Source organism: Trichomycterus rosablanca, chromosome 5 (assembly GCF_030014385.1).
Source record: "Trichomycterus rosablanca isolate fTriRos1 chromosome 5, fTriRos1.hap1, whole genome shotgun sequence".
Taxonomy (NCBI): Eukaryota; Metazoa; Chordata; class Actinopteri; order Siluriformes; family Trichomycteridae; genus Trichomycterus; species Trichomycterus rosablanca.
The window spans coordinates 49,479,351-49,623,529 of NC_085992.1; the positions used below are offsets into that span (position 1 = coordinate 49,479,351).

The window sequence follows — 144,179 nt, forward strand, 5'->3', positions numbered from 1 at the left end:
TACATCATTTTAACGCTTGTTTTGTGCACGTACCATGTTCGTCTTCCATCTGCATTCAGAAACGATCGAAAATCTCTTTCTGAATTCCAGTGAGGTCAGATATCCCGGGAGGCCGACAAGAAAAACATCTATCCATCCGCTCTTCAGCGCAGCGTAAGTGCACACCAGAAGCTCAGAGTGGCGAAGCGGCCGGAGCAGACCGTTCCGAAGCAAACGCAAGCCTCTAAACGCTAACCCAATGCTAATGCTTCAATCCAGATAGGCTACATGCCGTAATGAGGGCCGGGCCTAGCTCGGACGCTCTCGGCAGCATTAATACGACGGAAACGCCGCTCACAGGAGTCACGCGTGCATCCAGGAGACGGATCCGATCCATACCACGAGCACTGACGTCCGCAGAAGCACAAACGGTCTGTCAGGAGCGCACGCGGGGAGGCAGCGCATGAATACGGCCGCACCGATGAAGGACGCGGCTGAAGAGTTAATTAATTATTAAGCGGCCATCTCAGCACAAAAATATCAGGTAATTATTGTTTAAGTGCTGCTCTTTAGTTCTTTCCTTCCCCCAGATGATTTATTCATTAACTTTAAGCTCCTGAAGTGCAGCAAAATGTGCTTTTTTCTCCCCGAACGCTCTTCACACTCTTCACTCGCTTCACAAACGTCCAAACGTGGAAGATGAGAATGTGCGGCTAAGTACCAGAGATCAAAGATGGAACAGCCCAACTGAACGAGTATTTGATATTTATTTATTGATATTAATGTTTTTGAATGTCAGTGCATCCTGAATTGGCTGTTTGGAATTACGTGTTGCATTTATTTCAGAGCCTTGATGTCAAAATATAAAAAAGATCAAATATTATTCATAAAACATCATCACAGTTAGAGAAGAGAATGAATGATCTGTTGCAGATGCCCAGGTCACCAGTCCATCACAGAGATTTTACTATCTCTAGTCACCCTGACTGCATGTCTTTGTCCCGAAAGAAACCCACTCGGACACGGGGAGAACATGCAAACTCCACACAGAAAGGACCCAGACTGCTCCACCTGGGAATCGAACCTAGTAGCTTCTTGCTGTGAGGTGACAGTGCTATTAACCGAGCCACCGTGGCGTGGAACAAAACTTGATTTTGAACCGATTCAGCACTGGAACCAAAAATACTCTGGTTATCAGCACAAACCGTGGTGTCATCCGTGGTGTTTTAGAAGACAGAGAAACAACAACGGCTGTAAAGTTTACAATATAAAGTATATATGTAAATAAAGTTTGTGTACGTATACCAGAGATGTTCACAAGTCACAAAATACAAGTCCGATACATATACATATATTGGAAATGTAGCGTAGAAATAAACACATAATCTGTAAGTTCAGATAGAAAACAACATTAGATTAGCGAGTGTATTTAGCCGTCTTACTTCGTGTCTTTACTTTCCTAGTCATTGTGTAAATGAATGTAATTTTCGTAACAAGAAGGTTCCAGTTAAAAGCTTCAACTGATACGTTTTTGTTTTCATTACAGCACAAAAGCGCTCGATAAATCACGGCACAGCGGCCAAAATCCAAAACACAGCAAAAACCATCATAACCACTGCTTACCTTAGCTTCTGTTCTTCCAGACGCTATTACATTTATAACCGTGTGTCCCATTAGGAACAGAATCCGTTATTTTGTAAATGTGCTTATAATTAAAAACCTCCAAACTTTTCCCGGTTGTGAAGTAAAACAGGAAGTCGTTAGAAAGCCGATCGAGCGTTTCATTACCACGTCATCTGTGTGATGCAAACTGAATAAATGCAAATAACAGCATTACTTACTAACAATTACAATCAGAAGCTCTGATTGGTTCAGAAAGTGGTTCTTACAATCATTGGCACCAATTCTGTAGGAGCGTTCCATTCACACCAGCTGTTCCAGTGAAGTGCACTACGTAGGGTATTCCACCATTTTAAGTGAGATTCCAATCCAAAGGAGGGTGTAGGGAGCGACGCTTCATCACTACGCCGGAAGCTGGCTGGAACATTTACATATTGCGTGCGTTGCGGGTTAAGACGGCCGGAGCGTTATTAGACAGCAGAAAACGACACGATCAGAATGATGTCGGATCGACGTTTCTTTCATCTTTAATAATAGGGACTCTGTGTCATTTTTTGCGAGTCATGAGTCGAGTCATTTGAAACAAGTCCGAGTCGAGTCTTAAGTCACTGTGTGTGCAACTTACGTGCGACTAGGACTTGAGTCTTCCCATCTTTGGCGTATACAAATACTGACAGACTAAACACCAGTTATATGGCTGCTGGTTTTCTTTTCACTCCTGTACTAAACATCAGCAAATGAAAACGTCTCACGTAACGAGTCGCCTTCTACGTCTTTTACCATCGATAGTTGATCAATGCTTGTTTTTGAGATGAAACAAACATCTTGTAACAGCAGCACAAATCCTCACAGGTAATCTACACGCATCATCATCATGTTAGTACTGTTTACCCACCATTGGTGACGCATCTTTGGCTCCCAAAAACTGGTGGGAACACAACCGGTTCTTTAAAAAGCACCAAGGTTCTAAGGAGCCTGAAAGAACCAGATCAAGAACCAGAGTTCAAAATGGGCTATGAGTGTCCTCACAATAACCAAACAGGATGCTTTTCACAATGCAAAATGCTTTTAAGACCAGAGATAGAGTGTTTCTAGCGGTCCATGTCACGTCTGGTGACTTCAAACACGTGCAGCACGTAACGCAGCATGGCTATGACGTCTCGAATCCACTCCCGCACCTCTGCAGAGTTTTAGATTGGTATCTGCCGGATATCGATGTGCAGTGTGGGATCAATACGGCCCTGTTTGGAACATTAAATTTAAAACAAATCAATGATTATAAGGTAAGAGCACAAACTCTTGGCTGTAACTTGAACCTGCTGCAGGTTATTTATGGTCATGCTGGGTAAAGATGCGAGGAATCACAGATTTTTCCTACATATTTCATAAGAATTTTTATAAGAATCAATATATGGGATGTACATTTAGTTCCCAACCAGCATGTGATGTTGGCCAGTTAATACCGTAGAAAGCTAAAAATCCAGAAAGATTTCATGTAGCATTAGCATCTAGTCAGTATAGCAGATCATAACTCGGTTAAAATATCAAATAAGCGAGCTGATAGAAATGATATTTAAAGACACAAGGCTCAAAAGGGAAACGTACAGTCCTCTGGGCAACACCTGATAGTAGGAATTCAATAGAAGACCTATAATGAAGTATAACGTGTCAGGTTTGATCATATTGTGGTTAGAGTCGCTGGAATATTGGCGTAAATGTATTATTATATTACTAATATTACTATAAATGAACACACAGGGATGACCAGAGGGATTAAAACACACTGCTAACCTCTAGTAAACCTATATTTGTGCTATGTTTAACTATAGCATGCTAAAAAATATACAGGCAGGGAGCCCGGGTGGTGCAGGAGTCTAACCTAGCCCACCACCACAGAGCAATATTAGCATTTATGGCAATTGTGACAGAAAAATATTAGAAATTGAGAGTTAGTCATGCTCAGTAGTCCAACAGTAGCAGTGGTGGGGCTTAAACCAGCAGTTATTGCGGTTTTTTATGTTACTACACAGCTAACGTTACTCTGTGATTATTTAGAGAGGCTATATTAGCAGTTTTGCTAGCTAACTGCTCATAAACGTTATTACAAAGTTTGCATTTGTCACAGGTAAACACAAACATGTATAGAATTATTTTAAAAGTAGCCAGACATGATGGTTTCCAACATAAAACTGCAGTTATTGTGGTATATGTTACTACATAGCTAACATTAGCCAGCTACAGTATATGCTACATGCTACAAAACTACATGCTAAAAACGGGTGGGAATTCACTGGCACTGGACAAGTATACAACAACCGATTAACATCCGGCCGAGCTGGGCGGCTACATGAACAACGATCGGCCGGATAGGGACCTCATAACTGATGTAACTACGACCTCTGTTGGCTGGTTGATGGACAGGGTCGAGGGATAATGCTGATCAGGGCGTGGCTCTCCGCACACAAAGCTGATCCGTATACGAACCCGCCTTGTGCAGGTGAAAAGATGCAGTCTGTACAGCACACGTGTCGGAGGGGGCGTGTGTCAGTCTCGCTCTTCTCAAGCAGGGCGGGGATCGGCATCAGTAGAGAGGAAGCGTAACGCAATCGGATAAATTGATACGCTCAGATGTCGGGACAAAAAGGGGAGAGAATGCATAAAGAAAAATATATATTACAAACAACATTTATCTATTAAACACAGACAATTTCAGGACATTCAGCAATAATACTTAAACCCTAAACCCACGCCAGACCTTTATATCCTTTAATGCTCTGCCGGACTACTGCTAAGCTTACGTAAAACTGTCTTCCTTCTTTTTCTCCTCATAAACGTTATGATTTATTTACGGTTTGCTTTCAGGAGATACAGGGGTTTGAACCTGGAATCTGTACAGTGTGTTTACAACATCACGCTGATGTTTTCTGTTCTCTCAACGCAGGGACGACGCCGGACGTCAGACGCTTTGTATACGTCGTGGAATTCGTTTTGTCTCAGGTTACTGTTGGCCTCCTTACCATCACTGAGGCACAACAATGCATGGCAGAGCTTGTCAATCAATATTTGACATCCTGCCTGTAAGTGCTTTTTCCCCAGTCAGGATGGCTCTTATTTGGAAATCTGGGACATTTAATAATAGTGCATCAACGGAGAGTGAAGAGCATTAGGTTTCAGAGTGCAGGGAAACAGTGGCTAATGATACCGACGGCTAGCGGAAGGTTTCCCACAACACAGCAAGAGAAGAGAACCTGCAGTCGGAGAAATGCTGACGACCAGGACTACATGAAAGTACCAGGTGATTATACGACCTGAACACAGGTACTGGTTAATCTGATGAATGAGGTTATTTAGGTGGTGGATCATTCTCAGCACTGCAGTGACACTGACATGGTGCTGGTGTGTTAGTGTGTGTTGTGCTGGTATGAGTGGATCAGACACAGCAGCACTGCTGGAGTTTTTAAACACCTCACTGTCACTGCTGGACTGAGAATAGTCCACCAACCAAAAATATCCAGCCAACAGCGCCCCGTGGGCAGCGTCCTGTGACCACTGATGAAGGTCTAGAAGATGACCGACTCAAACAGCAGCAATAGATGAGCGATCATCTCTGACTTTACATCTACAAGGTGGACCAACTAGGTAAAAGTGTCTAATAGAATGGACAGTGAGTGGACACGGTATTTAAAAACTCCAGCAGCGCTGCTGTGTCCGATCCACTCATACCAGCACAACACACACTAACACACCACCACCATGTCAGTGTCACTGCAGTGCTGAGAATGATCCACCACCTAAATAATAGCTGCTCTGTGGTGGTCCTGACCACTGAAGAACAGCATGTAGAGAAACAGATGGACTACAGTCAGTAATTGTAGAACTACAAAGTGCTTCTATATGGTAAGTGGAGCTGATAAAATGGACAGTGAGTGTAGAAACAAGGAGGTGGTTTTAATGTTATGGCTGATCAGTGTATATGTGCACTGTTGTTGACAACCTGGCAAAACTGGCGTAGCCAATTAGTCCTCCGTTGCCGGGGACCCAGAGTACGTCCCTCCTCCGACCCCTTCTTATCCGCCCATACATTGGCAGATTCGCTTGTGAGATCTCACAAGTCTCGCACATGGAGAGTCACACGCTTATCTCTACGTTCCTCTATTTATGTACTGGACCTGATCAGACTGAGGAAGTCACTTGTCCAGATGAACTTGGGTTGGGGGAGGGGGTCAAAACACGGATGCAGGGGCACCCAGGTGATATTCCGCTGGCACACCAGCACCGAGTTTCGAACCGAGGAGTTGCCACCGGTCGGCTGGGCGCCATAATTGGCAGTACCTGCAGCAGATACTAATTGGCCATCGTATCTGCAGGACTATGTGTGGGTGGGTCTTCATATGCTGTGTAAGGACCCTGATTGGCGGAAGAGACGCCTGTGCAGAATGCAGGGGCGAGAAGAGGAGGGCTGTACAGTGACGTGCTCTCCTCGGATGCAATCTGGTATCTCTCAGCAGCGGAAGACGGACGCAGGGTGGGGGGGGGGTCAAAACGCGGCGGGGGGACAAAACACGGATGTATCTGAGACAGAACATGAAGCCTCGCATCGTCGCTGGATATTCTAGGTTTACGATTAATCGTAAAGGTAGATGTGCTGTGTGTTGTAGCTTCTATTTATTCTATCATTCAGTTTATGAGTGTAATTTAATTACTGCTGTGAAATGTGGCTCTTTTCTTTAATAACAAGGTCTGTGAAATTAAGCACATTTTAACACGTGAATTTAGTTGGGTTCTAATTGTAATTCATGGCAGACCTGATCTGTATTTAATCCTTACTGAGATCACTATTGTGGGTCCGGGTTCCCAGAACCACTGGACGCACAGCAGCGGACAAGGGCGCTCATAATTTTTAGGGTCAAGTTGGCACACTTGATGGGTTTGCAAATTCCAAAAAAATCATGTTTAGGACTGGACTTGCATTGTAAATGAGAGGCAGTAGCTCAGCGGTTAAGGTACTTCACTAGTAATCAGAGCGTTGCTGGTTCAAGCCTCACCACTGCCCAGCTGGCCCCTCAATCACTCAAATTGTATTCTGATGTACAGTAACTGTAAGTCGCTTTGAATAAAAAGTTGTGTGATAAATGCTGCAAATGAAATAAGAATGAAAGAATGAATGATTCTCCACTTAAATCTTGGAATACTGAGGTCACATTAAAAAATATGAGCACCTGTTAAACGCCGAAAATGTAAATATGTTGGATTCCTAATACCCGTCGACCCCGTCCACACAAATTTTCAAATACGCCAAATAAAAAGGGTCACAGAAAAAATAATAATAATTAAAAAACAAATTTTAATGGGCACATAAACATGAAATGAACCTGTACACAAATGCCCCCATGTGGAGGCTTTACATTACACCTTGTAAGCCACAGTGGGACCATATTGCCACCATTTTCATTCATTTTGAAGCATCGTTTGTGTTGCCTGTGCCATGGTAGAAATCATGGACAAGTTGTGGGTCGCTTGGAAAGAAGATTGAAAAACTCTAAGATAGGACAGTTGAAGTTAAAACCTTGTTGCTCTAAGGACAGTTGAAGTTAAAAGAGGAAGAGGATGGACAGCAAAAAGATTGATGGATACACTCTATTTGTATAAAAGCAAAGTGTATAAAAGCACACAGTGTAATTATAAAACTAATCCAGAAACCTGAAGACCCAAACAAAAGAATAATCTGGAGAAACACGTCCATATGGTCAGGAGTTAGAAGAAGACGACATGTTATATAATAATAATAATAATAATGATAATAATAATAATAATAATAATAATTTCAGGTTTCAGTCCATACAGGACAAACTGGTCAAATATTTGTTTAGGAATAAGCAGGAATGATTTTGGATGATTCTGCAATTTGTCTAAGCTACAGAGTTTCAGCTATCAGTTATACACCGACCTGCCGACGGGTCATTTTTGTATTATATATATATATATATATATATATATACAGTATATACAATCCTAAATCAGAAAAAGTTGGGACAGAGTGGAAAATGCAGATAAAATAAAAACACAGTGTTTCTTACATTTACTTTGACTTTTATTTGATGTCAGACAGGATGAACCTGAGATATTTCATCTTTTATCTGCTCAACTTCATTTAATTGATTAATAAACATCCATTCCTGCATTTCAGGCCTGCAACACATTCCAAAGAAAAGTTGGGACAGTAAAGCATTTACCACTTTGTAATGTTGTCGTTCCTTTTCACCACTTAAAAGAGGTTTTGGCACCGAGGAGACCAAGTGATTTAGTGTTTCAGCTTTTATTTTGTCTCGTTCTTCCTGTAAACACGTTATAACGTGCAGCAGTACGGGGGGTCATCGTTGTCACATTTTATGTTTCAAAATCCTCCACACATTCTCTATTGGGGACAGGTCAGGACTGCAGGCAGGCCAGTCCAGTACCCGTACCCTCTTCTTCCACAGCCACGCCTTTGTAATGTGTGCAGCAGGTGGTTTTGCATCGTCTTGTTGAAAAATGCTGGACGTCCCTGGAAAAGACGACGTCTTGAAGGCAGCACATGTTGCTCTAAGATCTCAACGTACTTTTCTGCATTAATGCTGCACCACAGACGCACGCCCCATACCATGACAGACCCTGGTACTGACACGCCCCCATACCATGACAGACCCTGGTACTGACACACCCCCATACCATGACAGACCCTGGTACTGACACACCCCCATACCATGACAGACCCTGGCTTTTGGACTTGTTACTAAAAAAGACCTGGAATGCTGATTCATCTGACCACAATACACGTTTCCACTGTGTGATGGTCCATCCTAGATGCCTCAGAACCCAAAGTGGGGTTCAGCATTTCCTGGATGCTGCTTTTGTATCAAACCATGATTACAATCACCAGTCTGGAATAACATCATTATTTAGCTTTTTCTCCTCATTACTAGCCCTAAATTGCCCCCGTGCCAACTTTATTTGGAATGTGTTGCAGGCCTGAAATGCAGGAATGGATGCTTATTAATAAATGAAATAAAGTTGAGCAGATAAAACATGAAATATCTCAGGTTCATCCTGTCTGACATCAAATAAAAGTCAAAGTCAATGTAAGGAACTCTGTGTTTTTATTATATTTGCATTTTCCATGCTGTCCCAACTTTTTCTGATTTGGGGTTGTATAAAAAATCACGACAGTCAGCCAATATTTTTGTTTATTATCATGATTAATGTTCTAGTCAGTTCAGACCAACCCTAGGGTCATACGGGAACTGAACACTTCCAAACCACACACTGACAACTGATCCCTCTCTCCATCCACTGGGCTGTCTGACTGCCTAGGCTGTTCCACTGTTTAAGCCATTCTCTGACCCTGGCATTGGCTGAGTTTTCATTTACATGTCAATTTATTCTATAAAATCAATAGAAATTCCACATGTAAATGAAGAGAGAAATATAAACAAACAAGCTGCTTTAAGCTGTGACTCTTATGTGACTGTATGAACAGAATTAGTTTGACCACACTTGTGTTACGCTTTGGACACTTGGAGAAATCGTACAGTTCTCACGGTAAGAAATGGTCACTTGAATCTGTTTCAAGCAGTACATGGAACAGTGGTCTCTCCGACCAAGGTCAGAACAAAGTCCACATTATCACCTCACACTGAGCGGAAACATATCTGTTGGAGAGATCTAATCCAAAAACTAAACTCAAACGTTCATTCCTTAATTCATTGTCTGTTTTACTACCACTTTATCCTGGTCAGGGTTGCTGTGGGTGCAACTCACTGGGTGAAAGGAAGGAAACACTGTGGACACACACACACACCTAGGGGCAGTTTAGTATCTCCAGGTAACCTGACTGCAATATATACATATACGTATATATAGCCTAGTGGTTAAGGTACTGGACTAGTAATCAAAAAGTCACTGGTTCAAGCCCCACCACTGCCAGGTTGCTGCTTGGCCCTTGAGCAAGGCCCTTAACCCTCAATTGCTCAGAATGTACAGTGTATCACAAAAGTAAGTACACCACTCACATTTCTGCAGATATTTAAGCATATCTTTTCATGGGACAACACTGACAAAATGACACTTTGAAACAATAAAAAGTAGTCTGTGTGCAGCTTATATAACAGTGTAAATTTATTCTTCCCTCAAAATAACTCAATATACAGCCATTAATGTCTAAACCACCGGCAACAAAAGTGAGTACACCCCTTAGTGAAAGTTCCTGAAGTGTCAATATTTTGTGTGGCCACCATTATTTCCCAGAACTGCCTTAACTCTCCTGGGCATGGAGTTTACCAGAGCTTCACAGGTTGCCACTGGAATGCTTTTCCACTCCTCCATGACGACATCACGGAGCTGGCGGATATTCGAGACTTTGCGCTCCTCCACCTTCCGCTTGAGGATGCCCCAAAGATGTTCTATTGGGTTTAGGTCTGGAGACATGCTTGGCCAGTCCATCACCTTTACCCTCAGCCTCTTCAATAAAGCAGTGGTCGTCTTAGAGGTGTGTTTGGGGTCATTATCATGCTGGAACACTGCCCTGCGACCCAGTTTCCGGAGGGAGGGGATCATGCTCTGCTTCAGTATTTCACAGTACATATTGGAGTTCATGTGTCCCTCAATGAAATGTAACTCCCCAACACCTGCTGCACTCATGCAGCCCCAGACCATGGCATTCCCACCACCATGCTTGACTGTAGGCATGACACACTTATCTTTGTACTCCTCACCTGATTGCCGCCACACATGCTTGAGACCATCTGAACCAAACAAATTAATCTTGGTCTCATCAGACCATAGGACATGGTTCCAGTAATCCATGTCCTTTGTTGACATGTCTTCAGCAAACTGTTTGCGGGCTTTCTTGTGTAGAGACTTCAGAAGAGGCTTCCTTCTGGGGTGACAGCCATGCAGACCAATTTGATGTAGTGTGCGGCGTATGGTCTGAGCACTGACAGGCTGACCCCCCACCTTTTCAATCTCTGCAGCAATGCTGACAGCACTCCTGCGCCTATCTTTCAAAGACAGCAGTTGGATGTGACGCTGAGCACGTGCACTCAGCTTCTTTGGACGACCAACGCGAGGTCTGTTCTGAGTGGACCCTGCTCTTTTAAAACGCTGGATGATCTTGGCCACTGTGCTGCAGCTCAGTTTCAGGGTGTTGGCAATCTTCTTGTAGCCGTGGCCATCTTCATGTAGCACAACAATTCGTCTTTTAAGATCCTCAGAGAGTTCTTTGCCATGAGGTGCCATGTTGGAACTTTCAGTGACCAGTATGAGAGAGTGTGAGAGCTGTACTACTAAATTGAACACACCTGCTCCCTATGCACACCTGAGACCTAGTAACACTAACAAATCACATGACATTTTGGAGGGAAAATGACAAGCAGTGCTCAATTTTGACATTTAGGGGTGTAGTCTCTTAGGGGTGTACTCACTTTTGTTGCCGGTGGTTTAGACATTAATGGCTGTATATTGAGTTATTTTGAGGGAAGAATAAATTTACACTGTTATATAAGCTGCACACAGACTACTTTTCATTGTGTCAAAGTGTCATTTTGTCAGTGTTGTCCCATGAAAAGATATACTTAAATATCTGCAGAAATGTGAGGGGTGTACTCACTTTTGTGATACACTGTATACTGTCACTGTACTGTAAGTCGATTTGGATAAAACGTGTCTGCTAAATGCTGTAAATGTAAGCCTAGTGGTTAAGGTATTGGTCTAGTAATCAGAAGGTTGCCGGTTCAAGCCTCACCACTGCCAGGTTGCTGCTGCTGTGCCCTTAATCAAGACCCCTAACCATCAATTGCTCAGACTGTATACTGTATACTGTAATGTAAGTCGCTTTGAATAAAAGCGTCTGCTAAATGCTGTAAATGAAAATGTAGAAGGGCAGCTGTAGCCTAGTTGTCAAGGTATTGGTCTAGTAATCAGAAGGTCGCTGGTTCAAGCCCCACCACTGCTAGGTTGCTGCTGTTGGGCCCTTAAACAAGGCCCTTAACCCTCAATTGCTCAGACTGTATACTGTCACTGTACTGTAAGTCGCTTTGGATAAAGGCATCTGCTAAGTGCTGTATAGGTAAATGTAATGCAAGTGTTTAGACTGTGCGAGGAAACCGGAGCACCCGGAGGGAAACCCACAGACACAAGAAATCCACACAGAAAGGACCCAGCTCGTGCCAACTGGGAATCGAACCCAGGACCTTCTTGCTGTGAGGTGTACTTTAAAGCTCTTAGTTTTAAAGTGACTGAGCGCAAATCATACCCACGCAAATCATCATTTTTGAATAACACTAATCAAAGCATCGACATATATATATAGACATTGTAGATTATTCTTAACAGTTCTGAGCTATTTCCTCCTTTCTATTCACAACATTCCATTATAATCATGCTTCTGCTTTATTTCCTGTCTGATTACACAGTCGTGAGATTTGTTTACGTAACTCCATTGGAAAACGATCAAATCATTTGAGAAGAGGAAGTGTTTAAAGCATAAACTCTGCTCCTTCCTTCAACCAGAAGTACAGCGACCCCCTCATGTCACATGACGTGAACCATATATAGCCAGAATAACAGAGCATGACATCCTGCCCTCGCTTGGTTTACGCACTGATTAAAAAGTCCGCAGTCCAAATTTCGAGTGTCCAGACGAGTGAGCCGGTCAGTTAGTCCCAGACGTCTGCACCATCATGTCCATGCAACATCATGTCAAATCTCATCACACACCGAGTACCAAACTTTATCTACAACTACTCCACCCTACACACACACATGCAGTTAGAGAATAAATGTAAGCACTCACGGGCATGCTCCATGTCTGGAAGGAGGAAAAAAACGACTGCACTTCACTCCTCAGAGTTCCTCCACTGGTTCCTCACTCACTCACTCACTCACTCAGTCCTGTCTGTCTCTCTCGGCCTCTCGTTTGCCCCTCACATTTACCCACCCCTCCCGTGGAGCTCTCGCAGCACAGCAGGAAGAGCAGCGAAAGCATGACAAACAGCCATTACATACATTAGAGCGAGCCCATCGAGCCGGCCGAGCCCATCGAGCGGTACCTCCCTGTCCACTGGGGCTTTTTAGCTATTAGCTGCTGCCCCGAGGCAACGAGGAACGGCGGAGGGGATTCAGGAGGAGGAAAGGAAGGTGTACAGATAAATTATACAGCTCTGGAAAAGCTCTGGCATTGGGAAAGACAGTTGAAGGTAAAAGAGGAAGAGGACGGACAGCACCAAGATGGTTGGATACACTTAGAGGAACATAAAAAAGAATAATCACATAAAAAACATATCAAAGAAAATCACACAGTGTAATTTTAAAACTAATTCAGACGCCTGAAGACTCAAACTAAAGAATAATCTAGAGAAACACGTCCATATGGTCAGGAGTCGGAAGAAGTCAACACATACTGTATAATAATAAATACTACTACTACTACTACTACTAATAATAATAATAATAACAATAATAACAATAGCAATAATAATAATGATGCCCTGTGATGGACTGGCGTTCAGGGTGTTACTTGTCTTTCGCTCAGTGAATTGTACCCACTAAGATCCTGAATAAGATGAAGTGGTGGAGAAAACGAACAATAATGAATAAATAAGTAAACAATAATAATAATAATAATAATAACAATAATACCTACCACAAACAACAGTAAAAACAATAATACCAACACCAACAACAGCAACTATAATAACAATAACAACAATAATAATAACAACAACAATAATACCAACCACAAACAACAGTAATAACAATAATACCAACAGCAACAATACTAACAACAATAATAATAATACCAACACCACCACCAACAATACTAACAACAATAATAATACCAACAACAGCAACAACAATACTAACAACAACAATAATAATACCAACACCACCACCAACAATACTAACAACAACAATAATAATACCAACACCACCAACAACAATACTAACAACAACAATAATAATACCAACACCACCAACAATACTAACAACAACAATAATAATACCAACACCACCAACAATACTAACAACAACAATAATAATACCAACACCACCAACAATACTAACAACAACAATAATAATAATAACAACAACATTAAAATTAAAAACAGGTTTCAGAACACGTGTCTCACTTTACATTTCTGTCTCTGACTGACAGGATGGGTAGATTTCTGGCGAGGATGATGACAAGTACCTCAGTACAGCTCTGGCTCCGGGTGAGAGACTCTCACAATCCAAAATCTATTTTAGTGCTGGGACTCGATGCTGAAACTTGGCTACGCCTCAACAAAATCTCGTCTTGTGATGTAGCCGGACGGATCTCTAGAGGCTACGCAGTCGTACGAGGGAGGTATTTTAATATTATGAGATCAAACTGAAACCGAGACAAGGTGACAGTGTAAATTGATTAGTTTTACATTAAAATTCAACTTATTTAATTTTTATGTTTGGTATTTTTTGTTTGTTTGATTTTTTAATGCATTTTCTCCCCCTTTTTTCTCCTGATTTTTAGCGCATCAAATTTTTTCCCGATTGCGTTATGCTCTCTCTCTACTGGTGCTGACCCCCGCCCCTGATTGAGGAGAGCGAACTGACACACGTCCCTTCCGACACATGTGCAGCAGCCGATTGCATGTTTTCACCCGCGCCAGCCAAGTTCATATGCGGATCAGCTCTGTGTACGGAGATTCACACCCTGATCAACGCATTATTCCTCGACTCTGTGCAGACGCCATCAACCAGTCAGCAGAGGTCATAATTGCATCAGTTATGAGCTCCCTGTTCGGCTCCCTAACCCTGGATGAACAACAGCCAAATGTTGTTCATACAGCCGCCCAGCCCAGCTGGATGGCAGAGCTGAGATTCGATATGATGTATTCGAAATCCCAGCTCTGATGTGGTAGCGTATTTTACCTCTGCGCCACCTGAGCGGCTATGTTCGGTATTTTTTGTAATATTTATGCTTCCTTATTTTTTTTTACTATTTATTTACACATTTTCTCCCTTTTTCTCTTAATTTAGCATAGTTAATTAGTCTTCCACTGCTAGAGACCTATGATACGTGCACAGTCCACCACAGGATTCACACTTAAGGCCAGTCTCGCGCATGGAGAGTCATGCACTAATCTCCATGTTCCTAAACTTCTGTACAGGTGCCTCAAGCTACTAACCAGGGTTCTTACACAGACAAAGACCCAACCCTCTTTTAAGTCCTGTCTTTTCCCACCCAGCAAACTAGTGGCCAAATTTTGTCTGCTGCAGGCACTGCCGGTTGTGCCTGCTACGCCCAGCCAACCGGTATCAGAGCTGAGCTTTAAACTCAGCTTATTACATGATCAATACCAGCATGTTGTTTGTGAAAGACACTAATGCCTCACTCGAACTGTGACTCGTGCAATTTTATCGCTCAACATGCTTTGAGGAGAGCACTAATGCGTTCTTTCTTACACGTGAACCGAGTTCCTGAGAGGCTGACCAGAGAGCAGGGCTGATTATAATCCTTTTGACTTTTAACTGGCTGCACTGTGGCTCGGTGGGTAGCACTGTCGCCTCACAGCAAGAAGGTCCTGGGTTCGATCCCCAGGCGAGGCGGTCAAAAACATGCAGTCAGGTTGATTGGAGACACTGAATTGCCATATAGGTGAATAGGTGTGTGTGTGTATGTGTGTGTGTCTGCACTGCGATGGACTGGCGTCCCATCCAGGGTGTTACTGTGTGCCTTGCGCCCATTGAAAAGCTGGGATAGGCTCCAGCACCCCCCCAGCACTTCAGCTAACGTCTCCCTCCGTGTACCGAAAACAGTTAAACTGTCCCTGATGAGCCCCAATTTACAAATAAACGACACTTGTGCACCTTTATACAGATTACACATCAATGAGAATTTATTTACATTAGTAAAGAACTCCGTTGGTTGCTCCGCATTAATGCGTCTGCCATGTTTGTCATTTTCTGTGAGAAAAGTCGTGCCGCACTGAACGCTGGGATTGGCGTCAGCGCTGAGGAGGAGTCGGACGCTCCCTCGTTATTCAGTCAGATTATCACTCAGAATTAAGGCGCCTCAGTAGGAGCATTTTAAGGATCTAAGAATTTAGACACGCCCTCTTCTCAGGAGTGTAGTATGATGTAAAATGCGTCTGTGTAGAGAGATCACTGGGTTTTCAGACACACCCAAAGAGCCCGATAAAGAAGGTTCTTATCATTTCTGAACGGCTCTTATAGAGGATCATTAGCGACTCAGCAGATCAAACTTAAGAAGGTTTGATGAAGCTAGATGGAAGCCACAAGCTTTCAACAACAAGATGCAATCTGATGAAACCTCCACACCTCTTTTCCACTGAATTGTTCCAGCTTGGTTAAACGTCCTGCATTTAAATTCTTTGTTTTCGGTTCTGTGCTTCACTGTCAAGGCTCAATCAACACATAAATGATTTAGCTGCTCCGTTAGGGTCGCTACAGCGGATCAATCATAAGGTAAGGTAAGGTAAGGTAAGGTAAGGTAAGGTAAGGTAAGGTAAGGTAAGGTAAGGTAAGGTAAGGTAAGGTAAGGTAAGGTAAGGTAAGGTAAGGTAAGGTAAGGTAAGGTAAGGTAAGGTAAGGTAAGGTAAGGTAAGGTAAGGTAAGGTAAGGTAAGGTAAGGTAAGGTAAGGTAAGGTAAGACTTTATTGATCCTGATGGAAATTGCAGGAAGAACATCCACATATTTGATTTTTTTTACACCAGATGCACTTCCTAAAGCAACCTTCCTATTTATCCGGGCTTGGGACCTGCACTAAGGATGCACTGATGTGTCCCACTAATTGGTAGGTTCATGTAACACCATGAACCTTCTGTTTTTCTGAGCCCAGCCTGGACTTTTAGCATTATGTCACACCAGCTCACCCAGTTACATTACATACCAATGTATAATTTGTAATAAGATGTTACCTTAAAATGTTTATACACTGATCAGCCATAACATTAAAACCACCTCCTTGTTTCTACACTCACTGTCCATTTTATCAGCTCCACTTACCATATAAAAGCACTTTGTAGTAGGAGCACTCTGCATACTGTTTTAACCTGTTTTCATGCTGTTCTTCAATGGTCAGGACCCCCACATGACCCCCACAGAGCAGGTATTATTTAGGTGGTGGATCATTCTCAGCACTGCAGTGACACTGACATGGTGGTGGTGTGTTAGTGTGTGTTGTGCTGGTATGAGTGGATCACACACAGCAGCGCTGCTGGAGTTTTTAAACACCTCACTGTCACTGCTGGACTGAGAACAGTCCACCAACCAAATATATCCAGCCAACAGTGCCCCGTGAGCAGCGTCCTGTGACCACTGATGAAGGTCAAGAAGATGACCGACTCAAACAGCAGCAACAGATGAGCGATCGTCTCTGACTTTACATCTACAAGGTGGATCAACTAGGTAGGAGTGTCTAATAGAGTAGACAGTGAGTGGACACCTCCTGATTTGTGCAAGTTAGTGGTAGAGACACTTCAGTGGGCTGCATATGAGCCTGTGGTGTTGCATTTTTAGGATAGAATTTAATATAAGATGTGAAGATGTGATCTGGAACACAACTGCAGCATGTACGTGCTTAATATATATAATATATACTGTGTGTGTATATATACAGTGTATCACAAAAGTGAGTACACCCCTCACATTTCTGCAGATATTTAAGTATATCTTTTCATGGGACAACACTGACAAAATGACACTTTGACACAATGAAAAGTAGTCTGTGTGCAGCTTATATAACAGTGTAAATTTATTCTTCCCTCAAAATAACTCAATATACAGCCATTAATGTCTAAACCACCGGCAACAAAAGTGAGTACACCCCTTAGTGAAAGTTCCTGAAGTATCAATATTTTGTGTGGCCACCATTATTTCCCAGAACTGCCTTAACTCTCCTGGGCATGGAGTTTACCAGAGCTTCACAGGTTGCCACTGGAATGCTTTTCCACTCCTCCATGACGACATCACGGAGCTGGCGGATATTCGAGACTTTGCGCTCCTCCACCTTCCGCTTGAGGATGCCCCAAAGATGTTCTATTGGGTTTAGGTCTGGAGACATGCTTGGCCAGTCCATCACCTTTACCCTCAGCCTCTTCAATAAAGCAGTGGTTGTCTTAGAGGTGTGTTTGAGGTCATTATCATGCTGGAACACTGCCCTGCGACCCAGTTTCCGGAGGCAGGGGATCATTCTCTGCTTCAGTATTTCACAGTACATATTGGAGTTTGTGTGTCCCTCAATGAAATGTAACTCCCCAACACCTGCTGCACTCATGCAGCCCCAGACCATGGCATTCCCACCACCATGCTTGACTGTAGGCATGACACACTTATCTTTGTACTCCTCACCTGATTGCCGCCACACATGCTTGAGACCATCTGAACCAAACAAATTAATCTTGGTCTCATCAGACCATAGGACATGGTTCCAGTAATCCATGTCCTTTGTTGACATGTCTTCAGCAAACTGTTTGTGGGCTTTCTTGTGTAGAGACTTCAGAAGAGGCTTCCTTCTGGGGTGACAGCCATGCAGACCAATTTGATGTAGTGTGCGGCGTATGGTCTGAGCACTGACAGGCTGACCCCCCACCTTTTCAATCTCTGCAGCAATGCTGACAGCACTCCTGCGCCTATCTTTCAAAGACAGCAGTTGGATGTGACGCTGAGCACGTGCACTCAGCTTCTTTGGACGACAAACGCGAGGTCTGTTCTGAGTGGACCCTGCTCTTTTAAAACGCTGGATGATCTTGGCCACTGTGCTGCAGCTCAGTTTCAGGGTGTTGGCAATCTTCTTGTAGCCTTGGCCATCTTCATGTAGCGCAACAATTCGTCTTTTAAGATCCTCAGAGAGTTCTTTGCCATGAGGTGCCATGTTGGAACTTTCAGTGACCAGTATGAGAGAGTGTGAGAGCTGTACTACTAAATTGAACACACCTGCTCCCTATGCACACCTGAGACCTAGTAACACTAACAAATCACATGACATTTTGGAGGGAAAATGACAAGCAGTGCTCAATTTTGACATTTAGGGGTGTAGTCTCTTAGGGGTGTACTCACTTTTGTTGCCGGTGGTTTAGACATTAATGGCTGTATATTGAGTTATTTTGAGGGAAGAATAAATTTACACTGTTATATAAGCTGCACACAGACTACTTTTCATTGTGTCAAAGTGTCATTTTGTCAGTGTTGTCCCATGAAAAGATATACTTAAATATCTGCAGAAATGTGAGGGGTGTACTCACTTTTGTGATACACTGTATATATATATATATATATATATATATATATATATATATATATATATATATATATATATATATACTGTATATTTCAGTCTGGGCTTGGTCACCCCCTCAGACATGTAGGCGCCCAACCGGCCGATAGCACAGCTAAGATTCAAATCCTGGATCCCCACGACAGCAGTAGTGGATTAGCGTCCTTACTGCCGCACCACCCGAGTGTCCTTAATCATTTACATAACCACAGCCAATATATAATCACAATTTGACTTGTTCTGGTGTCAGCTGTGTATGTTCCAGACATAGTCTGTGTTCTTGTCCTGCTTAGCAGTTCTCTAAGTAAACTGTAGCCACGTTTAGGTAAAAAGTCTCTATAATATCCGGTGGAGTAACTCAGACGCTCGTCAGGATGTCGTTGATCTGGTAATGGGATCCTAATGCTGTTTCAACATCACACAGTCACTAATTACTTGCGTTCGGAAATGGACGTTGGATCATGACATCAAAGTTTCCAAAACTATCAGTTCAGAGAAAGTTCATGTAGATGATTATTAGCCACAGGTACAGGTACGTGTGCACCGATTAGCATGTTTGTGTTGAAAACAGTGTTATATCAACTCATCTGGAAGATGATCAACAAGCAACCTGATGAAGAACTGCACACACAGAGAGAAATGTACTTTTATACTTCTACACTCACTGTCCATTTTATCAGCTCCACTTACCATATAGAAGCACTTAGTAGTTACTTTTTAACCTGCTTTCACCCTGTTCTTCAATAGTCAGGACCCCCACAGGACCACCACTATTATTTAGATGGTGGATCATTCTCAGCACTGCAGTGACATGGTGGTGGTGTGTTAGTGTGTGTTGTGCTGGTATGAGTGGATCAGACACAGCAGCGCTGCTGGAGTTTTTAAATACCGTCCACTCACTGTCCACTCTATTAGACACTCCTACCTAGTTGATCCACCTTGTAGATGTAAAGTCAGAGACGATCGCTCATCTATTGCTGCTGTTTGAGTCGGTCATCTTCTAGACCTTCATCAGTGGTCACAGGACGCTGCCCACGGGGCGCTGTTGGCTGGATATATTTGGTTGGTAGACTATTCTCAGTCCAGCAGTGACAGTGAGGTGTTTAAAAACTCCAGCAGCGCTGCTGTGTCTGATCCACTCATACCAGCACAACACACACTAACACACCACCACCATGTCAGTGTCACTGCAGTGCTGAGAATCATCCCCCACCCAAAAAATACCTGCTCTGTGGTGGTCCTGTGGGGGTCCTGACCATTGAAGAACAGGGTGAAAGCAGGTTTAAAAAGTATGTAGAGAAACAGATGGACTACAGTCAGTAATTGTAGAACTACAAAGTGCTTCAATATGGTAAGTGGAGCTGATAAAATGGACAGTGAGTGTAGAAACAAGGAGGTGCAAATTTAGGGCACAGAGGGCAAATTTAGTAGTTTCCCAGAGCAACCAGAGGAAACCCACATAAAAGCAGGGAGAACATGCAAACTTCACACAGACTGTTTTAGCCTGTGAATCAGACAGGAGACAGGACGGCTCTTCCACTCAGACGTCGGGCCCTTTATATCCAACACAACAAATGTCATTCTGTTTGTTATGAAAGTAAACAGTGAGGAATGAATCACCTCTGAAAGGTGCTATCGTCCCTCTCTAATACACGTGGCCTTTACGCCCACGCCGAGAACGCCTACGAGCGGCGTCTCGCACCTTCAGCCACACTCTGAAAAGTACTCGAGATGAGGAGGACGTTCAGAGTCAGAGATAAACAGGATTCAATATTTCGACAGTGTCTCGCTGCCTCCACAGATAAACACGGCGATTTATCCCCCCAGCTCCTTCATCCTCTACAGGAATGATTCAGCCGTCACGGTAATAAAGTACCTGAACCAGGTCTGCATTTTATTCTGCATGTAAACATAAGTATGTCAGAGGAAAGACAGAAATATGTACAATATATGGTCAAAAGTATGTGGACACCTGACCATGAGCTTGTTGAACATCCCAGTTTCAAAACAAGTGACCTCTGTGTGCCAGCTATAATAACAGACTTCTCACAAGGCTATAAAGTTTGTCTGTGTATGGGAATTTTAGCCCATACAGTCAAAATATACTGAAGATATAAAATGAGCTGTAAAACTAAATTAAAACACTTTGTTTTGGAGAAAAGACAAAATAAAGAAAACAATAAATAAATAAAGAAATATAGAGGGACACAATGCTCCTTTTCCATCCAGTCTTAGGCTGACATTCTTATTGTCCGCTTACTTTTTGCCATACAGTGTTTGTTTTACTATTAATAATTGTAATAAGTAACACTAGACTCATTTAATAAGCTTTTTTTTTTTTTACTAAGTTTATAAATGTAAATTTTACACGGAGGTTTAGGTCTACATCACTTCAACACACCCAATACTAATCTAATGGATCCAATCAATTTATTTATTCATGTTTTACAAACAGTCACAGAGGGTCTGATTTACTGGGCGCCAGGCAGGAAACACCCTGGACAGCTTACACAGTCATGCTGGGCCTTCTCTAAACTGTTGCTGCATAGTTGAAAGCGTCTGATTTATTACACCTATTAGCAATAGTTGTGGCTAACACACATAAATTCAGTAAGTAGAAGGGGTGTCCCAATACTTTTGACCATAAAAAGTATAAATATATACAGATACAGGTGAAAAAAACTACAGAAGCCTAATCTGTCTGTCTGTTCTCTAACAGATATAACCAAAACTATACAGACACATGATTATTAGCTGGCTGGACACCCCGTTTCAAAGGCACAAACAGACTTGAACTTAATAATTAGGACAGATGATCACATACAGCCGTATGATGCATTTTGGGGTCAAATAAGGACAGAAATGTTGTAAAGCATAGCAAAAATAAAGGTTTTATCCATCACATCTAACCAGCCATGCTTTAAATATTCTTGATTGGAATAATAATAATAATAATAATAATAATATTATTATTAATAACTAAAATAATAATAATAATAATAGTAATAATAATTAAATTATTAATAACAAAATAATATTAATAATAATAATTATTATTATTATTAAATTTTTATTATTATTATTAATAATAATAATAATAATAGTAATAATAATTATATTATTAATAACAAAAATAATAATTATTATAATGACAATAAAGAAATTATTAACAACAAAAATAATAGTAATAATAATATTAGGAATAATAATTATTTTATTAATAACAAAAATAATAGTAACAATAATAATAATAATAATAGGAATAATAATTATATTATTAATAACAAAAATGATAGTAATAATAATAATGGGTATAATAATTATATTATTAAAAACACATATAATAGTAATAACAATAATAATAGTAATAATAATTATATTATTAATAACAAAAATAATAGTACTACTAATAATAATAGTAATAATAATTATACTATTAATAACAAAAATAATAGTAATTATAATAATAATAGGAATAATTATTATATTATTAATAACAAAAATAATAGTACTAATAATAATAATAATAAGAAAAACTATATGACAGAAGAAGGACAAAAACACTGTTTAAAGACATACAGTCACAGAGAATTTGGGAAAAGCATCAGAATCAGAATCAGGCTTTACTGGCCAAGCACGCTCCCCCATACAAGAAATTTGTCTTTGGTCACACAGAAGCCTGCAGTGCATGAAAACACAACACACACAAACTCTCTCTCACACACACACACACACACATTCACACCTGTAAACATCAGCATGTGCAATTCACATTATAGGTTATACTATGCAGTTATTCTTATGTGCAATATAATGTTGGAATGTTGTGTGTCATAGGGGTACAATATGGGCGATGTGGGTAGAGTTTTGGATGAACTGTTGCTTATTGATTATTTTAGCCTGTAGACCAGATTAAAAGGTAAAGAGAAATTGTAAATGTCAACAGACAAGTCTAATGAAAATGTAAAGCCGTACACTGAACTTAAAAGGCACATAACAGCACTGTGACGAGTGCGCGGCCCACTCAGCATCCCTGCCATTACAGGACTAAATGTGTGCGTCCTCACATCAGCATCAGGCGAAGCCGAACCTACAAATTAATCCAAACAGAGCCGCCCCCGCAAAGCAATTCTCCCGAGCAGCTGAGATCACCAGCCAAGACGAGCTCACTTTTGTTCCTGAAATGCCGAATTAGAAACGATGAAAGCGTTTGAGTTCTCTTTGTTTTATTTCCCTGCTGCTAAATGTAAATCCTGCTGGAAACAAAGACGTCCTGACGCCATACAGCGTCAAAATTCACCCCCGCTCCATTTCTATTTTTACTAATGTCACATTTAAATGTGGCTCGAATAATAGCACTCACCTTACAGCAAGAACGTCCAGGGTTTGATTCTCAGGTGAAGCCGTCCAGACCCTTTCTGTGTGGAGTTTGCATGTTCTCCCTGAGTCTGTGTGGGTTTCCTCCGAGCGCTCCGGTTTCCTCCCACAGAAAAATACAAAGACGTGCAGTCTGGTTAATTGGAGATACTAAAGTCCCCCATCTGCATGAGTGTGTGTGTCTGTACCCTGTTACAGACTGGCAACCTGTCCGGGGTGTTTCCCACCCTTCGCACAGTGAATAGGACCCACTGCAGCCCTGAATAGGATAAAGGTTTAGGGAAGGTCATTTCCTATTCCAGCATGTAGTGTCTCTGTGTACAAAGCAAAGTCTATAATGACATAAGGAAAAGCTTAAAGTTTAAAGAAACTCCAGCGTCCTGTACAGAGTCCTGACCTCAGCACCACTAATATCACACATACAAATGCTGTCATCTTTTGACTGAATTGGTACAAATGCTGACAGATATACTCCAAAGTCTTATGAGAAGCCTTTTTTAAAGAGTGGCTGTTGTTCTAGCTGAAGAAATCACATACAGGTCACCCTATTGTTATAGCATTTTTTGAAACAGGATGTCCAACAAGCTCATGATCAGGTGTCCAAATACTTTCAGCCATACTGTGTATGTACTGTATTGTAGTTGCTCACGATCTTATATTACATTTTGTACATGAGTCTAAAATATTTATTAAGACAAATATGCACAAATAGATGAAATCAGAAGGAGGAAATTACTTTTATTTCCAACAAGTTTCACTGGTCGTGTTAATAGTTTGTTTGGAAAACTGAATAGTACATGTTTGCCTCCTGGTGGCCAGTTGTGAACGCTGCATTCAGACAGTATCAAGCAAAAACACACAAAATACAATTAATACAGGTTTCAAATAATTCCTACACACAACTTATTGTTTATTATATAAAAATATTTACTTTTAAATGTTATTTCGAAATCCTGACCACACTTTCATAACTCTTTTATAATTAATTGCATTACTGACCCACAGACATGGACCAGAACAAACTTCTTGAGGCTAAACAATAATAAAACCGAATAATTAAACCAAACAATAATAAAATCATCATTATAAGTGTGTGTGTGTCCTGTGACGGACTGGCGACCTGACCTTTCGCACAGTAAATAGGTCCCACTGCAACCCTGAATAGGATAAAGGTGGATCTCTGACCACCTTAAAAAAAAAGAAAGCGTTAATAGCCTGTTCAATAGCCTGAACTTTATAACATCCACCTCAGCACAGGTTATGCCAAGTTCACACTACACGACTTTCCAAGTCGTCAGGTCGCTGTACAGTTCATACTACACGACTGGATCTCTTGTAATAGGGAGTCTTTCAAGTCGGTGTGTATTTCACACTACACGACTGATCAGTGATAGGGAGTCACACACTACACCATCTATCACCAACTGGAATCACAGGCGAGCTTCTCTGCTCTCCCAAACTACGTTCTGTCACGAAAACACATGTGAGAAGTGACGAGGGGTTTAATGATACCATTTGGCTACGTGAACAGCAGGGATTGTTCTGTAGTGAGTTGGAGGTTAATAAATATTTTTGCAATGCAGCGTGGGTATTATGTTTTGTAGAGAACAATAAGGTCAGAAATACTGTAAAACGTGTGTGTGTGCTGATGTATTCTGGTATAAACTATATTACACCCCTGTACCACTTGTTTACACTCCTCCCCTGCGTTTCCCCTCACACCGTATCTTGCGTTCTCATTGGCTGTTCGACATAGCACTCATTGCCAGCCGGCCAACTCAGATTCAGATATCTGACATGCTAGAAATCTTGATTCGGTCGAGCCGCCCGGATGGAGTTGTTAAGTAGTTCACACACAGTGATTGAGAGCTGAGTTTCGATCGCCGAGTTGCTCCCGAGCCGGCAAATCTGGCGCCGACCAGTCGGCGAGCGCAAATCAAGGCAAAAATCGTGTAGTGTGAACTGGGCATTAGAAGCCTTGGTGTCACCCTGGACATCCTATTCACACACAAACATCTACACTAACTTCCTGTTAATCTTTTGTTTGTTTGTTTATTAGGATTGTAACGTCATGTTTTACACTTTGGTTACATTCATGACAGGAACGGTAGCTACTCATTACACAACATTCATCAATCACAAGGTTATATCAAACACAGTCGTGGACAATTTAGTGTCTCCAATTCACCTCACTTGCACGTCTTTGTACTGTGGAAGTTGTAGCTCCCGAAGGAAACCCACACAAACACAGGGAGAACATGCAAACTCCAGGATCAAACCCAGGACCTTCTTGCTGTGAGGTGACAGTGCTACCCACCGAGCCACCGTGGCACCTTTTAAGAAGGACATGATGCAGCAAAACATTCCTCCAACACTCAATCAGCACCATGTTTAATTGTTAATGTTAAACTGAAGCTGCACTTGCCAGACATCTAGATTTGCCAGAAACCCTTAATGCTCGAAACGTTCCTATTTCGATTCAGTGAACACTATCCACAAAGTCTGGACAACATACAGTCAGAAAAGCATCTAATTGTTCCTGTTTACCTTTACATTTTCAGCATTTAGCAGACGCTTTTATCCAAAGCAACTTACATTATACTGTAGAGTCTAAGCAATTGAGGGTTAAGGGTCTTGCTCAAGGGCCCAACAGTGGCAACCTGGCAGTTTGAACCACTAGGCTACAACTGTTTTGCCTTATTCTCTCATATTGAGCAGTGGTAAACACTAACCTTATCTGAGTTTAAGGGTGTCTGTAATACTTTCTAGACTTTCTTTAGATCAAAAGTAATTTTCTGGATTAGTTGTCGCTGAACTGAATTTTTGCGGAGATTCACCTCCATTGAGATTCACCACTGTTCCTGATTTCCTCAGTTTGGGCATAATGGCTCTTGCTGTGGTCCAGTGGAGTCCTAGAGTCTTAGAAATTGATTTGTAACCCTTTCCACACTGAAAGATTTTAACAGCTTCCAAGAACTGACTCCGATCATAGCAGAATGATTCAGGAAATACTTTCTGGTAACGCCATGACCTAGATTCTACAGGACCGGCTGAAATCGAGCCTGGAAGTGTTTAAATACGCAACCAAGGGATCGTTTTTTACAAGAGTAATATATGTGTTGATTTACCTTCTTCCTTAAGTAAATACAATGATGGGGGAATTTCTTTCCTCTGTATATTAGCAGATGAAGATGAAACAGATTTGTGTGAGATGTGTTGCTGGTTAAAAAGGTTAGCTGACAGGAAGTGGTTTCAAACCGTCAAGGCTGCATAAATGGTGCAGAGATGAAGACAATATTTTAAGCTAGCCTAAAATAAACACACAGTTCCCCGTGATGAGTGATTTACCAGAATCAGATGTTAAAATAAGCTTAAAATATTGTTAATACAACACTAAATGAAAATACCTTCTTTAATTTCGATTGCACCTAGTATGTTTTAATAATAGCAGCTTTTATTATGAGAGGAGACAGATTATATTTATATATTTATAAGCAAACACTGCCAGTATTTATGTAGAACAGAGCATGTTGTGGTCCCACTGCTGAGGTTAAGGAATGAAGTCGAGACCGCCGTGCCAACAATGCTGCCCCTGCTATGTGCGATGTGATGGAAACCTGGCATGTTTGCACCAAGAATGTCAAGAACTCACTACAGACTTTATCACAGACTAGACTAAATAAAAAATCCAATTATTTTTGCTAGTTATAACTTTTAGTTCATTTTAATTTTGTGTTTGTATGATTTGTGTAAATCCTATTTATTCAAATGATCCTCCAGGACACCCAAGGAGGACGGGGGTCCCTGCTGAGTCTGGTTCCTCTCAAGGTTTCTTCCTGTATTATTAGGGGAGGTTTTCCTTGCCACTGTCGCCCTCGGCTTGCTCAACAGGGCTTTTTGGTCTGTCGGTCCTGGAATCTGTAAAGTTGCTTTGAGACAATGTCTAATGTAAAAAGCGCTATATAAATACATTTGACTTGACTTGACTCACAGCAAACTAGACTTTAAAGGTTTGACCTTATCTCATCACAGACTTCAATGAAAATATTACAGTGAACACCAAACAAAGACTTCCTCTTCACTTCATATCTGCTCTACACAGGGTTTACCAGGATTTTTAGGAAGCTAGTGCACAAAACGTCCAAAAAAGGAGCCAAATCTGAAACGTAGCAAGAAGCCAAAATACTTTCAAATGGTTTCTGCACTTTTAGATTGTGTTTATAAGCTGTGAGGGTGCAGTAGGAGGAGGAGTAATCGGTCGTGTCTGAGAGACTGTGAGATGCTTATAGTCCTGATTTTGGACACTCAAGAAGTTTTAAGGGGAAGAAGATTTTCATGTGATGATGATGTGAAAGCAGCGGCGCATCAGTGGCTACGAGCTCAACCAAAAACATTTTTAGCTGATGGCGTTAACAAGTTGGTATGACGCTGAAGAAATGCATCGGAAGGTGAAGATGTAGAAAAGTGATAGTTTGTTTTGAAATTCTTAATAAATAAAGTTTAAAAAGGTGCAGGTTTTTTAAGAACACTCATATTTACTTAACTAAGATTAAGAAAAAGTTATTATTATATTATTAAGTGCTGTCAAGTCGATTCTGACTCCTGGCGGCCATTTGGAAGTGTTTCTCCACAACATCCTGTCTTCTATTTTGGAAGATTATATCCAATCCTAACGTTGTACCCAGTGGCGTCTCTGTCACAGTGAGCCTGGTTGGGCACAAACTCTGTATGGTCGTGTTTATTGGTCAATGTCTGACTCATCAGTGAAAATACACACAAACCTCCTCGCTCAGTGAATCCAAACACAAACACACATCATCAACAACGTCACAAATGCACACATGAACATAAAGCAGCACCTTCCTATAGAGCAGCACATCACAAACTTAAAGTTATCGAGCAGTGATGATCAGTGTGATCTGATAACCCAAATCAACATTTCAGAGCAGGGAACCCAAAACCTTCTGTACTGTAATCCAAACATGCCTGTAATGATGCAAATCACTCAGCAGTGACGTTTATTGGTAAAAAAAAAAAAAAAAACAGTCTGTCTATCTATCTATCTATCTATCTATCTATCTATCTATCTATCTATCTATCTATCTATCTATCTAACGAACTGTCTGTCTGTTTATCTGTCTGTCTGTCTGTCTATCTATCTGTCTGTCTATCTATCTGTTTGTTTATCTGTCTATCTATCTGTCTGTCTTGTCTGTCTGTCTGTCTGTCTGTCTGTCTCAACAGTGACACATCTGCTGGGCCCCCATCTGCCCCTATATGGAGACACGTCTAAAAGCACCTCAGTGTACAACTAATTTTACAGGTACAGTTTACTAGAACCGTTTACTAATCAGTTTATCATTTTTATAAATAAATCTGATCTAATAAATAAACAAACCAACTGAGATGTGAACACAGAACCTCTTGTTTGTTTAAGCGTTTGTCAGTCCAACACTCTCCACGTCCTGAAGGTTTTATTCAGGTCTTATTTCTGTGCTTGTGTTCACATGTTTAACAGAAACAAAACAGAATTCAGTTCACCATTTAAAAGAACAAACAAACATATTGTTTTCGACTGTAAACCACAGCACTCATCTACACTTCCACCGCTAAACTTCCCGTGGTTTGTCTGACAGTGGTCGTCGTTTGGACTCTGACGTGTTTGATGGCTGAACGGATGTTATTTTGAGGCACAACACTTCACAGGAAAAAAAAAAAAGGACTGCAGAATTAATTCACACGGTGTAGTAAAGGGTGGACAAAATAACAGAAACCAACAGGTACAATAAAGTCAAATCAAGAAGCTGATATGGTTCATCCAGAACAGCTTTATTTCACTAGTACTTAAAACTTACGACCATCTAACAGTTAGATCTGAAGTCTGGTGATGCCATGTCAGGTGATTCACTTAATCCTATGTTTCCACTTTTTCCTAAGTGATAAGTTATAGATGAGCAGTGTGTTTGGAAGCATAATTATCCTAAATGATCCAAGTAATTGCGCCATAGTGTGAGTCTGGTGCTGTAATATTTATCAGCTCCAATACAACCATCCCAATCAAATGATGCCACTGGATCAAATGATTTTTCACTAGATGGCAACCTGTTCAGTTATGTATCCCCTATCGTTCTTAACAGCTCCAAATTCGGAGCTCTGTTAGTTGCCTCAGTTTACTTTGAAATCTCATATTAAGGTTCTAACTGTTAGCGCGCATTAGCAGACGTGCTGCAAATTAGCATCATCGTGACATAAGGTATTTGAGCAGAGGTGTTTGTATTTGCGATTGAGATGGTCTGTATAAATTGCGTGATTAAATTATCCTCATGAAGAAGATAACAAGGCTGGCGCAACACTTTTATTGTGAAACATTAGCATGAATTAAAATCATTAAAAGCAAGTTGAACTGCTGTGTTTTTAACTGCTTATTTGTTTTGATGACCACTGACTGGCCCCAGCGCCCACTAAACAAAGACTGCTAGGAAAAGTTCTGGCCTCTACGTAACAGGTACAGAAAGATTTTTGAAATGTATCAGACAGCGATACCGCCGTCATACATAATAAAGACGCAACAATGTTAGTTATGGAGAAAGTATATACTGTATATGTATGTAACATTTATTAATAATGCTGTTAAAATGTCCTCATAAAAAGATAGCAATGCTAACACAACACATATATTGCAATAATAATAAATTATTCTAAAAAAAAAAAAAAAAATACCCACAATATACTAATGTAAACACTATGAATAAACATATATAAATATATAGCTCAATAGCTTTACATGTTAGGATCCACTAGTGTTCCCATCGGTTGTTGAATAATATGCCATTTTTTACTTCCCATTTGATATGACTTCCCATTTTTTTGTGACAGGTCAAACAGTTTTCTGTTGTGTAATATAATAATTATTTATTAATATCTGTCTGTCTGTCTGTCTGTCTGTCTGTCTATCTGTCTGTCTATCTGTCTGTCTATCTGTCTGTCTATCTGTCTATCTATCTATTCATGACAGGAACGGTAGTTACTGGTTACACAAGATTCATCAGTTCACAAGTTTAATATCAAACACAGTCATGGACAATTTAGTATCTCCAATTCACCTCACTGCAGGTCTTTGGACTGTGGGAGGAAACCGGAGCTCCCGGAGGAAATTCACACAGACACGGGAAGAACATACAAACTCCACACAGTAAGGAATCAAACTCAGGACCTTCTTGCTGCGAGGCGAGTGCTATTAACCCCGCCACTGTGCCGTCCTGTATTATCTATTACTATGTACAGGGGTTGGACAAAATAACTGAAACACCTGTCATTTTAGTGTGGGAGGTTTCATGGCTAAATTGGACCAGTCTGGTGGCCAATCTTCATTAATTGCACATTGCACCAGTAAGAGCAGAGTGTGAAGGTTCAATTAGCAGGGTAAGAGCACAGTTTTGCTCAAAATATTGCAATGCACACAACATTATGGGTGACATACCAGAGTTCAAAAGAGGACAAATTGTTGGTGCACGTCTTGCTGGCGCATCTGTGACCAAGACAGCAAGTCTTTGTGATGTATCAAGAGCCACGGTATCCAGGGTAATGTCAGCATACCACCAAGAAGGACAAACCACATCCAACAGGATTAACTGTGGACGCAAGAGGAAGCTGTCTGAAAGGGATGTTCGGGTGCTAACCCGGATCGTATCCAAAAAACATAAAACCACGGCTGCCCAAATCACGGCAGAATTAAATGTGCACCTCGACTCTCCTGTTTCCACCAGAACTGTCCGTCGGGAGCTCCACAGGGTCAATATACACGGCCGGGCTGCTATAGCCAAACCTTTGGTCACTCGTGCAAATGCCAAACGTCGGTTTCAATGGTGCAAGGAGCGCAAATCTTGGGCTGTGGACAATGTGAAACATGTATTGTTCTCTGATGAGTCCACCTTTACTGTTTTCCCCACATCCGGGAGAGTTACGGTGTGGAGAAGCCCCAAAGAAGCGCACCACCCAGACTGTTGCATGCCCAGAGTGAAGCATGGGGGTGGATCAGTGATGGTTTGGGCTGCCATATCATGGCATTCCCTTGGCCCAATACTTTTGCTAGATGGGCGCGTCACTGCCAAGGACTACCGAACCATTCTGGAGGACCATGTGCATCCAATGGCGGTGCCGTGTATCAGGATGACAATGCACCAATACACACAGCAAGACTGGTGAAAGATTGGTTTGATGAACATGAAAGTGAACATCTCCCATGGCCTGCACAGTCACCAGATCTAAATATTATTGAGCCACTTTGGGGTGTTTTGGAGAAGCGAGTCAGGAAACGTTTTCCTCCACCAGCATCACGTAGTGACCTGGCCACTATCCTGCAAGAAGAATGGCTTAAAATCCCTCTGACCACTGTGCAGGACTTGTATATGTCATTTCCAAGATGAATTGACGCTGTATTGGCCGCAAAAGGAGGGCCTACACCATACTAATAAATTATTGTGGTCTAAAACCAGGTGTTTCAGTTATTTTGTCCAACCCCTGTATATAGACCTAATTACATATACAGTATGTAGTATGTAAATAGTTATAGTCATAATTATAATTATTATATTAATCGTAGATATATACGTTTACAGATATTCTTTTTTTTTGCTACTATTTGCACTTCTGGTAGATGATAACTTCATTTCGTTGCCTTGTACTTGTACTAAGCAGTGACAATAAAGTCGAATCTATTTACCTCCTCCACAAATACATGAATAAGTAGTGATGCTACAAAATCAAGCATTAAGTGATCAGTGCTGCCCAAATAAAATCAGCACCTCACATTCTTTTCCTGCCACTGTCTTTACCGTGAATAAGAAGCTGCTGAAATATGGATTTTTACAGTGATTTTACCATCTACATTGTAAACATTTTTATATCATGTTTGTTAAAATGATTTTTAGGTTGTGTAAAGCTATTAAAGCTGTAGTACCTGAGCACGCTGAGCGTAGGCGGGTGAGGATCCTCGACCTGAAGGCAGAAGCTTCACTCTGAGATCTCCATCTATAACCAGGAGCCACAGGAACAGAAAGTTTCTTCAGATCAGCAAAACCGTCCTCGTTACAGCTCATGATGCACGAAATAATCACTTTAATAATGATTATAAATAATACAATTCCCTCAGACTCAGAAACAGGTCGAGTGAAACAATAGAGAGGTGTTACAGATGCACCGCACTCGTGTGTTACGTTTCACTTCCCACGTCACCTCTCACTTCCTATCTCACAAGAAGCTGCATGAGCGACTGCGCACGCTACATCACTTTTTATAGTACATTTCCCACTTAATTTAGTCGTATCCAATTACCCGATCGAATAGTGGAGTCCTCCACTCTCCTCTGACACATGTGCAGTATTGAACCGCTTCTTTTTACCTGCACGAGATCTGTATCGAGCACGGAGAGTCACACACTGATCTCTATTATTCCCCGTCTCTGTGAAGCGTAATTACAGCAGTTATGAGGAATCTACTTTGGTACTCCCAGCCCGGACTACTTTTCTCATCCTAAGTACAGATAAATATTCATGGATATCTATCTGTCTGTCTGTACGTCATTCTATCTGTCTATCTATGTCTGTCTGTCTGTCTGTATGTACGTCTTTCTATCTATATATCTGCCTGTCTGTCTGTCTGTCTGTCTGTCTGTCTGTCTGTCTGTCTGTCTGTACGTATTTCTATCTATCTATCTATCTATCTATCTATCTATCTATCTATCTATCTATCTATCTATCTATCTATCTATCTGTGAGTCTGTCTGTCTGTCTGTACGTATTTCTATCTATCTATCTATCTATCTATCTATCTATCTATCTATCTATCTATCTATCTATCTATCTATCTATCTATCTATCTATGTCTGTCTATCTATCCGTCTATCCGTCTGTTTGTCTGTCTGTCTGTCTGTCTGTCTATCTATCTATCTATCTCTATGTCTGTCCGTCCGTCCGTCCATCCATCTATCTATCTATCTGTCTACCTGTCTGTCTATATCTATCTATCTATCTATCTATCTATCTATCTATCTATCTATCTATCTATCTATCTATCTATCTATCTATCCAGCTATAGATCTATCTATCTATCTATCTATCTATCTATCTATCTATCTATCTATCTATCTATCTATCTATCTATCCAGCTATAGATCTATCTATAGATCTATCTATCTATCTATCTATCTATCTATCTATCTATCTATCTATCTATCTATCTATCTATCCAGCTATAGATCTATCTATCTATCTATCTATCTATCTATCTATCTATCTATCTATCTATCTATCTATCTATCTATCTATCCAGCTATAGATCTATCTATCTATCTATCTGTCTACCTGTCTATCTATCTATCTATCTGTCTACCTGTCTATCTATCTATCTATCTATCTATCTATCTATCTATCTATCTATCTATCTATCTATCTATCTATCTATCTATCTATCTATCCAGCTATAGATCTATCTATCTATCTGTCTACCTGTCTGTCTCTATCTATCTATCTATCTATCTATCTATCTATCTATCTATCTATCTATCTATCTATCTATCTATATGTCTGTCCGTCCGTCCGTCCATCCATCTATCTATCTATCGGTCTACCTGTCTGTCTATATCTATCTATCTATCTATCTATCTATCTATCTATCTATCTATCTATCTATCTATCTATCTATCTATCTATCTATCCAGCTATAGATCTATCTATCTATCTATCTATCTATCTATCTATCTATCTATCTATCTATCTATCTATCTATCTATCCATCCAGCTATAGATCTATCTATCTATCTATCTATCTATCTATCTATCTATCTATCTATCTATCTATCTATCTATCTATCCAGCTATAGATGTATCTATATGTCTATCTATCTATATATATATCTATCTGTCTGTCTAATAATAATAATAGTGAGAGAGCTTTCGACACTTCTTCAGTGCTAAAGGAAATCCCAGCATTCAGTGCGGCACGACTTTCGCACAAAAAAATGACAAACATGGTGGACGAATATAATGTGGAGCAACCAACAGAGTTCCTTTTAAATGTAAATAAATTATCATGGAGGGAGACATTAGCTGGCGTGCTAGCGTCGGTTTGAACGGCCTGAGGCTAACTGTGTTAGCTTAGTAAAAGTAGTAGAGCATCTAGTAGAGCTAGAACTAGAGCTAGAACTAGTAGAGCATCTAAATAATCTGCTTTATGAGTTCGATGTCTTATTAAAATCCTCTCTACTGAGGCAGCTGATCAGGTAGGCAGTAGGCAGCAAGGCAGCTCACCAGGTTTTCAGACTTTAAAGTGTTATTTTAATTCTAAATAATTACTGTTATAAAATGTAATAATAAAACCTGACCCAGTGTGTCCTCACGGTGCTTAAACATCCAGTCATCCACTGCTGTAGCTGATCCTATTATTATTTCTTCCCTAAGTACTGACAGGCTAATTGCCAAAATGTTAAGGTGTTAAACGAGCACCTAAACGGTCCAGTGTGTCGAATTAAACACGGGTTTGGGGCGTTTAAGAGACTGATGGTCCATTAGAAAAATACAGCCTGTCTTCTGTAATGTGAAAGGTGAAAAACTGTACAGCTTCTTGTTCCCCATTTAGAAATGTAAAAGCCGGGTCTCTTCTCATAAGTGCTGCATTATTCATATAAGATGTTGTTTGGTGTCATTTCCAGGTTTTATTGCTGCTAATAATATTTTATTTTATTTTTTTTCGCGCACATCTAAATATGGGGAGGGTGATATATCATGATTATGACCTTGTTTTGACCTAATGTGTGGAGTACATTTACATTTTCATTTTCAGCATTTATCCAAAGCGACTTACAGTACTGTGATACTATACAGTCGAAGTAATTGAGGGTTAAGGGCCTTGCTCAAGGGCCCAACAGCAGCAACCTGGCAGTGGTGGGGCTTGAACCAGCAACCCTCTGATTAGTAGTCCAGTACTCTAAACACTAGGCTACAACGTCCCTGAGTAATGTAGACTGTGTTAGCTCTGTTGACAGGAAGCTGCATCATTGACCTTAAATACACACACACACACACGCACACGCACACACACTAGCCAAAACATTAAAACCACCTCTGTTTCTACACTCACTGTCCATTTTATCAGCTCTACTTACCATATAGAAGCACTTTGTAGTTCTACAATTACTGACTGTAGTCCATATATTTGTCTGCATGCTTTGTTAGCCCCTTTTCATGCTGTTCTTCAATGGTCAGGACCCCCACAGGACCACCACAGAGCAGGTATTATTTGGGTGGTGGATCATTCTCAGCACTGCAGTGACACTGACATGGTGGTGGTGTGTTAGTGTGTGTTGTGCTGGTATGAGTGGATCAGACACAGCAGCACTGCTGGAGTTTTTAAACACCTCACTGTCACTGCTGGACTGAGAATAGTCCACCAACCAAATATATCCAGCCAACAGCGCCCCATAGGCAGCGTCCTGTGACCACTGATGAAGCTCTAGAAGATGACCGACTCAAACAGCAGCAATAGATGAGCGATCGTTTCTGACTTTACATCTACAAGGTGGACCAACCAGGTAGGAGTGTCTAATAGAGTGGACAGTAAGTGGACACGGTATTTAAAAACTCCAGTCGGACCATGTCAGTGTCACTGCAGTGCTGAGAATGATCCACCACCTAAATAATACCTGCTCTGTGGTGGTCCTGTGGGGGTCCTGACCATTAAAGAACAGGGTGAAAGCAGGTTAAAAAAGTATGCAGAGAAACAGATGGACTACAGTCAGTAATTGTAGAACTACAAAGTGCTTCTATATGGTAAGTGGAGCTGATAAAATGGACAGTGAGTGTAGAAACAAGGAGGTGGTTTTAATGTTATGGCTCCATTCCCTCCGGTCTGTATATCTGGGTAAACAGTTCAGGTACTCTGCACTCATCTGTTTGTATTTCACATCACACACGGAAAACTAAAACTTGACGTTCACTGAGTCAGTGAGTCTGTGTCCCAATATCAAAGTTAATATTTAACCGAGGGGATCATCAGTCCAGATTTCATCAGTTTTGGAAATTAAACAGCAGGTTTAACACAGATCACTTCAGCTGGACGTCCAGCAGCACATCCTGAGGTAGGTGACACTCTGTTAGTTGTTAAAAGGTTATTAATGGTGATCTTGTGTGGTTTAAACCAGTACTTGTTAGCTTTAACCTAGTAGCTCTGATTTTAGACCTGAGCTGACTTCAGACTTCAGGGTACAGAATCTGGATAAACTCTAGTGCTTTTGGTGGAGTTTTATCAAACACAATTCCTCTCATACCTCTTATGGTTATTACACCTCATCATTTCTATATATAGCTATAATCTATATATAATAATGAACCGTTCTTTTGTGAAATTGTGATTCATACCTAATAATAACGTATTCATCTTCTTTATTTGCTTATTTTTGGTCACAGTGTGTCAGGTGTTACCCAGAAACCCTGGGTACAAGACAGGAACACTGAACATGGTACCAGGCTGTCATTAAACATGAAACGAATCAGACGTGCTCACTGTTTACTCTGAGCCAAGGTCGTAGTCATGAACTGAACACTGGGGGTGACTTATTTTTTTTTTTTTTTTAGTCCTTAGCTGGCATCCGGTTGAGGGCGTCCTCGAAGCCAGTATGCTGCTGTAGGTGCCGCTGGGTCACGAGCTTTCTGTACGACCTTTTTCCATTGCTTTCGGTCGGTGGCCGCGGTCTTTGCTTGGTGTAAATCAAGTCGTTGGTTCCTCAGGTCTTCCTCGATTTGTTTCGACCATGTTTTCTTTGGTGCCGCTCGCTGGACTTTCCACTGATCAGGCCGAGTCCTCCAGAGAAGCTGGTAAGGTAGCCTGGACTCGCTCATGCGGCACACGTGTCCAAACCATCGTAGACGGCGTTGTTGAATTTGATCCTTGATGGTTAGTTGGTTCTGGCACCAAGATCGGATGGTGTCGTTGGTAATGCGATCATGGAGCGAAACCTTAACGATCTGGCGTAAGCATCGCATTTGGAAGATCTCGAGTTTGTCCAGGTCCGTTTTGAGTAGCGTCCACGCTTCGGAACCAAACAGGAGGATTGGTAGAATAAGTGTCCGAAATAGGCGAACTTTGGTCGCAGTGGTAATGTTGCCCTTCTTCCATACACACCATTTGAGAGACGCAAACGCTGCGACTGCCTGGCCTATTCGGGAATGGATGTCCACAGAGGCGGCAATTTTCTTCGCTTGGACCATCGAGCCAAGATACTTGAATTCATGCACTTGTTCGAGCTGAACGCCATCAAGGTGGACGAAAGCCGGCGAGCCATCCGTCGTAAGTACCTTTGTTTTGTCGGTATTTATCTTAAGGCCATACGATGAGGCGATTCGAGCGATATTGTTGAGGATATCGGTGGCTTCGGCATCATCGTCTGCTGCTACGGTGCTGTCGTCAGCGAACATGAGGTCCAGTAAGTGATGTTTCCCACTAAACTGGACACCGCTTCTTCCTTCAAAGGCTTTCCGCATAATGGCATCCACCACGATATTGAAGAGAGGTGGAGAGGCCACATCCCCTTGTCGAACTCCGGTCTTGATGGTGAACTCCTCTGACAGTTCATTTTGAATTCGGACTTGGCTGGTGCTGCCGTTGTAAGCTTCTTTGAGGAGCAAGATGACTTTTTCGGGTATGAGTTCGACCTCCAAGGCTTTCCAAAGCGCCGGCCAGTCTATGCAGTCGAACGCGGACTTGAAGTCGATGAAAAGAAATACAGTTCTTTTTCCACATCTGATCCGTTCTTCCATTAGCTGCCGAAGTGCGAAGATCTGGTCGATGCAGCCGCGTCCTGGTCGGAAGCCGGCTTGTTCTTCCCGGCTCGATTGCTCCCAATGCTTTTGGAGTCGCGATTGAATGATCTTCATGAAGACTTTGCCGACGATCGAGAGCAGGCTGATGCCACGATAGTTCTTACAATCTTGACTGTCGCCCTTTTTGAGGATAGGAATAATGATTGCTTTCTTCCAAGTAGATGGTATTTGCTCCGTATTCCAGGTCATCGTGATGAGAAGATGGAGCCGGTTGAGCAGGACTTCACCACCAGCCTTGATGGCTTCTGCTGTAATGCGATCAATTCCGGGCGGTTTGCCGTTCTTCAAGGCTCGAACGGCGGCTTTGACTTCCAGGAGAGTGGGCTCCGAGTCGACCATTGGGCGTGCAGGTTGCGGGATATCAGGTGGTGCTGCTGACGGTCCTGGAGGAGGATCATGGTTGTACAGCTCGTGAAAGAACTCCCTCCAGCGATGCAGTCGCTCCTCCGGCGATTTGATGAAAGTCCCGTCTGATTTCTTGATGATATCATTGGTCGATTTGGTCTTTCCGCCAAGACGTTTCAGAGTCCAATACAAGGTCCGGTATTCGTGTTTTGCGGCTGCTTCTTCAAGCTCAGCCGCGACCCGGTTCCAGTGCGCCTCACGTTCTTCCTTTAGTTTCTGGCGAACCTCCTGGTTTAGTTGTCGATATCGGGTATGATCTACCATTTTCACTCGCTTCCGTTCGGCGACTAGGTCTAGACAGTCATCCGAGATCCAGGGTTGCGTTCGATGACGGATTGGCGGGCATAGAGGCTCGGCACATTCCAGGATGATGTTGGAAATCCGTTGTTCTTCTTCGTTCACGTCGTCCAATGTGGTTAGCGCCGCAAACCTATTTGACAGGCTAAGTTGGAATTTTTGGCTAATGGCGGGATCCATCAGCTTTCTCCATTCCCGCCTGACTAGTGGTTTGGAGGTCCGCTTAGCACGTTGAAGCTTTAGCTGGATCTTGGCACGGACGAGATGGTGGTCGGATCCACAGTCGGGTCCTCTCATGGCTCGAACGTCCTTGAGGGATGAACGAAAACGGGTGTTGACGAGGATGTAGTCAAGCACCGCCGAGTCCTTTCCCGTTGGGTTCCTCCACGTTAGCTGATGTTTGAGCGGATGTTGAAACCAGCTATTTCCGACGGTCAGGTTGTTGGTGTAGGCGAACGAAAGGAGACGTAAGCCGTTATTGTTGATTTCGCCGTGGCCGAAGATCCCCATCGTCGCTTCCCAACCGGTTCTATCAGTGCCAATGTGGGCATTGAAATCTCTGGCCAGAATGATTAGCTCTGTTTGGGGAATCGAGTCCAGCGCCTCCTGAAGATGTTGGTAGAAGTCGTCCTTGGCCGGGTCTGGGCTGGTTTCAGTCGGCGCATAGACAGCGATGACATGAGTTTTGACTGTTCCATTTAGTGACATAATTGCCAGCCGGTCAGAAACTGCCTGAAAGGCGACGGCGCTTCTGGTGGTTCGAGAGTCCAACATAAAACCGACACCCGATTCGTGATTTTCGCCGCCAGAATAGAACAATGTCATTTTCTCATCGAAATCTGGTGGTTGAATGATCATTTGACCAGAGCCTGTGATTCGAAGTTCTGATAAGGCTGCAATCGAGATTTGGCATTTGCACAGTTCTTGAGCAATAAGCTCCTTTTGGCCGACGTGATGACCAGTTCGGACATTCCAAGCCGCAATTTTGGTTTCGATCTTTGGCGTAATAAGTTTGGTTGTTGTTGTTTGGCCCATGGCTGACTTCCCACCAGCCTCCTGGGACCATAGGGCTGGCGCATCGGCTGCCCCGAATGCGGTAGTAGTAATCGTCGTCGAATGAAGCTCGTTTTCCATACAGTTTCGTAGCTAATTTCCCCAGTTTCCTGGTTCTGGTCATTTCGCCACAATGACCACCTTCCTCCTTTTTCAGCCGGGGTTAGGACCGTCCTTGGCGGAGTTGGGGGTGACTTAATGTACTGGGGGGTGGGGGGGGTCGGTATTTCTAGTTTTTCCGCTGCACACGGGTCGGAGAAGGTGTGAGCAGCAATATACCCACCTCAACTGCAAAAAATTCGGGGATCCCCCAGCAGCGGACAACAAACTGACTACACTAAATTGGGAGAAAATGCATAATATACTGTATATATATATACATAAATAACTATAAAGGTGGAGCGTGTAGATTATCTGTGGGGATTTGTGCTGTTGTTACAGATGTTCGTTTTTATGTAAAAAGCATGGATCAGCTGTCGGTGATAAGAAGACGTGACGTGTTTGTCTCAGTTCTTGTTTTCTTTAATTGACGTGAGAAGAGTTTTGTGCTTCACTCTCACCGCGACTCTCGGCACAAATAACCGATTTGCTCAGCGCTCGACTTGAGCGATAAAACACTAAAGTTCCACGATACGAACAAACATCTGTGTGAAATAACCATCAAACCCAGTATAACAGCTCCACATGTATCTGTGTTCAACTGGATTTACTTCACGTGTGTTTATGCAGCTCCAGGTTCTGAATCCACAAAAAGCTTCAACTAAATAAAGCGTAACGTGGCTGAATGTACTAAAAGTACCACACACAAACACTCAATTACTCTCCGTTATTACTGGTTATAAGTGCACTGTACTGGTTATAAGCACTCTGTACTGGTTAAAAGCGCTCTGTACTGGTTATAAGAGCTCTGTACTGGTTATAAGAGCTCTGTACTGGTTATAAGTGCACTGTACTGGTTATAAGCGCTCTGTACTGGTTATAAGAGCTCTGTACTGGTTATAAGTGCACTGTACTGGTTATAAGTGCACTGTACTGTTATAAGCACTCTGTACTGGTTATAAGTGTCTCTGTAGTGGTTATAAGAGCTCTGTACTGGTTATAAGTGCTATGTACTGGTTATAAGTGCACTGTACTGGTTATAAGCACTTTGTACTGGTTATAAGTGCTCTGTACTGGTTATAAGCACTTTGTACTGGTTATAAGTGTCTCTGTACTGGTTATAAGAGCTCTGTACTGGTTATAAATGCTCTGTACTGCTTATAAGTGCACTGTACTGGTTATAAGCACTTTGTACTGGTTATAAGTGCTCTGTACTGGTTATAAGCGCTCTGTACTGGTTATAAGCACTCTGTACTGGTTATAAGTGCACTGTACTGGTTATAAGCACTTTGTACTGGTTATAAGTGCACTGTACTGGTTATAAGCACTCTGTACTGGTTATAAGAGCTCTGTACTGGTTATAAGAGCTCTGTACTGGTTATAAGTGTCTCTGTACTGGTTATAAGTGCTCTGTACTGGTTATAAGTGCACTGTACTGGTTATAAGCACTCTGTACTGGTTATAAGTGCTCTGTACTGCCACAATTCATCGCTCGTTGTTTTAGTACAATAAGTCACGTTACGCATTATTTTTCACGTTGTGTTTATACTGTCCGGGTCACTTTTACCACGTTATATCACACAGTTCATCTCTTTGAAAATATCAGGAAATATCAGCATCAAACTGGCTCCAAATGTAATCAGGTGAACTTTAAAAGATAGAAGTGCAGCGCAAACAGGGTTTTGCAGCTTCTCAAACCTCTACACTGTGACACGACCACAGATGATGTCACGGTTCATGCTAAAAACCAAGTATTCTGTGGTGCCAGATTAGAGGCTAGTTTGCTGTCTGGAACCTCTTTTTTTCGGTGGAAACACGCGGAACCGGTTCAAAATTAAGTTCGCGAACCAGAACGGAGCCAGATCCACGTCAGTGGAAAAGGGGTACCTGGGTTCCCAGAAATAAACAGAATGAGTCAGTGAAAACCGGAGCGTTCTGGTATCACGGCTTCAGAGAAACGCAGGTATGCCAAACTATTAGCTGGCAAAGAGGACAGTGAGAAGCCGTGATACTGTGGAAACCTTCCACCTGAAGCAAATTAATGCTTATAAGACACAGGTTACTGTCAATCAGGAGAGATCGATGGATCAAACGTAACTGAGCCACCGTGCACCACCTGCCGGCCAAACTAGGCAGTGCAGAGAGATAGAACGCACGAATGATCAGTATGCTACAGTACTACTCTTCTGTGTCCCTAACTGCCGGTCAAACTAGACCACGCAATAGGATACAACCCCACACCCCCAGCTCTTGGGTGGCTGCCACCACGTTATAAAAAATAATGAAAGAATCAATAACTTGCACTAGCACCACCAATTCTGTAGGTTTATCTGGATAAGATCAACTCAACTACAAATATTGTAATTGTTGTCTAATTTTGGTTCATGTTCTTTAGGTCTGCTGTGAGATAACTGTCCAAAAAACAAGGAAAGATGAAGGTGGAGTCCGTGTCTCTTCTTCTGCTCACCTATCTTACAATAGGAACTGCTAACCGCGTGTACATCCATCCCTTCTCCCTCTTCGGCTCTGGTGACATCAGCTGCGAGGTGGTTCAACCCAAGCAGACGCCGCCTCTCGAGACCATTCCCTCACTACCCACCATCCAAGAGAGCACAGAACCGGACCCTCATCCCGAAATAGAGGAACTGAAGAACATCACACAGCGGACCGCCGTGCTGGCCGAACTGCAGAACTCCCTGGGTCTGCGCATGTACCAGACGCTCAGCCGTAAGCAGGCCGACGCCAACGTGCTTCTCTCTCCCTTTAACGCGTTTGGAACCCTGGTCACTTTGTACCTGGGAACCTCCGAGAAAACGGCAGTGTCCTACCAGCAGCTGCTGGGACTGAACTGGGAGACGGAGCGGCCCGGCTGCGTCTACCTCATAGACGGACACACCGTGCTGCGCACGCTCCAGGCCATCAACTCCCTCACAGACGGACCCCGGGACGAGCTTAAGACCCTCGTCTGGTCCTTCGTGAACGGCGACGCTGACCTGTCCAAAGACTTCGTGAGAGGAATGAAGGATTTTTCGGACGCCTCCTTCGTCCGTGCGGTGAACTTCTCTCAGCCTAAAGAGGCCGAAGAGCAGGTCAACGGCTTCATCCAGAAGACGTCGGGGAGCAAGGTGGAGAACATCTTCACAGACGTCAGCCAGTCGACGAACCTGCTGTTCGCAAGCTCTGTACACTACAAAGGTGTGTGTGACATTGGATTGATGATACTGGACTAGTAATTAAAAGGTCGCTGGTTCAAGGCCCAGCACTGCCAGGTTGGCAGTGTTTGGCCCTTGAGCAAGGCCCTTAATCCTCAATTGTTTAGACAGTACACTGTCACAGTAATGTAAGTCGATTTAGATAAAAGCGTCAGCAAAAATGCCAAAAATGTAAAGCACGATGACTAGATGGATGTTGAAGTACATTTTGGGCATTTAGCAGACGCTTTTATCCAAAGTGGCTCACAATACTGTTACAGTACATTGTCTAAGCAATTGAAGGTTAAGGGCCCTGCTCAAGGGCCCAACAGTGGCAACCTAGCACTAGTGTGGTTTTAACCAGTGGCCCTCTAATTAGTGATAGATATCCAAACAGTATGAATATCGCTGGTGGCCGCTCAGGTGGCGCAGCGGTAAAATACGCTAGCACACCAGAGCTGGGATTTTGAATACATCGTATCGAATCTCAGCTCTGCCATCCGATTGGCTGTTGTTCATCCAAATAGGGAGCCGGATAGGGACCTCATAACTGACGCAATTACGACCTCTGCTGGCAGATTGATGCTGTCTTCATTGATCAGGGTGTGGCACTCCGTACACAAAGCTGATCCGCATATGAACTCGCCTCGTGCAGGCCAAAAGATGCAGTCGGGTACTGCACACGTGTCGGAAGGGGCGTGTGTCAGTTCGCTCTTCTCAATCGGGGCCAGGGTCAGCACCAGTAGAGAGGAAGCATAACGCAATCGGGTGAAAATTGGATGCACTAAAATGGGGCTGGATGCTTTCTAGGATATTTAGGATATTTATTAAGGAAGGTTTGAATGTTATTGATGTGCTATATACACTGATCAGCCATAACATTAAAACCACCTCCTTGTTTCTACACTCACTGTCCATTTTATCAGCTCCACTTACCATATAGAAGCACTTTGTATTTCTACAATTACTGACTGTAGTCCATCTGTTTCTCTACATACTTTTTTAACCTGCTTTCACCCTGTTCTTCAATGGTCAGGACCCCCACAGGACCACCACAGAGCAGGTATTATTTAGGTGGTGGATCATTCTCAGCACTGCAGTGACACTGACATGGTGGTGGTGTGTTAGTGTGTGTTGTGCTGGTATGAGTGGATCAGACAGCAGTGCTGCTGGAGTTTTTAAACACCTCACTGTCACTGCTGGACTGAGAATAGTCCACCAACCAAATATATCCAGCCAACAGTCTCCCGTGGGCAGAGTCCTGTGACCACTGATGAAGGTCTAGAAGATGACCGACTCAAACAGCAGCAATAGATGAGCGATCGTCTCTGACTTTACATCTACAAGGTGGACCAACTAGGTAGGAGTGTCTAATAGAGTGGACAGTGAGTGGACACGGTATTTAAGAACTTCAGCAGCGCTGCTGTGTCTGATCCACTCATAACAGCACAACACACACTAACACACCACCACCATGTCAGTGTCACTGCAGTGCTGAGAATGATCCACCGCCTAAATAATACCTGCTCTGTGGTGGTCCTGTGGGGGTCCTGGGAGAGTCCTGACAGCATAAATGTTGTAGAGAAACAAAGTATGTAGAGAAACACATGGACTACAGTCAGTAATTGTAGAACTACAAAGCTTCTATATGGTAAGTGGAGCTGATAAAATGGACAGTGAGTGTAGAACCAAGGAGGTGGTTTTAATGTTATGGCTGATCGGTGTATATATTCCGCTAACACATCAGCGCTGGGATCCTGAACCCCACGGACAGTAGTTTGGACTCCCCTGGTATAAGATGTATATTTAAATGATTTATATGAATGAACAGTATATCAATATATGGACAGATGGATTGATATTAGAAATAATATGGATAGAATAGAAATGACATGGCTGAACCCAAGATATTTCATTTATTAATAAACATCCATTCCTGCATTTCAGGCCTGCAACACATTCCAAAAAAAAGTTGGGACGGTAAAGCATTTACCACTTTGTAATGTTGTCGTTCCTTTTCACCACTTAAAAGAGGTTTTGGCACCGAGGAGACCAAGTGATTTAGTGTTTCAGCTTTTATTTTGTCTCGTTCTTCCTGCAAACACGTCTTAAGATGTGCAGCAGTACGGGGGGTCGTCGTTGTCACATTTTATGTTTCAAAATCCTCCACACATTCTCTATTGGGGACAGGTCAGGACTGCAGGCAGGCCAGTCCAGTACTCTTACCCTCTTCTTCCGCAGCCACGCCTTTGTAATGTGTGCAGCAGGTGGTTTTGCATCGTCTTGTTGAAAAATGCTGGACATCCCTGGAAAAGACGACGTCTTGAAGGCAGCACATGTTGCTCTAAGATCTCAACGTACTTTTCTGCATTAATGCTGCATCACAGAGTGTAAATGACCTTTACCAAGGGCACTGACACGCCCCCATACCATGACAGACCCTGGTACTGACACACCCCCATACCATGACAGACCCTGGTACTGACACACCCCCATACCATGATAGACCCTGGCACTGACACACCCCCATACCATGATAGACCCTGGTACTGACACACCCCCATATCATGACAGACCCTGGTACTGACACACCCCCATACCATGATAGACCCTGGTACTGACACACCCCATACCATGACAGACCCTGGCACTGACACACCCCGATACCATGACAGACCCTGGCACTGACACACCCCCATACCATGACAGACCCTGGTACTGACACACCCCCATACCATGATAGACCCTGGTACTGACACACCCCCATACCATGATAGACCCTGGTACTGACACACCCCATACCATGACAGACCCTGGCACTGACACACCCCCATACCATGACAGACCCTGGCACTGACACGCCCCCATACCATGACAGACCCTGGTACTGACACACCCCCATACCATGACAGACCCTGGTACTGACACACCCCATACCATGAAAGACCCTGGCACTGACACACCCCATACCATGACAGACCCTGGTACTGACACACCCCCATACCATGACAGACCCTGGCACTGACACACCCCATACCATGACAGACCCTGGTACTGACACACCCCCATACCATGACAGACCCTGGTACTGACACACCCCCATACCATGACAGACCCTGGTACTGACACACGCCCCATACCATGACAGACCCTGGTACTGACACACCCCCATACCATGACAGACCCTGGTACTGACACACGCCCCATACCATGACAGACCCTGGTACTGACACACCCCCATACCATGACAGACCCTGGTACTGACACACGCCCCATACCATGACAGACCCTGGCTTTTGGACGTGTTGCTGATAACAGTCTGGATGGTTCTTTTCATCTTTGGTCCGGAGCACACAGCATCCATTTTATCCAAAAAAGAGCTGGAATGCTGATTCATTTGACCACAATACACGTTTCCACTGTGTGATGGTCCATCCTAGATGCCTCTGAGCCCAGAGAAGTGGACGCCACTTCTGGACATGTTTAACAGGCTTCTTTTTTGCACAGTAAAGTTTTAAGTATCATTTGTGCAGTAACTCTGTATTGTAGAGCTTGATAAAGGTTTGATAAACTAAACCCTCACCCATGTGGTTATATCAGCTATTGTTGAGTGGAGGTTCTTGATGCGGCGCCGTCTGAGGGATGAAACGTGTTGCAGGTCTGAAATGCAGGAATGGATGTTTATTAATAAATGAAATGAAGTTGAGCAGATAAAAGATGAAATATCTCAGGTTCATCCTGTCTGACATCAAATAAAAGTCAAAGTAAATGTAAGAAACTCTGTGTTTTTATTATATTAGCATTTTCCATGCTGTCCCAACTTTTTCTGATTTGTGATTGCAAACATGTAATGAATGATGTGGAAATGTTATCAATCACAGGAAACTGGAGAACAGCCTTCCAGCCGGAGCAGACCACGCTACAGGATTTTAGGATCGATGAGAAGTCGACGGTGAAGGTACCGCTCATGACGCACGCCGGCGACTACATGCACCTCAGCGACCCCGGCAGGAAGTGCAGCGTGGTCAAACTGGGCCTCAGCAAGAGGACCTACATGCTCCTGGTGCTGCCTCACGAAGGGGTCAGACTGCAGGACATCGAAAATCAACTCCTGACTGAAGTCTTATCTACATGGAACAGACATCTGAAGAAGAGGTGAGTAAGGCAGGACGCTTCCATACGGCCAAAAGTATGTGGACACCAATCCTGATTATTGAGTTCATTGTGCAACGGATTCCTGACATCAATATCTTGAAATCCTGAAATCAATCAAAAAATACCAATGTGCCTTAAATCTTTCTTAGGAGTCTTTTTGGGGTTGTCATGTCTATCCAAATGTTCAGGAACATTATTTAGGAATCGTTCAGGAATCGTTAATGTTTGAGTTATAAACTGGAGAAGGTTTAACATTTGTTTTGTGTGATAGCGACACCCAGTGTTCAAACTGGAAATTATATTATTATTATTATTATTTAATTAATTAAAATATCAGGGTCGTTTCAAAAATACCTCTCGAACTGTAGTTTGGACACCCCTGTTTTAAATAAACTGGAACACAGAATGCCAATCGGGCATTCTCGCCCGCCATCAGTCCCAATCTCACATTTTTTGTGTTCTAACTAGGTGCACCAAATTCTTCTCTTGCCCTCCCAAGACAGTGGAGGCTGTAAAGTCACAAAAGTGTTTGGGATGTCCAGCAGCATTTTAAAAGTAAAAGTAACACCACTGAGAGCTAAACAACGGGTCAAGGTTCAGTCTCCTGCCCCAATACTTCAAACGTCCAACAGCTACAAATCAATAACTTCAGTGTCAGCGTGGGAGATTCAACAAAAGGTCTTTTGACTCGCATATAAGTAGAGTCCTATTAAATTCGCTTAATTTCACAGATTTTTAAAGAAAAGAACCACATCTCACTTTGTTTGTTTATTAGGGTTTTATCGTCATGTTTTACACTCTTTGGTTACATTCATGACAGGAACGGTAGTTACTCATTACACAAGATTCATCAGTTCACAAGGTTATATCAAACACAGTCGTGGACAATTTAGTGTCTCAAATTCACCTCACTTGCATGTCTTTGGACTGTGGGAGGAAACCGAAGCACCCACGCAGACACGGGGAGAACATGCAAACTCCACACAGAGAGGACCCAGATCGCTCCACCTGGGGATCAAACCCAGGACCTTCTTGCTGTGAGGCGACAGTGCTGCCCACTGAGCCACCGTGCCGCCCAAATGATAGAATAAACGAAGCTACGATACACAGCACAGCTACCTAAATAGTTGAATGTAAACCTAGAGCAGTGGTCCCCAACCACTGGCCTGGTACCGGTCTGTGGGTCATTTATTACCGGGCTGCACAGAAAGAATAAATAATTAGAGATCACTACAAGAGCGATTACATTTCCAAATTTTTTTCAGGTGTTATTGTCTCCAATCACCAGCAGCGTCTCATTGCATCGAAAAAAGCTCAGGATTCACACAGATTTTCTATTCTATAGTTTTTATATTTAAAATCCTGCCGCCCCCGCCGGTCCGTGAAATCTTATCTCATATGAAACTTGCCTGTGCTGCAAAAAAGGTTGAGGAGCGCTGACCTAGAGCATCCAGAGACAGTGCGAAGCTTCATGTTCTGTCTCAAATACAAAAAAAATACTCGCCCATGTTTCGACCCCCCTCTTCCTGCAACCACAGAATTGGTTGTTAGTTTCCAAACTCAGTTACACGAGTCGTGTTTTTAGCTGCTTTAGACTTTGACATCTTGGACATTTTGACTAAGCTATTGCTAACTGAATTGCTGTAGGATTACTAGGATGCCTCATAGTGCAGATTAAGCAGTAAACGTGAGACACTTGAACGCTGCACAAATGAAAAATGTTCAATCGTTAAACACAAACAGGAAAAGGCTCCTTTCACGGTCTGTGACGCACTTTTCACGGCCATGAATTATGTTAGTCCTTAAATTATGTTTTGTTTTGTTTTTATTCGTAGGTACCTGGAATTGTCCCTGCCTAAATTCTCGATGACCGCAGTGACTGACCTGAGATCTCTGTTATCCGACATGGCTGTCGAGAAATACCTGCTGGGCTCAGACGCCAGCTTCGAGAGGCTCAGCACCAAGAAGAATTTCACTGTCGACAAGGTAAAACTCCACTAAAGACATTCCAAAACACATCGTATCATTAAATTATACATTTATGTAACATCTCTGTGTGTGTGCCCGCCCTCGTCATGAGCCCTTCCTTACGCTACAACTGGCAACGGATTAGGGTTCAAAAAGAGGGAAATAAATGGCATAAAATACAATAATAATGAAATAAATAACAGCATTAATGAAAGTTTCTGTACCTCGGTTTATCTGGCAGGTGATCAACAAGGTTCAGTTCGAGATGTCTGAGGCAGGAGCAGAAGTTCAGAACCAGACTCGGGACGACAGAGATCCTCTCAAGGTCACGGTGAACCGACCTTTTCTGTTCGCCATCGTGGAGGGAAACTCCAACACCATCCTGATGCTGGGGAAGATCCTAAACCCGGCGGTGTAAAGAACAGCAGAGCCGCCGTAGAGCCGAATTCTAATGCATACGTGTGTGTGTGTGTAAGGCTAGTTTCTCTTCATCTCACTGCAGTATAAAGCTTCTATAGTGTAAGTAATGGGACAAGAAAATTTTCTTTAGTATTGTAACATTAAAAAAAATCAGAAACACCCTCTCTCACTGACTATTAGTCTGATTTATACCAGAGATGGGGACTCGAGTCAGAGTCGCACGTAAGTCGCACACACAGCGACTTCAGACTCGACTCATGACTCGCAAAAAATGACTTGTGGACAACAAAAGTCAGCAACATTATATATATATATATATATATATATATATATATATATATATATATATATATACAGTGTATCACAAAAGTGAGTACACCCCTCACATTTCTGCAAATATTTTATTATATCTTTTCATGGGACAACACTATAGACATGAAACTTGGATATAACTTAGAGTAGTTAGTGTACAGCTTGTATAGCAGTGTAGATTTACTGTCTTCTGAAAATAACTCAACACACAGCCATTAATGTCTAAATAGCTGGCAACATAAGTGAGTACACCCCACAGTGAACATGTCCAAATTGTGCCCAAAGTGTCAATATTTTGTGTGACCACCATTATTATCCAGCACTGCCATAACCCTCCTGGGCATGGAATTCACCAGAGCTGCACAGGTTGCTACTGGAATCCTCTTCCACTCCTCCATGATGACATCACGGAGCTGGTGGATGTTAGACACCTTGAACTCCTCCACCTTCCACTTGAGGATGCGCCACAGGTGCTCAATTGGGTTTAGTCCATCACCTTTACCTTCAGCTTCCTCAGCAAGGCAGTTGTCATCTTGGAGGTTGTGTTTGGGGTCGTTATCCTGTTGGAAAACTGCCATGAGGCCCAGTTTTCGAAGGGAGGGGATCATGCTCTGTTTCAGAATGTCACAGTACATGTTGGAATTCATGTTTCCCTCAATGAACTGCAGCTCCCCAGTGCCAGCAACACTCATGCAGCCCAAGACCATGATGCTACCACCACCATGCTTGACTGTAGGCAAGATACAGTTGTCTTGGTACTTCTCACCAGGGCGCCGCCACACATGCTGGACACCATCTGAGCCAAACAAGTTTATCTTGGTCTCGTCAGACCACAGGGCATTCCAGTAATCCATGTTCTTGGACTGCTTGTTTTCAGCAAACTGTTTGCTGGCTTTCTTGTGCGTCAGCTTCCTTCTGGGATGACGACCATGCAGACCGAGTTGATGCAGTGTGCGGCGTATGGTCTGAGCACTGACAGGCTGACCTCCCACGTCTTCAACCTCTGCAGCAATGCTGGCAGCACTCATGTGTCTATTTTTTAAAGCCAACCTCTGGATATGACGCCGAACACGTGGACTCAACTTCTTTGGTCGACCCTGGCGAAGCCTGTTCCGAGTGGAACCTGTCCTGGAAAACCGCTGTATGACCTTGGCCACCATGCTGTAGCTCAGTTTCAGGGTGTTAGCAATCTTCTTAAAGCCCAGGCCATCTTTGTGGAGAGCAACAATTCTATTTCTCACATCCTCAGAGAGTTCTTTGCCATGAGGTGCCATGTTGAATATCCAGTGGCCAGTATGAGAGAATTGTACCCAAAACACCAAATTTAACAGCCCTGCTCCCCATTTACACCTGGGACCTTGACACATGACACCAGGGAGGGACAACGACACATTTGGGCACAATTTGGACATGTTCACTGTGGGGTGTACTCACTTATGTTGCCAGCTATTTAGACATTAATGGCTGTGTGTTGAGTTATTTTCAGAAGACAGTAAATCTACACTGCTATACAAGCTGTACACTGACTACTCTAAGTTATATCCAAGTTTCATGTCTATAGTGTTGTCCCATGAAAAGATATAATGAAATATTTGCAGAAATGTGAGGGGTGTACTCACTTTTGTGATACACTGTATATACAGTGTATCACAAAAGTGAGTACACCCCTCACATTTCTGCAGATATTTAAGTATATCTTTTCATGGGACAACACTGACAAAATGACACTTTGACACAATGAAAAGTAGTCTGTGTGCAGCTTATATAACAGTGTAAATTTATTCTTCCCTCAAAATAACTCAATATACAGCCATTAATGTCTAAACCACCGGCAACAAAAGTGAGTACACCCCTTAGTGAAAGTTCCTGAAGTGTCAATATTTTGTGTGGCCACCATTATTTCCCAGAACTTCCTTAACTCTCCTGGGCATGGAGTTTACCGGAGCTTCACAGGTTGCCACTGGAATGCTTTTCCACTCCTCCATGACGACATCACGGAGCTGGCGGATATTCGAGACTTTGCGCTCCTCCACCTTCCGCTTGAGGATGCCCCAAAGATGTTCTATTGGGTTTAGGTCTGGAGACATGCTTGGCCAGTCCATCACCTTTACCCTCAGCCTCTTCAATAAAGCAGTGGTCGTGTTAGAGGTGTGTTTGGGGTCATTATCATGCTGGAACACTGCCCTGCGACCCAGTTTCCAGAGGGAGGGGATCATGCTCTGCTTCAGTATTTCACAGTGCATATTGGAGTTCATGTGTCCCTCAATGAAATGTAACTCCCCAACACCTGCTGCACTCATGCAGCCCCAGACCATGGCATTCCCACCACCATGCTTGACTGTAGGCATGACACACTTATCTTTGTACTCCTCACCTGATTGCCGCCACACATGCTTGAGACCATCTGAACCAAACAAATTAATCTTGGTCTCATCAGACCATAGGACATGGTTCCAGTAATCCATGTCCTTTGTTGACATGTCTTCAGCAAACTGTTTGCGGGCTTTCTTGTGTAGAGACTTCAGAAGAGGCTTCCTTCTGGGGTGACAGCCATGCAGACCAATTTGATGTAGTGTGCGGCGTATGGTCTGAGCACTGACAGGCTGACCCCCTACCTTTTCAATCTCTGCAGCAATGCTGACAGCACTCCTGCGCCTATCTTTCAAAGACAGCAGTTGGATGTGACGCTGAGCACGTGCACTCAGCTTCTTTGGACGACCAATGCGAGGTCTGTTCTGAGTGGACCCTGCTCTTTTAAAATGCTGGATGATCTTGGCCACTGTGCTGCAGCTCAGTTTCAGGGTGTTGGCAATCTTCTTGTAGCCTTGGCCATCTTCATGTAGCGCAACAATTCGTCTTTTAAGATCCTTAGAGAGTTCTTTGCCATGAGGTGCCATGTTGGAACTTTCAGTGACCAGTATGAGAGAGTGTGAGAGCTGTACTACTAAATTGAACACACCTGCTCCCTATGCACACCTGAGACCTAGTAACACTAACAAATCACATGACATTTTGGAGGGAAAATGACAAGCAGTGCTCAATTTGGACATTTAGGGGTGTAGTCTCTTAGGGGTGTACTCACTTTTGTTGCCGGTGGTTTAGACATTAATGGCTGTATATTGAGTTATTTTGAGGGAAGAATAAATTTACACTGTTATATAAGCTGCACACAGAGTACTTTTCATTGTGTCAAAGTGTCATTTTGTCAGTGTTGTCCCATGAAAAGATATACTTAAATATCTGCAGAAATGTGAGGGGTGTACTCACTTTTGTGATACACTGTATATATATATATATATATATATATATATATATATATATATATATATATATATATATATATATATATATATCAGTGGCGATTTCTCTAAGACTGCAAGGGAAGCTCAGCTTCCCCTAAAATGTCAAAAATATGTACAGTTGTGTTAACATTTCTACAAATGCGTTAGAACACGTTCATCTCGAAGACGAGTTCGTTCAGAATCAGCTACTTATCACAAATCGACTGACTCGAACTTCTCATACGTTCCCGTAGCATCAGTGCATTTGCCCGTAGAAGCTGAGCGTCTCTTCACTTCAATGGGACTGCATGGAAAAGTTTTTTTCATGGCTTCGAAACTCGCCGGTCATTGGATAAATGCCACGATTTTGTCCCGCCCCCGGACGCTGAGCGTCTCTGGGGGTGAATGGAGCTGTGGGCGGGTCTGGACGCTGAGCTTCTGCAAGATGATTGGAGGATCAGTCGAAAGGCTGAATCCCGTTTTGATTGACAGCTATTTTGAGATCTACACCGTCACTTAATCACTCGGAGCTTCAGTCCCATCGCGGATTTTGCAAATGAAGCCGAAAGACAAACTGCTGCAACCCATTTCTTGGTATTTGCTTGGTGAAATTACTTGACCATTTCCATTGTTCATTGTGTAAATAAAACACACTCATAGTATTTGTTTCAGTTTAACATAATTTCAACATTTCCTTGTTCGAGTTTAATATCGTTTCGTTAGTTCGACAATGAGCTTCCCCTCTTTGAAAGACCAGCATCCGCCACTGGTTTTAGACCACAATAATTTATTAGTATGGTGTAGGGCCTCCTTTTGCGGCCAATACAGCGTCAATTCGTCTTGGAAATGACATATACAAGTCCTGCACAGTGGTCAGAGGGATTTTAAGCCATTCTTCTTGCAGGATAGTGGCCAGGTCACTACGTGATGCTGGTGGAGGAAAACGTTTCCTGACTCGCTTCTCCAAAACACCCCAAAGTGGCTCAATAATATTTAGATCTGGTGACTGTGCAGGCCATGGGAGATGTTCAACTTCACTTTCATGTTCATCAAACCAATCTTTCACCAGTCTTGCTGTGTGTATTGGTGCATCGTCATCCTGATACACGGCACCGCCATTGGATGCACATGGTCCTCCAGAATGGTTCGGTAGTCCTTGGCAGTGACGCGCCCATCTAGCACAAGTATTGGGCCAAGGGAATGCCATGATATGGCAGCCCAAACCATCACTGATCCACCCCCATGCTTCACTCTGGGCATGCAACAGTCTGGGTGGTGCGCTTCTTTGGGGCTTCTCCACACCGTAACTCTCCCGGATGTGGTGAAAACAGTAAAGGTGGACTCATCAGAGAACAATACATGTTTCACATTGTCCACAGCCCAAGATTTGCGCTCCTTGCACCATTGAAACCGACGTTTGGCATCGGCACGAGTGACCAAAGGTTTGGCTATAGCAGCCCGGCCGTGTATATCGACCCTGTGGAGCTCCCGACGGACAGTTCTGGTGGAAACAGGAGAGTTGAGGTGCACATTTAATTCTGCCGTGGTTTGGGCAGCCGTGGTTTTATGTTTTTTGGATACAATCCGGGTTAGCACCCGAACATCCCTTTCAGACAGCTTCCTCTTGCGTCCACAGTTAATCCTGTTGGATGTGGTTTGTCCTTCTTGGTGGTATGCTGACATTACCCTGGATACCGTGGCTCTTGATACATCACAAAGACTTGCTGTCTTGGTCACAGATGCGCCAGCAAGACGTGCACCAACAATTTGTCCTCTTTTGAACTCTGGTATGTCACCCATAATGTTGTGTGCATTGCAATATTTTGAGCAAAACTGTGCTCTTACCCTGCTAATTGAACCTTCACACTCTGCTCTTACTGGTGCAATGTGCAATTAATGAAGATTGGCCACCAGACTGGTCCAATTTAGCCATGAAACCTCCCACACTAAAATGACAGGTGTTTCAGTTATTTTGTCCAACCCCTGTATATACAGTATGTAGGTATATATATATATATACTGTATATATCATCCAACATAATTCTGATTGTGTCATTTTCCGCTCTCTAATAACGCTCCGGCCGTCTTAACCCGCAACGCACGCAATGTGTAAATGTTCCAGCCAGCTTCCGGCGTAGTGATGAAGCGTCGCTCCCTACTTAAAATGGTGGAATACCCTACGTAGTGCACTTCACAGTAGCAGATAATGTGAATGGAACGCTCCTACAGAATTGGCGCTAATGGCTGTAAGAACCGCTTTCTGAACCAATCAGAGCTTCTGATTGTAATTGTTAGTAAGAAATGCTGTTATTTGTATTTATTCAGTTTACAGCGTTACACAGATGATGTATCGATGAAACGCTTGATTTTCTTTCTAACGAGTTCGTGTTTTACTTCACAACCGGAAAAAGTTTGGAGGTTTTTAATTATAAGTGCATTTACAAAATAACGGATTCTATTCCTAATGGGACACACGCTTATAAATGTAATAGCATCTGGAAGAACATAAGCTAAGGTAAGCAGCAGTTATGGATTTTTTGCTGTGTTCTGGATTTTGGCCGCTGTGCTGTGATTTGCAATGAAAACAAAACGTCAGTTTAAGCTTTTAACTGGTACCTAGGAAAGTAAAGGCATGAAGTAAAAAGGCAAAATACAGTCACTAATCTGTTGTTGTTTTTTATCTGAACTTACAGATTATTTGTTTATTTCTACGCTACATTTCCAATATATGTTTTGTGTAGATTATATTGACTTGACTTGGACTCTAGCCTAAAGACTCGTGACTCGACTCGTATTTTGTGAACATCTCTGATTTATACACAGCAGATATTAATTTCACCAAAAGACTTCAAGTGTGTTGTTAAAAAAAAGCCCCCTTTCAGCCTGCCTTTGTGCCTTATATTTAATAAACGCTTGTTTCACACTGGAACACATTCATACCGAATTCGGTTCGGACCAATCCCAACCTCTAGTCCTGTTAAAAATAAAAGTGTGAACCTACACGTGTGTAAAAGTGATGTTCTCAGTGGCAGTAATACACTAACGGTAGGGTGAGTTTGGTGTGGAAGAACTTGACTGTCCCGCTGACCTCAACCGACTAGAACGGAGACTGCGAGCCAGGCTCTTTCATCCAGCATCGGTGTCTGACCTCACAAATGCTCTTCTGGATAAATGGGCAAGAATATTCTCACAGACACACTCCAAAATTTAATAGAAACCTATCCCTACCCTGAAGAGTGGAAGCTGTTATAGCTGCAAGGAGGGGGGGTCCATATTAATGCAAAGCGACTTACAGTACTGTTCCACATACAATCTAAGCAACTGAGGGTTAAGGGCCTTGCTCAAGGGCCCAACAGCAGCAATCTGGCAGTGGTGGGGCTTGAACCAGTGACCTTCTGATTACAGTCCAGTACCTTAACCACTAGGCTACAACGTCCCCATCCCATTCTAACGATTCAGATCCCAATACTGATTCAGAAAGTTGCTGGTTTAAGCCCCACTGCTGCCAAGTTGCCACTGTTGGACCCCTGAGCAAGGCCCTTAACCTCTGACTGCTGGAATTGGCTTGTTTTCAGTATATGGTGGTAAAATGTAGTAGAAAGCCTACCCTGAAGAGTGGAAGCTGTTATAGCGACTTACAGTACTGTGACAGTATGCAGTCTAAGCAATTGAGGGTTAAGGGCCTTGCTCAAGGGCCCAACAGCAGCAACCTGGCAGTGGTGAGGCTTGAACCAGTGAGCTTTTGATTACTAGTCCAGTACCTTAAACACTAGGGTACAACGTCCCCATCTCATTCTAAGCCGCACTGTTGCCAAGTTGCCACTGTTGGACCCCTGAGCAGGGCCCTTAACCTCTGACTGCTGGTTTTCAGTGTATGGTGGTTTAACTGTAAGTAGCTTTAGATAAAATCCTACACTAAATGGCGCAAACGTAAACGTAAACATAATGTGCACCAGAAACAATGAACAAAAGCACCTTGGATACCGTACAAGGTCGCTAAGCAACACATGAACTTGAACAGCAGGAAGCACATGCTACACCGCTCAGATCGTTTTATTTTATTGTCAAACGTGTGGTTTAAAAGTACAGCAGTCCCAATCCTCACCGGTAAAAAATAACTAAACGCCGGCAGCCGTATGAACATGAATATTAAAATGCGCGGAGGTCACGTGATCAGGGTCCAGATGAGGCTGAAAGTGCTTAACGTGTCGCGTTAAATGTCGCTCGTTGACGTAACTGTGGACGATGGGCTGTGAAGAGTAACGTCAGCGCACCTCACCTCAAATAAAACGTTCACATTGCATAAGATAACATACGATCGACCCCTCTGACCTCTCGACCTCAAGCTTGACCTTCCTCCCACTATCCAATAGCATTAAAGAATAAATAATATCCGACGACGTGGCCGCGTTCTTGTAGTGTGCTTCGCCTTCACACGCAGAGCGTACGCGCCCCTCGGACCGCGGAAAAGCCCTTTCGCCCCTTTGTTGTTCCCTTAACCTCTGAAGGTGAGCCCTAGGACCCGGCCTGCTCCACCGTGGCCAGATCCCGCGCCTCCCTCACCAGCTCCAGCAGAGAGGACAGCATGATGATGTCGCCCGGGCGGAGTCCCATCGTCTGGATCTGTGAGACACAGCAGAGGAGACGTGAAGAACGATTTTAAATCTTCATCCACGTTTACATTCAGAATTTTCACTCAGCTTTTGTTTAAACATGTTGTTGGATAACAGAACTAAGTGTCCTGTATGGTGAACCCAAACATTTGTTTGATTTTTAAAATAACAAAAGTAGATAAAGTGAATAATAAGCTTCCAGATTATTAAAAAAATACTACTTTATATTTATATATCAGATCTACTTTAATATAAGTGTCACATACATCGCTTACCTGATGACTGTCATTCAAAAGTTCTGTGTGTGTGTGTGTGTGTGTGTTTTTCTTTTTGTGTTCTCGTGTGTGTGTGTGTGTGTTTACAGTATGTGTTTGTGTTTTTCTGTGTGTGTGTTTTTCTTTTTGTGTTCTCGTGTGTGTGTGTGTGTGTGTGTGTGTGTGTTTACAGTATGTGTTTGTGTTTTTCTGTGTGTGTGTGTGTGTGTGTGTGTGTGTTTTTCTTTTTGTGTTCTCGTGTGTGTGTGTGTGTGTTTACAGTATGTGTTTGTGTTTTTCTGTGTGTGTGTGTGTGTGTGTGTTTTTCTTTTTGTGTTCTCGTGTGTGTGTGTGTGTGTGTGTGTGTTTACAGTATGTGTTTGTGTTTTTCTGTGTGTGTGTGTGTGTTTTTCTTTTTGTGTTCTCGTGTGTGTGTGTGTTTACAGTATGTGTTTGTGTTTTTCTGTGTGTGTGTTTGTGTGTGTGTTTTTCTTTTTGTGTTCTCGTGTGTGTGTGTGTTTACAGTATGTGTTTGTGTTTTTCTGTGTGTGTGTGTGTGTTTTTCTTTTTGTGTTCTCGTGTGTGTGTGTGTGTGTGTGTGTGTGTGTTTACAGTATGTGTTTGTGTTTTTCTGTGTGTGTGTGTGTTTTTCTTTTTGTGTTCTCGTGTGTGTGTGTATGTGTGTGTGTGTGTGTGTGTGTGTTTACAGTATGTGCTTGTGTTTTTCTGTGTGTGTGTGTGTGTTTTTCTTTTTGTGTTCTCGTGTGTGTGTGTGTGTGTGTGTGTGTGTTTACAGTATGTGTTTGTGTTTTTCTGTGTGTGTGTGTGTTTTTCTTTTTGTGTTCTCGTGTGTGTGTGTATGTGTGTGTGTGTGTGTGTGTGTGTGTGTGTTTACAGTATGTGCTTGTGTTTTTCTGTGTGTGTGTGTGTTTTTCTTTTTGTGTTCTCGTGTGTGTGTGTGTGTGTGTGTGTGTGTGTGTGTGTTTACAGTATGTGTGTGTGTGTGTGTGTGTTTGAGTGTTTTTCCTGTGTGTGTTTAAGTTCTTGTGTGTGTGTGTGTGTGTGTGTGTTGTGTGATTACGTGTTTTTCTGTGTGTGTGTGTGTGTGTGTGTGTGTGTGTTTGAGTGTGTTTTTCTGTGTGTGTGTGTTTGAGTGTTTTTCCTGTGTGTGTTTAAGTTCTTGTGTGTGTGTGTGTGTGTGTTGTGCGATTACGTGTTTTTCTGTGTGTGTGTGTGTGTTTGAGTGTGTTTTTCTGTGTGTGTGTGTGTGTGTGTGTGTGTGTTTGAGTGTTTTTCTGTGTGTGTGTGTGTTTTTCTTTTTGTGTTCTCGTGTGTGTGTGTATGTGTGTGTGTGTGTGTGTGTGTGTGTGTGTTTACAGTATGTGCTTGTGTTTTTCTGTGTGTGTGTGTGTTTTTCTTTTTGTGTTCTCGTGTGTGTGTGTATGTGTGTGTGTGTGTGTGTGTGTGTGTGTGTTTACAGTATGTGCTTGTGTTTTTCTGTGTGTGTGTGTGTTTTTCTTTTTGTGTTCTCGTGTGTGTGTGTGTGTGTGTGTGTGTGTGTGTGTTTACAGTATGTGTGTGTGTGTGTGTGTGTTTGAGTGTTTTTCCTGTGTGTGTTTAAGTTCTTGTGTGTGTGTGTGTGTGTGTGTGTTGTGTGATTACGTGTTTTTCTGTGTGTGTGTGTGTGTGTGTGTGTGTGTTTGAGTGTGTTTTTCTGTGTGTGTGTGTTTGAGTGTTTTTCCTGTGTGTGTTTAAGTTCTTGTGTGTGTGTGTGTGTGTGTTGTGCGATTACGTGTTTTTCTGTGTGTGTGTGTGTGTTTGAGTGTGTTTTTCTGTGTGTGTGTGTGTGTGTGTGTGTGTGTTTGAGTGTTTTTCCTGTGTGTGTTTAAGTTCTTGTGTGTGTGTGTGTGTGTTGTGTGATTACGTGTTTTTCTGTGTGTGTGTGTGTGTGTGTGTGTGTGTGTGTGTGTGTGTGTGTGTGTGTTTGAGTGTGTTTTTCTGTGTGTGTTTAATTACTGAATCTGTGTTTCAGCCACAAGAGTTGCTAACAGGTGTAATAAATCACTATATCAAGGAGAATTTATGCTTCCAGCTTTGCAGCAACAGTTTAGGGAAGGCCCTGCCCTGTTCCAGCACAAAGCAGCTCTATGAAGAGATGAAAGGTTTGGTTTAAAGAACCCGGACCTCAGCACCACTCAACAGCTCTGGAATGAACCGGAACATCAACTGGGCATCAGTGCCCACCATAGAAATGCTCTTTTGACTGAGTGGGCATAAAGTCTTGCACTGTAAAGTCTCGTGAGAAGCCTTCTCAGAAGAGCGGCTGTTGTTATACTCTGTTTTAATACCAATTTGTTAATATGATGTCCGACAAGCTCATGGTCAGGCGTCCAAATACTTTAAATGCACCAAGAGAAAATCAGGTTACTAGGTTCTACCTGCTCCTCTAGATATTCCACGTCCAGGGCCAGCTGCAGTCGGATCTTGGTGTCGTCCGAGGGTCCGGCGTTGTTCCCCGCCGTGCTGGCCGCAGCGTTTTTTCTCGCCTGTTTTAACCTCTTCAGACTTTCCTCCATCTTCCTCACCGAGCTCAGCACGTCAGAAATGGTCTCGAAGTATCTGAACATGGAGAGCAACGTTTGGAACATCGGCAGATCCGATCACAGCCACACGTTTCAGGAGAGAACATGCTCATTACCTCTGTGTGCAGTCTGACAGCGCTACACGGAGCCACTCCTGAATGATGGAGGTCTTCACCACCCCGGAGGAGTCGGTGAGCAGCTGATGGAGGGGACGCAGGGCGTTGTCCATGTAGGCCGAGGCTCTGGTGGGCAACTCCTGAAAAACATGAAATCACCCAACCAATCAGAACAGAGCTGAGTTGAAACTGTTTCAACTGTTTAAAATTAAAGATTAAATCAGAGACAGTAAAATAAAAATAACATGACCGAAATCACCCAACCAATCAGAACAGAGCTGAGCTTTAGACTGTCTAAAATAAAAGATAAAATCAGAGACAGTAAAACAACTTAAAATAACAAAAATAAGATCAAATAAGATAACATAAGACAAAGTAAGAAACTGTAAAATAAAATAAAGATAACATGACCAAAATCACCAAACGAATCAGAACAGAGCTGAGCTTTAGACTGTCTAAAATAAAAGATAACGTTTAAAATAAGATAAAATAAGGGGCAGTACGACAAAAGAAGATAAAATGAAATAAGATAAAATAAGAAGATAAAATAAGAAATTTAAATAAGATACAATAAGATGAAATAAGATACAGTAAGATAAAATATAAAGATAAAATAAGAGAATAAAATAAGATAAAATAAGATAAAATAAAAAGATAAAATAAGAAGATAAAATAAGAAAATAAAAAAAGATAAAATTAGAAGATAAAATAAAAAGATAAAATAAGAAGATAAAATAAGATAAAATAAAAGAAGATAAAAGAAGATCAAATAAGATCAAATATGAAGATAAAATAGGATAAAATAAGGTACAGTAAGATAAAATAAGAAAATAAAATAAGATACAGTAAAATAAGATAAATTAAGATAAAATAAGATACAGTAAGATCAAATAAAAGATCAAATAAACTAAAAAGATAAAATAAGATATAGTAAGATAAAATAAAATAACATAAGAAGATAAAATAAGATAGACAATAAGTTAAAATAACATTAAATGAAATAAAATAAAATAAGAAGATAAAATAAGATAAAATAAGAGACAGTAAGAAAATAAAATAAGATAAAATAAGAAGATAAAATAAAATAGAGAAATACTAAAACACAGTGTGCAGTATTTACACTCGTCTCTGTTTGTTAGTGTAGAATGTTTTGTTGCGCCTCCCCAGCACACCGCCGTGTAGAAGGTGACTGATCCTCCCACAGTTTATCTGGTGGCTGCATGTTTTATTAATAATATTAATCTGATCACTTTCATCCTCTACCGCAGTCAGATGTTCATTTACGTTTTGCGTTGATGTATTAGCGTTTAGCAAAAACACTTTTATCCAATCGTGACTGAATACAATGCAAACAACTGAGGGTTAGTGGTCTTAGTCTTAGTACTGTGCTCATGTTACCACACCCTGTTACCCAGCTCACCTTATTGGTCCTTCGGTAAAGCCTCGGCACCTCTGAAGCGTTCTTTAGGAAGCGCTGGCTCCGTTCGGTCAGGTTTTGAGTCATTTTGCTGTTCAGCAGGGGGATACAGCCGGACAGAGCAGCTCTGGAGTCTGACAAGGCGTCTAGTGTTTAAAAACAGGAATAGAGCAGGTCAAGAACAGATCCACATCCACACGTACATGCAGATGCAGCCGTGTAACCCTGACGTACCTGAAACGAGTGCAAAGTTTGTGAACCCGATGTCCTGCAACCTCCCTCGGACCAAGTCTGAGATTTCTGGCATCTGAAACGATAAACAGCATCATCATACATTCGTTACAGTCTAGTAGGACTCAGATCTTTCTCTAGTGTCAGTCCGGTGGTACCTGTTCACATAAGTGATCCACGTCAGCCGTGATGAACACCAGCTGTTTGGTGGACAGGACTGTCGGGGCGCCGCTCTCGCTGTCGGCGTCCTGAGAGGTTCGACTCGAGGTGGACGAGGCCGAGCTCGGCAGCGGCCTGGCGGCTTCTTTGGCGGGTTCTGGAGACGGCATTTTTGTTAAGACCTAAAGAATTAGAAAAGAACATGAGCTGCTATGTGAGTCTATTACAACAAAACCTTTAGCCTAGCGGTTAGGGTACTGGACTAGTATATCTTATACGGTGTATATGGCAGAGCTGTTCACAAGTCACAAAATACGAGTCTGAGTCAAGTCACGAGTCAATATAATGTAAACAAATCATATATTATAAATGTAGCGTAGAAATAATAAATAATCTGTAAGTTCAGATAAAAAACAACAACAGATTAGCGAGTGTATTTAGCCGTTTTACTTCGTGTCTTTACTTTCCTCCTCATTGTGTAAATGAATGTAATTTCTGTAACGAGAAGGTTCCAGTTAAAAGCTTCAACTGATACGTTTTGTTTTCATTACAGAACAAAAGCGCTCGATAAATCACGGCACAGCGGCCAAAATCCCAAACACAGCAAAAACCATCATAACCGCTGCTTACCTGAGCTTCTGTTCTTCCAGATGCTATTACATTTATAACTGTGCGTCCCATTAGGAATAGAATCCGTTATTTTGTAAACGTGCTTATAATTAAAAACCTCCAAACTTTTCCCGGTCGTGAAAAAAAACAGGAACTCGTTAGAAAGCCGATCGAGCGTTTCATTACCACGTCATCTGTGTGACGCAAACTGAATAAATGCAGATAACAGCATTTCTTACTAACAATTACAATCAGAAGCTCCGATTGGTTCAGAAAGCGGTTCCTACAATCATTAGCACCAATTCTGTAGGAGCGTTCCATTCACACCAGCTGTTCCAGTGAAGTGCACTACGTAGGGTATTCCACCATTTTAAGTGAGATTCCAATCCAAAAGAGGGTGTAGCGAGCGACGCTTCATCACTACGCCGGAAGCTGGCTGGAACATTTACACATTGCGTGCGTTGCAGGTTAAGACGGCCGGAGCGTTATTATTATTAGAGAGAAGAAATGACACGATCACAATGATGTCGGATCATATAGATATATATATAATTGTCACACGTAACTAATGTTGCTGACTTTTGTTGTCCACGAGTCATTTTTTGCGAGTCACGAGTCGAGTCCGAGTCATTTGAAACGAGTCTGAGTCGAGTCTGAAGTCGCTGTGTGTGCGACTTACGTGCGACTCGGACTCGAGTCCCCATCTCTGGTATATGGTAGCCTAGCGGTTAAGGTACCGGACTAGTATACTAGTAAATATACAATCACTATATGACCATAAGTATTTGGACACCCGACCGAGAGCTTGTTGGACAATTCATTTCAAAAACAAAGTCTTCTCACAAGAATTTGAAGTATATACGTGGGAATTTGTGCCCATTCAGTCAATAGAACATTTGTATGGCTGGGCGCTGTATCAAGAGAGCCTTAGTTGATGTTCCGGTTCATTCCAGAGCTGTTGAGGGGGGCTGAGGTCAGGGCTCTGTGCAGGACGCTGGAGTTTACTATATATACATATGCTATTGGGTCCGAAAGTACTTGGACACCTGACCTAGAGTTTGTTGGACACTCCATTTCAAAAACAAATTCTATTAAAATAGAGTAACGTTTGTATGATCCTTACAGCTAAAACTGAGAAGGCTTCTAATAAGAATTTGAAGTATGTATGTGGGCATTTATGTTCATTCAGTCAAAAGAGCATTTGTATGACTGGTAACTGATGCTCAGTCGATATTCCGATTCATTCCAGAGCTGTCGAGTGGGGCTGAGGTCAAAAACTTGAACCGAGCTTTACTTCATGTCTTTATAAAGATTATAAAGCTGGAAGAGGAAAGGCCTTCCCTAAACTGTTGCTGCAAACCTTTATATACAGTGTATCACAAAAGTGAGTACACCCCTCACATTTCTGCAGATATTTAAGTATATCTTTTCATGGGACAACACTGACAAAATGACACTTTGACACAATGAAAAGTAGTCTGTGTGCAGCTTATATAACAGTGTAAATTTATTCTTCCCTCAAAATAACTCAATATACAGCCATTAATGTCTAAACCACCGGCAACAAAAGTGAGTACACCCCTAAGAGACTACACCCCTAAATGTCCAAATTGAGCACTGCTTGTCATTTTCCCTCCAAAATGTCATGTGATTTGTTAGTGTTACTAGGTCTCAGGTGTGCATAGGGAGCAGGTGTGTTCAAATTAGTAGTACAGCTCTCACACTCTCTCATACTGGTCACTGAAAGTTCCAACATGGCACCTCATGGCAAAGAACTCTCTGAGGATCTTAAAAGACGAATTGTTGCGCTACATGAAGATGGCCAAGGCTACAAGAAGATTGCCAACACCCTGAAACTGAGCTGCAGCACAGTGGCCAAGATCATCCAGCGTTTTAAAAGAGCAGGGTCCACTCAGAACAGACCTCGCGTTGGTCGTCCAAAGAAGCTGAGTGCACGTGCTCAGCGTCACAGCCAACTGCTGTCTTTGAAAGATAGGCGCAGGAGTGCTGTCAGCATTGCTGCAGAGATTGAAAAGGTGGGGGGTCAGCCTGTCAGTGCTCAGACCATACGCCGCACACTACATCAAATCGGTCTGCATGGCTGTCACCCCAGAAGGAAGCCTCTTCTGAAGTCTCTACACAAGAAAGCCCGCAAACAGTTTGCTGAAGACATGTCAACAAAGGACATGGATTACTGGAACCATGTCCTATGGTCTGATGAGACCAAGATTAATTTGTTTGGTTCAGATGGTCTCAAGCATGTGTGGCAGCAATCAGGTGAGGAGTACAAAGATAAGTGTGTCATGCCTACAGTCAAGCATGGTGGTGGGAATGCCATGGTCTGGGGCTGCATGAGTGCAGCAGGTGTTGGGGAGTTACATTTCATTGAGGGACACATGAACTCCAATATGTACTGTGAAATACTGAAGCAGAGCATGATCCCCTCTCTCCGGAAACTGGGTCGCAGGGCAGTGTTCCAGCATGATAATGACCCCAAACACACCTCTAAGACGACCACTGCTTTATTGAAGAGGCTGAGGGTAAAGGTGATGGACTGGCCAAGCATGTCTCCAGACCTAAACCCAATAGAACATCTTTGGGGCATCCTCAAGCGGAAGGTGGAGGAGTGCAAAGTCTCAAATATCCGCCAGCTCCGTGATGTCGTCATGGAGGAGTGGAAAAGCATTCCAGTGGCAACCTGTGAAGCTCTGGTAAACTCCATGCCCAGGAGAGTTAAGGCAGTTCTGGGAAATAATGGTGGCCACACAAAATATTGACACTTCAGGAACTTTCACTAAGGGGTGTACTCACTTTTGTTGCCGGTGGTTTAGACATTAATGGCTGTATATTGAGTTATTTTGAGGGAAGAATAAATTGACACTGTTATATAAGCTGCACACAGACTACTTTTCATTGTGTCAAAGTGTCATTTTGTCAGTGTTGTCCCATGAAAAGATATACTTAAATATCTGCAGAAATGTGAGGGGTGTACTCACTTTTGTGATACACTGTAACTGATTTATTACACCTGTTACTGATTGTAATACTTTTGTCCATATATATCATATATGTATATACCTCAGTAATAAAGGTGGCATATCGGGAGAGGAGCTGCAGCGTGAGCTTCCAGAAGCGATGAGCCAGTGGGGACAGGTAAACACGTTCAGCCCAACACCGGCACACACAGCTCCACAACACCTCCGTCACCCGCAGCCTGTAGCGGTTTTCCGCTAAAAACAACATACACACACACGCAAATATAAACAGATATAAATAAAGTAAAGCCACTTTATATTACAATAGCAAATAATCTGCGTTTTTAATTCTACAGACCTGGAGCTGCTTGTAAACCATCTGCAATGGCATTCTCTAAACAGCCAGCGATCTCCCTGTTCCTGAAAAACACATCAAGTACAAGTTATCATTTGATCATTTCTTATTCATGTCTTATTTCTAAGGGTCTGTGTAAAAAACCTAGTGATCTCTCTACATAGAAGCATTTCCCATCATTCTACACTCTCGAGAAGAGGGCGTGTCTAAATTCTTAGATTACTTAAAATGCTCCTACTGAGGCACCTTAATTCTGAGTGTTGATCTGACTGAATAACGAGGGAGCGGCTTTACACGACTGGAACAATAAAGGCCTCAGTGAAACGTCCGAAAAAATCCAAAATTAGGCGACAGTCCAGTGATTTATGTTTGTTTGTTAGGCTTAAGTATTAACTGAACTGTACAACAGACATTGTCTCAAACTAACTTTACAGAATCCAGGACCAACAGACCAAAAACCCCTGATGAGCAAGCCGAGGGCGACGGCGGAAAGGAAAAACCTTGAGAGGAACCAGACTCGGAATTGGATTTACACAAATCACACATACACACAAGTAACTTAAACTAAAAGTTATAACTAGTAAAAAGAACAAACAAGCAATTGGAGTACTATGATCATCCACGCAAATACAAATGTGTGAATTCCAGGACTGAATCATAGCTGACCAGGCTGGACTTTATAATAAGTGTAGGCGTAAATAAACAAACCCGAGCACGGTCAGTCCAGCCAGCACACGCAGATCAATACTTACACAAAAGCACGAGCACTGATTCACATGTCAGAGCTTCCTACACGTCGTCTAAAACAGGATGGTACGTAAATACAGGTTTCACAAGATCAGTAAAAAAAAAAACTTTCAGTGTGGAGTTAGCATGTTCTCCCCGTTTCTGTGTGGGTTTCTTCCGGGAGCTCCGGTTTTCTCCCACAGTCCAAAGACTGTATGAGGTGTGTGCGTGTGCTCTCACCGTGACCCTGACCAGGATAAAGCGGCGGTAAAACAGACGATGAAAGAGAGGATTCATTAAGAGATGTTTGTAGCCTAGCGGTTAAGGTACTGGACTAGTAATTCGAAAGGTCGCTGGTTTAAGCCCCACCACTGCCAGGTTGTCACTGTTGGGCCCTTGAGCAAGGCCCTTAACCCTCAATTGCTCAGACAGTATGCTGTCACAGTACTGTAACTCACCTAAGCTGAAAGTAGACGGGGAGGTTCCACTTGTTGTGGAAGCTCTGATAGGAGGCGTGAGCCCGGAGTCTCTTGACGCTCGCCTGAGATCCGCACTGCCTCTCAAACTTCCTCACAAAGTCCATGCTGATGCAGTAGCGCTGTAAAAACAACACACAATAGACTCTACTGATCTCTCTACATAGATGCATTTTACATCATCCTACACTCCCGAGAAGAGGGCGTGTCTAAATTCCTAGATTCCTTTAAATGCTCCTATTGAGGCGCCTTAATTCTTTTTTATGCATTTTCTCCCCTTTTTAGCGCGTCCAATTGCCCGATTGCGTCACGCGTCCTCTCCACCAATGCCGATCCCCGCTCTGATCGAGGAGAACGAAGCTAACCCACGCCTCCTCCGACACGTAGGCAGCATGCCGTATGCATCTTATCACCTACACTTTGACGAGTGTTGTGCCACCTAGCGTTGTGTACGGAGAGACACACCCTGAGAGCACTCTTTTCTCATCTCTGTGCAGGCGCCATCAATCAGCCAGCAGAGGTCGTAATTGCACCAGTCATGAGACCAGTTCATGTGGCCGCCATCCTTAGCCGGCAGGCAGAGCGGAGACTCGATACGACGTATTCGAGATCCCAGCTCTGGTTCCAGCGTGTGTTTTTACCGCTGCGCCACCAGGCGCCTTGATTCTGAGTGACGATCTGACTGAGTAACGAGGGCGCGTCCGACGCCTCCTCAGCGCTGAAGGCAATCACATTTCTCACACCAAAAAACTACAAATTTGGCGCACAGACGGAATGCGGAGCAACCAACAGAAAATTTATTTAAATGTAAATAAATCCTCATTGATGTTTAATCTGTATAAAGGTGTGATTATACGAGTGTCGTTTATTTGTAAATTCAGGCTCGTCAGGGACAGTTTAACCGTTTTCGGTACACGGAGGGAGACTAGTGTGTTGTGCTAACTGTGTTAGCTTAGAAAGCTAAACATGCAGTGACATAATGAGTGCCTAAGTTGTGCGTCTAAATAATCTGCCTTATGAGCTCCATGCCTTATTACAATCCTCTCTACTGAGGCAGCTGATCGGGTAGGTAGTAAGCAGCAAGGCGTGTGTGTGTGTGTGTGTGTGTAAGTGAGATTTAACCTCATAAAAAGCTTCAGGATTCCCCGGATTAAAAAGTGAAGAAATTCTCCCCTCGACTCCTCTGATGGTCTCCGGCCAGACGGAGTTCACCAGGAAGTCGTATCCCGGCACGACGTCAGCCTTGTCACTGATGATAAAAAGTATAGATTATATCATTATATAGTGTAGATTAGCATAGAATATGCATGTGTCATGTTATAAGTATGTTAATAACATGCTTTTTTAATTCTTTGATTTCTTACACTGGCTAAAATGTCCCAGCGGATGCTAGTGGCCGATTGGGCGTCTACATACAGACATGATTGGCTGTGTCTGAGAGGGGTGTACACTGATCAGCCATAACATTAAAACTACCTCCTTGTTTCTACACTCACTGTCCATGTTATCAGCTCCACTTACCAAATAGAAGCACTTTGTAGTTCTACAATTACTGACTGTAGTCCATCTGTTTCTCTACATGCTTTGTTAGCCCCCTGTCATGCTGTTCTTCAATGGTCAGGACCCCCACAGGACCACCACAGAGCAGGTGTTGTGCTGGTATGAGTGGATCAGACACAGCAGCGCTGCTGGAGTTTTTAAACACCTCACTGTCACTGCTGGACTGAGAATAGTCCACCAACCAAATATATCCAGCCAACAGCGTCCCGTGACCACTGATGAAGGTCTAGAAGATGACCGACTCAAACAGCAGCAATAGATGAGCGATCGTCTCTGACTTTACATCTACAAGGTGGACCGACTAGGTAGGAGTGTGTAATAGAGTGGACAGTGAGTGGACACGGTGTTTAAAAACTCCAGCAGCGCTGCTGTGTCTGATCCACTCCTACCAGCACAACACACACTAACACACCACCACCATGTCAGTGTCACTGCAGTGCTGAGAATGATTCACCACCTAAATAATACCTGCATGTAGAGAAACAGATGGACTACAGTCAGTAATTGTAGAACTACAAAGTGCTTCTATATGGTAAGTGGAGCTGATAAAATGGACAGTGAGTGTAGAAACAAGGAGGTGGTTTTAATGTTATGGCTGATCGGTGTATATTCAGCTTGTTTGGAACCTGGGGTCAGAGCTCAGGGTCAGCCATTGTCCGGCCCCCCTGAAGGACAGAGAGTTAGGCTACAACTGTCCCATATGCCACCCCATGAACAGAATTTTTGGACATATCCGACACTATGTGATAAAACACAGCGTACCTGGAAACGGCCCCTCCCGTCACCTCCCGCAGCAGCTGGCAATGGTGTGGAACAAACTCCAGAATCTTTCTGTACATCAGCTGGAGACCGTTCGGACTGGACTTCACGAACTGCTCAGTTATGACCTATAAACACACAAACAACATTACTGTTGTCGTCATAACAGAGACTGGAAACCCAGCTCATTTTTCAGTTATAAAAGCTAAATGACATTATTTATATATATATATATAAAAAGTATAAAGTTATTTAATCCGCTCAGTAAAGGAAACCGACCTCGTCCATGTACGGCTTGACCAGGACTTGTCCGACCAGCGCCTCGGCATCTCTGGTCTTGTCGATGGTGGCGTAGGTGCGGAGACACTGGCGCACCATGGCCACGTTAGACGTCTGCAGGCCCTGGATCAACAGACCCTCGAGAGACTGCTGCAGCATGGCAGTGATGCCGGCGATCCTCTGAAGGAAGCGACACACAATACGACTCAAAATCAGCTTTTAATCATCATATCGCTTCCTACGATTTATTGTTGAAATGGGATGTCCGACAAGCTCATAGTCAGGTGTCCAAATACTCAAAAGAATATTTGATTGGTTGGCCGCTGATGTTGGTTATAAAAGCCTCTGTTGATGTTAACTGGAAAAATTGAGAATTAATTTGTTTGTTGGTTCCATTCATGACAGGACAGCTAGTTACTGGTTAAACATGATTCATTGGTTTAAGTTTAATGTCAAACACAGTCATGGACAATTTAGTCCATCTCCAGTTCATCTCACTTACACGTCTTTGGACTGTGGGAGGAAAGAACGATGGAAAAAAAAAAGAAAGAATTTTGCCGTTACAGCCTTTCGTGTAATATTTCGGTAAACCTTCTTTCTGAGATCTGAGCTCACCGGTCGCACTTTATCCAGCAGCGGCATCCCTTTACTCTGCACGGCGTGGAACTGCAGCTGGTTGAATTCGGTGGCGATCCGCTCGAGAACCTGACCCGCCAGAGGACTGCAAACCAAACACAACAAAGATGAACGTTACAGAGCCAAGAGTGACATCAAATTTTTATTTTATTTTTTTTTCAAAAAACTGAAAATAAAATAAGAAGTTACAGCTTAAGTTTGTATGTCTCTTTATCTGGTCCACTACATCAGGGTCTTTCAAACGTTTTTCTTCCAGCAACCCACATTTTGACTTTCTAGTGCGACCCAGGCAACACAAACGATGCATCTTACTCTCTCTGCTCTGTACAATCTAGTTCCACTGTGGTTTACAAGATGTAACATAAAGCCACCAGGTCAAAGCAAAGAGGTTTATTTTCCATTAGGTTTACAGACTAGGAAAAACAGGGTTATACACTGATCAGCCATAACATTAAAACCACCTCCTTGTTTCTACACAATGTCCATTTTATCAGCTCCACTTACCATATAGAAGCACTTTGTAGTTCTACAATTACTGACTGTAGTCCATCTGTTTCTCTGCATGCTGTTCTTCAATGGTCAGGACCCCCACAGAGCAGGTATTATTTAGGTGGTGGATCATTCTCAGCACTGCAGTGACACTGACATGGTGGTGGTGTGTTAGTGTGTGTTGTGCTGGTATGAGTGGATCAGACACAGCAGCGCTGCTGGAGTTTTTAAACACCGTGTCCACTCACTGTCCACTCTATTAGACACTCCTGCCTAGTTGGTCCACCTTGTAGATGTAAAGTCAGAGACGATCGCTCATCTATTGCTGCTGTTTGAGTCGGTCGTCTTCTAGACCTTCATCAGTGGTCACAGGACGCTGCCCACGGGGCGCTGTTGGCTGGATATTTTTGGTTGGTGGACTATTCTCAGTCCAGCAGTGACAGTGAGGTGTTTAAAAACTCCAGCAGCGCTGCTGTGTCTGATCCACTCATACCAGCACAACACACACTAACACACCACCACCATGTCAGTGTCACTGCAGTGCTGAGAATGATCCACCACCTAAATAATACCTGCTCTGTGGTGGTCCTGTGGGGGTCCTGACCATTGAAGACCAGCATGAAAGGGGGGTAACAAAGCATGCAGAGAAACAGATGGACTACAGTCAGTAATTGTAGAACTACAAAGTGCTTCTATGTGGTAAGTGGAGCTGATAAAATGGACAGTGAGTGTAGAAACAAGGAGGTGGTTTTAATGTTATGGCTCAGTATAAATATTTATATTTAAAATAAAAAGAATAAGTTTAGTTGTAATTTCTCTTTTTTTCTCTTTTGAATTAAAAGTTAACGATAATCATGAATCGATCCTGACCCGAGTGCATCGTCTTTCAGCTTTTTCAGCTCACCTGCTGGAGTCGAGTGACGTGGAGTCTCGGGTGTTCTGCGAGTGCAGGATCTTCTCGATCTTCTCCACCGACTGAACAACGTGTATGAGCCTCAGAACACAAACCTGATCAGCAGCACAGAATTCAGTCAGAACATAAGATGAGAAACATGATAACATCATCGAGATACACATGAGATTTATTTATTAATTATTTATTTGGAATAAATAACGTGTTCTGCCCATATGTGTGCCACTTATGGCATGTTAAGTTTAATGTTTCATTCTGTTTACATTATTTTTGGAGTCTACGTTAAATTTTCAGAGTTGGGGTTTTGAATACATCGTATCGAATCTCAGCTCTGCCTTTCAGACTGGGCTGGGCGGCTGCATGAACAACGATCGGCTGTCGTTCAGGGTTAGAGGGTAAAAAGTCGGATCATAGGTCCTCATAACTGGTGCGACTGCGGCCCCTGCTGGCTGACTGATGGCGCCTGAACAGGGCTGAGGAATAATGCTGATGGGGGTGCGGCCCTCCGTACACAGTGCCCGTCGGTGTATGAACTCGACTCGTGCAGGTGAAAAATTCAGTCTGTACTGACTGTACGTGCTGGAATTCCAATTTTATTTTTATCTTGAATTTTCTTGGGTAAGTCTTATAGATAAAATTCATTTTTAATTATATTATTTATTTTTCTTGAGTAAATCTCATAATGATGACTTTTTAATTCAATTTTTTCTTGGGTAAATATTATAGATGTATTATAGATGAGATGACTATTAATTCTATTTGTTTTTTCTTGGGTAAGTATTATAGATTAGATGACTTTTTAATTCTATTTTTTCTTGGATAAGTATTATGGATTAAATGACTTTTTTTTTAAACTTTTTTTTTTAAGTGTTATAGATGAGATGACTTAAAATTTTATTTATTGATTTTTTTTCTTGGGTAAGTATTATAAACGAGATGACTAATTCTATTTGCTCATTTTTTAAGAGTTATAGATGTATTATAGATTAGATGACTTTTTAACTCTATTATTTCTTGGGTAAGTATTATAGATGAGATGACTAATTCTATTTACTAATTTTTTTCTTGATTAAGTATTATAGATTAAATGAATTTTTAATTCTATTTATTTATTTTTTAAGTATTATTAATGTATTATAGATTAAATGATTTTTTAATTCTATTTATTTTTTCTTGAGTACGTATTATAAATTAGATTACTTTAATTCTATTTATTCATTTTTTATTGAGTAATATTATAGATGAAATTAATTTTTAATTCTATTTTTTTTCTTGAGTAAGTATTATAGATGAGATGACTAATTTTATTTACTCATTTTGCTTGTGTAAGTCTTATAAACGAGATGACTAACTCTACAAATTTTTTAAGTGTTATAGATGTGCTATGAATTAGATGACTTTAAATTCTACTGATTTTTTTTCTTGGGTAAGTATTATAGACGATATGACTTTTGAATTCTATTTATTTGTTTTTTAAGTGTTATAGATGTGTTACAGATGAGATGGCTTTTTAAATTCTATTTATTCATTTTTCTTGGGTAAGTATTATACACGATATGACTTTTTAATTCTATTAATTTATTTTTAAATTTTTCCTCCTGATCTAGTTGTGTCCGGTTACCTGGTTGTATCTCCTCCACTGCTGCAGTGACCCTGACCGGGTCATGACCACGTTTATATTTGCGGCGTTTAGCCGACGCTTTTATCCAAAGCGACTTACAATGCAAGCAAGAGCCTTGCTCAAGGGCCCAACAGTGGCAACTTGGCGGTGGTGGGGCTTGACCCGGCAACCTTCTGATTACTAGTCCAGCACCTTAAATGCTGAGCTACCTACCACTGCCTGAGCTAACCGCTTCTTTTCACACAGAGATCAGTATCATAAACTGATCTCTGTTATTCACCTAGCAGCCAACAGGGGTCGTAACTGCAGCAGTGATGATGATTCATTATTCATAGACGCCACTATTTGCACATTATAATAAAGAGACGTGTTGGTGAACGGCGTGTGTTGGGATCAGGATCTATACTCTACCTTCTTCTTCTGAATGTCCTCTTGTTTGCTTGACTGTGTGTCTATGGCTTGAATAACTTCATTCACTGATGATCTCAGACTCTGTGTGAGGAAATGCAAATAAATCCGTGATGACAAAGAAAGTAAAACGTTTCCTGATAGAGAAATAAATGAAAATGACGTTTAGTCATTCATAAACGAGTTACCAGCACTTCTTCTCTCAGCTGACCAAGCGGTACAGAGAGCTGGTTCAGAGCTTTGTCCATCCCAACCTAAAAAAGACGCACACGGGTTATACAGTACCAACAGATCATACAGTACCAACAGATCATGTCTGGTTATACTCAAGGCTTTACCGTTCAGATTACTGTTGTTACCGGCGTTATACTAGCTGTCTGTGGTAGTTAAACGGCAGTGTAAATGGAGGACTTACCAGATTAGTGGACAGGTTGACAAAATCAGCGTAATCTTTATTGATGAGCTCCACCATGGCTGTTTTGAGGAGCCTGTAATAATGTTCCAGGTCCTGTCGCATCTCCTCCAGCTGGACGCGCTTCCTGCACTCCGCCACGAACCGGTCCACGTCGAAATCATCCTGAAACAAACACAGACACAATCGTACGTGCTGCAGGAAACGGAAAAAGGCAAAATAAGTACAGAGGTACCTTGTAACTCGATGTCCTTTAAACTCGAAATCTTTGAAACCCGACACCCTTCATTGAGAAATTTGTTCCCTTAAACTTGAAACAAAGGGGTGAGCAGTGGGGCGCATTCACATGAGAAGCGTTTTACGCTTTGAGCACCGCGGCAAGCGCAAAAATGTGCACCGCTTCACATGTAAATGCGCCCTAACTAGGGATGTAACGATGCACCACAAGACAGCTAAAAAGCGGTGCACATGTCCCACGATTCAAATCGGTAATTCATGTAAAATGAATCAATATTCACTTTAAACAGCAGAGGGCGCTGGCACTATTTACCTCGCCTGGTTGACAGCACTTCACAAAGTTGCCAGGTAGGGGATTTACCAGCCAAATTTATGTATGTGAGGATACTTTCTTTATTTGTATTATTCATTTATTTATGTAATGAGAGATTTGTTTTAAAATTTCATTTCAGGTTTTTTTACACAAAAAAAAAATGTGCAGCATTGTTCTGCTTAGTTTGTACCTACCTCAGAAATAAAAGGGCATTTATTATTTAGATAACTAAAAGATAAGAGCACAAATAAAGTATTTTATTTAATTTTTTAAGAGAAATAATAAAAGGAAACTTTGTCATCATTTGTCTTCAATTTCATTTTGTTTAAAAAAATCGGGAAAAATATCGTATCGTATCGCATCTTGGGTTACATCCCTAGCCCTAACTGAACTCGCTAAGGAAGGAATATGGTATTCCAAAATCTCCACGATTAAGAAGCGTAAGGAAACAATAAAGAAATAAAGGTAAAGTGCAGCTTTTATTGTACTTTTATATAGATTGTTAATATAGAACTGATTTAATCGTATTTCAGTGTTTTTATATTATATTTGTGTTATTTTCAGTGTAAAAGTGTCAAAAACAACCTCAATATTTTACATTATTAAAATATCTGCAGTTCTACAGGACCATGGACGCATTAACAGGTTTCCCCAAACATCCTTATGGGAAAAAATACCTTGAAACTCAACGTCTTCTAAACTCAACGCCAGAACTAATTGACGCTGAGTTTCAGAGTACCACTGTACAAGAAATCAACGTTAATGGGAATTTTTATAAAAAATACTAAAGATTCAAGCAAGCTTAAACAGATAATAAATACATAAATACTTAATAATAAATAAATAATAAATACTTAATAATAAATACATAAATACATAATAGCAATAATTAAATAATAAACACATTATTTACAAAATTTAATACAAATAATAAAAAAATAAAATGAATAAAAAAGAATACAAAATTTATATATATAAATATATATATATTGTTTATGCATTTTTTTCCCTTTTAGAGCGTTCAATTGCCCAACTTATCCAAAGCGACTTACATTATATAGTCTAAGCAACTGCACGTCTTTGGACTGTGGGAGGAAACCGGAGCACCCGGAAGAAAACCCACACAGACACGAGGAGAACATGCAAACTCCACATAGATAGGACCCGGACCGCCCCACCTGGGGATCGAACCCAGGACCTTCTTGCTGTGAGACGACAGTGTTTTATATATATATATATATATATACAGGTGCTGGTCATAAAATTAGAATATCATGAAAAAGTTGATTTATTTCAGTAATTCCATTCAAAAAGTGAAACTTGTATATTATATTCATTCATAACACACACATGTTTATTTCTTTTAATGTTGATGATTATAACTGACAACTAATGAAAACCCCAAATTCAGTATCTCAGAAAATTAGAATATTACTTAAGACCAATACAAAAAAAGGATTTTTAGAAATGTTGGCCAACTGAAAAGTATGAAGATGAAAAGTATGAGCATGTACAGAACTCAATACTTAGTTGGGGCTCCTTTTGCCTGGATTACTGCAGCAATGCGGCGTGGCATGGAGTCCATCAGTCTGTGGCACTGCTCAGGTGTTATGAGAGCCCAGGTTGCTCTGATAGTGACCTTCAGCTCTTCTGAATTGTTGGGTCTGGCGTATCGCATCTTCCTCTTCACAATACCCCATAGATTTTCTATGGGGTTAAGGTCAGGCGAGTTTGCTGGCCAATTAAGAACAGGGATACCATGGTCCTTAAACCAGGTACTGGTAGCTTTGGCACTGTGTGCAGGTGCCAAGTCCTGTTGGAAAATGAAATCTGCATCTCCATAAAGTTGGTCAGCAGCAGGAAGCATGAAGTGCTCTAAAACTTCCTGGTAGACGACTGCGTCGACCTCGGACCTCAGAAAACACAGTGGACCAACACCAGCAGATGACATGGCACTCCGAACCATCACTGACTGTGGAAACTTTACACTGGACCTCAAGCAACGTGGATTCTGTGCCTCTCCTCTCTTCCTCCAGACTCTGGGACCTTGATTTCCAAAGGTAATGCAAAATTTACTTTCATCAGAGAACATAACTTTGGACCACTCAGCAGTCCTTTTTGTCTTTAGCCCAGGCGAGACGCTTCTGACGCTGTCTCTTGTTCAAGAGTGGCTTGACACAAGGAATGCGACAGCTGAAACCCATGTCTTGCATACGTCTGTGCGTGGTGGTTCTTGAAGCACTGACTCCAGCTGCAGTCCACTCTTTGTGAATCTCCCCCACATTTTTGAATGGGTTTTGTTTCACAATCCTCTCCAGGGTGCGGTTATCCCTATTGCTTGTACACTTTTTTCTACCACATCTTTTCCTTCCCTTCGCCTCTCTATTAATGTGCTTGGACACAGAGCTCTGTGAACAGCCAGCCTCTTAAGCAATGACCTTTTGTGTCTCGCCCTCCTTGTGCAAGGTGTCAATGGTCGTCTTTTGGACAACCGTCAAGTCAGCAGTCTTCCCCATGATTGTGTAGCCTACAGAACTACACTGAGAGACTATTTAAAGGCCTTTGCAGGTGTTTTGAGTTCATTAGCTGATTAGAGTGTGGCACCAGGTGTCTTCAATATTGTACCTTGTCACAATATTCTAATTTTCTGAGATACTGAATTTGGGGTTTTCATTAGTTGTCAGTTATAATCATCAACATTAAAAGAAATAAACATTTGAAATATATCAGTCTGTGTGTAATGAATGAATATAATATACAAGTTTCACTTTTTGAATGGAATTACTGAAATAAATCAACGTTTATATATATATATACATGTACATATATACATACCCTGGTCAGGGTCACAGTGGTTCGTGTGGTTCATATATATAACAGGGGTGGCGCATGACCCACTGTGACCCTGACCAGGATAAAAAACATATACACACGTCATGTATGAAGTGATAACAGGGCGGTGGTGGCTCAGCGGATAAAAGACTGGACTAATCATCAGAAGGTTGCAGGTTCAAGCCCCACCACTGCCAAGTCACCACTGTTGGGCCCCTGCGCAAGGCTCTCAACCCCCAACTGTTCACATCGTTCTCAGGCTTTATTATAAGTCGATTTGTATAATTTAGAGCTTAAATCTCTCTCTAATGTCCCGTATTTGCTTTGTAACCCAGGATGTGAGTGGATGAAGCAGAACCGGATCACGGTGGTGTCTCAGTACCGGTGTGACGCGCTCGTACCTTCATAAACTCGTCCTTATTAAAACACAAAGACTCCGGTCCCTTCGGTAGATTCATGGCCACGATCTCCAGCTCACAAGCACCGACTTTATTAATCGTTATCCGTCCAGCACGGCTGACATGTTCCTCTCTTCCGCAAACATGGCACCGACGAGCTAGGACGTGGTCACGTGACAGGCTCCGGTAAGCGTCGCGTGAACGAGCGCGCGCCCCCTACCGAGCTCATGCATTCACTGTCGGTTTAACCACCGAACGATCCGAATCAGGGTCGCGGTGGGTACAAATCACTGGGCAGGAAAGGCAGGAAACACCCTGGACAGGTCGCCAGGCCATCACAGAGCACACAGACACACACACACACACACAGACACACACTCAAACGTATCTTTGTGTAATTTGGTTCATTCTAATTAGGTTTGCAGATTTGTCCTGTTCCTGAGTCTTTATTGTGTTTGTGTGTGTGTTAGTGGTGTGTCTGTGTGTGTTAGTGGTGCGTCGGTGTGTGTTAGTGGTGCGTCGGTGTGTGTTAGTGGTGTGTCAGTGTGTGTTAGTGGTGTGTCTGTGTGTGTTAGTGGTGCGTCTGTGCATCTGTGTGTGTTAGTGGTGTGTCTGTGTGTGTTAGTGGTGTGTGTGTGTTAGTGGTGTGTCGGTGTGTGTTAGTGGTGCGTCTGTGTGTGTTAGTGGTGCGTCTGTGTGTGTTAGTGGTGCGTCTGTGTGTGTTAGGGGTGTGTCGGTGTGTGTTAGTGGTGCGTCTGTGTGTGTTAGTGGTGTGTCGGTGTGTGTTAGTGGTGTGTGTGTGTTAGTGGTGTGTCGGTGTGTGTTAGTGGTGCGTCTGTGTGTGTTAGCGGTGTGTCTGTGTGTGTTAGTGGTGTGTCTGTGTGTGTTAGTGGTGCGTCTGTGTGTGTTAGTGGTGTGTCAGTGTGTGTTAGTAGTGCGTCTGTGTGTGTTAGTGGTGCGTCTGTGTGTGTTAGTGGTGCGTCAGTGTGTGTTAGTGGTGTGTCAGTGTGTGTTAGTGGTGTGTCTGTGTGTGTTAGTGGTGCGTCTGTGTGTGTTAGTGGTGCGTCTGTGTGTGTTAGTGGTGTGTCTGTGTGTGTTAGTGGTGTGTGTGTGTTAGTGGTGTGTGTTAGTGGTGCGTCGGTGTGTGTTAGTGGTGCGTCTGTGTGTGTTAGTGGTGCGTCTGTGTGTGTTAGTGGTGCGTCTGTGTGTGTTAGGGGTGCGTCGGTGTGTGTTAGTGGTGCGTCTGTGTGTGTTAGTGGTGCGTCGGTGTGTGTTAGTGGTGCGTCTGTGTGTGTTAGTGGTGTGTCGGTGTGTGTTAGTGGTGCGTCTGTGTGTGTTAGTGGTGTATCGGTGTGTGTTAGTGGTGTGTGTGTGTTAGTGGTGCGTCTGTGTGTGTTAGTGGTGCGTCTGTGTGTGTTAGTGGTGCGTCAGTGTGTGTTAGTGGTGTGTCTGTGTGTGTTAGTGGTGTGTCAGTGTGTGTTAGTGGTGCGTCTGTGTGTGTTAGTGGTGCGTCTGTGTGTGTTAGTGGTGCGTCTGTGTGTGTTAGTGGTGCGTCTGTGTGTGTTAGTGGTGTGTCGGTGTGTGTTAGTGGTGTGTCGGTGTGTGTTAGTGGTGTGTCTGTGTGTGTTAGTGGTGTGTCAGTGTGTATTAGTGGTGTGTTAGTGGTGTGTCTGTGTGTGTTAGTGGTGCGTCTGTGTGTGTTAGTGGTGTGTCAGTGTGTGTTAGTGGTGCGTCTGTGTGTGTTAGTGGTGTGTCTGTGTGTGTTAGTGGTGTGTCTGTGTGTGTTAGTGGTGTGTCTGTGTGTGTTAGTGGTGCGTCTGTGTGTGTTAGTGGTGCGTCGGTGTGTGTTAGTGGTGCGTCGGTGTGTGTTAGTGGTGTGTGTTAGTGGTGCGTCGGTGTGTGTTAGTGGTGCGTCTGTGTGTGTTAGTGGTGCGTCTGTGTGTGTTAGTGGTGCGTCTGTGTGTGTTAGTGGTGCGTCTGTGTGTGTTAGGGGTGCGTCGGTGTGTGTTAGTGGTGCGTCTGTGTGTGTTAGTGGTGTGTCGGTGTGTGTTAGTGGTGCGTCTGTGTGTGTTAGTGGTGTGTCGGTGTGTGTTAGTGGTGCGTCTGTGTGTGTTAGTGGTGTATCGGTGTGTGTTAGTGGTGTGTGTGTGTTAGTGGTGCGTCTGTGTGTGTTAGTGGTGCGTCTGTGTGTGTTAGTGGTGCGTCAGTGTGTGTTAGTGGTGTGTCTGTGTGTGTTAGTGGTGTGTCAGTGTGTGTTAGTGGTGTGTCTGTGTGTGTTAGTGGTGTGTCTGTGTGTGTTAGTGGTGCGTCTGTGTGTGTTAGTGGTGCGTCTGTGTGTGTTAGTGGTGTGTCGGTGTGTGTTAGTGGTGTGTCGGTGTGTGTTAGTGGTGTGTCTGTGTGTGTTAGTGGTGTGTCAGTGTGTATTAGTGGTGTGTTAGTGGTGTGTCTGTGTGTGTTAGTGGTGTGTCTGTGTGTGTTAGTGGTGCGTCTGTGTGTGTTAGTGGTGTGTCAGTGTGTGTTAGTGGTGCGTCTGTGTGTGTTAGTGGTGTGTCTGTGTGTGTTAGTGGTGTGTCTGTGTGTGTTAGTGGTGCGTCTGTGTGTGTTAGTGGTGCGTCTGTGTGTGTTAGTGGTGCGTCGGTGTGTGTTAGTGGTGCGTCTGTGTGTGTTAGTGGTGTGTCGGTGTGTGTTAGTGGTGCGTCTGTGTGTGTTAGTGGTGTATCGGTGTGTGTTAGTGGTGTGTGTGTGTTAGTGGTGCGTCTGTGTGTGTTAGTGGTGCGTCTGTGTGTGTTAGTGGTGCGTCAGTGTGTGTTAGTGGTGTGTCTGTGTGTGTTAGTGGTGTGTCAGTGTGTGTTAGTGGTGTGTCTGTGTGTGTTAGTGGTGTGTCTGTGTGTGTTAGTGGTGCGTCTGTGTGTGTTAGTGGTGTGTCTGTGTGTGTTAGTGGTGTGTCGTTGTGTGCTAGTGGTGTGTCGGTGTGTGTTAGTGGTGTGTCTGTGTGTGTTAGTGGTGTGTCAGTGTGTATTAGTGGTGTGTTAGTGGTGTGTCTGTGTGTGTTAGTGGTGTGTCTGTGTGTGTTAGTGGTGCGTCTGTGTGTGTTAGTGGTGTGTCAGTGTGTGTTAGTGGTGCATCTGTGTGTGTTAGTGGTGTGTCTGTGTGTGTTAGTGGTGTGTCTGTGTGTGTTAGTGGTGTGTGTGTGTTAGTGGTGTGTCGGTGTGTGTTAGTGGTGCGTCTGTGTGTGTTAGCGGTGTGTCTGTGTGTGTTAGTGGTGTGTCTGTGTGTGTTAGTGGTGTGTCTGTGTGTGTTAGTGGTGTGTGTGTGTTAGTGGTGCGTCTGTGTGTGTTAGCGGTGTGTCTGTGTGTGTTAGTGGTGTGTGTGTGTTAGTGGTGCGTCTGTGTGTGTTAGTGGTGCGTCTGTGTGTGTTAGTGGTGCGTCAGTGTGTGTTAGTGGTGTGTCTGTGTGTGTTAGTGGTGTGTCAGTGTGTGTTAGTGGTGTGTCTGTGTGTGTTAGTGGTGCGTCTGTGTGTGTTAGTGGTGCGTCTGTGTGTGTTAGTGGTGCGTCTGTGTGTGTTAGTGGTGTGTCGGTGTGTGTTAGTGGTGTGTCGGTGTGTGTTAGTGGTGTGTCTGTGTGTGTTAGTGGTGTGTCAGTGTGTATTAGTGGTGTGTTAGTGGTGTGTCTGTGTGTGTTAGTGGTGTGTCTGTGTGTGTTAGTGGTGCGTCTGTGTGTGTTAGTGGTGTGTCAGTGTGTGTTAGTGGTGCGTCTGTGTGTGTTAGTGGTGTGTCTGTGTGTGTTAGTGGTGTGTCTGTGTGTGTTAGTGGTGTGTCTGTGTGTGTTAGTGGTGCGTCTGTGTGTGTTAGTGGTGCGTCGGTGTGTGTTAGTGGTGCGTCGGTGTGTGTTAGTGGTGTGTGTTAGTGGTGCGTCGGTGTGTGTTAGTGGTGCGTCTGTGTGTGTTAGTGGTGCGTCTGTGTGTGTTAGTGGTGCGTCTGTGTGTGTTAGGGGTGCGTCGGTGTGTGTTAGTGGTGCGTCTGTGTGTGTTAGTGGTGTGTCGGTGTGTGTTAGTGGTGCGTCTGTGTGTGTTAGTGGTGTGTCGGTGTGTGTTAGTGGTGCGTCTGTGTGTGTTAGTGGTGTATCGGTGTGTGTTAGTGGTGTGTGTGTGTTAGTGGTGCGTCTGTGTGTGTTAGTGGTGCGTCTGTGTGTGTTAGTGGTGCGTCAGTGTGTGTTAGTGGTGTGTCTGTGTGTGTTAGTGGTGTGTCAGTGTGTGTTAGTGGTGTGTCTGTGTGTGTTAGTGGTGTGTCTGTGTGTGTTAGTGGTGCGTCTGTGTGTGTTAGTGGTGCGTCTGTGTGTGTTAGTGGTGTGTCGGTGTGTGTTAGTGGTGTGTCGGTGTGTGTTAGTGGTGTGTCTGTGTGTGTTAGTGGTGTGTCAGTGTGTATTAGTGGTGTGTTAGTGGTGTGTCTGTGTGTGTTAGTGGTGTGTCTGTGTGTGTTAGTGGTGCGTCTGTGTGTGTTAGTGGTGTGTCAGTGTGTGTTAGTGGTGCGTCTGTGTGTGTTAGTGGTGTGTCTGTGTGTGTTAGTGGTGTGTCTGTGTGTGTTAGTGGTGCGTCTGTGTGTGTTAGTGGTGCGTCTGTGTGTGTTAGTGGTGCGTCGGTGTGTGTTAGTGGTGCGTCTGTGTGTGTTAGTGGTGTGTCGGTGTGTGTTAGTGGTGCGTCTGTGTGTGTTAGTGGTGTATCGGTGTGTGTTAGTGGTGTGTGTGTGTTAGTGGTGCGTCTGTGTGTGTTAGTGGTGCGTCTGTGTGTGTTAGTGGTGCGTCAGTGTGTGTTAGTGGTGTGTCTGTGTGTGTTAGTGGTGTGTCAGTGTGTGTTAGTGGTGTGTCTGTGTGTGTTAGTGGTGTGTCTGTGTGTGTTAGTGGTGCGTCTGTGTGTGTTAGTGGTGTGTCTGTGTGTGTTAGTGGTGTGTCGGTGTGTGTTAGTGGTGTGTCTGTGTGTGTTAGTGGTGTGTCAGTGTGTATTAGTGGTGTGTTAGTGGTGTGTCTGTGTGTGTTAGTGGTGTGTCTGTGTGTGTTAGTGGTGCGTCTGTGTGTGTTAGTGGTGTGTCAGTGTGTGTTAGTGGTGCATCTGTGTGTGTTAGTGGTGTGTCTGTGTGTGTTAGTGGTGTGTCTGTGTGTGTTAGTGGTGTGTCGGTGTGTGTTAGTGGTGCATCGGTGTGTGTTAGTGGTGCGTCAGTGTGTGTTAGAAAGCGTTTGGTTATTATTTTAAGTAGTGTTTACTTTTAGTCTTAGTAACGCCGTGTGTGCGCAGGCTTATCAGCGTAACAACCTGTTATAACTTCATGGTTTGAGTAGCTCAGAGCGCGTCGCGTGTATTTTTCCGCCCTAGGTTCGAATCCAGCTTAGGGCAAAAGTAAAGTAACACACCCAGGTCCGGCACTTTTCTCACTGCCCCCTCAGCAACACCGTCCAGAACCGGGGCTGCATGTCAGTGTGAAGATAGACTATGTAAAAATAATGTTTGCACTATTGAGAAAAAATGTTACATGATGTACTTTATGCATGTTGTTCTGCCTAAAATATGGTTCTGATTTATTATTATAAAGAATGAAAATAATAAATGTTAAACAGCCTAAATGAAACATTTTGATAATGTTCCCATGATGGTGTAAGACCCGTTATATTTTTTATAGGTGCAACCCTTAACCACCTACCCCCCGGTCCCGCTCAGGTAAACACCCGTCATCCCACCCACCATCCTATGCCTTCCGCCAACCCGTCAGCCCAGGGTGTTTCCTATTTCCAGTTCTGAAAGTTGGCAACCCTAATTGGAGCAGCTAGCAATCTCGTCAACATGACTACCATCACCTCAGGATCTGCTGCACCTAAAATAAAATGCTGATGAAGACTGAATTAAATTGTTAGTGTGAAGCTTCACTTAATTTTATGATTAATAGTAAAGTTGCTCTCTCTCTCTCCATGTTCAAAGTTATTTGTGAGGGCAAACTGACAGATGACTTAAGATGTTAATTATTTAAGCTTTAATTTACCCATTGAATGGGTCACCTTGGCCATCATCGCAACAATTGCCCCCCCCCCCCCCCCCTGAGAGATTTGGCAGGAGCCGCCACTGTGTGTGGATGGTGTGTCGGTGTGTGTGGGTGGTGTGTCAGTGTTTGTAGGTGGTGTGTGGGTGGTGTGTCAGTGTTTGTAGGTGGTGTGTCGGTGTGTGTGGGTGGTGTGTCAGTGTTTGTAGGTGGTGTGTCAGTGTTTGTAGGTGGTGTGTCAGTGTTTGTAGGCGGTGTGTCAGTGTTTGTAGGTGGTGTGTCAGTGTTTGTAGGTGGTGTGTGGGTGTGTGTGGGTGGTGTGTCAGTGTTTGTAGGTGGTGTGTCGATGTGTGTAGGTGGTGTGTCGATGTGTGTAGGTGGTGTGTCGGTGTTTGTAGGTGATGTGTCAGTGTTTGTAGGTGGTGTGTCTGTGTGTGTGGGTGGTGTGTCGGTGTGTGTGGGTGGTGTGTCAGTGTTTGTAGGTGGTGTGTCGGTGTGTGGGGGTGGTGTGTCGGTGTGTGTAGGTGGTGTGTCGGTGTGTGTGGGTGGTGTGTCGGTGTGTGTAGGTGGTGTGTCGATGTGTGTAGGTGGTGTGTCGGTCTTTGTAGGTGATGTGTCGGTGTGTGTGGGTGGTGTGTCGGTGTGTGTGGGTGGTGTGTCAGTGTTTGTAGGTGGTGTGTCAGTGTTTGTAGGTGGTGTGTCAGTGTTTGTAGGCGGTGTGTCAGTGTTTGTAGGTGGTGTGTCAGTGTTTGTAGGTGGTGTGTGGGTGTGTGTGGGTGGTGTGTCAGTGTTTGTAGGTGGTGTGTCGATGTGTGTAGGTGGTGTGTCGATGTGTGTAGGTGGTGTGTCGGTGTTTGTAGGTGATGTGTCAGTGTTTGTAGGTGGTGTGTCTGTGTGTGTGGGTGGTGTGTCGGTGTGTGTGGGTGGTGTGTCAGTGTTTGTAGGTGGTGTGTCGGTGTGTGGGGGTGGTGTGTCGGTGTGTGTAGGTGGTGTGTCGGTGTGTGTGGGTGGTGTGTCGGTGTGTGTAGGTGGTGTGTCGATGTGTGTAGGTGGTGTGTCGGTCTTTGTAGGTGATGTGTCGGTGTGTGTGGGTGGTGTGTCAGTGTTTGTGGGTGGTGTGTCTGTGTGTGTGGGTGGTGTGTCTGTGTGTGTGGGTGGTGTGTCAGTGTTTGTAGGTGGTGTGTCGGTGTGTGTGGGTGGTGTGTCAGTGTTTGTAGGTGGTGTGTCAGTGTTTGTAGGTGGTGTGTCGGTGTGTGTGGGTGGTGTGTCGATGTGTGTAGGTGGTGTGTCGGTGTTTGTAGGTGATGTGTCAGTGTTTGTAGGTGGTGTGTCTGTGTGTGTGGGTGGTGTGTCGGTGTGTGTGGGTGGTGTGTCAGTGTTTGTAGGTGGTGTGTCGGTGTGTGGGGGTGGTGTGTCGGTGTGTGTAGGTGGTGTGTCGGTGTGTGTGGGTGGTGTGTCGGTGTGTGTAGGTGGTGTGTCGATGTGTGTAGGTGGTGTGTCGGTCTTTGTAGGTGATGTGTCGGTGTGTGTGGGTGGTGTGTCAGTGTTTGTGGGTGGTGTGTCTGTGTGTGTGGGTGGTGTGTCTGTGTGTGTGGGTGGTGTGTCAGTGTTTGTAGGTGGTGTGTCGGTGTGTGTGGGTGGTGTGTCGGTGTGTGTGGGTGGTGTGTCAGTGTTTGTAAGTGGTGTGTCAGTGTTTGTAGGTGGTGTGTCTGTGTGTGTGGGTGGTGTGTCGGTGTGTGTGGGTGGTGTGTCAGTGTTTGTAGGTGGTGTGTCTGTGTGTGTGGGTGGTGTGTCTGTGTGTGTGGGTGGTGTGTCAGTGTTTGTAGGTGGTGTGTCAGTGTTTGTAGGTGGTGTGTCGGTGTGTGTGGGTGGTGTGTCAGTGTTTGTAAGTGGTGTGTCAGTGTTTGTAGGTGGTGTGTCTGTGTGTGTGGGTGGTGTGTCGGTGTGTGTGGGTGGTGTGTCAGTGTTTGTAGGTGGTGTGTCAGTGTTTGTAGGTGGTGTGTCAGTGTTTGTAAGTGGTGTGTCAGTGTTTGTAGGTGGTGTGTCAGTGTTTGTAGTGTGTCCTTCTTAATGGGGTATGAAGTTCTCCTTTTGGGGGGTCTGATGTTTTCCTTTCGGTGGTCTGATGTCCTTCTTAATGGGGTCTGATGTTCTCCTTTCGGTGGTCTGATGTTCTCCTTTTGGTGGTCTGGTGTTCTCGTTTTGGGGTCTGATGTTCTCCTTTTTAGGGTCTGATGTCCTTTTTTGAGGGTCTGATGTCCTCCTTTTGGTGGTCTGATGTTCTTCTTTTGGGGTCTGATGTCCTTCTTAATGGGGTATGAAGTTCTCCATTTGGGGGGTCTGATGTTTTCCTTTCGGTGGTCTGATGTCCTTCTTAATGGGGTATGAAGTTCTCCATTTGGGGGGTCTGATGTTTTCCTTTCGGTGGTCTGATGTCCTTCTTAATGGGGTATGAAGTTCTCCTTTTGGGGGGTCTGATGTTTTCCTTTCGGTGGTCTGATGTCCTTCTTAATGGGGTATGAAGTTCTCCTTTTGGGGGGTCTGATGTTTTCCTTTCGGTGGTCTGATGTCCTTCTTAATGGGGTATGAAGTTCTCCTTTCGGTGGTCTGATGTTCTCCTTTTGGTGGTCTGGTGTTCTCGTTTTGGGGTCTGATGTCCTTCTTTTCAGGGTCTAATGTCCTCTTTTTGAAGGGTCTGATGTCCTTCTTTTTGGGGGGTTTAATATTCTCCTTTTGGGGGTCTGATGTCCTTCTTTTGGGGGTCCGATGTACTACTTTTTTTGGGTCTGATGTCCTTCTTTTTGGTGTACACCCGAGGTTGTAGTGATAGTGTGTGTTTTAATGAAGTGAATGCTCTGGTGGATGTGAGCTGTGTGCAGTGCTAGGCTGAGTCAGGTGATTTCTGAGGAAGCCGGAGATTCACCCCGAGAGAGAGAGAGAGAGAGAGAGAGAGAGAGAGAGAGAGTGCGTGTGTGTGTGTGTGAGAGAGAGAGAGTGGGTAACAGTTCTGTGTGTATATATACATTTGTGTAAAGTACAGGTATATACTGTCTGTATATCTTCCTGTAAATTTGCTAAAATACTTTTATTGTTTATTTTTATTTTATCTTTACTCACTTTTATTGTTTATTGTTTTATTGTCATATATTGCTTCTTTTGTAATTCTGTTATTATCGTTGTAATGCTTTGGCAATATTGTATCTTTTTTTTTACATTCATGCCAATAAAGCTACTTTGAATTGAATTGAATTGAATTGAGAGAGAGAGAGAGAGATAGAGAGAGAGAGAGAGTGTGAGTGTGTGTGTGTGAGAGAGAGAGAGAGAGAGAGAGAGAGAGTGTGTAAGAGAGAGGCGCACCCAGTGCTCCGGTACACTCATGGTACTGGTTCCTCTTTGACTCGTACTGGTTTCAGCACTGTTCACTGGGAACAGCTCTCGTGTGGTGCGCACCGGTTCTGTATCGCACTGACGCGCATCACCGTGACCGTTCCGCGTTCCGCCAGCGTGGGTTGTGGAAGGAAGGGAACTGGGAACGGCGGACGGGTTTAAAGGACGGGACGGAGGACAGGGCGGACCGGATCGCATGCTGGAGTCGGGGTTTACTGGGAGCTGACTGACCGACTGGTGCGCACCGAGGGTGGACGGCGGCTCGGACGCGGTGATGGCGGAGTGCGGCCGCAGGGCGCTGTCGCTGCTGGAGGCGGCCCGCTCCCGCTACGAGAGCCTGCAGATTTCGGACGATGTGTTCGGCGAGTCGGGGGACGACAGCAGTGAGAACCCGTTCTATAGCACCACCGGAGACTCCAATTCGGACAGCTGTACCGAGACAGGCGGGGGGCAGAGCGGGGCAGGAGCCGGGAGCAAGCGCGCTGTTACCGGCTCGGCCTCCAGCGGACCGGCGGGCGAGGAGAAGCCGGAGCAGGAGCAGGAGCAGGAGGAGGAGGATGGATGGAGCGATGCCTTACGGGACATCGACACTCCCCACTACAATGATGTTCACGGTAAGATCACGGAAACAACCGTGCGGTGTGTAGGAGCGCATATTTGACACGGATTCGGCATCTTTGGTTCATTTCTGCAGCCACATAGCTAATGTTGCTAACAAGCAATGCAAGTCTATGGGCACCAGTTAGCATTATTCATTCATTGTCTGTTTTACCACCGATTCATCCTATTAAAGGTCGCGGTGGGTCCAAGGGCAAAAGGCTGGACACACCTAGGACAGGTTGCCAGTCCATCACAGGGCACACACACACACCTAGGGGCAATTTAGTATATACAGTTAACCTGACTGCATGAATTTGGACTGTGGGAGGAAACCAGAGCACCCGGAAGAAACCCGGGGAGAACATGCAAACTCCACCTGGGAATCGAACCCAGGACCTTCTTGCTGTGAGGCGACAGTGCTACCCACCGAACCACAATGCTGAAATCATCAAGCGTAAATGGTGTATATATACACTTATCAGCCATAACATTAAAACCACCTCCTTGTTTCTACACTCACTGTCCATGTTATCAGCTCCACTTACCATATAGAAGCACTTTGTAGTTCTACAATTACTGACTGTAGTCCATCTATTCTCTACATACCTTTTTAACCTGCTTTCACCCTGTTCTTCAATGGTCAGCCCCCACAGAGCAGGTATTATTTAGGTGGTGGATGATTCTCAGCACTGCAGCGACACTGGCATGGTGGTGGTGTGTTAGTGTGTGTTGTGCTGGTATGAGTGGATCAGACACAGCAGCGCTGCTGGAGTTTTTAAACACAGTGTCCACTCACTGTCCACTCTATTAGACACTCCTACCTAGTCGGTCCACCTTGTAGATGTAAAGTCAGAGACGATCGCTCATCTATTGCTGCTGTTTGAGTCGGTCATCTTCTAGACCATCAGTGGTCACAGGACGCTGCCCACGGGGTGCTGTTGGCTGGATATTTTTGGTTGGTGGACTATTCTCAGTCCTGCAGTGACAGTGAGGTGTTTAAAAACTCCAGCAGGGCTGCTGTCTGATCCACCACCCAAATAATACCTGCTCTGTGGGGGTCCTGACCATTAAAGAACAGTATGAAAGAGGGGTAACAAAGCATGCAGAGAAACAGATGGACTACAGTCAGTAATTGTAGAACTACAAAGTGCTTCTATATGGTAAGTGGAGCTGATAACATGGACAGTGAGTGTAGAAACAAGGAGGTGGTTTTATATATTATATTATATATATATAAAGAGCAGCCAGTCGAGCTTCTGTATGTTTTTGAGAGGTAGGAGGACACAGAATTACTTGGACACTAGAAAAACGTGCTAAATTTCTCACATACTGTGACGGAGGTGAGAATCAAACTCAGGTCTTCATGACCCAAATTGTTGTGCAGCACCCACTGAACCAGCTGGACTTTAATGTCGACCAAAATTTATCACCGACTGTACCACCGGCGGAGTTGGTTTTACATTCAATATTGGTTTAATGTACATACTTGACATCAAACCAGTTAAATAAAATCATTTATTTATATATTATATTTATGCTTATTGACTATTTGACCCTACAGATTATAAAGACCCTATATTATAAATTATATTATATTACGTACACTGATAAGGCATAACATTATGACCACCTTCTTAATATTATGTTGGTCCCCCTTTTGCTGCCCCATACACACCAAACTGTGCTGCTCTGTGTATTGTGACACCTTTCTATCAGAACCAGCAACTTCTTCAGCAGTTTGAGCTACAGTAGCTCATCTGTTGGATCAGACCACACAAGCCAATGAACCTTGGCCATCCATGACCCTGTCGCCGGTTTACCACTGTTCCTTCCTTGGACCACTTTTGATAGATACTGACCACTGCAGACCGGGAACACACCACAAGAGCTGCAGGTTTGGAGATGCTCTGACCCAGTCGTCTAGCCATCACAATCTGGTCCTCGTCAAACTCACTCAGATCCTCACGCTCGCCCATTTTTCCTGCTTCTAACATCAACTTTGAGGATAAAATGTTCACTTGCTACCTAATATATCCCCCCCACTAACAGGTGCCGTGATGAAGAGATAATCAGTGTTATTCACTTCACCTCTTAGTACTCATAATGTTATGCCTGGTCGGTGTGTGTAGTTGAAGATTAATCTGTTATGCTTCTTGACCATTTACCCTAGAAATGCCAAACCAGTTGTGGAACATACAGAAGAACATCCCTCAACAACCTGTACTCCACGTTTCACAGTTGCTTTTAATTATTAGTTAAAGTGTGTAATATGTTTGTATTTTAAATATCAAACGAATGTTAAATATAAAACCTACTTAATGCTGGTAACAGACCTGGAGGCAAAAATCAAACCCATGTCTCTGTGACACAAGTTGCTGTGCAGCACCCACTCCAGTAGCTGGACCTTGGTGTCGACCTGTTCAGAATACCTTGTGCACCCACATACAATATGATGCAGCGGCCTATTATTCTAACCCACCGCTATTGGCCTGCTGGGCGTCTCCACAGACATGATTGGCCTTGTCCTGTCCAGTGTATTCCTTCCCTGCGCCCACTGTTCCCAGTGTAACTGGATCCACCACTGCCCTGACCAGGATAAATCAGTATAATATAAACATACACACCACATATTTCAAAAGAGCTGGAACTTAATGGATGTTTAATCGGTAACTAAATGTCTTAGGCAAAAGTTTGTACACCCCTGGTCAAATAGCTAAAAAGCAAACGCACATATTATGTTACTTTAATCATTTATTTGGGTTGTTTCTTTTATCTGTTATATATTTGTAGGTGTAGTTTACACATCTATGCACACACTTGTAGCAATGGTATCTTCATTAGCGTTGTAGCTAGGGTGGCCACATTCATAGTCACAAAAAGGAGGACATTACGCCCCCAAAAGGAGGACGTCATACCAGGAACAGGGGACATGATACTGCAACGCAGAGAATGAAACCAGAACCCATATAACAGAATTTTTGACCAATTTAAGCAAGAATTCTATAACAAATTACTGTTTTACTCACCAAATGTTGTGTCTACTTTTGATATATGTGGCATTTTCACAGCGTTCTTGAGCATGAGAGCTGAATAATTGACTCAAGTAGAGGTGTATGCAGAACAGGCGAAATTCAACCACCCAATCACATACTAGCATTTAGAGGGCGGACCTTCGAAGGTCCGCCTACGATAGGTAGCACTATAAGCAGTCAAATGAGGCTCTTAAACCAATAAAATACAAAACATTTATTTTGACATGTACCTGAGCCAGTGACAGATAATATTGATAAAAAATGTAACCAGTTCACTCCGAAAGGAGGATTTTTAAGTGTCCGTCCTAGCGTTGCATGGGCGGAGGACTGACAGCTGAAAAACCGGACTGTCCGACCTAAAGCTGGATGGCTGGCCACCCTAGTTGTAGCTCCAGTGCTAAATTTATTCAGCACATGTGGAGATGAAACATGTAGTTGTTAGTTTGATTACAAATGATTTAAGTCAAAACGTGTTTATTCGCCGAATCATTTTATTAAATAGATTAGATTTGTGAAGCATTTTGACAGTAATAATGTCACCTTCACTGATGTATAACAGAGCAGGTTGATGAATTTTGGGGCTGTTATGCCTAGTTCACACTACACGATTTTTCCCCTGATTTTCTCTTGGCGAGTGGTTGGCACTAGATTTGCCGTCTCGGGAGCAACTCGGCGTTCGCTCGGCTCTCAATTGCTATGTGTGAACTACTCAACAACTCGATCCGAGTGGCTCGCCGAGACTGAAGTTATATATCTAGCACGTCAAATATCTGGATATGAGTCGGGCGACTGGCAATGAGTGTCGTGTGGAAAAGCCAATGAGAACGCAAGATACAAGGTGAGGGAAAACGCAGGAGAGGAGTGTAAACAGGTGGGACAGGGGCTTAATATAGTTTATATCAGAATACATCAGCACACACACAAGTTACAGTATTTCTGACCTTATCGTTCTCTACAAAACACCCATGCTGCATTGCAAAAATTATTTATTAACCTCCAGCTCACTACAGAACAATCCCTGCTGGTCGCGTTGCCAAATCCACTCAGATTTATTTTTTTAAATTTATAATTTAGGCTCAGAGTCTCAGTGAAGGACATGCAAACATTCTCAGCACTAACTGTGAGAAAATAGAAATGCTTTGAACCGCTCGTATGATGAGATTGTTCTTTTAACCTGTGGTTCATTTGCTAACCAGCGTGCACCTTGCAGTGCAGGAAGTTGGACCATCATGTCAAGCATGCTTGTGGTTTCAGATCAGAGCAAATGCAGGTCGACTTCTTATCTCATCTCGTTCGACTAAAAATAAATACAGTGGTACCTTGTAACTCGACGTCTTCTAACCTTAACATCTTTGAAATTTGTACCCCTAAACTTGATGTGTGTGCGACTGCCGCTTTGCTCAGCGCTCGGCTTGAGCTGTAAAACGTCATCAAAGTGTGAATATGAGCTGAATCTGCATTAGTGTGGAATAAGTGTCAGATCCAGGGTTACAGCTCCACATGTATCTGTGTTTATCTGGATTTTCCTCCCTGTTTCACTTTTAAACTTGTGTTACAGCTCGAGCATCTGAGAAATGGTGAGAATCAGAATCAGCTTCTCCCAGAGTCTAAAATGCTTCTGGTTCAAAATAAAGCTTAATGTGGTTTAATGTAGTAAAAGAAGGAGACAGGAGCACTAAACTTCTCTTCATTATTACTGCTCATAAGTTCCTCCACTAATCACATTCCTCACTCGCTGTTTTAGTACAATAAGTCACGTTAAGTTTTGTGCACCGTCACACTTCATAGGAAATAACAGCACAGCAGCACAAAAGCTATTTTGCCACTTCTCATGTGAATGCGCTGGTACTGAACGGAATACAGTATTCCAAGATCAAGCATCTCCACCATTAAGTAAAGCTAAGTGCAGGTTTTATTGTATTTAACAGTTTTTAATTGTATTTCAGTGTGTTTACATTATTTTTGTGTTATTTTCAGTGTATAAGTGTCAAAAACAACCTCATTATTTTAAATTAGCCTAAAATAACTGCAGTTCCACGGGACCATGGACGCATTAACAGGTTTCCCAAACATCCTTATGGGAAAAAAATACCTTAAAACTAGAACCAACTGATGTCGAGTTTCAAGGTACCGCTGAACTTTAAAAAACAACTGAAGCCTATCCCAGTCTTTTAATGGGCGCAAGGCACAAGGCCAAGTCCATCGCAGGGCAGACAGACACACATATACACACACACACACCCATTCACCTATGGGGCAGTTCAGTGTCTCCAATTAACCTGACTGCATGTTTTTGTGGGAGGAAACCGGAGCTCCCGGAGGAAACCCACACAGACACAGGGAGAACATGCAAACTACACACAGAAAGGACCCGGACCACCCCGCCTGGGAATTGAACCAAGGACTTTCTTGCTGTGAGGAAACAGTGCTACCATCAGACATATAAATTAAAAAGATTATTTTATTTATTGAGGGCAGTTGTAGCCTAGTGGCTAAGGTACTGGACTAGTAATCAGAAGGTTGCTGGTTCAAACCCTACCACTGGCAATTTGCCACTTGAGCAAGGCCCATAACCCTCAATTGCTTAGATTGGATATCGTCACAACTGTACGTCGATTTGGAAAAAAGCGCCTGCTAAATGCTAAAAATGTAAACGTAATTCATCACCTCTTTACTGGTTATTTACATTTAAGATGTTATGAGGTTCCTATATTTCATGAGTGTTTAAAAAAAATTAAAAAATGCATCTTGTCAGCCAACAGGACGAGCGGGTAGATTCATGTTTTTTTTTTCATTTCATTTTGCATGAATGATTGAGTAACTGGAAGTAAATTTGGCTGACCTCTCCACGTCACTGCAGAGTTTGATCACATTCTGACCGAGCAGCTGAGGCTTTGTTAGAAAATCTGTATATCTGCTCAGCGGTGGCCCGGAAACTCCATCCAGTAATCACAGAGGGGAAAGTGGAGCATCTGGTTTTGGGTTGTACTGGGACTCCCACTGACAGGAGGCACCCTGTGTCGTTAACTGCAACAAAAAATCTGTTCTGCCTTATCAGGCTGTATAATGTGCACCACAATTCACTGTAGAATGTTAAAACACAAAGTCTACAGTTTTGCATTGCTATCGACCTGGCCGGGCGTCCAAACAGGCACAGTTGGTTGAGGAAGGAAGGTTGAAAGGGCTTTCGATTTGCTGTACCACAGCGACCTCCGCTGTTCGCTCGAGGTGCCTGAGCTAGCTACACTAGGGCAGTTGTAGCCTAGTGGTTACAATTTGCAGAATCATGCCCACCTGCTGTGCCATTTATGGCCAGTACAGAGGGCACTTTTTATTTTTCTCAGCCAGGACAGATGAGATGCCTCCAGAGGCGACGTGACGGCCCTTCCATGAGCAGGCCACACATTGGTACCCAAGCTGGCCGTGAGTTGTGCCAGTCAGCTCCACCTACCATATAGAAGCACTTTGTAGTTCTACAATTACTGACTGTAGGCCATCTGTTTCTCTACATGCTTTGTTAGCTCCCTTTCACCCTGTTCTTCAATGGTCAGGACCCCCACAGGACCACCACAGAGCAGGTATTATTTAGGTGGTGGATCATTCTCAGCACTGCAGTGACACTGACATGGTGGTGGTGTGTTAGTGTGTGTTGTGCTGGTATGAGTGGATCAGACACAGCAATGCTGCTGGAGTTTTTAAACACCTCACTGTGACTGCTGGACTGAGAATCATCCACCAACCAAAAATATCCAGCCAACAGCGCCCTGTGGGCAGCATTCTGTGACCACTGATGAAGGTCTAGAAGATGACTGACTGAAACAGCAGCAATAGATGAGCCATCGTCTCTGACTTTACATCTACAAGGTGGACCAACTAGGTAGGAGTGTCTAATAGAGTGGACAGTGAGTGGACACGGTATTTAAAAACTCCAGCAGTGCTGCTGTATCGGATCCACTCATACCAGCACAACACACACTAACACACCACCACCATGTCAGTGTCACTGCAGTGCTGAGAATGATCCACCACCTGTGGGGGTCCTGACCACTGAAGAACAGGGTGAAAGCAGGTTAAAAAAGTATGTAGAGAAACAGATGGACTACAGTCAGTAATTGTAGAACTACAAAGTGCTTAAAATGGACAGTGAATGTAGAAACAAGGAGGTGGTTTTAATGTTATGGCTGATCAGTGTATATTAGAATTATATAGTAGATATTGGGTTCTGCTTCAATTTTTGCATTTTCATATTCTTATATTATCTGTTCTAGAATTTGGGTGGTCAGTTAACAAAACAGTTCAATTTTTTGTACCTTGACACAGTAAATAAAGGGATTTGGAGATTTTTACACAGGCTGAACCAGACGATGGACTGTGTTGGAGGCACTGTAATGCCGTGTCATTCTGGGCGGCTCTGGGAGCTCAGCCAGCTACAGCCGGGCTTTAGAAATAAGCAAAGAGTCACGACGCTCAGAAACCATTATCATTAGCATGTCTTCGTAATATACACGTGTTCATGTGCACGTGAAATTTGAGCCGTTTATTAGTCATTGTGGGTTTTAATGAAAATATGACATAAGAGCCTAGATATGTAGCCTTGGGTTTATAGCCTATGATCTTTGGATGTTTTAGTCTGCAATAATAATAATCAAGTAAACCTCAGAACCACGATTCCTTACAAATAATTTATATCATTTATAGTCTCATTATCCTTTGTCCAACCATGAAATTCTTCTAGTCTGTTTATACATTTTTCCCTCTAATTTGCTTCCAATCTAGTCGTATCCAATTACCCAATTCGCACCTCGTGATTCGAGCCACAACCATCGCACGCCCCTCCGACACTTGCATGGAGCCGATTGCTTCTTTTCACCTACATGAGGCAGGAGAGTCACGCCCTGATCCTCATTACTTTCCGTCTCATTGTGGATCAAGGGTAGGTTGATCATGCCCAACCAATAGAGGTCGTAATTGCAGCAAATATGAGGAATCCCTATGGCAATAGAATAAAATAGAATGGAACGCCTTTATTTGTCATATATACATATCCTCGCCGTCCGATGAAAAACACGTATCTCCACTGTTAGCGGTTTTTACGTTTCTTACATGGGATGGACTGACGTATATAACCGACTGATATGTATATATTTTAAATTTCTGTGCTGAATTGTATGTGAATGTCGCCATCTGGGGTTTGTTTGCATCATTACAGCCAGGTGAAAAACTTTTTGCTCTTTACTGAAAAGCTGCGTTTTTGGAGATTTTTCATCGGACAGCGACGATATACTGTACATGTGTGCAGTACAATTAAATTCTTTTTTCACGTACCAGAGCGCAGGGTCAGCCATTGTTCAGCGCCCCTGGAGCTGAGAGGGTTAAGGGCCTTGCTCAAGGGTCCAACAGTGGCTAAATGGCAGAGCTTTTGATTGATAATAATGACAACATGGCATTGGCAAAGCTTGAACCAGCGACCTTCGTATTATTAGCCCAACACCTTAACCACTGAGCTACTACTGCCCAGGACTATATAAAAAAAAAACCCACAGTTGAGCCAATCGTTGTCTTTATAGGTACCCAGCCTGGGAGTTAGCTACGGTCATGTCAGCCTTGGTGTGCCAGCGTGTTTTACCATTGTGCCACCAAGCGCCAGTCAAACCATGTAATTGTCACAAAGAAAATCTCAGTTTAAACCAGTGGCTGTTTTGTTGATTTGATTCACATCAGTTACAAATTCTATGTTTGACCTCTATATAGTACATGTGCCACACAGAATTCTGGCAGGGAAGGTAGGGAAAGTGCTCAAAACTAGTTTTTCCCCAATTGTTCTCCTAATTTAGTCGTATCTAATTACCCGATTGCTCACCTCCACTCCTGACCGAGGGGAGCCATGACTAACACCTGCACAAGACAGGATCATATGGGCTCAGTTTGGGCACAGAGAGTCATGCACTGATCCCCATTATCCCCCGTCTCTCCGTATGTGCCATCGATCAGCCAGCAGAGGTCGTAATTCAATCCAAAAAATTGGGACGGAGGCGTGTTTACCCCTGTTTACGCCTCGGTCTGCTAACCAGGGTCTTTGCACAACGTTTGAAGACCCCCACCCACTTAGTCCAGTCATTTTCCCACCCAACAGACCAATTTTGCCCGCTAGATGGCGCCCAGCCGACCGGTAGCAGAGCCCAGATTCAAACCGGGGTGTTCGTCGTAATTGCAGCAGTTATGTGCAGGTGAAAAGAAGCGGTCGGCTACACGTGTCGGAGGGAGCGGGGACAGTGGGAAAAAATGCAAAAAAAAGCAAACAAAGGGTTTTGGATACGTTGCTTATCTCAGCTAAAAATTGTGTGTGGCACATTAACTACAAAGAGGTCAAACATAGACTTTGTAACAGTTTAAATCAATGGCAAAATAGGTTTGACTGGCACGTGGGTGGCACCATGGCACAACACAGAGCCGAGATTCGAACTCACAAGGTCGATATGTCAGCTCTAGTGTGCTAGCGTATTTTACAGCCGCAGTTTTATTAAAAAAGTACTTTATTTTACTAGCTGTGGTACAATCCTCAGGGTGACTGGATCGATTTTTGATCTGTTTTGGGGGTTTTTCTCTGGTAAAAGAAGATGAAGCTAGGTTGTAATTTGCCAGACGGCGTTTTTCCAGCACTGCGGTTGTAAACCAGCCCCCGTTGACTGTAATGTCTCTGCTAGGAAGCTGACAGACTAATGTAGGTAGGTGGTTCCACTGAGCTGTCAAGAGAAAGTGAAAGTGAGCCGGTACAATCTGCTGTTCTGCAACATTTTCTAGTCTAAAGAGAGAGAGAGAGAGAGAGAGAGGGAGAGGGAGAGAGAGAGAGAGAGAGAGAGAGAGAGAGAGTTTCCTTTAACCAAGTACATTTAGTCTGTAGTTCTTAAAATCTGTATGAAATAACACAAACCACAGGTTTAGAATTTGATTCCTGCAACACACTCCAAAAAAGTTGGGACGGAGGCGTGTTTACTTCTGTTTTAGCCTCGGTCTGCTAACCAGGGTCCTTGCACAGCGTTTAAAGACCCCCACCCACTTAGTCCGGTCATTTTCCCACCCAGCAGACATTGTGGCCAAATTTTGTCTGCTGCAGGCACTGCCAATTGTGCCCGCTAGATGGCGCCCAGTCGACCGGTAGCAGAGCTGAGATTCACAATCTCAGCGCTGGTGTGCTAGCGAAATATTTCCATTCTTGCTTGATATGAGACTTAAGAGAATCAAGACATCACAGATTCATCTTTTTACTGCATCTTACTGAACGTCCCAACTCTTCTTGATATGGGGTTTGAACACAAAGAAGATGTGCCATATTTCCAGCAGTTTTTTAGCTTGTTTTCCTCACATTTTAACGTAGTCAGTAATCAGTGCAGAGTAAGGGCACATTCACATGAGAAGCGGCAAAACTGGGAGCTTTGGCGCAAACTGTCGCCTTGTTCAGTGCTCGACTTTAGCGGTAAAACGTCATCAAAGTGTGAATATGAGACGAATCTGCATTAGTGTGGAATAAGCGTCAGATCCAGTGTTACAGCTCCACATGTATCTGTGTTTATCTGGATTCTCCTTCCTGTTTCACTTTTAAACTTGTGTTACAGCTCGAGCTTCTGAGAAATTATGAGAATCAGAATCAGCTTCTCTCAAAGTCTGAAACGCTTATCGTAAAAATAAAGCTTAACGTGGTTTAATGTAGTAAAAGAAGGAGACAGGAGCACTAAAATTCTCTTCATTATTACTGCTCATAGAGGCACCCAGGTGGCGCAGCAGGATATTCCACTAGCACACCTGCGCCGAGATTCTGAACTCCTCGGTTTGAAACTTGGCATTGCCACCGGTCGGCTGGGCGCCATCTAGCAGGCATGATTGGCAGTGCCTGCAGCAGGCATGTCTCTGCTAGATCGGTATAACCGGACTATGTGGGTAGGGTCTTCAAACGCTGTGTAAGGACCCTGATTGGCAGATAGAAGCGCCTATGTGCAGAGTGCATGGGTGAAAAAGGGTTCCACAAAAGGGCTGCACATGGGTCGGAGGAGGTGTGAGCAGCAGTATACCCACCTCGACTGCAATCCTCCAGCAGCGGAAGACAGATTGACTCATAAGACTCATAAGTTCCTCTACTAATGAAATTCCTCACTCTATTTTAGTACAATAAGTCACGTTAAGCTTTGTTCATGTTAAGCGTCGTTCATACGACCCGAGTCACTTTTATTGCGCCATATCAAACAGTTTGTCTTATTGGAGGAGCTTTGGAAAGGTCAGTGGCAAACTGGGTCAAAGTTCAGGTAAACTTTGGGTGCTGTGGCAAGCGCCAAAAATCGATGATCCCAATGTGGCACAAGTGTACAGTGTGCCGCTCAGGGAGGTGCAGCAGCAAGTTACGCAGCATGGCCTCACTCCATAGGAAACATCAACACAGCAGCGCAACAGCTGTTTTGCTGTTTCACATGCGAATGCACCCTAATAGTGAATGTAATGGACTGAGAAATGAAATAAACATCCGCAGGCACTTGAAAGAACTGCCATTAATTTTCCCCAACAAAGCAAGTGATGTATTTCTTACAGTTAAAACTATTTTATAAGGAAGAAAAATCTGTCTAACTGTCGTTCCAGGTCCCACACAGAAGATGCCGGCCACTGCCACAGCCATGGACTTCTTTCAGCTCTTCGTCCCCGACAACGTCATTCAGAACATGGTCACCCAGACCAACATGTACGCCAAGAAGTTCCAGGAACGCTTCGGGAGCGACGAGGGCTGGACGAACGTGACGGCGGCGGAGATAAAGGCCTTCCTGGGTTTCGTCATCTCCACCAGCGTGCACCGCTGCGAGTCCGTCCTGAGCATCTGGAGCGGCGGCTTCTTCAGCAACCGCAGCATCGCGCTCAAGATGAGCCAGGTGCGCTTCGAGAAGATCCTCAAGTACTTCCATATCGTGGCCTTCAGGTCCAGCCAGGGGGGCAACCAGGGGCTGTACAAGATTCAGCCCTTCCTGGACTCTCTGCAGCAGAGCTTCAGCTGCACCTTCCGGCCATCGCAAACACAGGTAGGAAATGATCATACAACCAGCATGTTCTAGTGATGGGTGGCACGGTGGCTCACAGCAAGAAGGTCCTGGGTTGGATTCCCATGTGAAGGACCTTTCTGTGTGGAGTTTGCATGTTCTCCTTGGGTTTGTGTGTGTGCCCTGTAATGGACTGGTGACCTGTTCAGGGTGTTTTGTGCCTTTCGCCCACTGAATTGCACCCACCACGACTCTGACTAGAATAAAGTGGTGGTAGAATAGACAATGAATAAATGAATGTTACTAGGCTGCTTTTCATAAAGATGAAATACGTAAGTGCAACATGCAGTAGTTTCATGAATCTGGTAAACTAAATATTATTATTAAAAAATCCAAATATATTTCATAACGTCACGAGCAGATAATAATACAAAAACAAATACAAGAAAAACAAGGAAAATAAGCCGAGCACAAAACAAACCAAAACAATGAACACTGTGGGCAAGGCAGGGATACTCTACGTACAAGGATCCTGGGGACTAGACAATAACCTATCTAAAATTACTCTAATGGTAATGGTAATGGCTAATGCTAACTACGAACACCAAGATGTTAGGAGCAGATCCTTTAACTCCTGTAAGTTGTAAGGTTTGGCCTCCATGGAACGGACTTGTTTGTCCAGCACGTCCCACAGATGCTCGATTGGATTAAGATCTGGGGAATTTGGAGGCCAAGTCGACACCTCAAACTGGTTGTTGTGCTCCTCAAACCGTTCCTGAAGCATTTTAGCTTTGTGTCAGGGAGCATCATCCTGCTGAAAGAGGCCACAGATATCAGGGAATACCTTTACCATGAAAGGGTGAACATGGTCTGCAACGATGCTTAGGTAGGTGGTATCAAAGTAACATCCACATGGATGGCAGGACCCGAGGTTTCCCAGCAGAACGTCGCCCAAAGCATCACACTGACTGGTCTGTGGCTCCGTGTATTCTGACACCTTTCTATCAGAACCAGCATGAACTTCTTCAGCTATTTGAGCTACGGTAGCTCGTCTGTTGGATCGGACCACACGGGCCAGCCTTCGCTCCTTCAGGGTCCTTTCTGTGTGGTTTTCCTCCCACAGTCCAAAGATATGCAGTCAGGGTTACTGGAGCTACAAATATTTATGGACTGGCAACCTGTCCGGGTTGTTTACTGCCTGTCACCCAATGAATCAGACCCACAGAGACTCTGACCAGAATGTGCTGGTAAAACAGACAATGCATGAATGAATAATAGCTACCTATGATGCCTTGTGCCCACTGTTTACCAGTACTGGATTTAATTATCATGATAATGTTGTTATTTAAGAAATACATTTTAAAAAATGAACAAATGAATGATTACTTTAATAAAAACACTCTTTATATTTTTCTCAGCGTCTCTCTGCAGGCCAGTTACTGGTTTCTAAATGTGGACTTTTTCCATTACCCTCTTCTAATTAAATCTCTGTTGTTCAGAGGAAGTTTGCTCAGCAGACAGACTCTGGCTAATGGGACCGTTTGCTCCATTACGCTGTAAAACACCACGCTAATAAATTTTTTTATAGATTTGATTTTAGTGCTTGTCAGGTTGTGCGGAGCTGCTACCGAAGGCTTTTAGTCGGGTCCACTCGGCTTTAATTTTCCACAGCTTTTAATAACTAAAATAAAAAACAAAAACTAACAAGCCTGTTTAAATGCTACCAAGGGGCTCCTGAAAGTCCCACCGTACTCCGGCTGTATTACCGTGTTAGAAACTAGGACACGCAGAGCATTACTGCACCAGCAGGAAGTAGGTTGGGGATTAAAGTTGAAACTTTGCCCCTTTAGTTGTATTTCTGCAGATTTACCAGGTTCAGGTCAGGGAGGGTCAAATTTACCCACCGAATTCTACTGAGCGTGGTTCACTGACCATTGAAGAACAGGGTAAAAGGATGTTAAAAAAGTATGTAGAGAAACAGATGGACTACAGTCAGTAATTGTAGAACTACAAAGTGCTTCTATATGGTAAGGAGCTGATAACATGGACAGTAAGTGTAGCAACAAGGAGGTGGTTTTAATGTTTTGTTTGATCAGTGTATATGTATGTGTGTATGTATGTGTGTATATGTGTGTGAGTGTGTGTATATGTTTTTTATGTATGTGTGTGAATGTGTGTTTGTATGTGTGTGTGTGTGTGTGTGTGCGAGTGTGTATGTTTGTGTGTATGTATCTGTTTGTGTATTTGTATGTGTGTATGTGTGGGAGTGAGAATGTGTGTGTATGTATGTGTGTGTGTATATGTATGTGTGTGTTTTTGTGTATGTATGCAAGTGTTTGTATATATGAGTATATTTATGTGTGTATGTGTGTGTGTGTGTGTGTGTGTGTGTGTGTGTGTGTATTTGTGTGTGTATGTGTGTGTGTGATAGACTGGCAACCTGGATTTTGCTACCAGTTCCACTAAAGTAGTTCTCTGTGTGACTGATCCCTGATGTGGATTAGAGACGCGACCTCACACACACTCGTCTGTGATAAATTAATAAATAAACAAAAAGAAAGAAAACACCATCTGCTCTTGCTTTCTGCCTCTGTGCCAACATTTGCTATGCCAGCTGGATTAATGATTAACGATGACCTGGTGGGCAGTGCGGAGAGCCAGTCGCACACGAACAGCTGGATGGGATTAGTGAATCATCACATCTGTATTCATGTACACGATTTCTGTACTGAAAAGAAACAGCTTATTTGTTAAAAACATATAAGGGCAGTTATGGTGGGTAGTGCCAACCGAGGCACATTTGGCTCCCTAGACAAGTTCCACCTCTTAATTCCACCCTCACAACCCACCTGGTTAGGATCAGACGACCAGATTAAGAGTCCAGTACGTGCTGGTGAGGATGTGCGACGTTTCTAGTTTTACGCCGGATGCCCTTCCTGACGCTACCCTCCTATTTCTGTCTGGGCTTGGGACCAGCACTGAGAGCGCACCGACAAGTGCACCTCCAAGTGGCTAGGCTGTTCCGCCAACTAAGACGTTGCAGATCATATCTGTGTAGGCACACAAACAGCCAATAGCACAGCTGAGATTCGAACCCCAGGTCTCAGCAGTCACGCTGATAGCTAAATCATTAACATATAAATTAGGCAAATTCATTTTTTATTACATTTGACTATTAATTCTATCTTATAGTTCTAAACCTTTGTGACAGATGCACTTATGTACAGCACCACACTGGACACGTGAGGCCACAGGATGAGAAATGAGGTTGTGATGCCACAAATACTTTTTCCCTTACATGGGTTAAATGGGGTCACTGGGCAAAAACAACAAAACTTCAAGAGTGTTCTGGGCTCTTGGTGGACAGAGCTGACATCTTGAGCTCGGGAGTTTGATTCAGCTCTGCTACCCAATAAACCAGGCACTTATACAGACAATAATTGGTTCATCCGAGGGTGGGACTGCTGCAATTACGACTTCTGCTGGTTGTTTGATGTCATCTGCACGAAGACGTAGAATAATGGAGAACAGTGCGTGACCCTCTGTGCATGATACGGATCTCCATATGAATTCGTCTCATACAGGTGAAAAGAGCGGGGCGTGTGTTAGTCACAGCTCTCCTCGGTCAGGAGTGGAGGTCAGCAGCAGTAGAGAGGAAGCAAAATTTGTTCGGGTAATTGGATACGACTAGATAGCTTTCTAGAAATTTGTCACACTTGTCTTTTGGTCTTGTTCCTGTCGTTTTTGTATTTATTTTAGGTCCTCATATTTATTACTCTGTTTTTTATCTGCCTTGTGTGTACTGTATTGTCTTGCACTTGTTGTTCCATGTTGATAAATGATGGAGAACTTCTCTATTGTGGGTCTGGGAGGTCTGCTTAATGGAGCTCCACTGGTGACATCTCGTATAAATAAAAATAATGCATAGCCACGCCATATTAACACATAGGAACAAGATCCTAATGCGTGGCTATGACTTAGTAAGGTGTGGCAGCATGATCCATATTTTGGCCAAAGCTAACATAAAGCAACATTCATTCATTTATTGTCTGTTTTACTATTAGCTTTATCCTATTCAGGGTCATGGTGGGTCTGATTCACTGGGCAAAAGGCAGGAAACACCCCGGACAGGTCACCAGTCCACCATAGTGCAAACACACACATTCACACACACACACCTTTAGTATCTCACTAAACCGGAGGAAACACACACAGACACGGGGAGAACATGCAAACTCAACACAGGACCCAGACCGCTCCACCTGGGATTCGAACCCAGGCACTTCTTGCTGTGTGGCTACAGTGCTACCCACCAAGCCACCGTGCCGCCCACATAAAGCGACAGAATCATATATTTGCTCTGGGTGGATTCATGTACATGTCTGTACAAGAAAGCTAAGCTCGGCTTTATACACTGCCTGGCCAAAAGACAGGTCACCACCTGGATTTAACTAAGCAAATAGGTAAGAGCCTCCCATTGGATAATTACTGCATGGGTGATTATGTTTCAGCTGGCAACAAGTTATTTAACCCTAACTGATGCAGTGAGTAGCTTCTCATTTGCTATACAACCATGTGGAAAGACACGTCCTGTGGTCGTGGAAAAGATGTTCATCTGTTTCAGAAGGATCAAATTATTGGCATCAAGCAGAGAAAACATCTAAGGAGAAGCTGAAACTACTAAAATCAGGTTAAGAACTGTCCAACACATTATTAAAAAGTGGAAGGACAGTGGGGGGGAAACATCATCTTCCAGGAAGGAATGTGGTCGGAAAAAAATCTTAAATGATTGTGATCGGCGATCACTTAAACGTTTGGTGAAATCAAATGGTAGAAAAACTTCAGTAGAACTCAGGGATGTTTAATAGTGACAGTAAGAGCATTTCCACACGCACAATGTGAAGGGAACTCAAGGGATTGGGACTAAACAGCTGTGTAGCCTTAAGAAAACCACTCGTCAGTGAGGCTAACCGGCAAAAACGGCTTCAATTTGCTAGGGAGCATAAAGATTGGACTCTGGAGCAATGGAAGAAGGTCATGTGGTCTGATGAGTCCAGATTTACCCTGTTCCAGAGTGATGGGCGCATCAGGGTAAGAAGAGAGGCGGCTGAAGTGATGCACCCATCATGCCTAGTGCCTACCGTACAAGCCTGTGGGGGCAGTGCTATGATCTGGGGTCGCTGCAGTCGGTCAGGGTCTAGGTTCAGCAACATTATGTGCCCAAAGAATGAGGTCAGCTGACTACCTGAATGTACTGAACCACCAGGTTATTCCATCAATGGATTCTTCCCTGATGGCACGGGCATATTCCAAGATGACAATGCCAGGATTCATCGGGCTCAAATTGTGAAAGAGTGGTTTATTTTTATTTCTAAAAGATGTCACCACCGGGGCTCCGTAACGCTCCATACTGACTTGTTGCTGTGTATATTAACCTGTGTGCTCAGAGAGGATGAATGAAATATGAATGAAGTGTGAAACAGTAAATGTAAACGTAATATAAATGACACGGTACGGACGGTGTCGCTTTCCTCAGGTCCTGCACGAGCCGCTGATCGACGAGGACCCGGTGTTCATCAGTACCTGCACCGAGAGGGAGCTGCGCAAGAGGAAGAAGAGGAAGTTCGGCCTGTGGGTGAGACAGTGCAGCACCACCGGCTTCATCTGTCAGGTACAGAAGATCACACCACGAGCGCCGTGACACGCTGTTCACTCCCGCTGATACACGCGCGGTCGCGAGGAAGTCCTTCACCGCCTGACATTAGACTGGATTAAAGATTTTGAAGCCTCTCAGAATTACACCACAAGTAGAGGATCCTCGATTTACAACTATTAGATACTTATCAGAAATGCTCACTACTGTGTATCTCAAGATATGGGTGATGCAGTGGCCGCACAGCAGGGCTCCGGTGATCAGGGTTCAAATCTCGCCCTCGGTCGCTCGCTGTAATGGTACGCCCAAATCGTTCGCCGCCTCTGGACGTTTCTGAACTTGAGTTGACCATTGGTTGCCATGGTTTCACTGATGCCAAGCAAATGCCATAGCAGTGCAGTGTACCTTACTGGCTGGTATCAGATTCACAAGCGCTTTTCAATCGTGACCAAATACAATGCAATTGAGGGTTAAGGGCCTTGCTCAAGGGCCCAACAGTGTCAACTCGGTGGCGGTGGGGCTTGAACCAGCAACCTTCTGATTACTAGTCCAGTACCGTAACCAATGAGCTAACACAGCTTACGAATTAGACGTGTTCCCGCTAAAAATTAAATCCTGGAGGGAAACCGCTCATCTGTAAATTGAATCCATGTTGTAGTCCATCACTGTCTGTGTCGTCAACCTCACAAGAAAGCACCACCTCAGTTCTGGGTGCATAAAGGGGGACGTTTGACACCCCAACAGTGTCAAAGCAGGAACTATTATCTAGGAACCAAAAATGCACGTACCGCCCTGCTAATTGTTCAGTTTCTTATTGATAATCGCCACATCGCTTCACTCCTAAAGTGCATAAAGTTAAACTGCATTTAGCATCGCCAATGTTTATGTTGCCCCATCGCCAGAGATTGTCAGAGCTGATCTTTATGATCAGCTCAACTGAAGGCCCAAGTCCATTATACTGGCCAACAAATGTAGACAAGACTACAGATGTTTGAGCCACATCCACTGCAAACAGCTCTTACCCTGGTTTGCGTAGTGGTGGGTCCGGTTCCACCTTCCCGGGACAAGAGAGCGCCAATCTATCTAGGGCTTCGGCCATTCCCTCCCTCAGACTTAGCCTACATGTCAGTGTAGACGCCCGGCCAGCCGATAACAGCGCTGAGCTTCAAACCCACATCTTAGCAGTAGTGGGTCAGCATAACAGACTGTGTTTAAGTCAAGTCAAGTCAAATTTATTTATATAGCGCTTTTTACAGTAGACATTGTCTCAAAGCAACTTTACAGAAACCAGGACCGACAGACCAAAAACCCCTGTTGAGCAAACCGAGGAACCAGACAAAGAGGAACCAGACTCAGCAGGGACCCCCATCCTCCTCCTCGGGTGGCCTGAAAGATACTTCAAAAAAATAGGATTTACACAAATCATACAAACACAAAATTAATTTGAACTGAAAGTTATAACTAGCAAAAATAAATAAATAATAATAGGAGTTCTTCATTGTTTAGTCCAGTCTGTGATAGTCTGTAGTGAGCTCTTGACATTTTTGGTGCAAACACGCCAGGTTTCCATCACATCTAGTAGGAGCAGCATTATTGGCATAGCAGTCTCGAATTGCAGACTTTAACCTCGAGAGGGTGAACAGGTTCCCGTCAGAACCACCTCGGGGTAAAACAACGGAAGATGTTGTTACAATGTGAATCGTTAAGAATAAAATATCAGTTTTACAGAGAGTAGCTTTAGACTCCGGCACCCCGAATTATTACAGCATAACTAAAAGGGAGAGCGAGCAGGTAACAAAGTCATGAAGGCTTTCAGGACGTCAGCGCCCACCTCCCCCACCGTCATCAAACCTGAGTGATCGGACAAGAGAGGCAGAACGACAGCAACCCAACATCCCTGATCACCAGAAGTATCTATGACCTGGAACCAGGGCTGTGATAGCTCAGTGGTTAAGGTACTAGACTAGTAAACAGAAGGTTCCAGAGTGCAGCCGGTTCAAGCCCCGCCACCACCAAGTTGCCACTGTTGGGTCCCTGAGCAAGGCCCTTAACCCTTGTGTAAGTCGCTTTGGATAAAAGCGTCTGCTAAATGCTGAAAATGTCAAATGAAAATGTAGAACCCCCACGCTCTGCGCCTTTGTCTATATTCGGGGCGGGCAGCTCCGGTCCTAGGGGTCAGAAATCAGGTGCAGATAGAAGCCAACACTCAGCGCCAGCAAATCTGACAAACATGAGCGCACCAGACCGCCCAGACCCCCAGGACCGGAGCCTAATCAAAAAGCCTGAGTAAATAATTGTGTTTTCAATGTAGACTTAAACATGTCCGAATACTGAACAGACCAATTCTGTTTGTATCTTATTGGTCTTATTGTCTAACGTTAGTGCCTGACCTCACTAATGCTATTTCACATAAAAGGGGGACAAATTCCTATGGACAGACTCCTTAATCTGAAGGAATAGAGGCTGCTACCGTTTGTCAAAAAGTTTGAGTCTGAAGTTCCCTTCTAACAGAACGATTTCACCCCCTATGGTTCGGAATCTCAATTAAAATAGCTGAATTTCCTCTGTAGTCCATTTCACAAGGAATTACTGGGGTGATTGAAATGCACCTCTGGGATTTTAATCCTTATAAAGTCATTAGAAGCAGCTGATCCACTGATCTGCACTAGTCTGCAGTCTCACTATAGTTCCCATCTTATTTAACCAAACTGTAAAAAGACCTTTTGTGTTTTTTTGGGTTTGACATTAAGAGCACTGTTTTATATGAACGACTCCTCGATTTTAAACACGCTTTGAAACTAGTTTAGCGGCTGAACGCTGACGTTTCAGGTTCGGTCTCTCTGTGCAGATCTACGTCCATCTGAAGGAGGGACCCGGTCCTGATGGACTCGACACCCTGAAGAAACCGCAGCTGCACAGCATGGTGGCCCGGCAGCTCTGTCAGAACCTGGCGGGACGTAACACCGTCGTCTTCACCGGGCCCAGCATCACCAGCCTCAGTCTGTTCCAGGAGTTTGAGAATCAGAGTGAGCATGGCAACCTTTATACACTCACGCTCTATAACAGTGTACTTTATTAAGGTAGTTTATTTATTAAGATTTGAAGGTCATGTTTTACACTTTGGTTACATTCATGACAGGAACGGTAGTTACTGGTTACACAAGGTTCATCAGTTCTAGTTTAATATCAAACAGTCATGGACAATTTTGTATCTCCTGGAGGAAGCCCACACAGACACGAGGAGAACATGCAAACTCCACACAGAAAGGACCCGGACCTGGGGATCGAACTCAGAACCCAAAACATTCCTGCAAAATCAACAACTGTTGGGGACGGATCATAACATAATACAAATATACACCGATCAGCCATAACATTAAAACCACCTCCTTGTTTCTACACTCACTGTCCATTTTATCAGCTCCACTTACCATATAGAAGCACTTTGTAGTTCTACAATTACTGACTGTAGTCCATCTGTTTCTCTACACGTTTTTCAATGGTCAGGACCCCCACAGGTATTATTTGGGTGGTGGATCATTCTCAGCACTGCAGTGACACTGACATGGTGGTGGTGTGTTAGTGTGTGTTGTGCTGGTATGAGTGGATCAGACAGCAGCGCTGCTGGAGTTTTTAAACACCTCACTGTCACTGCTGGACTGAGAATAGTCCACCAGCCAAAAATATCCAGCCAACAGCGCCCCGTGGGCAGCGTCGTGTGACCACTGATGAAGGTCTAGAAGATGACCGACTCAAACAGCAGCAATAGATGAGCGATCGTCTCTGACTTTACATCTACAAGGTGGACCGACTAGGTAGGAGTGTCTAATAGAGTGGACAGTGAGTGGACACGGTATTTAACAACTCCAGCAGGGCTGCTGTGTCAGATCCAGTCATACCAGCACAACACACACTAACACACCACCACCATGTCAGTGTCACTGCAGTGCTGAGAATGATCCAACACCTAAATAACACCTGCTCTGTGGTGGTCCTGTGGAGAAACAGATGGACTACAGTCAGTAATTGTAGAACTACAAAGTGCTTCTATATGGTAAGTGGAGCTAATAAGATGGACAGTGAGTGTAGAAACAAGGAGGTGGTTTTAATGTTATGGCTGATCGGTGTATATTCTATGGCTTCACCCCCAAAATATACGACTGCAACTAATTGACAAAATTGTATAAAAGTCTCGATTGATTCATCTGTAACAGTTTAAAATAAAATTGATGCATTTAAACATGACCTTCGCCCAGTGAATCAGACTCACCACGAGCTTACGGACAATGAATGAATGAATGAACTACAGACGTGGTGAGAAGAAATCTGGTTAAGAAACACTAATATTTTTAGGGTAAAAGGTTCCTCGTACTGGGATTTAGGTGTTCATAATAAACGTGTGTAATTATTCACACTGAAACACTATTACAGTCGTACCCGCGGCCATTATCAGCACGTTCTGCTCTGTTTTTTTTGCTCGGTGGATTTTCTTAAACCCCCTGCTGTTTTTAATTAGCACTTCATTATCAGGAGATTCGGGCGAATTATAAAATGAGAGCTCGCTCTGCGTCTGATGATGCTTTTCCAGCTGAAGAGTGTTATTATACTGTATAATACTTTTATATCATATATACAGTATAATGCACCAATAATAATGTATACAGTTATATAGGGCTGTTGTAGCCTAGTGGTTAAGATGCTGGACTGGTAATCGAAAAGCCACTGGTTCAAGCCTCACCACTGCCAGGTTGCCACTGTTGGGCCCTTGAGCAAGGCCCTTAACCCTCAGTTGCTTGGACAATATACTGTCACAGTACTGTAAGTTGCTTTGATTAAAAAGCCAAAAATGTAAATATATAAATAATATAAATGTAACAGGTTCAGCACAGTGGCTCAGTGGGTAGCACAGTCACCTCACAGCAGGAAAGGTCCTGGGTTTGATTCCCAGCAGTCCACTTTCCTGTTCCAGCATAACTGTACCTTTGTGCACAAAGTGAGATCCATAAAGACCCAGTGTAAAGCATCACCTGACCTGTACAGAGCCCCAACCCTTAACACCCAAAACCATCATCAACCGGTACAGCCACTGTAGCAAACGTAGCTAAAATCTGGAAAAATATCAGGTAAGTATTTGCTCTGCTCTGCTACCAACAGGCCGGGCGCCTATACAGACAACGATCGGCTCGTTAGAGGGTGGGGTCGGATGCCGGAGGGGATTCCTCATAACTGCTGCAATTACGACCTCTGCTGGCTGGTCGATGGCGCTGCACAGAGACGGGGGATAATGGGGATCGGTGCGTGACTCTCCGTGCACGATACGGATCTCCGTATGAACCCGGGACGTGTGATAGTCACGACTCTCCTCGATCAGGAGTGGAAGAAGTGGAAGTGCAGCAGTACGTGGGACGTGAAATGCGATCGGGTAATTGGATACGACTAAACTGAGAGTAGAATTGGGGCAAAATGCATTAGAAAGGGAAATCTGGTGGGGGCCACCAGCACTGTAGAATTAAAGAGAAAATGAATGTAGTGTAAGTCGTTCTGTTTCTGTGTGTGTAGATATTTACTGCTGTGGGCTTCTCAGCCTGAGGAAAAGCGACTGCACCGGTCTGCCAGCGTCCATGCTGCGTAACTCCGAGGGACCTCAGCAGCGCGGTCAGTCCCACACCAAGATGAAGGGCAACATGTCGCTCATCAGCTGGTACAACAAGGGCAACTTCCGCTTCCTCACCAACGCCTACTCGCCTCTCAAACAAGGTACGTCTGGAACACACAGTCGTAAACAAGGTCCATCAGATTTATATAGACATCAAAGGGTAGCTGTAGGTCATGTTCTACCTCTGCAATCACATTAGGTGCTCAAAGTGGTCACCATTAACGTCCAGACACTTCTGATTCAATTTCTGCCCTTAATATGGTACAGTACGTCCTTTAGTGCAGTGGATCCCAACCAGGGAGCAACAGCCCACTAGGGGGTCTCAGTGAACCTGCATTTGATTAAGAAAGAGTAAAACAATCAATAGGCTATTTTATCAGCTCCACTTACCATATAGAAGCACTTTGTAGTTATACAATTACTGACTGTAGTCCATCTGTTTCTCTGCATGCTTTGTTAGCCCCCTTTCACCCTGTTCTTCAATTGTCAGGACCCCCACAGGACCACCACAGAGCAGGTGTTATTTAGGTGGTGGATCATTCTCAGCACTGCCGTGACACTGACATGGTGGTGGTGTGCACTGATGGTCAGTAACGCGTTACTCTAATCTGACCACATTTTTCAGTAACGAGTAATCTAACGCGTTACTATTTCCAATACAGTAATCAGATTAAAGTTACTTATCCAAGTTACTGTGTGTTACTATTTTTGTCATTTTCCTTAGTAAAAAGATATATTTTTGCTTTCTTCTCGTCTCTCCTATGCGACAATTAAGTCACGGGCTGTGTCCGGAATCGCATACTTACAGAGTACGTACTAGATTGGAGGAAGTGTGCACTACTCGGCCGGTAAAAAAGTACATCTTACCAACGTCAAGTGATGACGTGGGGACGTGATGACGTAATATCACCATAGTTACAGACTCATTACAAACCCCACTCGCCAAAATTTTGGATATTTATCGTCTTTTTGTTATTTATTTGTCTTTAAAAAATTTTATTTTATTTATCTTACTTACACTTGTGAACAGAGGACTCCGTTTTCCGCGTCTTTCTTGTTTCTTATTCCGCTTCAATCGCCTACGCAGCTCCAGTTGCATTATGGGATACATTAGCGGACCGCATTATATAACTAATAAAGTAACTTGTAATCTAACTTAGTTACTTTTAAAATCAAGTAATCCATAAAGTAACTAAGTTACTTTTTAAAGGAGCAATCAGTAATCAGATTACTTTTTCAAGGTAACTATGCCATCACTGGTGGTGTGTTAGTGTGTGTTGTGCTGGTATGAGTGGATCAGACACAGCAGCGCTGCTGGAGTTTTTAAATACCGTGTCCACTCACTGTCCACTCTATTAGACACTCCTACTTAGTCGGTCCACCTTGTAGATGTAAAGTCAGAGACGATCGCTCATCTATTGCTGCTGTTTGAGTCGGTCATCTTCTAGACCTTCATCAGTGGTCACAGGACGCTGCCCACGGGGTACTGTTGGCTGGATATTTTTAGTTGGTGGACTATTCTCAGTCCAGCAGTGACAGTGAGGTGTTTAAAAACTCCAGCAGCGCTGCTGTGTCTGATCCACTCATACCAGCACAACACACACTAACACACCACCACCATGTCAGTGTCACTGCAGTGCTGAGAATCATCCACCACGTAAATAATACCTGCTCTGTGGTGGTCCTGACCTTTGAAGAACAGCATGTAAGATTGACTACAGTCAGTAATTGTAGAACTACAAAGTGCTTCTATATGGTAAGTGAGGTAACCCACATGGACACAGGGAGAACATGCTAACTCCACACAGAAAGGGCCTTGGCAAAGTAAGGTGTCCACTTACTTTGAGATATAAAATGGATCTAGAATTTGCCGTTTGCATGTTGTGATGCAGCAGGTCCTGATTTAGCATCTCATGAGGGTCTCTGGAGGGTTTGATGCTGGTAAACGTGAATCCCGCTGATGTTGATGGACAATGACGTTCAGAGCTCCAGCGCCGTCTGTTCCCTGCCAAGTTTTTCATTTCTTATTATTATTTTAATTTGATGACTTGATTGTTTCTGACAGCAGTTCAGTGTGACTGCAGGTTTTTTTTTTGAAGCACCGGCGCATTCTGTATTCCATTCATCTGCACTCGTGCGTGATCGACAGGAGGAAATTATCGTTTCTGTTCTCCACGGCCAGATGTTTGCATCATTTCAATTATTTTATTATTAACCCGGTTCACCTGGAACTTTCCTGAACCAAGCGCCCCCACCCCCTGCATCCAAAATACTTTTACTGTGTAGTAATATCATAGGTATCATAGGAGTTACACCACATCACCAAAAGTATTTGGACACCTGACCATGAGCTTGTTGTGATCTTTTTAGCTACGACAACAGCTGCTCCTCTGAGAAGGCTTCTCACAAGACTTTGAAATAGGCCTGTAAGAATTTGTGCCCATTCAGTCAAAAGATGACAGCATTTGTATGGCTGCACTGATGCTCAGTTGATGTTCCGGTTCATTCCAGAGCTGTTGAGTGGGGCTGAGGTCACAGCAAGAAGGTCCAGGGTTCGATTCCCATGGGAGAGGTTTGGGTCCTTTCTGTGTGGAGTTTGGGTTTCCTCCGAGTGCTCCTGTTTCCTCCCACAGACACACAAGTGCTTTGGACTCACCTCTGATGTTGTGTAGGCCACGCTGACGGCTCTGCTCCTGTGCTTTAGGTGTGATCATTAAGAGGAAGAGCGGTGAGATCCAGTGTCCTCTGGCCGTGGAAGCTTTCGCCGCGCATCTCAGCTACATCTGCAAATACGACGACAAGTACAGCAAGTGAGTACGATTCGTTACCCGTCCGCTCTACACCACGAACACCTGATTAGCTCCGTTCACTCCCTCAGTAATCTGCGTTTGCTAATTCAACCAGTAAACGCCGAGCTCGCGGTTTATCCAGCATGATTTACGCATGAATAATGCAAATTGTAACAAATACTAAATTAAAAGACGAATTAATTCACTCACAAGCTACACTGTATGGCCAAAAGTATCTGGACACCTGACCATGCGCTTGTTGGATGTCCCATTTAACAGAGTGACCTCTATGTCAGGGTTTTTAAAACACAAAACGAAATATACTTAATTAATAAAAATGGTGGCAATCTGGTCTCACTGTGGTTTACAAGATGTGATGTAAAGCCTCCAAACAGCCGCTCTTCTGAAAAGGCTTCTCATATACACCGATCAGCCATAACTGTCTATTTTATCAGCTCCACTTACCATATAGAAGCACTTTGTAGTTTTACAATTACTGACTGTAGTCCATCTGTTTCTCCACAGGACCACCACAGAGCAGGTATTATTTAGGTGGTGGATCATTCTCAGCACTGCAGTGACACTGACATGGTGGTGGTGTGTTAGTGTGTGTTGTGCTGGTATGAGTGGATCAGACACAGCAGTGCTGCTGGAGTTTTTAAACACCGTGTCCACTCACTGTCCACTCTATTAGACCCTTCCACCTAGTTGGTCCACCTTGTAGATGTAAAGTCAGAGACGATCGCTCATCTATTGCTGCTGTTTGAGTCGGTCATCTTCTAGACCTTCATCAGTGGTCACAGGACGCTGCCCACGGGGCGCTGTTGGCTGGATGTGTTTGGTTGGTGGACTATTCTCAGTCCAGCAGTGACAGTGAGGTGTTTAAAAACTCCAGCAGGGCTGCTGTGTCTGATCCACTCATACCAGCACAACACACACTAACACACCACCACCATGTCAGTGTCACTGCAGTGCTGAGAATGATCCACCACCCAAATAATACCTGCTCTGTGGTGGTCCTGTGGGGGTCCTGACCATTGAAGAACAGGGTGAAAGGAGCTAACAAAGCATGTAGAGAAACAGATGGACTACAGTCAGTAGTTGTAGAACTACAAAGTGCTTCTATATGATAAGTGGAGCTGATAACATGGACAGTGAGTGTAGAAACAAGGAGGTGGTTTTAATGTTATGGCTGATCGGTGTATGAAACGTTAATGTTCCGGTTCATCCCAGAGCTGTTGAGTAGTGCTGAGGTCAGGACTAGCAGACGCTTTTTTCCACTTTATACAATCTAAGCGTTTGAGGGTTAAGGGCCTTGCTCAAGGGCCCAACAGTGGCAACCTGGCAGTGGTGGGGTTTTGAAATAGAGGCCTTCTGCTTACTAGTCCAGTACCTTAACCACTAAGCTTCATACACTAAAATAACCCACAGTATTAATAATAACTGTCCATCTTGGCCTGCAGGTACTTCATTTTCCACAAACCCAATAAGACGTGGCAGCAGATATTCTGGCTCACCATCAGCGTCGCCATTAACAACGCCTACATCCTGTACAAGATGTCCGACGCCTACCACGTCAAGCGCTACAGCCGGGCCCAGTTCGGAGAGAGACTGGTCAAGGAGCTGCTGGACCTGGACACCTGCTCACCCACCCAGTGAAGTGACCATATGCTGTCGACTCTTAACACCCCCCCCCCCCACACACACACACACACAAACACACACACACACACACAATAACCACATCTCACCACCTTCAACCTGTGACGAATCAAACCCGTGCCAAGTCTGGACGTAACGTCAATCACACAACGTCCTTAACCGCAGGACCCTGTAAATAACCGTCCGACTGTCCGCGCGTCCGTCTGCTGCATGATGAGTGTGCTCGCGTGAAATGATTAGATTTTTATTTCTGAACGGTGTGTGTAGTGTTTGTGCAGATCTGTGCTTCAGTGTTTGATGAATTAGCTTCGTACGTCCGCGGCGCATCAGGAATATCGTACCGTAAACAAGATCAGAAAAAAATGGACGTCTGTATCTTTTGGCCAAAACTCTGGCAAATGTTGATCAACTTTCATGATTCTTTCACTGTTGGACACAATAACGAGGTTTGTTTGTTTGTTTATTAGGATTTTAACGTCATGTTTTACACTTTTGGTTACATTCATGACAGGAACGGTAGTTACTCATTACACAAGATTCATCAGTTCACAAGTTTTATATCAAACACAGTCATGGACAATTTAGTGTCTCCAATTAACCTGACTGCATGTCTTTGGACTGTGGGAGGAAACCGGAGCACCCGGAGTAAACCCACGCAGGCACAGGGAGAACATGCAAACTCCACACAGAAAGGACCCAGACCGCCCCACCTGGGGATCGAACCCAGGACCTTTTTGCTGTGAGGCGACAGTGCTACCCACTTAGCCACCATGCCGCCCCAATAACGAGGTCTTTTTTAGTTATTTAATACACTTGTGTTTGCGATTAGAGGCGTATTCACATGAGAGCGGTGCGGTAAAACGTCATCAAAGTGCGAATCTGAGCTGAATCTGCATTAGTGTGGAATAAGTGTCAGATCCAGGGTTACAGCTCCACATGTATCTGTGTTTATCTGGATTCTCCTCCCTGTTTCACTTTTAAACTTTTGTTACAGCTTGAGCTTCTGAGAAATGGTGAGAATCAAAATCAGCTTCTCCCAGAGTCTAAAACACTTCTGGTTCAGAATAAAGCTTAACGTGGTTTAATGTAGTAAAAGAAGGAGACAGGAGCACTAAACTTCTCTTCATTATTACTGCTCATAAGTTCCTCCACTAATCACATTCCTCACTCGCTGTTTTACTACAATAAGTCACGTTAAGTTTTGCTTGTATGGCCCGTGTCGCTTTTACAGTGTCATATCAAACAGTTCGTCTCATTGGAGGAGCTTTGAAAAGGTCAGCAAACCACAAACTGGGTCAAAGTTCAATCAGGTGAACCCAATCGGGCAAAAGTGTGCGGTGCTTGACGCTCAGAGAAGGCCAGCGGTGAGCTAAACGGCACCACCTCACTTCATAGGAAGATTTCTCATGATTCTCTGTGTGTGATACGGATCTCCATATGAACCCGTATCGTTTTGGGGAAATAAAGCGGCCACCTGCCGCACACGTGTTAGAGGGGGCGTGTGTTAGTCACGAAATGTGATCGGGTGATTGGATATGACTAAATTGGGAGGAGAAATGGGAAAAATAAAATAATATATAAATAAGAGGTTATAAACTGTATGTGAAAAATTGCTGAACTTCTAGAGATAAACTGTAAAATAGGAGGAAATGATCTGGAATTTAAAAAATGAATCAGCGTTTGCCAAAGTTATGGACAAAGGTACAGACGTCCCTTTTTGATTCACAGTGTAGAGTGATTTTTTTATTTTTAAGAGAGAAAACTCGGTTTTCCCAGCTGTCATTTCCTGTCTCATGTTCATTCCCGATCAGCCATAACATTAAAACCACCTCCTTGTTTCTACACTCACTGTCCATTTGATCAGCTCCACTTACCATATAGAAGCACTTTGTAGTTCTACAACTACTGACTGTAGTCCATCTGTTTCTCTACATACTTTGTTAGCCCCCTTTCACCCTGTTCTTCGATGGTCAGGACCCCCACAGGACCACCACAGAGCAGGTATTATTTAGGTGGTGGATCATTCTCAGCACTGCAGTGACACTGACATGGTGGTGGTGTGTTAGTGTGTGTTGTGCTGGTATGAGTGGATCAGACACAGCAGCGCTGCTGGAGTTTTTAAACACCTCACTGTCACTGCTGGACTGAGAATAGTCCACCAACCAAAAATATCCAGCCAACAGCGCAATAGATGAGCGATCGTCTCTGACTTTACATTTACAAGGTGGACCAACTAATTAGGAGAGTCTAATAGAGTGGTCAGTGAGTGGACACGGTATTTAAAAACTCCAGCAGCGCTGCTGTGTCTGATCCACTCATACCAGCACAACACACACTAACACACCACCACCATGTTAGTGTCACTGCAGTGCTGAGAATGATCCACCACCTAAATAATACCTGCTCAGTGGGGGTCCTGTGGGGGTCCTGACCATCGAAGAACAGGGTGAAAGGAGCTAACAAAACATGCAGAGAAACAGATGGACTACAGTCAGTGATTGTAGAACTACAAAGTGCTTCTATATGGTAAGTGGAGCTGATCAAATGGACAGTGAGTGTAGAAACAAGGAGGTGGTTTTAATGTTATGGCTAATCAGTGTATATTGAAGTAACACATCTGAGGTCACGCCCGTATCTGAGGCGTAAATATGCACTTTCCCCTTTTCATATTTGCACTTTGAGGGAAATACTGTTCATTCATTCATTTATTTATTACCCGTCCTCTTTATCCTGGTCAGAATAACTCTGGGTCTGATCTGTTGGGTGAAAAATAGGAAACACCCTGGACAGGTCACCATTTCATCACGTCTTTGGACTCTTGGGAAAACCCTCAAGAACATGCAAACTTCACACAGAAAGGAAAGGAATCAAACCCAGGTCACTGTGCCAGGTCACTGTGCCGTCCAGATAGATGCGTCACCAATCTCACCACTTTCACCGACTAGAATAGAGGAATAAAGGCGTGTGAATGAGAGCGGTGCAGAATTGAATATATTTTCCTGTGTTCTGTGTGTTAGATGTAGATCTGATGTGTTCGGTTCACATTGACTTCACTGCCTTGTTTTCGGGGTCCCACAGACCCCAGTGTTGTGTGAGTAAAATTAAAGTGAGTTCAGAATTAACCAGTTTAATGAAGCAAATAAATAAAAATACTAACACCATGTGACAATCTGTTGGCTTTAATCATGTGTTCTAGCTGTGGGGTCTCTCAATGCTTTTCCACCAAAAGAACTCTGGTTCTGGTTCTTGAACCGGCTCTGTTCAGGTTTCTTCGAACCTTGTGCTTTGTGTTTTGAGAACCGACCCGCGTTTCCACCAGTTTTTGGGAACCGAGCCTGTGTCATCAACGGTGGGCGTTACACAGCGAGAGTAAAGAGTAACATGATGGTGGAGCGTGTAGATTATCTGTGGGGATTTGTGCTGTTGTTACAGATGTTCGTTTTTATGTAAAAAGCATCGATCAGCTATCGGTTGTTTTCTTCACGTGCACGTCTTTGGACTGTGGGAGGAAACCGGAGCTCCCGGAGGAAACCCGCACAGACACGGGGAGAACATGCAAACTCCACACAGAAAGGACCGCCCCACCAGGGGACCGAACCCAGGACCTTCTTGCTGTGATGCGACAGTGCTACCCACCGAGCCACCCGGACAATTATAGTGTATAGCGTATAGTATTGGGACACCCCTCTGATTTCTGGTTATTAAATCATGTTTTAGTCACACCAGGAAATGGTGTGATTTTTTATTTAAACAGTTTAGGGAAGGACCTTTCCTGTTCCAGCAATGTTCATACACTATATAGACAAAAGTATTGGGACACCCTTTCTATTTTATAATTTGTGCATTTCAGGCACAACAGTTGCTAACAGGTGTAATAAATCACTTATATAAAGGAGATTAGATGCTTCTAACTTTGCAGCAAGTTTAGGGAAGGGCCTCCAGCATGATTGTGCACCTGTGCACAAAGCAAAGCTATATAAAGACATGAATGCTTCAGTTCATATATTGATATTCAGCTTTACAGGGCAAGCAAGTGAAAATCACACTGACCTTATTCTGATTATTTGTACTGAATGATAAGTGTAAACCCATACACCGATTAGCCATAACATTAAAACCACCTCCTTATTTCTACACTCACTGTCCATTTTATCAGCTCCACTTACCATATAGAAGCACTTTGTAGTTCTACAATTACTGACTGTAGTCCATTTGTTTCTCTATATACTTTTTTTTAACCTGCTTTCACCCTGTTCTTCAATGGTCAGGACCCCCACAGGACCACCACAGAGCAGGTATTATTTAGGTGGTGGATGATTCTCAGCACTGCAGTGACACTGACATGGTGGTGGTGTGTTAGTGTGTGTTGTGCTGGTATGAGTGGATCAGACACAGCAGCGCTGCTGGAGTTTTTAAATACCGTGTCCACTCACTGTCCACTCTATTAGACACTCCTACCTAGTCGGTCCACCTTGTAGATGTAAAGTCAGAGACGATCGCTCATCTATTGCTGCTGTTTGAGTCGGTCATCTTCTAGACCTTCATCAGTGGTCACAGGACGCTGCCCACGGGGTGCTGTTGGCTGCATATTTTTGGTTGGTGGACTATTCTCAGTCCAGCAGTGACAGTGAGGTGTTTAAAAACTCCAGCAGCGCTGCTGTGTCCGATCCACTCATACCAGCACAACACACACTAAAACACCACCACCATGTCAGTGTCACTGTAGTGCTGAGAATGATCCACCACCTAAATAATACCTGCTCTGTGGTGGTCCTGACCATTGAAGAACAGCATGAAAGGGGGCTAACAAAGCATGCAGAGAAACAGATGGACTACAGTCAGTAATTGTAGAACTACAAAGTGCTTCTATATGGTAAGTGGAGCTGATAAAATGGACAGTGAGTGTAGAAACAAGGAGGTGGTTTTAATGTTATGGCTGATCGGTGTATTTAGACTTAATTATTTTCATGGGGGGAAAGTAGGTTGATCCAAAAATGCTGGCAGTCAAATATGTGGCACATTTTTATGTTTGAATATTTTACCTCAGCCAGCAAGTTCCAAAATCGTCCAGCAGAGGCGCTTGACTTCATATGAATGTCAGTTTCTTCCACATATGAATGAAACGGCGTCTCTGCAGCGTTCTCCCCCCGAATCAAACTGTTTTTGGTTTCTTTGTGCTTGGTTGTGCCCTCATCTTCACAAACAGTGCAGGTTACAAAAGGAAAAATGCAAAAATGGTGCAAACTGGCTACTGATGAATGAAAACTTTCTACATTTGCGGTGCTTTAGACAGGCTGAGGCGCAGCTATGGGAATAAACAGCAAATTAAAGAAGCAGTGGCCATATTTCATGTCAATTACATTGACCTGCTTGAATGAGGCACGATCTACCAGCTTGATCGTAGCTGGTAGATCACGATCGATGTATTGGGGACCCCTGACTTCGCTGAAAAGATCACACAGGGGTCGCTTTTGAAATGGGATATCCAACAAGCTGTTAGGTGTTCATATACTTCTGGCCATATAGTGTAGGACCATGTCCTTTCAACCGCACTTCAGGTTTCTAGACTCCGGTGTGTATATAAAATAAAGGATATTTTAATAAAGGAAAACTATAAAAAAGTGCCATTTTATATACAAGACATCACCTCAAAGTTATTCAGACGTCCAACACAGTTGATTATTTATCATTTTTTTATTTAATTCAATTCATTTCTTGATGAATCGTCTCCAGATCTATAAAACAACGACCCCATATAAGCGCTGTACAGTCGACCGAATCACTAGTAACTGTAGGTGTTTGTCTGTACATGCATGGACATACGGACAGTATATACACACATATACACTTTACACTGCGGTGGATGAACCGGATCGTTCTGAATAAACGCTGCTGTAAAAATAATGAAAACTAAACAATGAAACCGAGCAGCGAGTAACGTTGAGCTTTGGCACCATGTAAACCGCTTTGTAAACATTCGTTCTGATTGGTACACGTCGAAGTATAAGTAGTCCTAAAGTAGTCTGGTTGGCGGGGCTGGCATCACCGTCGCCCTGTTCTCGGACTGAGGGGGGCAGTGGAAACACGTTTCAAGTGTCGAAGGGTTCGTGTACGATGCATAAACCACAGTTCCACAGGAGGCAGTGGTCGGCTTATTTATTTTTTTGGAGGAAGCATGTGTCGCTCTTAGCCTCTCTGATTAGTAGATGTCTTGCAGTAGGGGAGACTCGGTGGGACTCACTGGCACTGAAATTTAAATATGGGCAGATAATAGTAGCGTTAGGGCGCATTCACAAGTGTGAATATGAGACGAGTCTGCATTTTTGTGGAATAACCATCAGATCCGGTCTGAAAGCTCCACGTGTATCTGTGTTTATCAGGATTTTCCTCCCTGTTTCACTTTTAAACTTGTGTTACAGCTCGAGCTTCTGAGAAAGTCTGAGAATCAGCTGTTCGTACGGCCGGAGTCGCTTTGTCATATCAAACAGTTCGTCTCATTGGAGGAGCTTTGAAAAGGTCAGCGGCAAACTGGGTCAAAGTTTAATCAGGTGAACTTTGAGCGCCACGGCAAGCTAAGCAGCACCGCCACGCTTAATAGGAAACAACGGCACAGCGGCGCAAAAGTGGTTTTGCCGCTTCTCATGTGAATGCGCCCTTATAGTTATTATAATTTTACAGTTTCTATTTATTGATGCATTTTCTCCCATTTTTCAGTCTTCCGCTGCTGGGGATCCCCGATTGCATTCGAGGAGGGTATATTGCTGCTGACGCCTCCTCCTCCTTGCGGACCCCTTCTTTTCGCCCATGCACTCTGCACAAGCGCCTCTATCTGCTAATCAGGGTCCTTGCACAGCGTTTGAAGACCCCGCCCACATAGTCCGGTCATCCCGCCCAAGCAGACATGGTAGCCAATTAGTGTCTGCTGCAGGCACTGCCAATTATGCCCGCTAGATGGCGTCCAGCCGACCGGTGGCAGAGTCGAGTTTCAAACCAAAGAGTTCAGAGGGTTTTTTTTAGCCCCTTAATAATCAGTTTCTGAAGGAAGCGCTCTGGAGTTAAAATCATTACAACAGCGATAAAAGAGCGATTTACTGGGACGGGAGCTAAAACGTCTCCATAAAGTACCAGGAGGCTCACGGGTAACCAAAGGCTGATATGTTACCGGGAAAGAAGTGCTTACACTGAGCAAGGTGGTGATTTAAAAACTAAAAACATGATCTGCAAATGATGGTGATTCAGAAATAAATAGAATACAATGAACGATACTTTATCAAAATGAGCTAATAAGGGCGTCCAGATGACACAGCGGGATAATCTACTAGCACACCAGCGCCAGGATTCTGAGCCCCCAGGTTTGAATTTCGGCTCTGCTGTAATATACCCCGATCAGCCATAACATTAAAACCACCTCCTTGTTTCTACACTCACTGTCTATTTTATCAGCTCCACTTACCATATAGAAGCACTTTGTAGTTCTACAATTACTGACTGTAGTCCATCTATTCTCTACATACTTTTTAACCTGCTTTCACCCTGTTCTTCAAGGATCAGGACCCCCACAGAGCAGGTGGTGGATGATTCTCAGCACTGCAGTGACACTGACATGGTGGTGGTGTGTTAGTGTGTGTTGTGCTGGTATGAGTGGATCAGACACAGCAGCGCTGCTGGAGTTTTTAAACACCGTGTCCACTCACTGTCCACTCTATTAGACACTCCTACCTGGTTGGTCCACCTTGTAGATGTAAAGTCAGAGACGATCGCTCATCTATTGCTGCTGTTTGAGTCGGTCATCTTCTAGACCTTCATCACTGGTCACAGGACGCTGCCCACGGGGCGCTGTTGGCTGGTTATTTTTGGTTGGTGGACTATTCTCAGTCCAGCAGGGACAGTGAGGTGTTTTAATGGTTTTAATTAATGTTTTTTTCCTTATGTAAAGCACTTTGAATTGCCACTGTGTATGAAAGGTGCTATACAAATAAACTTGCCTTGCCTTGCCTTTAAAAACTCCAGCAGCGCTGCTGCCAACACACCACCACCATGTCAGTGTCACTGCAGTGCTGAGAATGATCCACCACCTAAATAATACCTGCTCTGTGGGGGTCCTGACCATTGAAGAACAGCATGAAAAGGGGGTAACAAAGCATGCAGAGAAACAGATGGACTACAGTCAGTTATTGTAGAACTACAAAGTGCTTCTATATGGTAAGTGGAGCTGATAAAATGGACAGTGAGTGTAGAATCAAGGAGGTGGTTTTAATGTTATGGCTGAACGGTGTATAGCTTATACAGTACTTTAATCATCAACAGTGATCAGTGACACGTCTATAGGTCGTATTTTCCCCTCATTTACAGAATGCTACAGAGCTTTGCTGATTCTCACACACACACACACACACACACACACACACACACACACACACACACACACACACACACACACACACACACACACACACACACACAGAAAGTGTTTCAAACGCTTTCATCATGAGCTGTTCATTTAGTTTACAACACACACTGCTTTCCAACAATAGTTCACTCAGAGCATCATCTGTAGTACCGTCATAAAATAAAAAGAACACAGAGACCCTGTTTACACCCGGTTGTTTCATGCATCTTGTACCTGGATTCTAATCCTTATTAAATGCATCTTCGTTTATTATCGTGCCTCATGAAGTCATAAAACTACACAGAACCACGGAGCTCCTGAACGCAGCATTAGTAAAGCGCCGTCGTACTGTAAGCTGGGAGTCCGAGGTTTGATTAACTTTCCTTCGCCGTCACCCTTGAGTCACTGTTCCACTTGATGCAGATTTAATTCTGTGCCAATGAAGGATTCAAAAGGGGCAAATTAACACCCAGGTCTCCTTTATGAGCAGGTAAAATTTTGGGCTGGATCTAATCTTAATACCACAACAAGGTACCGTATCACTATTTTGCACGTTTTATGCATTTTGAGACGTAGCGTGTGTGCTTTTATTGAGGGAGGAATCTGTTCTAGCACACAGATGTATATGTGTGTATACAGTGCAGTGGTGGTTCAGCGGTTATGTCACTGGGCTAGTAATCAGGAAGTTGCCAGTTCTAGCCACCCCATCGCCAATTTGCCACTGTTGGACCCCTGAGCAAGGCCATTAAACCTCAATTGAATGGTATTCAGTGGTAATTGTAGGTCACTTTGGATAAAATGCCAGTGGTGGACAGAATACACTGCAAATGATGTCAGGTTTATTTAAGCACTCATGTGATGGCGACACTAAGTAAACTGGTAGAGCAGTGGTAGCTCAGCTGTTAGGTTTCTAGACTAGTAATCATAAGGTTGCCAGTTCAAGCCTTACCATCACCAATTTGCCACTGTTGGGCCCCTGAGCAAGGCTCTTAAACCCTCAATTGCTGTGTATTTAATTGTATTTAGTCATAATTGTAAGTCGCTTTGGATAAAAGTGTCTGCTAAATGCTGTAAATGTAAATCACTGAGTTTATAAGTAATTTTAGACCTCCCGCCCTCAAAAGCTTTATTTTTGAAGAGTTTTATATGCACTACATGGGAAGAACAGCCAGATTAGCATGTACAGAGCTCACTGGTGCTCAAATGTTAGTTTTTAATGTATATTTTTAATACTTTTTGAAGGATATTCAGATTAAAATGGCAGTGGTGTACAGAATACACTCCAAACCATGTCACTTGGATAGCTCAGCGGTTAAGTTACTGGTCTAGTAAACAGAAGGTCGCTGGTTCAAGCCCCACCATTGCCAAGTTGGGCCTGTGAATTGTACTCAGCTGAAATTGTAAGCAGCTTCGGATAGAAGGTTCCACTAAATGCCTTGAATGTAATAAATGTAAATAAATGGTAGTTGGGCGGCACGGTGGCTCGGTGGGTAGCAAGAAGGTCCTGGGTTCGATCCCCAGGCGGGGCGGTCCGGGTCCTTTCTGTGGGGAGTTTGCATGTTCTCCCCGTGTCTGTGTGGGTTTCCTCTGGGAGCTCTGGTGTCCTCCCACAGTCCAAAAACATGCAGTCAGGTTAATTGGAGACACTGAACTGCCCCATAGGTAAATGGGTGAGTGTATGTGTGCCTTGCACCCATTGAAAAGCTGGGATAGGCTCCAGGACCCCCGCACGACCCTAATTGGATAAGCGAATAAGAAAGTGAGTGAGTGAGTAAATGGTAGTTAACTGGAAGAGCAACAGACTCATCAAACTCCCAAAGTAAATAAAAAGGTAAAATAATAATAATTTATGTTCTTCAGAGCGCCAACAGTAGTTGGCAGACCAAGATGCGTCTCAGAAGGATTTCTGTATCTCCACGATTGGCTCTCCTAACACTTTAAACAGTGCTTGATACTAACGATGCATGAACCATCCGAGCGTGGACACGGCTAAAGCGAAATGCAGACCTGTGGTCGACCTGTGGCTGTGGTACACGGGTTTCTGTTTCCGTTTTTTCGAGTCCGGTTGCGGCCCAGCTGCTCCGACACTTGATCGTTTTGGTTTACAGTAGCACGGATGAACTGAAGTAAAGTAAAGAAATCAAGTAAAACAATAATCAATACGTAAAGCGACACATCTAAAGCAACGTCGAGTCTTGTGGTGGAAAGCTGGATCAAATATTAATAATTATAAAAAAACAAACGAACCGTCCCGGGACTGGAATGATCACGCGACTGCTGTACACTGACCCTGTCCGACGTGAACGTGATAACCCCGGTAAAACGTCGACCGCCCCCCCCCCCCCCCCCCCCCCCCAATCAAATCCGCTAAGACACAAGAACAGTTACCGTCAACTTGATTATTCTACATGATGCAATTACAAAAACTAAAAATCTCTCAAGGATCCAGAAATCTCTGTGACGTGATTCGATTACAGGTGGTAAAATGTATAAAACGAAGACGCGCCGCGGTCCGATTGATGACGGAGGCGGCAGACGATGAACGGTAGCAGCCAGTGCTACAAGGTATGCCGCCGCCGCCCCTCCGAAAATAATAAACACCCAAGAAAAAAAAACAAACAGGCCGTCGATTATACAGTGTATAAAAAGTTCGCTCGACAATCCGAGGCCTGCTGGGGTTTTTCCCCCCCACTTGATTACAAGAAACAGAAAGCTTCCGATTCGTCCCGTTTTCCTCGAATTCCGATGTCCCGGGTGCCTCCGTGTAGCGCTGCGTACATTCAACGTTGTTTACATCGAACCAAACACTAGATACCCCGACTGAAAGAACAAAAACAGGTAAAAGAAGAAGACAAATCAAAACAGGAAGGGCGACCAGGATCTGATTCATATTGCTGAACTTAAAACCCCTCGAATCCTTTCTTTAATTAAGACTGGAGGATCGTTTCCCCACCAGCTGGACCATAAATGAATCGGTGAGGTATATAGTTGGATGGAAAAAAGTCATCATGTGTTTTTTTGTCGCCCCCCCCTTCCCGGAGGACGAGCAGTCCGAGCGCGGCTGGCCGGTCGGCGTACCCTCGAGAGTGCCGCGCGCCGCTCTGTGACCTGACGAGGGCGCAGGGCGTGGAGGCTACAGGACAGAGACCTAGGGCTGTAAGTTGAGGGTGAACTTCCACTGCTGGGTGAGCGAGGGGTTGCACACCTCCACCGTCAGACCCCCGTTCCGAGCGCTCCGGCTGTCCAGGCACAGGTTGCTGCCCACGTGCCGGAGCTTGGTGTTGTTCTCGATCTGCTCCCATTTCTGCAGTGGACACACAAACATTACACATTCTCAGCTGCTGAATTAAAACTTTGGTTTTTATGCCCCTTTTATACCCACAGGAACCCAAAAGTATATTTACATTTACATTTATGGCATTTAGCAGACGCCTTTATCCAAAGCGACTTGTCTTGTTCTGGTCACTAGTCCAGTACCAGTACCTTAACCACTAGGTTAGGCATCCAACTTTGTAGCAATAGTTTGTTCTAAAGTCCTGACCTCAACCTCATCAAACACCTTTGTTATGAACCGGAAAGTCAAGTGTGAGTCAGACCTCCTTGTTCCAATTGTGAGTCAGACCTCCTTGACCTCCTTGTTCCAAGACTTTGCAAGAATTCTTTCTGAGGTTCTAGATCTCAGGAATGTTTTACTGCTTTGAATTTTTCCTTATGTAAAGCACTTTGAATTGCCACTGTGTATGAAAGGTGCTATACAAATAAACTTGCCTTGCCTTGCCTTCCAAACCAGTGCAACACAACCCAAATACTTCCATGACTAAATATGCACAAATTCCCACAGACACTCCAAGTTCCTGTTGAAGGCATTCCGAATTTTGGAAATTTGAAGAGAGGCTTCGTAATAATACCAATGTACCAACCAGAATCAACTGTGTTATAGCACTGTGGTACAAAACAGAGCAATTATTATTATTACTATTATTAAAGTATTGCTTTTGTTATTACTATTATCATCATCATCTTTATTATTGTGATTCTTATTATCATTAGTAATCCTTTTGTTATTCTTACTTATTGTTATTCTTATAATAATTATTATTATTATTACTAATATTTCTATTATTATTATAATTATTACTAGTATTATCATTATTATTACTATCATTATTATTATTATTATTAATATTATTATTATTACTATAATTATTATTATTATTATTATTATTATTGTTATTACTATTATATTATTATTATTATTAATATTATTATTAATATTGTTATTATTGTTATTAATATTATTATTACTTATTATTGTTATTTTTTTATTAATTTTATTTATTATCACTACCATTATTATATGTTATTATTATTATTATTATTATTAAGTGCTGTTGATTCTGACTCCTGGCGACCATGTGGAAGGTGTTTCTCCAGAACATCGACTGGTGGTGTCTATTTGGGTCTTCAGGCTTCTTAATAGATAATTTATATTTTCTCTAATTGTTTTTTTGCATCTGGACGTCCTCTTTTACCTTCAACTCGTCCAGGCGTAATTATCTTTTCAAATGAACTGGTAATTCTCACAGTGTGTAGAAAATAAGAGCGCTTCAGTTTGGCCTGGGAGTTGAGTGAGAGGTTAGGATTTGCCATCCAAGGTTCTTCACCAGCACCAAGGTTTAAAGACCTGACATCAATAAAGAACCACGCAGAAGATTAGAGTCTGGACAATCGTGATCTTCGTTTGGAGAGACAAATCTTTACATGTGAAGATGTTCTACACTTCCTTCATTCTGGTTCTGCCAGGTGCCAATTTGGGTCGTATTTCCTGACCACTGGATGCTTTGCTTTTGAGAACTGATTCAATTACACAGAAGCTGTCCATCACTTCAACATCTCCATCACTGGTAACGTTAGTGGTCTGTCCTGTTGGCTTTAACGTTTGTCTTCTTCATATTGAGCTGAAGTCTCATATTTCACTGTTGTTTAGCTTTTATTATGGGCTTTAGATCTACTTCATCTAAAATACTGATATTACCACCGTACTGCTAACACGGTAAAAACAATAATTACCTTTCCTGACATTATCTAATTATTTTAGCATTAAAAGTGACACTGATGCATTTCTAATACTGGTCTGGTATTTTGGCCTGGAATTGCACCATTTCTGCTATTTATTGATTTATTGAACTCCACTATAAAGGGCGCTCGGGTGGTGCAGCGATAAACATACACCTGCCCACTACTGCTGAGATCTGGGGATCCAGGGTTCGATCTCAGGTGTGCTAGCCTGCCGGTCGGGCGTCTGCAAGGACGTGATTGGCTACTGTCCAGGTGAAGCCCAAACACCCTAACCATTGGGAGGTGCACTCGTCAGTGCTGGTCCCAAGCCCAGATAGGAATAGGAGGGTTGTGTTAGGAAGGGCTTCTGGCATAGAACCTAAGGCAAGGTCAGATCTGCTGACCTACCTGTCTAGTGTCATTTTCTCTGCAGGCCTGTAATTTAATCTGTGTCCCAGCCATGCGGTCCACCACCGTCAGACACAGGTCCATGTGCTTCACCGATTTATCCTTAGTCATTGCCCATTCCTAAACACATGAAGCAAAGAATTAAAATAATAAAAGTCTATATATTAAAGTACACGGCATTTTCACAGCTCTTTGTGCTGATCAGTACCTGGTTGCCTCCTGCGTTGTGACACTCGTAGACTCCCACTACTCCATCAGCAAAGTGACCCAGCGTGTCCAAGCAGTTCCCGCCCTGCTGCAGAGCCCCAAACGCTATGTCCTGATGGTCCGGGACCCTAAATATATCACAAACGACAAACACAAGATTATAAAACATGTGTATGGATTTAAATTCAGCAATGGTTATGTACTATATGCACAAAAGTATTGGGACACATCTTGTAATTTAGAATTCTTGCGCTTCAGGCACAACAGTTGCTAACAGGTGTAATGAATCAATTATATGAAGGGAATTTTATGCTTCCAGTTTTGCAGCAACAGTTTAGGGAAGGCCCTTTCTTGTTCATGTTCCAGCATGACTAAGCCCCTGTGCACAAAACAAAGCTATATAAAATGTCCTGCACAGATCCCTGACCACTGAACAGCTCTGGAATGAACTGGAACATCAACTGAGGCTTTGTTGACCAACAAATTCCCACAGACATACTTCAAAATGATGTGAGAACCGTTCTCAGAAGAGCGGCTGTTGTTCTGGCTGAAAAGATCACATGAAGGTCACTATTATAATAATGTTTGTTTTTGAAACGGGATGTCTAGCAAGCTCGTAGTCAGGTGTCCGAATACTTTTGGTCATACAGTGTACTGTGTGCAGAATATTAAGATGTCATGTTGGAACAAGATGAACTGAAGCTTCGTGTGTAACATTCCAGTAAGTGGAACTCCTCACCGGAGTTCTGGATACACGTTGTCCAGGTACCACTTAAACGGCTTGCAGCCTAATCGCTTCTTCATTTCCAGTCTGCTCTGTATACTGGCGGGGGGAAAAAATACAATTAGAATAGAATTAGAAGTAGAATTCAGTTTTAAACAGGGTTTAATGGAAAGCAGTTCAGATATTACAAGATATTTTTTTGTGTATATACACCGACCAGGCATAACATTATGACCACTAACAGGTGAAGTGAATAACACTGATTATCTCTTCATCACGGCACCTGTTAGTGGGGGGGATATATTAGGCAGCAAGTGAACATTTTATCCTCAAAGTTGATGTTAGAAGCAGGAAAAATGGGCGAGCGTGAGGATCTGAGCGAGTTTGACGAGGACCAAATTGTGATGGCTAGACGACTGCAGCTCTTGTGGGGTGTGTCCCGGTCTGCAGTGGTCAGTATCTATCAAAAGTGGTCCAAGGAAGGAACAGTGGTAAACCGGCGACAGGGTCATGGGCAGCCAAGGCTCACTGATGCACGTGTGGTCGGATCCAACAGACGAGCTACTGTAGCTCAAACTGCTGTAGAAGTTCATGCTGGTTCTGATAGAAAGGTGTCAGAATACACAGAGCAGCACAGTTTGTTGTGTACGGGGCTGCATAAGGGGGACCAACACAATATTATGAAGGTGGTCATAATGTTAGGCCTGATCTGTGTATTTATAATATATATTATATGTTATTATAATCTTCGTCTTTGTTTATAATACGTTGGGCAGTTAAATACATAAATGAATAAATAAAAGCACACATGCACAGGGAGTACACAGGAATAAAGAAGAGGAAGGTAAAACACTCACTTGCCGTAGGGGACGTTCCGTGCTGAGGGTACAGCAGCGTAGTAAAAATTCTTAAAATCGTCCATCCACACCTCCGCCGCTCGCCTGGTGTTTCTGCAGTGATCAAGACCATAAAGAATTTTATTTGGGACCGTCTTGGTTCCGGATCTCATCATTCTAGCGAGGTGTGGCAAATAAAAAATGTGCAGAGTAATGCTGAAATGCCAGGCATGGGTAGATTGTTGACATAGTGGCCCTATCGTGCTCAGGGTGGCACGGGATATTCTCTATCGCAAAAGTAAAACCAAACATAGCCATAAGCTGCGATTTCCAGGGTCCAAGAACAAGTATAATAGCATTCCTGAAGGAGAACAGGACATAGAAACCAAATTCCAATATGAGAGTCTTTGTGTTACATTATCTTGCTTGTTGTAGCGCCACCTAGCGCTGCAGTTACACCATATTTATGCCAGAACTGACAAATCTCCAATGCCTCTGCAGTTTGGTGAAAGACTGTGTGATGGTGTCTGTGCTTTACGCTCACTGCTGTTCCACCCATGTTTTTGACTGGCGTCTGATGAAATTACATTTAAGGTTAAAGTCCTTTCTGTGTGGGGTTAGCATGTTCTCCCTGTGTTCACGTGGGTTCCTTCAGGTTCTCTTGTTTCCTCCCACAGTTAATTTTAGCCGTGTTCTTCAGCTTGTAAGCTCATCGGCTGTGATGATCATCACTCACTTACAACCACAAGATGGAGCAAACTGTCCACGCAGGCCGTGCTGTGGCGTCTGCATCTCTCATGGTCAGTGGATCAGTTTCAGTACAAGTCCGTTCAAACCCTGAATCCATCTGATCCACAGGAACTAAAGTTTACACACCAGGGGTGTCCGAACTTTTCTGGTTGGGGGCCAAATAAAGTAAAAAAAAAAAAAGTGCAAACACAGGGCCACGGACTCTCTGTAATAAAACTTAGAAAATATAACAGAGCTACTTGATTATTGATTTACAATCCCAAATCAGAAAAATAAAAACACAGAGTTTCTTACATTTACTTTTATTTGATGTCAGACAGGATGAACCTGAGATATTTCATCTTTTATCTGCTCAACTTCATTTCATTTATTAATAAACATCCATTCCTGCATTTCAGACCTGCAACACATTACAAAAAAAGTTGGGACGGGGGCAATTTAGGGCTAGTAATGAGGTGAAAAAACTAAATAATGATGTGATTCCAAACAGGTGATTGTAATCATGGTTTGGTACAAAAGCAGCATCCAGGAAAGGCTGAGAGTCTCTGATGAGTAAAGATGATCAGAGGATCCAGTTTGTCCACAAATGTGTGAGAAAATGATTGAAATGTTTAAAAACAAAGAACCTCAAAGAAAGATCGGAAGGGATTTGCATGTTCTCACTCTACAGTGCAGAATATCATTAAACCATTCAAGGAATCAGGAGGAATTTCAGTGTGTAAAGGTCGAGGGTGCGAGCTTAATCTGAACGCTCGTGATCTTCCATCCCTCAGACGGCGCCGCATCAAGAACCTCCACTCAACACTAGCTGATATAACCACATGGGTGAGGGATTAGTTCACAGAAGCCTTATGGTAACCATGTCCAGAAGCCGCATCGACTTCTCGGGGTGAAAAGGAATGGCAACATTACAAAGTGGTAAATGCTTTACTGTTCCAACTTTTTTTGGAATGTGTTGCAGACCTGAAATGCAGGAATGGATGTTTATTAATAAATGAAATAAAGTTGAGCAGATAAAACATGAAATATCTCAGGTTCATCCTGTCTGACATCAAATTTTTTTCATTGTTTGCATTTTCCATGCTGTCCCAACTTTTTCTGATTTGGGGTTGTAGTGTAAATGAATTTTGTATATGTATCCGATGAGTCTGGTTCCTCTCGAGGTTTCTTCTTGTAATTTTAAGAAAGTTTTTACTTTTTCACTGTCGCCCTTGTGTTGCTCAACAGGGTTTTTGGTCTGTCGGTCCTGGATTTTTGAGTTTAATATAATGATCTATTTGTGACGGTCTTGATTTTGCTAATTCTTCTATATATTAAACGTACACACGTCCCTCTGAACTTAATAAAATATAGTTTTAACCTTTAGAGCTGCATAGAGGCGTCATGTTAAAATTTTGAGTTCAGGAAAAGAAGATTGGCACCGTTTTAGACTGATTTATAGCGACACAGTGTTTAAACAGGGAATTACTGTTTGTAAAACCTGATGAACAGTGAGCCAATTATTATTTTACTTCTAAAACACCTCTCTCAGGGCATTTCAAAAATGATTACAGAACACAAATGGCCCACGGGCCGTAGTTTGGACACCCCTGGCTTGGACCTTGAAAGGATTTTCTTCTCTCCTGAAATGTTTATACTTTTTTAACCCCGGCTTGTGTCGCCCTGTTCTGTGCCCGGCATGCAGGACGTACCTGGCAAACACGGTGCCGCTGCCTCCGGGAAACGTGTACGGGTGCTGCTTCCTAAACACGTGTCCCACCCGACTGCACGGGATGATCTCCAGACCGCCTCCACACTGCCAGACACGGAACGAGATCTCTGAAACACACACACACACACATTTATATTTACATTTGCAGCATTTAGCAGACGCTTTTATCCAAAGCGACTTACAATTGTGACCAAATACAGTGTGTTAAGGACCTTGCACAAGGGCCCAACAGTGGCAACTTGGTGGAGGTGGGGCTTGAACTAGCAACCTTCTGACTGCTAGTCCAGCACCTTAAAAGCTGAGCTACTATTCCCTACACATGAACAAAATGAAACTGTGCAGAACATTTACATACACACAAGTGCACGTGTCGATCCTCAATCAAGGATTCTAATTATTATCTTCTAAATGCTCCCATCAACTAGTAATTCATGATATTTTGCAAACTGCTATAAACCGGTCCACCGCCAAAAATGTGTTTTATATACAAACCCCATGTCAGGAAAGTTGTAAAATACAAACACAAAATGAATCAACTGCCAAAAGGTCAAAATATGAATTTATTAACAATCCAACTGGATTGTATTATGTAAATAAAATCAAATTTTGAATTTGCTGCCAGCAATTTTAATATTTATTTACAGCTTTTACATGATGTAATCACAGATCTATTTACATTATTCATTTTACCGTTGATCATACACCGATTAACCATAACATTAAAACCACCTCCTTGTTTCTACACTCACTGTCCATTTTATCAGCTCCACTCACCATATAGAAGCACTTTGTAGTTCTACAATTACTGACTGTATTCCTTCTATTCCCTACATACCTTTTTAGCCTGCTTTCACCCTGTTCTTCAATGGTCAGGACCCCCACAGGACCATCACAGAGCAGGTATTATTTAGGTGGTGGATCATTCTCAGCACTGCAGTGACACTGACATGGTGGTGGTGTGTTAGTGTGTGTTGTGCTGGTATGAGTGGAGTTCTTAAATACAGTGTCCACTCACTGTCCACTCACTGTCCATTCTATTAGACACTCCTACCTAGTTGGTCCACCGTAGATGTAAAGTCAGAGACGATCGCTCATCTATTGCTGCTGTTTGAGTTGCTAATCTTCTAGACCTTCATCAGGGGTCACAGGACGCTGCCCACGGGGCGCTGTTGGCTGGATATTTTTGGTTGGTGGATGATTCTCAGTCCAGCAGTGACAGTGAGGTGTTTAAAAACTGTCTGATCCACTCATACCAGCACAACACACACTAACACACCACCACCATGTCAGTGTCACTGCAGTGCTGAGAATGATCCACCACCTAAATAATACCTGCTCTGTGGTGGTCCACTAACAAAGAATGTAGAGAAACAGATGGACTACAGTCAGTAATTGTAGAACTACAAAGTGCTTCTATATGGTAAGTGGAGCTGATAAAATGGACAGTGAGTGTAGAAACATATATACTGTATATATATATATATATATAAATGGAATTCCAGCACTTTACATAATGTCCCAACCTTTCTGTAAATGGGGTCACTTTGAAGCCCCGTTTGTCCGGCGGTCTGTGACAGTTTTAACTCTTACATCAGCAGAGATGTGATTTTCCGGGAGCGCTGCAGCTGAATGAAGCTCTGTGTTGAAGTGAGTAACACTTTTCCCTTCAGGATGCGTCACAGACAGTACAGACAGATTTCTAAATCTGACGAGCTCGAACGTCGCTGCTTAACACGAGCGCGGTCACAAGAAACACTCGCGCTATTATCAGACGAAGGAGGAAGATGAGTGGGCGAGAGTCTCACAACAAGGACTTTAATTCAGCCGCAGTGGCGTCATAAACCTGAACCCTGAACGACGACTCGGAACCTACCGGCCCCGGAGAGTTACAGAGGAACAGCATCATTATACACAGAATTTATCTCTCTGTTCCTTATACCCCCCCTGTGAGCCACGAGTTCCATCGTTTCCACTGACTCAGCCAGAACTGGAGCTGATTCAGGGGAGCGGACGACGTTTTTAGGACCCGACGGGTTTAAAAACCCCAAATTATTTTTAATAATATTCCATCTCTGCATTCTCTTTTCCTCCCAATCAATCTGACACAGCAGTAGTCTAGTGGGTAGAGCTGTTGGTAATTAGAAGGTTGTGGGTTCAAATCCCAGCTCTGCCATGCTCTGATGGGCCCCTGTGCAATGTAAGATCACCACCTTCCGGGCATAATATTGTAAAAAGATTTAGGAAATCTAAACTGCACTGTATGAGAAATTGGGCCTAGGAGTACTTCGGAAAACTGTTGTCATTGAATACGTTCCGCCTCTGCATCAATACTAGAAATGAATATACCCTCCTCTGACGTGATCGGGGTCTCTGGCTACGCTAAACTGAGAGAAAAGGGAGAAAATGCAGAAATAAAATGAGCAGAGCTGTTGATTATTGCAAGGTTGTGGGTTCTAATCCCAACTCTGCCATGCTCTGTTGGGCCCCTGTGCTCCGACCTTGAATCCAAACAAGCTGGGATATGAGGAGGAAACATTCCATTGTACTGTGTGCATGTATATATGACAAAAAAAGTCATTCAATCTGCCCCTGGTGATTATAGATGTTTTTAGTCATATCCATTACCCAGGTGTATCTTTCCCCTCTACCTCCTTAGAGGCCAATCATCTGCAGCACGAATGAGGAACAGCCAGTGCGGTCTGTAGCAGTATTGAGAAATCCCTTCGACCTCCCCCCCCCAACAGACACAGCCAATCGTTTGCAAGGGTAATGCAGAAGAATAAGGAATCCCTTCGACCTTCTCTTCTCACAGACACAGCCAATCATCAGCAGCAGTAATGAGGAATTCCTTCGACCTTCCCTCCCCACAGACACAGCCACTCGTCTGAAGCAGTAATGAGGGATCCCTTCGACCTTCCCTCCCCACAGACACAGCCACTCGTCTGAAGCAGTAATGAGGGATCCCTTCGACCTTCCCTGCCCACAGACACAGCCACTCGTTTGTAGGAGTAATGAGGAACAGCCAATAGTCTGTAGAAGTAATGAGAAACCCCTTTGAACCTCCCTCCCCACAGACACAGCCAATAGTCTGTAGCAGTTATGAGGAATTCCTTCAACCTTCCCTCCCCACAGACAGAGCCACTCGTTTGCAGGAGTAATGAGGAACAGCCAATAGTCTGTAGAAGTAATGAGAAACCCCTTTGAACCTTCCTCCCGACAGACACAGCCAATAGTCTGTAGCAGTTATGAGGAATTCCTTCAACCTTCCCTCCCCACAGACAGAGCCACTCGTTTGCAGGAGTAATGAGGAACAGCCAATAGTATGTAGCAGTTATGAGGAATTCCTTCAACCTTCCCTCCCCACAGACACAGCCAATAGTCTGTAGCAGTAGTAAGGAACAGCCAATTGTCTGTGGCGGTAATGAGGCGTCTCTTCAACCATCCCTCCCTACACACACAGCCAATCGTCTTTACCAGTAATAAGAAATCCCTTTGGCCTTTCCTCCGCACAGACACAGCCAATCATCTGTAGCAGTAAAGAGAAATCCCTTCAACCTTCCCTCCCAACAGACACAGCCAATCATCTGTAGCAGTAATGACGCTCCCTCTATCTTCTGGTTTTAAGAACATATTTCATCATCTACAGTCAAAACCATGATTTAAAAACCGGCGTGGATATAAAGACAAAAACACGTTGTGGTATTTATTTACATTATGACCGCAAAACACAGAATAAAGCTGAAAACAACATCAAACTACCATGAAATCACCATGAAACTTAAATGCAAAGCCGAACTCTCACTTTACGCTGAGATCAATTCCTTCTGCCTGTCAGCGATCAGCAGTTTTGTGATAGAGAGGTTAAAGAAAAAGATAAAAAGCCATAAATAAATAAATGAGGGTTCCTCAACTCACCGAGATTTTCACCACCCCACACGTCCATCATCATGTCGTATTTTCCCAGCTCCTCAAAGTAGGCTTTGTCCATAACGAACAGGCCACCAGCAATCATAGGAGTCCTAGGATACAAAAACGATTAGGATAGATTATTGTTTGTTAAAAACGAATCACAAACTGCCAAAAGGTTTTGGGCGCCAAGACTCGTTGATGGCAGAGGACATGAAGGGCTACAGAAGAAGCATCTGCATCAAACCCAATAATAGTATAATAATAATAATAATAATAATAATATAATAGTAATAGTATAAAGGAAGAAGTTCAACTGGGCTGACGATCCCATGAACAGAGGAAGAGAAACTACCAGGATGCACTGGAGGACGATCCACCTTTCACCATAAAAAAGAAGGACCTGCTGGTAATGTCCTGGTACCAGAGACCACAGGACTCCTTTAGAGGAGTAAACAAACTGCTAAAAGTAAATTCTACCCAATGCAGCGAGATGGGGAGAAGGCAGAGTTGGTAGGTAAGGTTTAACACCATGTTAGCACCTCTGCTATTTCCATGGCAGGTTATGATAGTTGGGGGTGGGTCTTGAGAGGTCTTCTGGAAGGCAAGACTTCATGTACATGTTTATTTTTACATGTACAGTATTTAGCAAACGCTTTTAGCTAAATCGACTTCTTTTAAGGCTTTAGAGCCTTGTTCATGAGCCCAACAGTGACAACTTGGTAGTGGTGGGGCTTGAACCATCAACCTTCTGATTACCAGTCCTGTACCTTATCAAGTAAGTTGGAACTGACACTACATGTGCATGGATGAGAGGTGGAATCAAAAAAGTAAACAAACTGCTAAAAGCAAGATTCTACTTGCAGCAAGTTGGAAAAAGGGGGGTGCAGGTAGGGTTGGTAGGTCTGGTTTAACGCCATGTTAACATCTTGGCTAGTTCCATGGCAGGATATGATAATTCCTCATGTTTTTTTTTCATTTCTTATTTTTGGAGGGGGGGTTCTTACTTGATGGGAGCGATAGGGTTCCCCTGCCTCCCCCGTCTCTGCTCCAGAGTCATGTAGTCCCACTTAAAGACCAGATTCCAGTCGAAACCTGCAGAAACAACAAACAAACAAACAAACAAACAAACACACACACACACACACACACACACACACACACACACACACACACACACACACACACATTAGTGTGACGCAACAGCCTTTAAAGTAGTGGATCACAAACAGTGTGGGCTGCTTGTGTTTTTGTGTTATAAACAAAGGTGGAAAGAGCACTAAAATATTGTACTCAAGTAAAAGTACTATTACTTTAATGAATTTTTACTTAAGTACGAGTAAAATTACTAGTCTAAAAATCTACTTAAGTAAAAAGTAAAAAGTAACTCATTTAGAATGTACTCAGAGTAAACGTTACGTAGTTACTTGTTATACAGGAGGGCGTGTCTCTTCTGTGTAATGCAAACAGGACAAGTGGATATAAATCTCACAATAATTGTTTTTAATTAAAATATAATAGAAAAAAACATGTTGATACAACATTTAAAACATTTAGGGATGTGTAATGTGTTATTTTAGTACAGACCATCCCATAAAACCTTCTCAAACTGTATAACCACTGAAGTTGGCATTAATTGTGGATTCTATAGACCAGCCTTCTTTTCATCACCAACAAATACCAAACAACATCATACTGCAGATCTCATAACTCAAAACAAGTCAAGGTTACAAGTGTTGTGACTTTCACTAAATGAGAGGAAAACCTTCAAGATGTATTAGACAAAACTTTACCATTCTTTGACATCAGACTATGTTATCAAATAACGAAACATCAAACTCCAAACATGTTCAACTTTTAAAAGCCCTTCCCTCCCTCCTCTATACCTAGATTACAGTTCTTTTATTTTAGCACCAGTTTATTTTCCATCGCAGAATTTACTGCAGCAGTTTCCCAGACGCGATTCATTTCCCAGACATGATTTTTAATGGGTTTTTTTTACTCAGTAACGGATGTTATTTAAAATGTAGCAAATTACAATTCTTAATACAAAACATACTTAAGTAAAAGTAAAATTACTGGTTGTAAAATGTACTTTAAAAAGTACAAGTACACAAAAAAAATACACAGTAACGCGAGTAAATGTATTTCGTTACTTTCCACTTCTGGTTATAAATATATGGGGGTGGGGTTAATCCTGTGATATTTACAGACCTGAGGTGAGATTGGACGCTTTCTTGGCTTGAAATGAAGCTAAATGTCATGTTAATGATCCGCATGTAAATTAGAGCGACCAAGGTCGAGCGCCGAGTGCCAGTCTGACCAGCACAGAACCTCCTGAAAGCAGGGAAAGCTGGCATCCTCCTGCGCGCTGTGTGAAAGGTAATTACTCTGGAGTGCTCCGAGCGAGGACTGGGTACTCTCGGCGATCCAAACTTACCAGTCCGCTTGCTCCATGACCCCACTAAAAACTACACTGCCCTCTCGACTCCAGAGAGATTTCCCAGAATCAGAATGAACGGCGAGGGACAGAGTAAAGAGAAAAGAAGTGGTTTAAAAATGTTTTAGCATGTTCACTTTCACCAAGGTGGCCTAAGATCTGAGAATAACTGCAGGCTGCATGATGAATAATAGAATAAAATAGATTAGAGCGCCTTTATTTGTCTTATATACAGATTATTGTTTCCATATATCCCAGCTTGTTTGGATGCTGGGGTCAGAGCGCAGGGTCAGCCACTGTACGGCAGCTCTTCAGCTGACAGGTTTAAGGGCCTTGCTCAAGGGCCCAACAGTGGCAGCATGTCAGAGCCAGGATTCAAAGTCTAAAACTTTCGATTGAAAGTCCAAAGCTCTACCCACTAGGCTTCCACTGTCTCATAATAAAAGGTGGCCTAAATAATAAAATAAAAGTGATACGAGGGTTTTTAACAAGTCGATGCACTGCTGCTTTCACCTAGGGCTGGGCAATATGATTAAAAAACTCATATCTCGATATGCTTTTGAGAAGTGGCGATATACGATACGATATAATGTAAACTTAATGTACAATGGCAGAGCACTGCTCGTATTTTAGCTTATTAAGTTATCGTAAAAACACAAAATACTGTAGTTCTGATCCATTCTGACAGAATTACAGTGTTTATATTCTGTATTATTATCAGGCTGTATTTGTATTCATATTGACAATATTTATATCAAACAAACCAGCAAAATCTCACAATCACATTTCTGCTTCGTTTTACTTCAAACTAATTAGCATCGAAAAAATCCCAAAAAAGTTGAATATTTGATGATGCTTTGCTATTATTGCAAAATGAAAACGCACGGTAAACAGCAGCACCGCGACCCAGATCAACCACACAGCAGCAGAAAATCATAACCTGTTTTTCTTCTTCAAGGCCACCTCATTTGTTTCCAGAATATTTCCAGAATATATAAATACATTTCCAACTGTGTTTATTATCCTATAAGGTAAAAAGCTGAAACCAATCAAGAGAGAGATTGAAATTCCGCCCAAAATCTGAATTCGGAAGCTCTGATTGGTTTATACATCTGTTTGAACCATGAATGAATCTCTTTAACAAATGAACTGATTCATGTGTGAGCAAAACGAATGAATCTTTACCATAGATAAAAGCACAGCTCCCTGATTCGATTCCAATGAATAACTTGAATAACGAAAAGAGTCGTTTCTGATTCGTTGACTCAGTGATTCAGTTTGCATGTGTGTGTGTGTGTGTGTGTGTGTGTGTGTGTGTGTACGCGCCCACGCGCTTGTGCTCCGTTTTAAATGTTCTCAGACGATAACCTGTGCATCCCAGACATACTCGATATATCGAATATGGTCATTTTCAACATCGTGTAAAAAGTAATATCGAATATATCGATATTCGTGATATACCGCCCAGCCCTACTTTCACATCATCATCATCACATGAAAATCTTCGTCCCCTTAAAGCTTCCTTGAGCGTCCAAAAAGGTGGAAATCAGATGGAGCTAAATCCGGACTATAAGCGTCTCTCAGACACGACCGATTACTCCTCCTACTGCACCCTCACCGCTTATAACCACAATATAAAAGTTAGGAAACTTTTTGAAGAACCCTCGTAGAATAAAATAATAAAAGTGGGACGTTAAAAACAAACAGAGTAGCGGAGCAGGGTGGTGAAGGGTGTCAGAAGTTTGTAGACAAACTTTAAGGTACCTAAATCATGGACTAGTTTAAATTTTAAATGACACCCCATATACAACCCACTATTAGTTTTTTTTTTGTCTCACAGTGGATGTTCCATTTCATCCTGGAGGTGTTTGATAAGCTCTGTGCAGCTCCAAACTGCAGGAGGAAAACCTGTTTTTTTATTATTCAGGTGTAACCCAGGCAGGGCCAGCGGCTGTTCTGGCGCTGTTCTAACCTTTAGTAAATATTAATTCAGAGTAAACAGTAGAGTTTACATACAACATCTGTTATGTAGCACCGGTGTACCACCAACACGGACCCACACGACGAGAGTTCCGGCTCCTGAGCTCTTACTCATAAATAAGATATATATATATACTGATTAACCATAACATTAAAACCACCTCCTTGTTTCTACACTCACTGTCCATTTTATTAGCTCCACTTACCATATAGAAGAACTTTGTAGTTTTACAATTACTGACTGTAGTCCGACTGTTTCTCTGCATGCTTTCTTAGCCCCCTTTCACCCTGTTCTTCAATGGTCAGGACCCCCACAGAGCAGGTATTATTAAGGTGGTGGATCATTCTCAGCACTGCAGTGACACTGACATGGTGGTGGTGTGTTAGTGTGTGTTCTGCTGGTATGAGTGGAGTTCTTAAATACCGTGTCCACTCACTGTCCATTCTATTAGACACTCCTACCTAGTTGGTCCACCTTGTAGATGTAAAGTCAGAGACGATCGCTCATCTATTGCTGCTGTTTGAGTCGGTCATCTTCTAGACCTTCATCAGTGGTCACAGGACGCTGCCCACGGGGCGCTGTTGGCTGGATATTTTTGGTTGGTGGACGGTTCTCAGTCCAGCAGTGACAGTGAGGTGTTTAAAAACTCCAGCAGCGCTGCTGTGTCTGATCCACTCATACCAGCACAACACACACTAACACACCACCACCATGTCAGTGTCACTGCAGTGCTGAGAATGATCCACCACCTAAATAATACCTGCTCTGTGGTGGTCCTGACCATTGAAAAACGTGTAGAGAAACAGATGGACTACAGTCAGTAATTGTAGAACTACAAAGTGCTTCTATATGGTAAGTGGAGCTAATAACATGGACATTCGCTCACTCATTTATTCCTTTATACATTTTCTCTTATCTTATGATCTTTCTGAATAAAAAGCCTTAAAAACTTGGTAACTCCTTTTAGTGGAAAATGCACAGAAACAGGCCTGACTGTTAAGGGGTTAAAATTAAAGTTTATTTAACTGAACTGAAAGTAAATTGAGAAGCCAGATAGCCTTGACAGCCAGATGAGAAAAAGAAAAGCTTTTTTTTACCTCCTTTGAGGTCGGCGGATGCTCCGACGTACTGGAAGTTGTCCATGTTGATGACGTCTATGATGGGCGAGACGACGCGTGTCTTGTCCTACCGAATGAAGTCAGCACAAATTACAAAGACTTCACAGTAACATTTCTGATGAT

General features: G+C 43.3%; 4 protein-coding genes across 6 annotated transcripts in view; 2 read left to right on the top strand and 2 right to left on the bottom strand.

The window, feature by feature from the left end:
• Nucleotides 1–36,363: 36,363 nt before the first annotated feature.
• Nucleotides 36,364–49,908, top strand: agt (angiotensinogen). Of its 2 annotated transcripts, XM_062996259.1 has the most exons (5): nt 36,364–36,420; nt 42,411–43,210; nt 47,088–47,361; nt 49,197–49,347; nt 49,571–49,908. In XM_062996259.1, exons 2-5 carry the CDS (start codon nt 42,448–42,450, stop codon nt 49,745–49,747), a joined length of 1,365 nt encoding a protein of 454 aa, XP_062852329.1. In that variant the 5' UTR covers nt 36,364–36,420; nt 42,411–42,447; the 3' UTR covers nt 49,748–49,908. The 2 variants fall into 2 exon arrangements, with proteins under 2 accessions (XP_062852329.1, XP_062852330.1); XM_062996260.1 differs by lacking the exon at nt 36,364–36,420 and having other exon boundaries at nt 42,400–43,210.
• A 7,469-nt stretch (nt 49,909–57,377) lies between these two features.
• cog2 (component of oligomeric golgi complex 2) lies at nt 57,378–78,850 on the bottom strand. The gene is made up of 18 exons (XM_062996261.1): nt 78,716–78,850; nt 74,936–75,097; nt 74,709–74,774; nt 74,524–74,604; nt 72,483–72,586; nt 71,069–71,174; nt 70,454–70,633; nt 70,178–70,302; nt 68,978–69,104; nt 67,838–67,977; nt 66,657–66,718; nt 66,402–66,553; nt 62,714–62,896; nt 62,559–62,631; nt 62,328–62,470; nt 60,908–61,047; nt 60,648–60,828; nt 57,378–57,965 (listed from the first exon to the last, which is right to left on the bottom strand). The coding sequence occupies exons 1-18, from the start codon at nt 78,770–78,772 to the stop codon at nt 57,858–57,860; spliced, it is 2,190 nt and encodes a 729-aa protein (XP_062852331.1). The 5' UTR covers nt 78,773–78,850; the 3' UTR covers nt 57,378–57,857.
• Nucleotides 78,851–88,163: 9,313 nt separating this feature from the next.
• pgbd5 (piggyBac transposable element derived 5) lies at nt 88,164–118,385 on the top strand. Its single transcript, XM_062995324.1, has 7 exons — nt 88,164–88,736; nt 100,380–100,810; nt 106,305–106,439; nt 109,270–109,447; nt 111,981–112,178; nt 114,782–114,887; nt 116,330–118,385. Exons 1-7 carry the CDS (start codon nt 88,397–88,399, stop codon nt 116,523–116,525), a joined length of 1,584 nt encoding a protein of 527 aa, XP_062851394.1. The 5' UTR covers nt 88,164–88,396; the 3' UTR covers nt 116,526–118,385.
• An 8,945-nt stretch (nt 118,386–127,330) lies between these two features.
• The window catches only part of galnt2 (UDP-N-acetyl-alpha-D-galactosamine:polypeptide N-acetylgalactosaminyltransferase 2), an 85,349-nt gene continuing 68,500 nt past the window's right edge, over nt 127,331–144,179 (bottom strand). For both annotated transcript variants that reach the window (XM_062996262.1, XM_062996263.1), the window contains exons 8-16: nt 144,036–144,123; nt 139,525–139,612; nt 138,527–138,630; nt 134,592–134,718; nt 132,172–132,264; nt 131,330–131,413; nt 130,592–130,718; nt 130,384–130,503; nt 127,331–128,221 (exon numbers count right to left, since the gene is read on the bottom strand). In XM_062996262.1, the coding sequence (XP_062852332.1) occupies nt 128,066–128,221; nt 130,384–130,503; nt 130,592–130,718; nt 131,330–131,413; nt 132,172–132,264; nt 134,592–134,718; nt 138,527–138,630; nt 139,525–139,612; nt 144,036–144,123 (987 nt within the window). In that variant the 3' untranslated portion in view covers nt 127,331–128,065. The remainder of the gene's footprint in view (nt 128,222–130,383; nt 130,504–130,591; nt 130,719–131,329; nt 131,414–132,171; nt 132,265–134,591; nt 134,719–138,526; nt 138,631–139,524; nt 139,613–144,035; nt 144,124–144,179) is intronic.

Coding starts and splice junctions, on each gene's coding strand:
- cog2 (XM_062996261.1), bottom strand. CDS start 78,772: ATGAATCTACCGAAGGGACCGGAGTCTTTGTGTTTTAATAAGGACGAG. Junction 74,775..74,935: donor TCAACCTGTCCACTAATCTG/GTAAGTCCTCCA, acceptor CGTCTTTTTTAG/GTTGGGATGGACAAAGCTCT. Junction 74,605..74,708: donor AGCTGAGAGAAGAAGTGCTG/GTAACTCGTTTA, acceptor TTCCTCACACAG/AGTCTGAGATCATCAGTGAA.
- pgbd5 (XM_062995324.1), top strand. CDS start 88,397: ATGGCGGAGTGCGGCCGCAGGGCGCTGTCGCTGCTGGAGGCGGCCCGC. Junction 88,737..100,379: donor CCACTACAATGATGTTCACG/GTAAGATCACGG, acceptor CTGTCGTTCCAG/GTCCCACACAGAAGATGCCG. Junction 109,448..111,980: donor CCAGGAGTTTGAGAATCAGA/GTGAGCATGGCA, acceptor CTGTGTGTGTAG/ATATTTACTGCTGTGGGCTT.
- agt (XM_062996259.1), top strand. CDS start 42,448: ATGAAGGTGGAGTCCGTGTCTCTTCTTCTGCTCACCTATCTTACAATA. Junction 43,211..47,087: donor AAGCTCTGTACACTACAAAG/GTGTGTGTGACA, acceptor TATCAATCACAG/GAAACTGGAGAACAGCCTTC. Junction 49,348..49,570: donor AGAATTTCACTGTCGACAAG/GTAAAACTCCAC, acceptor TTTATCTGGCAG/GTGATCAACAAGGTTCAGTT.